This window comes from Sciurus carolinensis, chromosome 6 (assembly GCF_902686445.1).
Source record: "Sciurus carolinensis chromosome 6, mSciCar1.2, whole genome shotgun sequence".
NCBI classification, from domain to species: Eukaryota; Metazoa; Chordata; class Mammalia; order Rodentia; family Sciuridae; genus Sciurus; species Sciurus carolinensis.
In genome coordinates this window covers 154,633,186-154,777,364 of record NC_062218.1, presented here as the reverse complement: position 1 = coordinate 154,777,364, position 144,179 = coordinate 154,633,186, and positions in this window count along the sequence as shown.

Below are 144,179 nucleotides of genomic sequence, written 5' to 3'. Positions count from 1 at the left end.
GAAAAGGCAGAAAAAGTCTTCCTTAACACATTTTAATAGAACGTCTAGATATCTTTGGATTACAATACTGCAGAATGTCAAATGATTTTAATGATGTCAACTTTGAACCCATACTTCAATTGCTGTGTAATGTTGGAAAAGGAAAGACGATTCCTCAATCTACTGCCAAGGCTCCCTATATTGTGGCCTAGAAGTTGCATGCATTTCTCCTCTCCCTTGAACCAAATTTCAACACATTTTATCAGTAGGGATTGTAAGGAGAGGAATCCTAGGAGGGATTTGGAAGCCATATCAATGTGATTGGCATTGTTCTGAATGAAGCAATTGATGAGCAATGACTGCTGCTTGTTGGGATCCAGTATAGAGCTGGGAATGTTCTGCATTTCCCAAACATAGACCCAAGTTGCATCTCCAAAATTAGGTATGTCTCTCCTTCTTCCACCTAGACCCCAGTAAAAGACAATGATTTCCTACAACCACACTTCCCTTTGTCCATGTTTTCTCCCACTTACTTTGGCTCCATCTGTAACAACACCCCGATCTCATCATTTCCATGAACCATCTCCTCTTTCAATATTCTGCTTAGGTGTCACTTACTCCATAAAGCCTTCCCAAAGTGCCCCACCAGAAATAATGTCCCCTCTTCTGAAGACACCTCCTTGTAAATGCTCATCATGTCTCCCTTACGTTAGTTATTTATGTTCTCATCTTCTCTTTTCTGCTGGACCATAGACTCCCTTAATGCGGTAACCCCTCTGGCTCATCTCTGAATCCATCACTGTGATTCATTCAAAGACTTGAACTGAATAAAGTCTGTGCTATAGGAATATACAACTAAATGAATGGCAAGTGCTCAATATTTGTTGAATTAATGAGCACAAGATTATTATTACCACTCTCCTGCTATGTCACAATGTTTGGAAGGCTAGAGAATGTGGCTGATATTTTGGAGGCTCCATGAGTAGCTATCCCCTAGAGAGATTCTAAGAAGGCAGACACTTCAGAAGTATCTGCAGGATAGTAGAAGCTACAGAAACATAGTTGGACACAATTGGTAACATTGATACTTGAGACCCTGCAGGAAGTTTTTGTCTGGAATTTGTAGACATGTAAATAAAAATCTGATAAATACGGTAGATTAGAGGATGTTAAATGATATTTCGGTGCATTAACTGTCAATGGCATAATCCCAAAAGAACATTTTGTGTTTAGAGAGAGAGAGAGAGTGTGTGTGTGTGTGTGTGTGTGTGTGTTGTGTGTGTGTTTCCTCACACTCATGCTTGTTGGGATGCACAGGGTATAAGGGTGTGCAGAGATCCCACAAGATCTGAAATGTTTCCCAAAAATGAAACTGATGATTTCCTTAAGACAGAAGAGAAAACGTTGCTGAATAAATAATACCTTTCAAGAGGCTTAATACATTGTAAAGAGCATTTTCACTGATTGGTAGAAATTCTTTTTGATTAATTAATTAGTTAATGTTTTCAAAGCACTTTCAAGATGAAAAACATTTCATGAGGGCTCCACAGTTTTTATTTTTCCTGTGTACCTCAGTTTTCCACATCGCTAGGTATGCTTTTTTCTCTGGTTGCTGACCAAGCCACGTGCCCTCACAGAGACACAGAGAGGATTGTACTCAGAGAAGAGAAACAGAGAGATGGGTTGCCAATAAGCAGGGGAGGCGAAAAACAATTGAAAATACAAAGTTATATTTGAAACACAATCACACAAGCAAATGGAGAGGAGTATCAGGCTGAAAACAAGTCCTCGCCTCTACCAGGGAAATTCCATTTGCTCCCTAGAAAAGTGTCCATGAATCTTGCACAAAACCTGGATGAATATCTATTTGTTTAAGAAATAATAATGCCCAACTTTTATTAAGGGCTTACTCTATGTTGGGCATTGTTTTAGTACTTTGCATGTACCGAATTTTCTTCTCAAAACAACTGTTTCCAGGGTACTATGATAAACACTTGCAGATGGGAAGATGGAGATTAGAGAGTCCAGGGAAATAACAGAGGTACTGTGCAGCTTGTAAATGACACACCTTCCCATTGGCTGTGGGAAGAAGACCAGAGGGAAATGGGAATGAGAGGGGACAGAGAGGAAAGAAGGAAGAGGGGCAGAAAGGAGGGACAGAGATGAACCAAAGATTTCCACTCTGTTAGAAATTCTGACTGCATCTCACCCCTACAATGCCTAATGACACAGGAAAATAAACAAGTTGACAAGACCTGCTGGTAACACTAATTCATATGGCAAAGGTGCGTTAGCTTCCATTCCAAAGTGGAGATTTCTATTTAATACCGCATCACCTGATATTCTGCCCACAGCCAGCCCCTAAAGCTCTCATTACCATCAAATGCCTGGCATCTCGGTGAGAATGAAGTCCCGGATTGTGCACGTCTGATGTCCTTCCACCTAAAGCAATAGCATCTGATGTTTTCCAAAACTTCACGATGGAGTGAGAAGAACAGTCTCTGTCCTGTGTACTCATTACTTCACATCTGGGCCCCGATAATTCCATTTATAAAATGGGGGCAAAAAAAAAATCACCCTTTTCCCCAAATTTGTTGCGACAATTATTTGTGAAAATACAATTATTTGTGGAAAGATTTGGCTCAAAAGATAGTCCCGCAATGCACGGCATGTTGATGCAGTGAGTACTTGGAACTAGAAGGTGCTGGAAGGCCTCACAGCTGCCTCAGAACCAAGGTCTGTCTTACCATCTCCTACCCCAGTGTCTCCTCTGCCTTGTTCTCCCATGACGTGAGTCACTCAAACCAGAATTTCTCTTTCCCAAGTTGAGTCTTAGAAGCCAGAACCTTTTCTTCCAAAGAAACACATAAAGCCAGAAGCCTGACTGTAGCATTGCCCTGCTTTTCTGCGTAAGAGCTGGCCCCAAAGAAACCCTCTGATCTGCCCTTGTCTGAGAGTAGGACATAAGACCCTCATTCTGCAGGGTCCTTCCCCAGGCCCAGGAGGAAGGAATACTGCAGAGAGCCCAGGAAGAGGCCCAGCAGGCAGCACTTCAGGGGCTCCCCACTTGGCCTGCTACTGTGAGATTCTGTCCTTTGGTTCAGTCACATTTCTGTGTGGCTGGCCTTGCTTCCTCAGATCTCAGTGTGAAGTGGACGTTTTCTGTGGTGGCTTTGGGTCTTCATTCTGTAGACTCCCAGGTCACACAAAACTAGGAGTAAACAAATTGGTCATGCTTCTCTCTTGCTGTTTGGGGTGTCAGCTGTGGCCCTCCTGACGGAGGAGGAGAGAATTGCCCGACCTCCTCATACAAGCAGCCAGCAATGCCAAGAATATAACAGATGATAACAGATGTTCCATACGTAGTAACAACGCTCCATTCAAAAGGCTGAGGTAGGAGGATCCCATGTTGGAGACCCTCCTGGGCAACTTAGCAAGAACTTGTCTGGGGAAAAAAAAAAAAAAAAAAAAAAAGGCTGGGGGTGTAGTTTAGTGGTACAGATCCCCTGGGTTCAATTCCTAGAACCAAAAAATAAAAAATTAAACAAACAAACAAAAAGTCTCTGTTCTTCCTCTTCTTTCTTTTCTTTTCCCTCCCTGACAAACACGCACTGACTTATTGAAACACAGGTCAACAAATTCCTAAGCAATGGGTCTCTGAGTGCCAAAAACATGGGTGGAGCAAAAGAATGGCATGGAAATCCACTGTCGGGTTCACCTGATGTCACTGCCAGGTGCTAAAACCTCAGTGAAATGAACAGGAGGCAGAGTCTCTGAAATGGGTAAGCTGAGAAGCATCTCAGAGTGCTGAGAACAGGTGTCTAGTCCAAGGACAAACTGGAAACGTCAGGAAGGAGTGCATAATTTATTGGCCTTTTTGGCTGCAGGGTTCTCATTAAAGTGGGTGTAATTAACTAAGCTCTTTTCAGATACAAGATAGGATGATGCTCAAGCCAAAGAATCAAGGGAGGAATGTAAGGCTGTGCACCCCGCAGTCTCCGTTGCCTGGCCTCTGTAAGCCTCACTCTTTCTCATCAAAGATATGGCTACTAACAAGATTCAGGGCTGCCATGAACAGGAACAGAGCTCAGCCAAGGGAACCTCCCAGAGAGACACAAAAGCCTGAGCAGTGTTCTGGGAGCATGAGAGTTAACCCTCTCCTGGAGAAAGAAGTGCTTGCCAGAGAGCTGCTCCCCATGAGGTGAGCCAGAGAAGGGATGAAGGGGCAGAGGGCCGACAGCAGGATCAAGAGCCACCTTCCTTCCAGTGTGCAGTTCTGCTAAGGAGCAGCGAAACTGTTGAGAAGCTGCTCTCGTTTGTATGTGTTTGGAGAGGCTCGGGACTGGGGTGGCCGTGAGCCCCCACACACTCCACATCCTGAGAGGCTCACTGCACCTTGAGCTAGCTCAGATGGAAGATATTGAACGGGCTGGAATTCAGCTTTATTTTTCTTTTCTTTTTTTTTTTTCTCACAAAAGCCATCAAACAGTTCTTGGCCCTCAACAAGCATCCTCAGAGAAGTCACATTTAAAATGGGCAGGTTAGTGCTCTGCCCAGAAACCTGGGAGCACTGAGGTGGAATGAGAGCAGCAGAGGCTTCATAGTCCAGAACGTAAGTCTCTACTAAGAGACAATCTCTACCACTAAGCTCCCAAGACACTGGGAGGTGCCCTGTGATTATGTTACAGCGAGGGAAGCAGAATATCTTCCACTGTGTAGTATGTTCGAGAACTAAGGATTTGGTTCTGAGATTAAGAGACCTGTGTCCATTTTGGTGAGCCCTGACTCCATGCCACGTCCCCTAATCAGGAAGCCTTCAAAGATACTTTGGGCCCAGGTAGTTGTCAGAGAGGATTTGTATTATCAGTGAGCAAACTATGAGCAAACTATGAACTTAGCTGGACAGTGAAGTTCAAAGCAAAACCAGCTCCAAAGGCAGTTTCCATGGAAAACAGAAGGAGTCCTTAGCCTGGACACAGGGACTCAGGAAGCATTTAACATCATACATAAGCAAGCAAGTTCTTAGAACAGACCCCCTTCATTCTTATCCTATGACAAACACTAGAGGTGCAAGGAAAATCACGTAGGACACAAACATTAGGGTATGTCATTTCCCCATTCTTACCCCAAGCACATTCCAAATGGACTCCAAACACAGCATTCCAACTGCCCAGGGCAAAACCGTGGTCATTTGGGGGGAAAAAGGAGAGCAAAGGGAAGTAGGGCAATATGGTGTCTCAACCCACATTTCAAAGCGAGACCAGATAGAAAGGAGGAAACAAGACCTGGTTCTAGCCAAGAACAATTCACTGCATGTTAATGCAGGTGATAGAAAATTGCAGCAGAGATAGATTTAATAGCTTAGCAGAGGGGAAAGTGGAGGAACAAGAGACAACTCAAAGATTCTAGAGGAGACTGTTTCTTTGCTAAGTATCTCTGTATAAATCATGTTTCCTCCTAAGATAAAAATCATATCCTCCTGCTTATTTCTTTGGTTCTTGTTATCTTATAGATTTTATCATGTCATCCTTTGCTTAAATATATTTGATGGAGCCCCCTCGCTTTTAGTATGAAGTTCAAACCCGGCAGCACGGCAAGACTCTTAAACCTACAATCTCTTAAACCTACAATTAAGTGTTCTCTTCCCCTATTTCCCAGCCATGGCCCCACATTTTGATCACAGAGTCATTGTTTTTTAGAAACACATCATGCCCTGAGTCACAGCATGTCTTACTTCTTTCTCTTTTAAAGCTCTTTCTTGTCCATTTTTGGGGAACTATTTTTCCCTTTCAAAATTTTGCTTGGGCTAGGGTCATAACTCAGTGGTACAGTGCTTGCCTATCATGTGTGAGGCACTGGGTTGAATCCTGAGCACCACATAAAAAAACAAATAAATAAAAAATTAAAGTTAAATTCTTAAAAAAAGAGGAAACTTTGCTCAATAGAATAATGTCATTCTGAAATCTCATACTCTTCCAGGAAGAATTCGGTTTTCTCTTTTGTGTGCTTCTTTACCTGTCCTTAATTACTTTGAACGAGTCTTCTACTACATAATTTCATCATGTAGTAGAACAATTTTTCTACTCTACAACGATTACCTTATTTCTCTCATAACTAGATAGAATGTTGAATTATATTAGGGCTTGGTCCATATCTTATTTTTAGGATGAATGCCTGGCTACAGAAAGCAATCCATTATCATTATCATTATTTTTCCCTTGGAGGAAAGGACTTGGGTATTTATAGTTTGAGAGTGGTTTCACCTCACCTGTTCTCTAACAGTTATGACAGGGATCATGTGACCATGAGTCAAGTGCATACCGCCACCTGGTGGTAATACACACAAATTGCAGTGTCAACATGAAGACCTGAGTCTATCTGGTAAGTTTATCTGTAAACCTGAATTTAAAAAGGGTGACAACAGTAAGAGTTGCTACTCTATGATTATGCTGACAATATTATTCTTATATTGAGGAGTAGCAGAAAACCTTACAGATATGTGTAATGCGAAGTTTACTCACACACCAAGAATGGATAGTTTCTTTTACCTAAATTTTATAAATTTGATTTTTAAAACTCTAATTCTAACTGTATATTTGCAATTGTTCCTTAACAAATGAATCTACTCTATGTAGAACAATGTATTAGACCATACATTATGAAAAGCTTCCCTCAGGTTAAAAAATTCTTTTAGTTGAATGCATGTATCCATCACTTGACCAATAAAAATTTACATAAATGAACACATTTCTAAGCATAAAATGGTTGCTTTCTCTTCCAACAATGATCCTTAGGTACTGTAGTTGCTATTAATCTGAAAGGTTTATCAAATGAAAGATTGTATTCAGTATATTTAGTATGGATTCAGAACTATGGATGTTCAGTTAGTACATAAATATATCAATTTCTAAGAATTAATAGTAATTCTTCTCAACTAGAGAATTTCATCAAACCCAATACTCTCCTCTATGATCACACAGAAAAGTTATGGTACAATAGTTATATTGTTACCCGATCATCTTAAACGTCTTTCTTACGCCATTAGAATTCACTTCTTGTTCCTCTGGATAGTCTTCCAATATTCTGGGGAAAGTATATTTTGGATGAAATAACAAAGCAGTCAGCCTACACTGGCTGCCACTCAGAGTACCTCCCCGCCTGTATCTCTATTCAGATATACAATGTAACTCCAAAGTCAGGCTGCAGCAGGAGATAAGAATTCCTGAAAGTGAAACAATGTGTTTTGGAGATAAGAACTTGCCTACTGAATTACACTCCAGCGGGTTTCACTCTTCCCACATGGTCGGGCCTCTCTCTTCCCTAATGTACTCTGCCCACGGTCTTGGGACTATCATCAAAACCATTGCTGCACACTTTACTTTTACCTGGTCATTTTTAGACTCTCGATCTTGCACAAAACAGACGTCTTCCTGCTTGTTGTGACAGTCAAGGGGCTGGATGAGCTGGCTTGCCTTTTGTGGCATCTATCTCACACACATGCTACTCTGTCCCTTCCACCACCAGTGGGACATGCCAGTCCCAGGTATTTCCTGTGCGTATGCCTGGTGAGGCTTTCCCTTCTGTGCTAGGGCTTCTCAATCTGTGATGTACAAACTGCTTGAGGATACAGAGTTTGATTGAGGGGGTCTGAGGCAGAGTCTGAGATGCCACCTTTCCAACCCACTCTGGAGATGTCGATGTTGCTGGTCCCCAAGGTGAGTATTGAGGACATGCACCAAATCTCAACATGCCTGTTCACCTCCACACTCACCCCTGCACGTTTCTGACTTTTGAAACAGCTACTTATTCTTGAAGAATTGGTTCTGAACCTCTCCACTTCCCAAGGCTTCCCCTAGTCCTTCTTGCTCAGAGGTTTTCAACTTGGTTACACATTAGAATTTGTAAAAATCCAGCCACACAGTGCACCCCAGGTAGATGATGTTAGAGATTCTGGGTTTGGGATAAAGACAATACTTTTTTTTTTTTTTAACTCTGTAGGCAATTACAATCTACAGCCAAGTTCAAGAACCACTGATTTTGAATGAAAGGTGATTTTCTAAAGCCTGTTTTTACTAGGGTTTGCACTTGAATTTACTGTAAAAATATTTTTGCTTCATATATTTCTCATTTATCCTTCTAGCTTGCACACATTTTAGGACAGGCTGTTTGCCATCTCTTGATAGACAGAGCATCTTAGCATTGTTCAAGTATCCTGAGTTCCACTCCCAGATTCACTTGTGCTACCCCATCACACATAACCCAGGAGTCTTTGGTCTCCAATTTAACACTATCTGTGCCTCAGGTATCCATATATTGGAAATAATAATGGCAGCTTCAACATAAGGCATGCTTAATGATTAAGCGAGATATTGCAAACAAAGAACTGAGTGAGTGCAACTCATGGTCTCGACTCAACAGATGCTGGCCCTTATTATTAATTAACCTTCTTTGTATGTCGCACATTGTATAACATAGCAGTAAGCAGTCAATAATCATTTGCTGGATGAATAAGTCAATAAATGATGGCGAATAAATCATATTTAATGGCTCTAAAATAAAACCAGAGCAACCAGCCCTCCATTGCAAATTCAGTTAATGACTAATAACTATTTCCAGTGCTCCCTGGTGTGTTTGTGGTCATTGGCCCAGTGAATTTGAACTGAGAAAGGGTGGACAGTCTCCTCACATAGGAAGAGATCATAATGACCATGTCTCCAGAAATATTTCCTAAAAACATTTTCATTAGCATGTGCCCACTAAACCTTACTAAAGGTATTCACATAAATTGAAAAAGTTGCATTGATCACATTCTTTTCTGAAGGATGCCTTTAAAACCCAACCCAAATCTCAGCAAGCAGGAAAATTGCATAATCCTAAAAATGTAGGAATATCTTTGCTTTAATGAACAGTGTCACACTCTTGGTTGGAGGGATATTGTCATGGCCACCGGGGGTGTAAACAACCCAGCTTTATAATCATTCTTGTGCCAACAGAGGATTTAATCACCATCGAACTGTAACGAAGGTAGGTGACTGAAGACTGCTAGACATAATACATAATGTGAAGGAACAGGTGAAGTCTGACTATTACCAGTGTGAATAGAGCCCTTTTGTTGGAATCCATCCTGGTGGAATGAATAGCCTCTGCTATGTTTATTGATTACACCCTAAGTATTGAGGTAGAGGTGGCTAGAGCTGCCCAGAGAAATACTCAGATGCCATTGTGTGCCTTTCATTTTGGCAAGGCCAGATAATCAGTCAGAAATTCACTTTTAAACTGTAAACAAAATGTTCGATATTCTTACATCCCACAAGAATAAAATCAAGTAGAAAAAGAAATGTCTTAAGTCACTTGTGTCTAAGCACTTTTCACTAATGCTCAGCTGTCATCTAAATCCACCGCATCATCGACCTTCGCCTGAGGAACAGCTCCTGGGCCCCCTGCTCACCCCGCCCCCACTTTCTTCCTACGCAATCAATAGAATTTCAAGAATTCTGTCTGATCATGGCACTGTCCCACTTAAAACCCTCCAATGACTTCCTCTTGTACTTTGAATAAAATCCAGACTCCTTGGTGGTCTTACTAGACTTCAGATGGTAGAGACTTCCCCAATCATTTGACCTCTTCCCTTCCTGTATGGATCCTCCTTCCCCCGGCTCCCTCCTGTCCCTGGACACCAAGCTATTTATTTTCCCCTTATGTAGCTGCCTGCACTCTCTTTCTCTGGATTTTTATAATCTTTTCCCTCTCTCTGTTTTCCCTTAGATGCTCATTATCCCATTATCCTTTATTTTTTTTCATAGAAATTAACACTGTATTTAAGCATTTATCATTTTATTCATTCACACAGAAGCCTATTCGAGGATTCGAGACCTTTGACCTCAAGGAGCACGTGAGTCAATGAAGCATTCAACATGGATAGTTTTGCTTAAGTAAACAAAAGAATTTAGTAACTGGCTACCTTCATAAAAAACTATTTTTGCACACAATATGCAGTATTATCAGTATTTTTAAAAAATGTTTTTAGTTGTAGATGATCATAAAACTTTATTTTGTTTATTTACTTATTTGATGTGGTGCTGAGGCTCATACCCAGTACCTCACAAGTGAGAGACAAGTGCTCTACCACTAAGTCACAACACCAGCCCTATTCTCAGTATTTTGACCCAAACCATAGCTCTCTTCCCTGCATCGAAAACAAAACTTCAGAGAAAGTTTCTGTATGTAGGTGAAAATGACTTTTCCTTTGGCAGCCTTAGAAAAATTATATATTTTAATATGGTCACTGAAAAGCACTAACATTTGTTATTGATAAAGTAATTGAAGTCAACAAAGAGGCTTCATGTCTTGTTATCCTTCATTATTACACATAATGATATATTCAAATGGAATCATGCAATATTTGTTTTTTTGTGGGTGGCATCTTTTTTTTTTAATTTGCTATAATGTTTCAAGGTTTATCTATTCTGTATTATTCATTAGTATTTAAATTTCCTTTTATTGCATGAGAATGTTCCATTGACTGGACATACTCCTTTTACTTATCTATTTTTCAGTTCATAGATGTTTGCTGTTTACACTTTTAGATTGTTATGAATAAAGTTGCCATCAATATTTGCATGGAAGTTTTTGTGTGAATGCATATTATTATTTACCCGATACCTAGGGTGTCCTTGCTGGGTCACATGGTTAGTTGGCATTTAAGGCTTTGAGGAAGTGGCAAACTTTTCTTAAGTGATTGCACTATTTTAGATTTCACCATAAAAGTCCAATGCTCCAAGTTTCTTTACATTCTCACCAAGATTTGTTATTATCTGCTTTTTTGTTATGTCCATCTAGTGAGTGTGAGGTGGTATCTCCTTTGGACTTTAATTTGCATTTCCCTAATTAATAATGATGTTGAATATTTTTTAAATGTTTTTCTTGGCCACTTGTACATATTCTTTGAAGAAATGTTTATTCCAATCATTCTTTTTTAGTTATTTAGTTTTTAGAGATTTTTAAAGTGTATCTATACAAGTTGTTGGATATAAGATTTGCAAGTATTTCTTCCATTTTGTGGGTGGTTTTTCATTTCCTTCATGGTGTCACTTGAAGCAAAATTCTTTTAGCTCTGATGATGTCTAATTTAATTTATATCTAAGATACCATTACCACCTATTTCAAAAGACCACAATGGTTTACCACTATGCTTTTCTTAGTAATCTTATAGTTTCACTCTTCCACTTAGGTCCATTTTTTAATTTTTTAAATTTTTAAAAATTATTTATTTATTTTTTAAAAAAATTTACAGACTGCATTTTGATTCATTGTACACAAATGGGGTACATCATTTTGTTTCTATTGTTGTGCACAATGTAGATGCACACCATTCATGTAATCATACATGTACATAGGGTAATGATGTCTGTCTCATTCCACCATTTTTCATACTCCCCTCTCATTTCCTTCTACATAATCTAAAGTTTCTCCATTCTTCTCTCACCTCCACCCCCACCCCCATTATATATCATCATTCACTTATCAGAGAAAACATCTGGCCTTTGGTTTCTGGGGATTGACTTATTTCACTTAGCATTTTGAGCTAATTTTTGTGCATAGTGACCGGTAGGGTCCAGCTTCACTATTTGTCATGATGACATCTAGTTGTCCCAGAGCCATTTTTAAAGTAGATGATTCTATCCTCATTCAAAGGTTTTTCCACCCATGCAGAAAACCAACTGATCAAAAATACAAGTGTGAATTTCTGAAATCTCAACTTTATTCCATAGGCCTCCATGTCTCTCTCTTCTCTTGCCAGGACCACACTGTTTTTGGTACTGGAGCTTTCTATTTGAATTTGGAAACGTGGAAGTATGAGTTTTTTCAACTTCATTCTTTTAAAACATCATTTTGGGTATTCTAGGTCCCTGACATTTCCATCAGAATACTTGAATCAGGCTCTCAATTTCTGCAAATAAATAAGTCAGGTCAGATTTTGATAGGAATTTACGTTGAATCCCCATATCAGCTTGAGATATATTGTCATTTAAAAAATATTAAACCTATGATTCATGGCCACTGGAAATCTTTCCATCTACACAGTGCTTTAGTCCCTCTCAGTATTATTTTGCAGTTTTCAGTGTACATATCTTATACTTCATTGAATATATTTATTTTGGTTATATTTTTGATTCTGCTATAAATGGAATTGTTTCCTTAATTTCACTTTTTGTAAATATATCTCTGCTAGCTTTCCACTACTGTAATAAGTGAGACATTCAACTGAAATAGGGGAAAGTTTTATGTTGGTTCATATGTGGGGGTCTCAGCCCTTGGTTGGTTGTCCCTGTTGCTTTTGAACCTGTGCTAAGGCAGGGAGCCTGTGATAGAGAAATCAGCTCATCGCATGTCAGCTGGGAAACAAAAAGAGAGAGATAGAGGATGGGCTGGGGTCCCGATAGCCCTTTGAGAGCTTGTCCCTGGTGACCTCACTTCCTCCCACTAGGCACTACACCTTAAAGGTTTCGCCACCGCCTACTGGTACCCAGGGCTGGGGCCTCAATCCAAAATACAGCAATATTAAAATTATAATAAACTACACATCAATAATTTAGGCAATGATCTTGCAAGGAGTACGACACAACACTGATCTTGTGCTGATTTGTACAACAACAGGGATGTCAGTCACTCTGAACTTGGACCATTGCACTGAAGCTGCCTTGTCAAAGAAGCAGGTAACAACAACCACAAGAAAAGTCAAATAGAAATATTTCTCTCATAGGCGATGAAATGCCAGATGATGCTGAAAATGATGAGTGTTCACCTGCTTCTCTCTTTGTTTTAGGTCGTATCCACCCCTATAAGCATATTCTCATGTTAGGTTCAGACACGCAAAATCTTCTTTACAGGATTTCAGAATTAGAAAAGGGAAGGGATATTTTAAAATTGGAGCAAATTTTATCTAAAAAAATTTTTTAAATAAACTTAACCTTCAATGTATACATTGAGATAAGTCAACAGCCACATATTGTAGAGCACAATACTTTTCTTATTGTGTTATGTGCAATGATGTTAATCATGGCAAAAGTTTTATTTAATGATATTGATAATAATGATATTTAATAATATTTAATAATTAAATAATGATATTTAATGATATTGTTGCTCCAGTGATATGCTTTATATATTCTTCTGACTGAGCAACTATTCCTTTGTAGCTTTAAAATAGAATATCCAACTCTACATTCCTGCTTTTTAACTTTAATTGGTATTTTATCCTTAATATTTAAAAATAGGCAAATGAAAATACTGGTACAAATAAAGTGTCTAGTGATGGCTTCCTTCTCTGGTCATTACTTTATAGACTTTCCCCTTAAAATGATGGAAGATGAGGCGGTGTGTTAGGGATATACAGCTGTGTTATTTCTTGAAACAGCTGGTGCCAAACTGTCAGGAGAAAAGCTCTCCTTTCCAAATATTGCAAGTCCTGTGTAAGTAGACATAATGTAAGCTATGTACCCACAGTTATTGATTCCGCTCATTGACAGCTGAGGTGTTTAATATATCTATCTTCTTTGTAATGCCATTTTAAAACTCTTTGAGGATTAGAAAGGAGATTTTCTCAAAGGGATTCTTCCGAGAGCAAAGGCCAACTAGCCCTGTCATGGTGAGGCCTCCGGCAGAAACCCAAGTGAGGAAAATGGAGCAGACATGCTAGCAGATAAGTTCTAACCTGACAACAATAATGATTTCTAAAAAGCCCCAGAAGAACGCACTTCGCTACTTTACATAATGCTATAATACATTAACTCATGTAATATGAGTGGTGAAAGTTTATTTATTCATTTATTTCTGCCGCAGGCAAACACCAGATAAATGCTTACAAGAGCAGGTTAGCAGGTGTTTTGGCTACAGTCATTAGTAAGCGACTCCTTCATATATAGTAACTGCTTAGCAGCTTGCCTATTTCCAGCCTGATGTAAATTGTCAAAGCCTTTAGTGATTTGCAGAAAATAAAAAAGAGACTCAAGATTTTATACAGCAGTATTTAGATCAATAGAGGATTTGGTATATTCACGCTTGGATAATCAGTTCATAATAGAATGTGCCATATGTATTTTTAACATAATCCATACATCAGGAAATTGGTTCTCATTTTCACAAGCCACATGTTCTTTTAATTATTTACTTGTTTGGAAAAATATTCCAGGATGGTGCTCACCTGCCACACTAACTGTACCCAGTGCTAATAAATTTTAGATACTTCCTCAGCAGTGTGCTTTTATCATCTTGTGTGATACACCTCCAGGCTACCAAGTGGGTCTATAGGTTTCCTTCCTTCCATGATCCATCGTCCTGTGTGCTTAGCAACTCACTGAACGGAGCTGATGTAAATGAGGCTTGAAATGTTAAACACAACTTGTAATATCAAAGGTTTTCATATCAAATAATTTTGTTCCTAGAGAATCCTAGGGAGATTAAGGATGCACATGGTGTCTAAAATGTCCACCAGTTACATGAAATATCCCAGCAGTGGATGGATAATTAGCAGCTCACACTAGGAATACAAAGAAAACACAGGCAGTTTATCCTGTTCCTGTAAACAGACTGAGGGAGTTTTTCTGGGAATTAGGTCCATATAAAACCTACTGAATACAGAACCAAAAATAACTGCAGACATCTGTCTGATAGAAGCTTTTATGATCGGGCCTTGAGGTAGTATTTTCCTTACAAGTACAGTTGCAACAATTTTCTAAGCCCAGCTGAGAAGCAAAATGTGGAAGGCTGAGCTTTCAAACTAGCCTCTGTCAACTTATCTCAAAACCCTGTGAAATAAGTTTTTCATAACTGTAATGCTAAAGTGAGGTGCAGGGTCTGTTTATACTGCTGTTCTGTGCTCAGTGTGGAAAAATTCCTTATTCTGGGTACTGGGGGTGATGGTAAAGCTACATGTCATCCAAAATGACTTGAAATAAAAGGTTCCCATACCAAGTCATTGGGGTTTTCTAGTCTGGGAAAGTCAAACTGCCTGGACACACCTGAACTCTGCTGCCAATGGAGGTCTGCAAGGAGACTTGTGCATGGTTAGGACACAGGATACAATGTCTGGCCACCACCAAAGCACAGAGCAGTGATTCTCACCTGGTGCAGATTTTGCTCCACAGGGAATATGGGCAATGCTGAAGACATTTTTGGCTTTCACTGGGGCATCTGGGGTATGGGGGTGCTATTGGCACCTAGTGGACATAAGTCAAGAATGCTGCTAAATGTCCTAAATACACAACAAAGATTTTTTTTCAGTCCCCAAAATGGTACTACTGAGTTTCAGAAAACCAGGTACAGGGTATTGAAGCGACCACCTTGATGACTCAGAATGAGTGGGAATGTGGGACAGAATTGTCCAGATAATTACCTTAGACTCTCCACTTGACTCTCCATGGAGGGCTGGCCTAAGACCACAAATAAAGATGCTGCTGCTTCAGTTAATCAGTATAAACATCCAAAGGCTATGGAGGTTCCTTCTGAGTGCAGGCAGAGATCAGCCAATCAATTTTATCTGGTTTTAATCCATCATGAGGGGCAATCTATCGCAGAGGAACGGACACCAGGAGGTGGCATTTCCAAGGACTCACAGAACAGCAAGGGACTTGCTGATTCATTGGTGTTGCAACCTCATTCCTGCAAGTACCATTATTTCGTTAAGGTTTACAAAGCAGTGTGAAGATAGAAAATGCTATATAAATGCTAAGTATCGTTATTATTGTTATCATCTTTCTGAGGAACTGCTTCTCTGAGTGATGTTACAGAGCAAAAACAAACACGGAGACATGGCTTCATAACCATGTGCAGTTTGGAGGACGGGTTACTGTAATGAGTAATTCACATTGTGCCATCTCCAATGTACTCCAAGTTAAAACAAATTAAATAAAGCTTAATTAGACAGTATTTTATGCACTCCAAAAATACAGTCGATTGATATTCTGAGTAAATACAGGTTAGCTACCTGAGAAAGAATACAGAAAAGTTTCCAGAATTGTAAACTCAAGACTGAATTTCCATGATATTAAACATATAGGTAAAGCAGATAAAAGTTCTGTATGTTTTAATGTTTTCCAATGACCTCTTTTTTGGGGGAATATTATATTTAAACCACCGTATATTTTAACATTTCCCCATTTCAAAATGAAGCTTGCCATCCGCTGCTTTTACATTAATAAAATTTTTTAAATTTAATTTTGCAGAAAAGGGTCTCTTAACACACTGTGTGAAAAGAACAATAAATAAGCAAATAAAAGCCTTTTTAACAAGACTTAGTAAAATGCTAATTGTAGAGTTGTTGTTTAAAAAATAACAGCCAATGTGTTTGTAAATTATTTTTTATTTAATTTTGTGATGGCAGTTACTTTCTAAAATGGCAAGATTTTCATGGGATTTTGATTCAGGTAGAAATTGTGAAACTGTCAATGGATGCAGTAGTTACATTTTGACTGTCACTCCTAAGGCAGTGTGAAAGATACAGATACAATAGGACATCACTAATGACTCAATCATTAGGAGAACACAGGCAGACAGATTTTATACCTGCATGTGTATGCCGATGGTGTTTCTCTATTAGCCTGTTTCCTTTTTATAGAAATCTAAAGGAAAACCAAGTTCATCAACTTAACAAATTCCTGCCACTTTTTGCCCATACCTAGTCAAACTCTGGCCTCTTCCACATGACTATGTAAGATACCTTTCACATTGTCAGGCACAGGGAGATTTGAGTCAGGCATTTAGAACAGAAAAACTGAATTTATAAAAGAAAGAAAATGCCTTCTATGTAATTGCAAAACTCACAGCATACTTACATCCTGGCATTTATTTTGGTTTTTCTTTCATTTTGAATTGATGACACTGTTACAACACAGCCATTTCCCAATTAGAACCACTGAGGTCTTAATTTGCACCCCTACTCTCATGCCCCCATGTTCATACTTGGTCAAGGGAAAATCAGAGACCCAGTGACAAAAGACAGAATGGAGATCAGCAGTGGGGAGAATGATCAAGGCAGAAAAACTCAGAAGTAGAATAAACTAAAAATCCTCAATATTTCCATGGTTCATTATTTCATTTTTGTATCTCAGCAAACAATTAAACCTTTTCAGCAGTCTTTGGAATAGACCTCCATGTTCCCAAAGAAAAGACCCAAGATTAAATGTTTGGGACAACTGAATGTACTAAATGTACTGAACATGTACTGAACATGTACATTGTAGACCTGCAGCCAGAATCATCAAATGTCTACCTGTTTTTAATTCATTAATTTAACTACATGTGTTTATTCCAGATTAGCTATTTTTAAACACTTGATGTGAATCTGATGCACATACTACATCATGCACCTATTTGAAGTATAAATTCAATGGTTTATAGTATATTCACAGAGTTTCAAAAGGAAATCTGATCTCTTTAGTTACTACCTCCCTGCTCCTCCATCACCTCCCCAACTCTAGGCAACACTAATGTACTTCCTGCCTCTGTAAAGATCCCTGTTCTGTACATTTCATATCAATGGAATTATACAAAATGTGGTCTTTTGAGAACAGTTTCTTTGACTTAGCAGGATGTTTTCAGGTCCATCCACATTGTAGCATATATCAATATAGCAGGATGTTTTCAGGTCCATCCACATTGTAGCATATATCAATACTTCAATTCCTTTTATGATCAAGTAATGTTCCATGCTATAGGCATACCACATTTTGATCATCCCTTAGGTGATAGACATTTGGGTTGTTTACATTTTTTTTTTTTGCTATTCTGTATGATGCCCCTATAAATATTCATTTATACTTTTTGTTTGGATCTATAGTATTAATTTAAGAATTTTTAACTCTACTATTTCCTGACATGACTTTTCCAGACTCTTCACAGTGATTTTTGTCATTAATTTTAATATCAGCAGTATACTCATGTTTCGATTCAGGTAACTCTTTTTATATGCATCATTTTTACTTTTCTTTTAATTTCCTAGAGATGCAGATTTTTAAAAATCCATGCCCAATGACCTCATTGGAATTTAACCTCAATATTTAAGAGAGCTTTTGATTAACATTTGAAAATATTATTTGTTTGCTTATTTTATCAAATGTGAAAAATACATATACGAACTATCCAACACGTACCCACCCACTCTATGGCTACTGAAAAAACAAACAAACAAAAAAACTTCTAAGTGTGCAATCGGACCACAGAAAAATTACTAATTTTGCATGAAGTTTCTTTGTCTCCAGTTATTTACTTGGTTCCATCATTTGAGTTCTTTAAGAATCCAATAGTGGCTTTGATTTAGATCATCTCTGAATGGTGTGTTTTTCCATCACTTTTGGCACCTGCTGTTTCTCTGGCTGGGATACCCTGTCCCCAGGTATCCATGTGACTGTCCACCTCCCTAAACTGTCACTTTATTTCATAGAAATCATCTTCATACCTTAAAATGTAACTCTACTTGAGAAGTCCTAAAGAAAGTATCTCTTAATTCTGCTTTATTTTTCTCCTTAGCTTTTATGGTGATCTAACATTTACATATTTCCTTACTTAGTTTGGCTTAATATTTATATCTCACAACTAGTACATTAGTTCATGGCTAAAACTCAGAGCCTAGGACAGTGCATTGTACTTAACAGACATTCAACGGTCGCTGAAAGAGTAAGAGTTGTTGATGAGATTAGCTTACTGCTCAAAAAATAAAATAACCAGAAGAGCTCCCTATTAAGTGGGAGTCTTTATAAGTAAACAAGTATGTTGATTCTTTCCTTACTAATGAATAATTTGGGGGCTAGTACTCTATTTAATTCTCTATATATGTGTGTGTGTGTGTGTGTGTGTGTGTGTGTGTGTATTTACCATTAAACTTATTTAAACTTTTATTATTGAAGAATATCTTTTTTGAGGGGGTGGGTACTGGGGATTGAACTCAGGGGCCCTAGACAACTGAGCCACATCTCCAGCCATATTCCATATTTTATTTAGAGGCAGCATCTCATCGAGTTGCTTAGCACCTTGCTATTGCTGAGGCTGGCTTTGAACTCCTGATCCTCCTGCCTCAGTAACCTGAGTCACTGGGATTACAGGTGTGCACCATCTTGCTTAGCCTAAAGAATATCATGTTTAAACTTTTATAATTGAAGAATATTTACCAGCAGTGATCAATATCAAAGCAAGAGCCACAGTAATTTATCACAAAGTGAACACCCACCTAACCACCTCCTAGCAAAGCATTCCAACCTAGCAGCCACTACCTTGGAAGATCCCTGTGCTGTCTTTAAATCAAAGAAACCCAGGTCTCTGTTCACAGTACTCACTCCCCAGATACTTATGGTATCATTTCCTTGCCATTCTTTATGGGTTTTGTATCTAGCATGCCCTAATCAAAATGATTTTGCCTGTTTTAATTAATTAAATAATAAAGAGCATTCTTTTATATCCATATTATTCTGTATAGCTACATTTCAACTATTTCCATTACTTTAATGCACTGTGTGAGTTTAGTATACATTCTACACTGATTAACATTTATGTTGCCTCTAGTTCAGAGCTATTATAAATAAAACTTGCAATAACTATTCCTATGTGTTTTTCCACATGCATTTGTTTATACATGTTTGTGATGAAAACCTGCATGCTGTTCAATTGGGTATGTTAGTTTGGATATATTGGATTCAAATACTAGAAGTTTTAAGTAATTCAAACTAATACATAACAGGGAAATTTCTGTCTATACATATTTCCAACTTTTCCAAAGAGGGTGTATCAACCCAATAGCAGCTTATGAGCATTCTGATTGCTCCACATACACACAAGTATTTGTTATTTTTATTTTCAGTCATTCATTCGGATGTACAATAGTATAACAATGTGGTTTTAATGTGCATGATCCTGATAGCTAATGAGGCTGGGCATGATATATTTGCATTTTTCTACTTTTTTAATTGTTGTATTCAAGTTGTACATACTGATGAGATTTGTTGTTACATGTTGCTATAATAGGCATTTGGCTGCTCAAATGCTTGTCCACTTTTTTCTATTGTGTTTTATTTCTTCTGACTGATGTGTAGGAAGTCTTTGCATATTTTGAATGCAAGCCCCTTGTGGACTTTTAAAAATATTTTTAGTTGTAGATGGACACAATACCTTTATTTCACTTATTTATTTTTATGTGGTGCTGAGGATCCAACCCAGTGCCTCATACATGCTAGGTAAGTGCTCTACCACTGAGCTACAACCCCGGTTCTGTCCTGTGGGGAGCTGTCCATACCTAGCATCATGTCTGAGCCATGGAATACAGAGGTCTAACACCCAGGACCTGGCAGTTATGAGACTGTTCCAGACCGCTGGGGAGTAGACGGCCCTGTGTGGACTGGTTCACCCTCTGAGGGTGTGCTAATTCTCTAAGTAAGTGGCTTCCCTAACTGTACCCCATCCTGTTCTTCACAGAAGAAGCCCCTCCCAGTCTTGCCCCCCTTTACTTATGCAACTATAAATAAAGGGATGGTGGGCTATTCCATCTTCTTGGAGACCAGATCTGGTATGGCCCGATCCATCACGCCCCTCCCATTTTCAGAGAATATAGGCTCTTGTATTTATTTACTAGATAAGTTTATTAGCAATTGATTTATAGCAAGTATCGTCCTCAGGCAGTTGACTCCTCATCCATGCTGGATATGGCTGAAACCCCCACACTGCCCCCTGTGTTTTATATGTATCGAAAATATTATTCTATCATTGTTGGCTTGCTCTTTCACCTTCTTTATCCTGAGCTTTAATATACAAATACTCTCAATGTGAATGAAGTTTAATTGTCCATTTTTTAATGTTTTATGTCAAGTATATCCTTGATAATAGTTTGCCTGTGCCACTCTTCATGATCTTGAAACATTCTTTTTTTTAGTTTTCATAATTTTAGCTACAATTCACTTGAAATTAATTTGTCTGATAAGAGATGGGACCATTTTTTCTATGTGTCTATCAAATAGAGGCAGCAACATTTAGTAAAAGGACTGTGTTTCTCTCATTCTGCAATATAGCAGTTTCAGGAATTAATTAATACACTGGTTGGTCTAGTCAAGAAGTTTTTGCCTTGTTTGACTATTCCATTCACAATATTGTTCTGTCTTAGTTATTATAACTTTATAATGGTATTCTGGTTTAGATATGAGGCATCCCCCAAAACTCATGTATGGGACAGTGTACACATGTTCAGAGGTGAGATGATCAGATCATGAATGCTGTAACATAATCAATGGATTAGTCCACTGACAGATTGACTCAGGGTATGACTAAGGGTAGTAGGTGACTGGGGTGAGGGGGAGCTTTGGGTCTCATACTTCATCCCTGGTGAGCAGAGCTCTCTCCAGACCCTCTCTCTCTGCTTCCTGGTAGCCGTTTCCTGAGTTGCTCTCCTCTGCCATGCTCTTCTGTCATGATGTTCTACTCACAGTGGGCCCGGAGCTGTGGAATGGGTGGACCATGGACTGCACCTCTGCAACCACGAGCCAAAATAAACTTTTATAAGTTGTTCTTGTCAGATCTTTTTGTCACCGTGATGCAAAGCTGACTAAAACAAATGCCTTGGTGGCAAAATAAATCTTCTTTCTTTTCTTTTTCAGATTTCACTTAGCCCTTGGCATATCCAGATGCATTTACCATCAACTTCTGAGTTATTCCAAGAAAAGAAAATTAAACAAAAATCTCTGCTCAATTTTTAGGTTCTCTCTATCTTCTCCCAGTAATAATCCACAGTTTCATTTGTAGAGTTATGCATATCATTCATTAGATAAAGCTGGTTTATTTTCCATAAATGGTGTGTTTCTATAATACATATTTTCTAATTGCTTCATTAAGGCAATGCAGTTGATTTTATATATTGTCTTTTTTCACCTCCAATATTTATGCAGATTTTTGAACTCTTTTCATAGATAATTTGTTTTCTACAAATAAACTCTTTATTCCTTTATTCTCAATCATTGCATTGATCCTATTTTGTTTATTTGTTTCTCATGATGGTTATATATTTTCCCTTTTTTCTGTTAGTACTTTGCACATTGCTTTTCAAATTTATGAAGCAAACATTGCAGGCATGGCATAAGCCTGCTCACAATACAGGCTTTTATTTTTATTTTGGACTTTGATTTGCTCATAATTTGTTTAGGATATTTTCATCTATGTTCATGGATGATATTGGCCATTGATTGCCTTTTCTTCTAATAATCTGTTCAGTTTTTTTTTTTTAACCATAAATGTTTCACTGGACTCCTGGAAAGTTTGGTGAAGTAGTTGCTCCCTTTCTAGATTCTAAAAGAGTTTATGTTGGATTGTCCTCTTTCATTGCTGAAATGTTTGCTAGAATTTCCAGGGTCTGGCAACTTATTTTTGAGAAGGTTTTAATGTAAGATAGAATGCCTTTAGTAATTAATGGCATGCTTGGATTTTCTATTTCTTCTCAAGTAATTATTTTGTAAATTTGTCTCATGTAAATATATGTTTTTGTGATAAAGTTGTCACAATATTTATCTTTCTAATATCTATAGATATTTGTTATTGACCTCTTTTCCATTCCTGTCATTAGTTATTTGTCACTTTGAACTTTTCTTGATTAACTAAACAGAAATTTATCAATGTTGCAAATCTTTTCAAAGATCCAGAATTTAGCTTTGTTACTGTCTTTGTTTATTTTTTGATTCATTTGGCTTTGATCCTTTTTATTTCATTTTTCTATTTTCTATTCAATTTGTAATAATTCTATAAATTCTGAAAAAGTTAATTTTCAGCATGTCTTCCTTTCTAATAAATACATTTAATGGCATAAATTAACATCTAAGGGTGGTGTTGGCTGCTGCCCACACTTTAGATAGCAATTCCATTTTTATTCAGTTCCAAACATTTTAATTCCTTTGATTTCTTCTTTTGTCCAATTGATCTTCTCTGTAAGAATTTTTTCTTAGTTTTCATCTGATATGTTTTGAATATGTCCCTCTAAAGTTCATGTATTGGAATCTTGACCCTTAATACAACAGAATCAGGTGGTCAGGCCTGCCAGATGATTAAGCCAAGAGGTCTCTGCCTTCCTGAAAGGGTTCATGTGGTTATTGCAGGAAAATAGGTTGGTTTGAAGAGCAGCCCCTGCTTTCTCTCTGTCTTACACACGATTTCTTGCCTTCCTGCAATGTTACAAAGCAGCACCAAGATCTTCACCAGATGGAGTCCCTGGGTCTTGCACTGCCCAATCTCCAGAAACATGAGTCAAATAAACTTCTGTTGTTTAATTTACCAAATCCATGTTATTATGTTATAACATCAAAAAAACAGAGTAAGAAAACATGCTTTGTGAACATTTTCTGTTATTTTTTTGTTTTTGTGGTATGCTGAGACTTAACCCCAGGGCTCATGCATACTAGGTAAGTACTCTACCACTAAGCTATACCTGCAATGATATCATATTTTAGAGCTAATTTCTTCATCGTCAACGAACAAAATCTGCTTGATTTCAATCCTTTGTTGAGACCTGCTTGATGACCCATTTGTAAATGCACATCTATGTGCATTGAGTAGCATTTTGCAGATTTACTGGGAGAGGAATAATACATATATATTATATATATATATATATATACACATGCCTAGTAGATGAAGTTTGCTCATCATGTCATCCAAATTTTAAAAATTTTGTTATTGATTTTTGTTATATCAGTTTTTAAGAGAGATGTGTAAAATATTCTTTTATGATTTGATAATTTTTCTGCTTACTATTCAGTCTGAAGTGCATATTTTGAGGCCAAGTTTTCAGTGCAAACACAGAACTGTTACATCTTGCTGATGAGTTCAACCTATCATTAGTGTGAAGCATCCCTCTTTACTAATTCTTCCTATCTTGATACTGGTGGAAAATGATGTTAATAGAGCTACATAGGTCTGTTGGATCATAGTTGCAAAATAGATTAGTTTTTATTTTTTTTAACTTTCAACCAATTGCAATTATTATATTTTAGATGAATCTCTTCTAAAAAGCATCTACCCAAGCCTGAGGATTTTTCTCTATACCTTGAGCATTTTAATTGCTTCATCCTTATTATTAGGGTTGAAATATAAAATTGTATCATGTGTATTGTCTTACCATTCTTTTCTTTTTTCTCTTTTTCCTCCTTTTCAAATTATTAATTTTTTTTCATAATTTTAAAGACAACTTTAAAAATATGAATAATTATCAATATTTAACAGGCAAATAAAATAGCATAACTTATGTGGTTGTTTCTTTTTCCAAGTAGTTTTGTTTAAAATATTCATACACTTTCGGGCAAGCTGGGACAGGTTTGAAATCTTAGATACTTGGGAGGTTGAGGTAGAAACTTCAAAAGTTCAAGGCCAGCCTTAGCAAGACTAAGCAACTTAGAAAGTCCTGCCTCAAAATGAAAAATAAAAAGGACTGGAAATGTAACTCAATAGTAAGTCACCTTGGGTTCAATCTCTAGTACCAGAAATAAGTAAAATATTTTAACACTTACTTTTGCATGATTACACAGTTATAGTACAACATCACTACATTAAGGAGCAAGGAAATTTTATTCCATGCACAACAGCATCAAATATATTAGATAAAGTCTAATATATTAGTCTAATATTATGTACATATTTTTGAACTTTATATAAATTATTTTAAATAATTTTAAAATTATTTTTGGATTCATTGTACACATATGGGGTACAACTTTTCATTTCTCTAGTTGTTAAATACATTAATATTTAATATGCTAACTTATAAATGATACTCATCTTTTTTTTATCTATTGGTAAAGTAATAGTGCAATTTTTCATCAGAATAAAATCTATAGCAAACACAAATTTACAAATCTTTGTTATTTCATTTTGCTTTTGTTATTTGGGGTTAGTAAAATAGTTTATTATCATTCTTCAGAGGTTACCTAGAAATTATATATTGCATCTTTGGTTTATGAAAGTGTACAGTTACTGCTCTTTACCTCTTTCTTTACTTCATTTTCTACTAATCTCATTGTGTGTGTGTGTGTTTAAATGCAATGGAGTATAACCTACTAATATCACTTTTTTACAAACAGTATCTTATTATATAGCAGTATTTAAGTGTTATTACATAATTAAATTGCAATGATATTGACTCATGCTTACCATCTTATTGCTGTCATATCTTCTCACATTCTGATCTTCTATTTAGGATATTGTTACTTGGCTTGAAGGACACCCTTTAAGATTTTCCTTAGCATGAGAATGCTGGCAACAAATTGTTCCCATTTTTATTTGGCTGAAAAGTCTCTGTTTTTAGTCTACAATCTTGAAGAATATATTTTCCTTTGTGTAAAACTCTACTTGTTTGTTGTTTTCTCTTGACACATGTATAGTTTAATTTATCACTATATCATAATGTTGAGAAGTCAGATATGACATAAATTTACTTTTTGAAGACAACCTGTCTTTTTTATGTGTTTGTGTTAAAAAATTTTTATCTCTGTCTTTAGTTTGCCCTAGTTCATGTTATGTGCCAAGACATAGTCAACATTTTATACATTTTCATTGTAGTTCACAGAGAGTTTTAAATTGGAAGCCTATCATCTTTCATTAGTTTTGGAAAGTTCTCATTCATTATCTCTTTCATGCTAAATCTTTCTAAGTTCCTTATTCCCATTATTGTTGAGACTCAAATAGCATGTATGTTTCAGGCCTCCTCAGTGTACTATGTCTTCTACATTCTCTTGTGATTTTCCACATTTATTCTGGATATTTTCTCCTTATTCATCTTCCAGATCTCTAAGCCTCTCTTTCTCTGTGTCTAATTTTCTGACAAGCTACCCATGGGGTACTTCAGTTTGTTTGTCACATCATTTTCAGTTCTCTAATCTAAAATTTTCCTTCTCCTATTTCAGGTTTTTTAATATAATATTTTCCTTTATTTCCATGAATATTGCAAGTGTATCTGCTTTTAAATATATATCCCAGAAATTCAGTATCTAAATTATCAAGAGAGTCTGTTTTCATTACTATTTTTTATATTGGATTTTAATATCTAAAAGATCAAGTGAGTCTGCTTTTATTGCTCTTAGTTGTATTGGTTTATATTCATGATGGATGTTATTTGTGCTGGTTTATGTTTATGGTATCTTACAACTTTGTATGTTTTCTTAGACTTTTAAAATATGTATTGAACATGGAATTGAAAATAATGTAGAAATACCCTGAAGAGAAGGATGAAAATATTTTTCTTGTAAGGAAAAAAATAGTGCTTACTAAAGCCTGAGATTACATTTAACTTATGATTCTTCAATTCAGTATAAAGTTTGGATTAGTTTATAGATGATCTGAAATCCCTTAAGAATTTATCTTATTTTAGTATTCTAAAGATTCTGTCTTTCATAGTAACAAGCCTAAATAGTTAAAACTTAATGACTTTCCTTCTGCCTTAGTTTGGTAGTATCTGTATTTCATTTTCTCTCTCTTAGGCCCATGATCTGTTTCCAAGGGCTTTAAACTCTCAGGTGATCTGCTTAGTGATCAGAAAGCACTCCAAGGAAAGCAACATTAATTGTTCTCTGGGCCTTCACTATCTTACAGACCATGACTTAGTGATATTTGTTCTTCAATGATTCAAATGGGCATTTATTAATTTTGTCTAATTTTCTAGGTTCATTGTAAAGTTGGTCTGAAGTACTTGGTGTTTTATTATTAAAATTTGAAGTCCTAATAATATTTACAATAACATAAAATAATATATTTTTGTAATAGTATAAAATCTTATATTACCTAGGTCATTAACTAAATATTTTAAATATATGTTTTCAAATTAAAGAAGTTAAAGAATAATAATGATGCAAATTGCTAAATGATCAAGCAACAAGAAGGGTAATATTAAAATTGATGGAAAGATAAGCTAAAATTAATGGTCATATAAACTAAAATTTATTAAACTATAGGTGAAACTGGTTAAAAATACTAGTACATTCTTGGTTCTTATTAGCCTGAGAGAAATTAGTAGATCTATAAGGCATGACCAACAACATTTTTCTTCTCTAGTACTTCTTAGATTTGTAACCTTTCACAATTTATTTTCCATCTGTGCCAGTGTAGCATTAGAATCATAGCAATTCTACTTCATGGGATTGTTCTGAGGATTGAGTCAATACACATAAAATCTTGGGACCATGGAGAAGGCATAGTTCACATTGTGTTCACATCAACAATGCTGTCATATCACCAGTAACCAACAACTTTGAAGATTTCATATTGACTCCAGAGAATCTAAGAAAGTCAAGAATCAGGAGGAGGCCTGACCTAGCCACCAGGCACAGCACCACCTGTGTGCATCTCCCATTCCAAGGAGGCCTGGCCCAGCCAGTCCCTGTCATCTCTAGCACCTGAGCCCCAGCCTGTGGCCTAGCACCCACACTGCAGTTGACCATCTATCAACGTGTGGGGGTGACTCTGCCCACTAGCATGGATTATTCACCCAAGAGGGTCACCAACTTTATAATAAGTTTCTCCCAGGCATCAGGCTACTGAAGACCAGGAGGTTTGAACAATATAGTATAGTTTTATTGTAGAATTTTTTAATAAGTAGTATTATTATGAATATTCCTATTATACCTATTATTATTCTTACTTTTCTTTTCTTTTATTAATATTTTTCTCACCATCTCTAATTTCCTTCTTTCTATCTGTTTCTTTGGAGACTGTCCTTTTTCTCATGCTAACAATCAATTCCTTTAATTCTGCTTTCACTACTCCTATAACACAGTACCTCTATAGATTCATTTCTTATCTCATTAACATTATATCCTACACCCATCTCCATATTCTTTTTCCACAATTAGAAATTGTGGTACTTATTGCAAACCTAAGCTGTAGATAATAATCAAACTCATAATGTCTGTTTATTAAGACAATACGGTTAATATCTTAATAAGGAGTATTTGATATTTGAGTTAAGGATTCATATTATTTGTATGGTGTGCTGCTAATATTGATCTCTCACTTCAAGGTGAGGAATTGGAAACCTGCAGGGTTACTATATGTCTATAAAGGGGAAACTGCAATACCTCAGATTTGCACTGCTACAGGGGAAGATATGTGAACAACATGAGAAAACAAGGGAAGAAAGTGTCCCAAACAAACCTAAATACTACATCAATAGCCTCCAATGACAGCATGACAGAAGAAATGTCAGAAGGGGAGTTCAGAATGTACATAATTAAAATGATCTGAAAGGCAAACGATAAGAGAGCAAATGCAGGCAATGAATGATCTCACCAATCAACATTTGAAAGAGCAAATACAGGAAGTAAAAGATTATTTCAATAAAGAGATAGAGATTCTGAAAAAAATAACAGTCAGAAATCTTTGAAATGAAGGAAACAATAAATCAAATTAAAAACTCAATATAAAGCATAACCAACAAGCTAGATCACTTGGAAGACAGAACCTCAGACAATGAAGATGAAATATTTAATCTTGAAAACAAAGTTGATCAAACAGAAAAGGTGGTAAGGAATCATGAACAGAACCTACAAGAAACATGGGATATCATGAAAAGATCAGATTTAAGAATTATTGGGATTGAGGAAGGCACAGAGATACAAACCAAAGGGATAAACAATCTATTCAATGAAATAATATCAGAAAATTTCCCAAATCTGAAGAATGAAATGGAAAATCAAATACAAGTTGCTTACTGGACACCAAATGTACAAAATTACAACAGATCCACACCAAGGCACATTATAGTAAAAATATCTAACATACAAAATAAAGATAGAATTTTCAAAGCTGTGAGAGAAAAGCATCACATTACATACAGGGGGAATCCAATAGAGATATCAGCAGATTTTTCAGCCCAGACCCTAAAAGCTAGAAGGGCCTGGGAAAACATATTTCAAGTTCTGAAAGAAAATGAATGCAAATGAAGAATCTTATACCCAGTAAAACTTACATTCAAATTTGATGATGAAATAAAATCCTTCCATGATAAAGAAAAGTTAAAAGAATTTACAAATAGAAAGCCTGCACTAAAGAACAGTCTCAGCAAAACATTCCATGAGGAAGAAATGAAATCAACAATATAGGCAAAGGAAGGAACTACCTTAAAGGAATAGCCAATTAAAGGAGAAACCAAGTCAAGTTAAAAACCAAAAATAAGTCAAAATGACTGGGAATACAAGTCATATCTCAATAATAACCATGACTGTTAATGGCCTAAACTCATCAATCAAAAGACATAGACTGGCAGATTGGGTTAAAAAGAAAAACCCAACAATATGCTGTCTTCAAGAGACTCATCTCATTGAAAAAGAAACCCATAGACTAAAGGTGAAAAGATGGGAAAAAACACACTATACACATGTATTCATTAAAAAGCGAGGGTTTCCATCCTTATATCAGATAAAGCAGACTTCAAGCCAAAGTTAGAAGGGATAAAGAAAAAAAATTCATACTGCTTAAGGGAAGCAGCATAAATCAGCAAGACATAACAATCATAAATATTTATGATCCAAACTTTGGCTTATCCATGTACATCAAACAAATTCTTCTCAATTCCAAGAACCAAATAGACCACAACACAATAATACTACGTGACTTTAACATACCTCTATTACCATAGGACAGATCTTCCAAACAAAAATTGAACAAAGAAACCAAAGAAAACTCAATAACCCAATCAATAATTTAGACTTAACAGACATATATAGAATATTCCATCCATCAATGAGCGATACACTTTCTTCTCAGCAGCACATGGATCCTTCTCTAAAATAGACCACATGTTATGCTACAAAGCTACTCTTAGCAAATACAAAAAAAAGATACTACCTTGTTTTCTATCAGATCATAATGGAATGAAATTAGAAATCAATGATAAAATAAAAAAACAGAAACTACTCCAACACCCAGAGACTAAATAATATGCTATTGAAAGATGCATGGATAACAGAAGACATCAGAGGGGAGATAAAAAAATTCTTAGAGGTAAATGAGAACAATACAACATATCAAAATCTCTGGGACACTATGAAAGCAAGTACTAAGAGGAAAATTCACTGCATGGAGCATATTCAAAAAAGAAGAAAAAGCCAACAAATAAGTGACCTAACATTACAGCTCACAGCCCTAGAAAAAGAAGAAAAGATTAACACCAAAAGTAGTAGAAGGTAAGAAATAATTAAAATCAGAGCTGAAATAAAAAAAATTGAAACAAAATAAACAATTCAAAAAATTGACAAAACAGAAAGTTGGTTCTTTGAAAAAATAAACAAAATTGATAAACACTTAGCCACACTAATGAAGAGAATAAGAGAGAGACTCAAATTACTAAAATTTGTGATGAAAAAGGAAATATCACAACAGACACTATTGAAATACAAAACACAATTAGAAGCTATTTTGAAAATCTGTACTTCAACAAAATAAAAATCTCAAAGACATCAAAAGGTTTCTAGAGACATATGATTCACCCAAACTGAACCTGAAGGACATACACAACCTAAATAGATCAATTTCAAGCAATGAAATAGAAGAAGTCATCAAAAGCCCACCAACCAAGAAAAGTTCGGGAACCAGATGTATTCTCAGTCGAGTTCTATAAGACCTTCAAAGAAGAACTCATTTCAATACTCCTCAAAGTATTCCATGAAATAGAATTCTATGAAGCTAATATCATCCTCAAACCAAAAGCAGACAAAGACGCATCAAAGAAAGAAAGCTTCAGACCAAAATTCCTAATGAACATACATGCAAAAATTCTTAAAAAAGTTTCAGCAAATCACATACAAAGATAGTGCACCATGATCAAGTGGGTTTCATCCAGGGTATGCAAGGTTGGTTCAACATCCAGAAATCAATAAATGTAATTCACCACATCAACAGACTTAAAGTTAAGAATCACATGATTATTTCAATGGATGCATAAAAAGCATTGAATAAAATACAGAACTCTTCATGCTCAAAACACTACAAAAAATAGGGATAATAGGAATATACCTCAACATTGTAAAGGCTGCATATGCTCAACCCACAACTAACATCATTCTAAATTGAGAAAAAACTGAAAGCATTCCCCTAAAAACTGGAACAAGGCAGTGATACACTCTTTTACCACTTCTATTCAACATCACCCCTGAAACTCTAGCCAGAAAATTTGACAGAACAAAAGAAATTAAAGGGATACCAGTAGGAAAAGAAGAACTCAAACTATTTCTATTAGCCAATGACATGATTCTACATTTAGAGGAGCTCAAAAATTCCACCAGAAAACTTTAAGAACTCATAACTGAATTCAGCAAAGTAGTAGGATATAAAATCAATACCCACAATCAAATGCATTTCTATACATCAGTGATGAATCCACTGAAAGAGAAATTAGGAAAACTATCCCATTCACAATAGCCTCAAAGAAAAAAATAAAACACTTGGGAATCAATCTAACAAAAGAGGTAAAAGACCTCTACAATGAGAACTACAAAACACTAAAGAAAGAAAGTTAAGAAAACCTTAGAATATGGAAAGATCTCCAATGTTCTTGGATAGGCAGAATTAATATTGTCAAAATGGCCATACTACCAAAAGTACTATACAAATTCAATGCAATTCCAATTAAAATTCCAATGATGTTCCTCATAGAAATAGAGCAAGCAATCGTGAAATTCATTTGGAAGAATAAGAGACCCAGAATAGCTAAAGCAATCCTTAGCAGAAAGAGCGAAGCAGGGGGTATCACATTACCACATCTTCAACTATACTATAGAGCAACAGTAACAAAAATGGCATGGTATTGGCACCAAAATAGACAGGTAGACCAATGGTACAGAATAGAGGACACACAGACAAACCCACATAAATACAGTTTTCTCACACTAGACAAAGGTGCCAAAAACATATTGGAGAAAAAATATCTTCTTCAACAAATGGTGCTGGAAAAACTGGAAATCCATATGCAGCAAAATGAAACTAAAACTTTATCTCTCACCCTGCACAAAACTCAAATTAAAATGGATCAAGAACCTAGGAATTAGACCAGAGACCCTGCACTTAAAAGAAAAAAATGTCGGTTCAAATCTTCATCATGTCAACTTAGGACCAGACTTCCTTAACATGACTTCCAAAGCACAAGAAATAAAAGCAGGAATCAGTAATTGGGAGAGATTCAAACTAAAATGCTTTTTTCTCAGCAAAGGAAACAATCAACTATGTGAAGAGAGAGCCTACAGAGTGGGAGAAAATCTTTGCCACTCATACTTCAGATAGAGCACTAATCTTCAGAATTCATGAAGAACTCAAAAAACTTTACACCAAGAATACAAATAACCCAATCAATAAATGGGCCAAGGAAGTGAGAAGACACTTCATAGAAGATCTACAATCAACATATATATGAAAAAATCTCTAGTAATAAGAGAAATTCAAATCAAAACTACCCTAAGATTTCATCTCACCCCCATTAGTTTGTCTATTATCAAGAATATAAGCAACAATAGGTGTTGGCAAGGATGTGGGGAAAAAGATACACTCATACATTGCTGGTGGGGCTGCAAATTAGTGCTGCCACTCTGGAAAGCAGTGTGGAGATTCCTTAGAAAACTTGGAATGGGACCACCATTTGACCCAGCTATCCCACTACCCAAAGGACTTAAAATCAGCATACTGCAGTGATACAGCCACATCAACGTTTATAGTAGCTGAATTCACAATTGCTAGCTTGTGGAACCAACCTCAGTGCCCTTCAATAGATAAATGAATAAATAAATGGTGATATATATATTTTTATGTATATATATGTATATTATATACATACAATGGAATGTTATTCAGCCATAAAGAAGAATAAAATTATGGAATTTGCAGGTAAATGGTTGGAGTTAGAAAATATCATGCTAAGTGAGATAAGCCAATCCCCAGAAACAAAGGCTAAATGATTTCTCTGCTAAGTGGATGATGATACATCATGAGGGGTGGGGGAGAGGCAAGAATGGAGGTAGGATGGATTGTATAGAGGAAAATGAGGGGAGGGGAGGGGTGGAGGAAAGAAAAATAATAGAATGAGACAAACATCATCACCTTATGTACATGTATGATTATGCAAATGCTGCAACTCTACTTTGTGTATAACCAGAAAAATAATAGTTGTACACCATTTGTATATGATGAATCAAAATAAAAAAAAAAAGTCAAAACTCCTCAGAGGATGCTATTTTACATGAATATTATCTAAAATACACAATACCAGAAAAGACAGATAACAGAAGTGTCCTTCCTGATAAGCATTGTGACCTGTAGAAACCTAGGTGAAAACATCTCTCTGAAACAGGGGAGTCCTGGAACTTCTCATACCCCATGGAATCTACTGGCTTCTATGGAGACAATGCTCTGAACAGGATTTACCTTGATCTTCCCTAGGTAGCTTCACAATGCACAGGATCCCAGGAAAGTGGGAAACAATACTTTGAATGTCCATAGTCTGCGTCCTAAACCCAACTTCTTCTATACTGTAGGACAGAAAGTCACACACATTCTGAGTTAATGAATATGGCAAAGTGAGGGGATAAGGGACTAAAGAGTGAATTAGGGATCACACCTGACTCAGAAGCTGCATACTCCCCATAGAAAGACAAATCTAAACCGAATTCCCTTTCATATTGAGTAGGCTCATTCTTGCCTAAATGAAAGCAGGCTGACTTCTCTCAGGAACTCAACATGTCACCTTCAGTACAGGAGGTGGCTAGAGAATATTTTCTGCAAAGGGACAGAGAGTGAATATTTGAATCTTTACTGGGTCGTATGGTTTTAGCTGCAACTTCTCAATCCTTCCATTGAAGCTCAAAAACAGCTAAGGGCAATGTGTCAGCAGAGGGGCATGGCAGTGTTACAATAAAACTTTATTTAAAAAAAAACCAATTGGGTAGCTGGATTTGGCCATAGTATGCCAACCTCTGAAAAGTAACTTAGGGTTTAAGTTTTTCCAACACAACCAAGAGCCTTTTTTTTTTTTTTTTTTTTTTTTTGATTTATAGCCATGACTTGGGAAAATGGGCATTTATTTAGCATGTATGAAATGATTCCTCTATTTCAGTCACTTCTACAAAGGGACTACATTCATTTCAGTTAACCATAGTTTGAAATCTTCATGTGCCTTTTTTTTGAAGGTTAGCACTGTGAGATATTTATTATTTATTTAAAGAATGCAATACTGTGGCAAAAGAATGTATGCATTATTCAAACTCATAATAATTTTTTGTTAGTCTCAGGTATATAAAGACACCTTGAGTGTAAGTGTATTTGAAAAGAACTATTTCTCTCACATTTTTATGCTGACATCCTTGAACTGTAACAAACAACTTGCACATCTGATTCTTTGCAGTATTTTCACACCAACACTTCTACGGAAAATACTCTCCTATTTTAAAAGATAATTTGAAAACGACCACCCTTCATATTATAGTGACTATGGTTTGACATTAACGGGACTATAACAGATTTTTATTCATCAAGAAAGAGGAAAAGTATTATTTCTATTTTTTATTTTTCCTTCATTTGTGTCTTTTTTTTTCTTTTCTTTTCTTTTTTTTTTTTTTTTTTTGGTTAAGGAACCCAGAAGTCTTAAAATACTTGCACTTTTCATTTTTTTGAGTGATTTTTTTCTTTTTCTCCCTCTTTCTCTCTCTCTCTCTTTTTTTTTTTCTTAAAAGAGATGGATTCATAGCGTTTGAAATACTAAGGTAAATATATTTTTACTTAATAATAAGACAAATGGCTGAAGCCCAAAATCCTAAGCATAACTATACAAACTTTGACATTTTCATCTGTTCTGAAAAAAAAAATAGCTTTCTTTTTAACTTGTATTTACCTATTTTGTTGCAATAAAATGAAAATTAATAATTGGTGTTAGTAAAACACTTGGGAAATGGAAAGGGTTTATAAATGTCAGACATCATTAGATAAGGATGTCTCTGTTGGAATGAATGATTCCTGCCAAATACTTTTAGAAAGAATATTGACTTGCATTTAAAACACTAATTTAATTTTCAGTAAAATGTTACTGCTTTTTTGTTAAGTAGATTGAGTGATCATAAAGCCTTCGATCAAATAAATGCTACCATGGATAGATTATTGTCACATTTTGGATGGAACATACACTAGAGATTTATTGGAGTGATTTTTTTTTTTTCATATTAGAAATTATGTCAATATCAGCCATTTGGACAGATGGAGAGTCGTATACTTAATGATGGAATTTAACTACCTGCCCTTGTTTCCTTAATTTCCCCCGCTCTTTAAAGCGGCATTTTTATTAGTAAATCCAGGAACTAATTAGCTTTATGCTTGCTTACGCCACTGACTTTCCAGGAGCCTTTTCCATGTCACCTACAGATTAGCCCTCAGGGCATACAGAATCATTCTCCTCTTCCTGAGTCTTTACATGAAACGTGCTTTGACGTTAGTAATAGCAGAGTAGAATTTAATGAATTTCAAGTAAAAGGCTTGCTGGTAAATAAAACTGCCAATATAGCCTCAAATTTGTGAAGAATGCAAGCCAAACATTAATAGAATTAATGGCGAGTGGATCTGCTACCTTTCTTTCAGATAGATCCTGCCTCATATCTGTTTAAAATACAGATGCCTTAATTGGTATGTTGGAGCTAATTTCTGCTTCTTTTAATATGCAGACAGATAAAAACATTCTCTGTGAACTTCACTGTTTTTAGTTTGGGTTTTGTGTTTGTTCAGTCATCAAAATAATCAGTGGCGAAAATTGAGAATATTTCCCCTGACCCCTTAATAGAGATAGAGCGTGTAAATTGCTCCTTTAGAGCTGGTAATATTCCACGGAACATTGTTTTTTAAAATGCTGTCTTGACCCAGTTTTGAGGTGCTGAGTAGAGACTGGTCAGTGCCCTTTCTTTCTTTCTTTTTTTTTTTTTTTTCTCTTTTTTTGATTCATTGTATACAAATTGGATATAACTTTTCATTTTTTCTAGTTCTCCACAAACTAGAGTCACATGGGTTTTGTACATAGGGTAATGACGTTGTCTCTTTCCATTATTTTTCCTTCCCCCTGCCCCCACCCTCATTTTCCTTTATATAATCCATTCTTCTCTTACCCTCCCTCCCCCCATTATGTATTCTCATCCACATATTAGAGAAAATATTTGGCCTTTGGTTTTGGGGGCTTGGCTTATCTCACTTAGCATGATTTTCTCCAACTCCATCCGTTTACCTGCAAATACCATAATTTTATTCTTCTTTATGGCTGAATAATATTCCATTAAAGCAGTATGGCGATTCCTTGAAAATTTGGAATGGAACCACCATTTGACCCAGCTCTCCCACTCCTTGGCCTATACCCAAAGGACTTAAAATCAGCATACTACAGTGACTCAGCCACATCAGTGTTTACAGCAGTTCCCTTTCTTAAGTCCACACTCCCAGCTGGCTTCCCTTTATAAGGTTCTCACACTCTGAGCCACAAAACCCTGAGTGTAATCACTTTAGGGTCAGCAAGAACAAACAGGTGTACCTTCTGTACCTGAGGGTTGCAGGTATCTTCTAAGCTAAGCAATGCTGAGCCTGCTTCCTTATGGTTCCTCCATGGAAGCGACAGTAAGGCTCTTACTGAACAGTGGCCCCTCCTCCCCCTGCCTTGTGCTAGACCCTGTGATTCCTGGGATGGCCCTCCCCAACCAGGCAGGACCTGCACATTCTGTCTTGGAAGTAGAATAAACTACTTAGTAAAGTTTTATGAATCTCTCTTTGCAGTTGCAGTCATTTTCTAATCTCTTAGTCTTACTCTACCTAAATACTTAAATTCATTCAAATAAGTTGGTGTTGTCTTGACTTCCTCTTTGTTTTTATTCTCATTCCCTCTCTCCTTCCTTTCTTTGACACTTTATTCCTGCTCCTTTCCTTCTTTCTTTTCTTCCTGCTTTGCTTCCTTCCTTTCTTCCTTCCTTCCTTCTTTCCTTCCTTCCTTCCTTTCTTCTACCCACTCATCCACTCACCAAGCGTAAGGAGCCCTCTGTGCGCTCTGACTGGTCATTTGCCCTTTATGGTGTTGATATCGCTCCATTTTGAAACCTTGACCAGGGTATTAAGAGGAACATTAGACATTCTGAGGATACATTAGGCGTTTTCATTGCACTAGGAATAGGGTCAGGTAGAAAGGATATTTGCAAGAAATAGTTCCTTCAACTGGGCACTGAAGTGTTGTCCAGCTCACTCAAGTCACCACAACCACCATGGTGACCATTGCAGAGAACCTGCCTGCTACTCTCAGAGGGGCTTCTCCATATCTTCCATGCTCTCATGCCCCTTGGCTTCCAATGACTCTCCTGAGGTTTAATTCATGGGACATGTACCTGTAAAATGCAAAAATGGCTCAGGTGCTTCCATTGTAAAGGGGGATTTAATCCAGGAAGGTAGCACTCAACTTTAATGCTGAACTCAAATGAGGAAGATTTTCCTCAATTCTCCCAAACAGATTTTTTCTACTATTTGCTCCACTAAAATGCCATAAACGGCACACTTCTTTCCCTCAGTGATGATCAAAACTGTGAAATGTGTGCAGTTTGTACTGATTGTCTAGATTGAAAAAATGATTTAAAATTGGAAATGGTGCTGTGATTGAGGTAAGCGGTTCTGAATGCAAAGTGCCCTGTCACATTTGCTGGGGGGTCTTGAGGAGGTCCCTTCCGTTCTCTGAGGGGCAGCATTCTCATTGGCCGAGGAAGCCTGGGGACACCTAATTTACAGAGGGACGTATTGGTGACAGAAACACTCACTGTGGGATGCTTCCCCCCCAGTCATTCTGTACTTTAACCTTCCTTATTTTGTTTGTTCTTTTCCAAATTGTTCTGTTTTTTGGGAAGATGAGACTTTCTCCAGCTTTAAGAGGAGAGCAGAGATGGAGAAAGATCTCCATGTGTCTAACTGGAACCAGACTCCTTCCTTTGCGGCGTGATTCTGGGTTTGACTTGAGCCTGCAATTCAATTCTGGCTAATAAACTGTGAAGAGAAGCCAGTCTGGGGTGTGATGGTTCCAGGAGAGTTTCCCTTGTTCTTAAAAAGGGAAAGAAGAAGTTGACATGGATTGTTTCTTTCCTTTCTTCTTGATGTCTGGAATTTCCGCAGCCATCTTGTGTGAAGAGCAAGTCTTGCTGAGCTATCAGAACCTTGACACTATTAAGCAGGTGGATTATTCCAGCAACCACCTTCCCCCTGGGCTTCTTCTTGCAGGAGCTAATAGCTCTTCTTGTTGTTTAAGCCAGATTTAATTGAGTTTCCTATTACTTGCAGCCAGATGCAAGGGATAATAAAGATAACGTAAGAGAATGTAGGCGAATGTTGCCCGGAACATGGTGGGAGTTCATTAAATCTATATTTAAAATCAACTTGAAATTTATAAGGGGATAAATTTAAATAGCCATTAAAATATTTTTAAAATTCTACCACTCAAATTAAAATGGGGTATGGGTTTCACCAACTTAATTAGGCAAGATTAAATCAATGATAATATTCAGTGTTGCTAGTAATGTAGGAAAATTGGACTTTGGTGTGTTACTGTGTGTATGTAAATGAACACAAATTTCTTAAAGAAATGAATCCCAGATATTCTTTTTTTTTAATCAGTAACTTTATATGCACAAATGTTTATAACAGGTCTCCACTGTAGCATTGTTTATAATACACAAAAATCAGAAACAACCCAATGTAATATAGGATTGTTTAAATGCATTAGCTCCACAAAATGGCAGTGCCAGATAGTTCAATATTTAGAAAAATAATATTTTAAAATAAACTTTAGAATTATTTTAGATAACAGGAGACAATGTGAAGATAGAGAGCTCCCAGCCAGTTTCCTATATCATTAACCCCTGGCATGAGTAGGGTACATCCTTTACACTTAAACCTCCTCTGACAGATTGTCATTAACTAGTCTGTGTGTTATTCAGGTGTCCTTAATTTTTTGCTTTTACCTAACTTTTTCTTCTATTTCCAGATCTCACTCAGGATATAAGGTTTTGTCCTCATGTCTCCCTGGATTCCTCACAGCTGTGACAGCTCCTCACACTTTCCTTGTTTTCGTTGACCTTGACGGTTGTGAGGAGTCACCGTCAGGTATTTTGAAGACTGTCCTTTCAGTGGGATTTCCTAGGGAATAGACTGTTCGTATGATGTGGGGAGGAGCCATAAAGCATCACATGCTTCAGGTCATGTCAATGATGACCTGAAGCTTTTGACATCGAAGTTGATCTCCTGACTGAAGTAGGATTTGTTGGATTTCTTGCCTGTAGAATTATTTTATCCTTTTCCATATTATATACATTATATTATACATAAGGAAGTCAGTCTGTGCAGATCACACCTATGAATTGAGTAGTTCTGTATTAAGAGTAATAATACTCTACCCTCAAGGACTTAGAAAAGGTTTATCCCTTCTTCCCCATTTATTTATCCAATAATTTATTTATATCACAATGAAGCTATGGAAGAATAATCTAATAATATTAATCTAATAATATTTGAGATAATAATTTTATTTGTGCTTTATTTTATTTTGCTGCTCTCATTGTTTCAACTTTGGACATTTGGTACTTTTTCTGGGTTCCTTTAACATACCACTGCTTTTGTTCCAATACTGTCCTTACTCCTTGGCATTACAAGATGTTCTAAGTTCATCTTGCACGTTTTCTTCCCTTACTTGTAGACATACTCCTTTCTTAAAACCTCCCTGGTTCTTTTCAATGAAGAATGGTATTGAAACCAAGATCTAGGCACTTGGTATGCTTATTGCCAATGAGAGTTCATGTCTTCTAGACCTGGGAGAGAATTGAAATATTTTTGAGCATTCTAATTAGAGTAACTACACATATTGGTGGATGTTTATATATTTAACCATCTATAACTACATGAAGAAGAATATGAGTTCATACTGATGTCTCCAACTTCAATCCATTGCTCATCTCTCCCCTGCTCATCTGTAAACTCCTGGCTTCCAACATCTACCATCCATTTACTCATTTACTCCATTCCAGGATTCATGTATAGTACTTTTAGAATTGCTAACTTATACTCCTGGGGGAATCAACAGTATCAACCAGAGTACAATGCCGGTGTGCACCTTGTTTAGACTTTAATCTTCCAGACTCTTTAGACTTTAACCTTGAAGACTGGATTCAGTTCCAATTATTTTTTTTAAAAGCAACATATTTTCTCCCACAGTCTTCAATGAGAGTGCTTCACAGATTTGTAAAATGTTAAGGTGGTTGTATCATGTTCTGATTTCCATTTGGAATCCTCAGAATTCTTAAATGATTCTTAATACATATATTGAGGGTTCATTCTTTCACTGTAAAGCTCTCAGGTTTTGACTAATCCAAAGTGCATGTATACACAGTAACAGAACCGTAGTTTCATTCCCTGAATATTTCCTTATGATGTGAATGCAGGGCATTAAAAATTTCCTTTTTAACCAACCCATGCCCTGAATTCCTAGCAGTCATTGACCTTTATGCTGTTTTAGTTTTGGCCTTTCCAGAATATTATAAGATGGGAACAATAAAATTGGTAGACTTTTCATAAGCATCACCATTTTATTTCACTATCATTTATTTATTTACAGCAAGTCTTTCTTTGTATGGATCTGAGTTTCTGACTTATACAGTTTTCCTCTATATGAAAAACTTCTGACACTTTTTACAGAGAAGATCTCCTAGAGATGGAGTCCCTCAATGTGCACTGGTCTGAGAAAGCCTTTACTTCTTTAGTATTAAAGGATAGTTTTGCTGGATATTGAATTTCATGTTGGAGGTTTATTTCTTTCAAAACTGTAAACATTTCATTGGACTTCTTTCTTCCTTGCATAACTCTGATGAAACATCTGCTAGTTCTTACCCTTCCAAGGTGGGGTATTTGTGTACCAATCCCTGATCTCTGCTTCTTTCATTATCTTCTCTTTGTCTCTGGTTCTCTGCAGTTTGAATATGAAATGCCTAAATGCAGATATTTGGGTATTTGTCCTGCTTGATGCTCCCGAGGTTTCCTGTATGTGTGGTTTGACATTTTCATTAATTTTGAAAAATTCTTGACATTCTCAGTTGAAGTATCTCTTCTGTTCCATTTTTTTTCACTCAGTTCTTCTGGTTCATTTCCTATTTTTAATCTTTCCCGAATTTTTGATGCTTTCATTATTTTTTTCTCTTTCCATTTTAACTTGGTAAATTTCTATCTTTAAGCTTACTGATTCTTTCCTTGGCCATGTCCACTCTGCTGACTTTGAAAGACATCCATCATTTCTGTTGCAGTGTTTTTAATTGTTAGCATTTAAAAGTAATCTTTCTTAGGCTTACTATTTTTCCTATGACATTGACCATCTGTTTCTTGCTTATTGTCTACTTTGTCCATTAGAGTTCTTATACATTAAATGTAGTTATTTTGAATTTCCTGCTTGACAACTCCAAAATCTGTCATATCCAAATGTAGTTTGCATGTTCTTTATTTAGATTATGTTTTCCTTGTCATTTATCATATTTTGTGCAATATTTTGGGACATGACATACGATATCAAGGTAACCATTCAGAACTATACCCAGAGCATGCTTAATGATAAAGGCCTTTGCCACAGGCAAAAGACTTTATTAGAACCTATTTTCATGGGAAAATAGCTTGCACTCAAGGCCCTAGGGAGGTGAGGGGGAAACCAAAGAAATTCTTTGAGAACTGAGGTGAGTATGACTTTAGAGTTAGGTTTTGTATTAACCTGGCTAGTAGCTGGTCTCTGCTTCATGTTTGCTTATAGCTATAGGTGACAGACTTTTGAATTTCTCTAAATGACTTGGTTTCACTGCCATGCTATCTCTGGGTTTCCCTAAGAACTTACCCTTGGTGAGCACAGTTGCACAGGCCTGTAATCCTGCAGCTCAGGAGGCTGAGGATGACTATCCTCAGCAACTTAGTGAGATCCTAACCACCTTAGAGACACTCTGTCTCAAAATAAATAATAAAAAGGGTTGGGGAGACTGCTCAGTGGTTAACACTCCTGGTTTGATCCTTGGCATGCACGTGTGCGGGCGCGTACACACACACAACCACATATACAAAATAACTTATTCTCAGATAAAATTTGTGTCTTACAGTGTTTTCGGTCTTAATTCAGTATGATTATGCCAGAGATTTGTTCATGTGTTTGGTAAGTTATAGAGGAGGCCAACCTTCTAAAATTAATGATTAAATCTTAGTCTTTAAGGGGCCCTGTATCACTGGGTGGTGACTATATCCAGAATATTTCTTAGATTCTCCAGTCAGTCCTCCAAGAGCCTGAATTTGAAGAAGTTCTACTTCCCCATGTGGAATAAGACCCAGGTAGAACATTTCCCCTGCACAGTAGACTTCCATTATGGAGAAAGCACTGGGTAGGGTTCACAAGGTTTACTCTTCCCCTCTCCTGCCAAGCCAGGGGACCTTTCCAGTTCCTCCACCTTTAGAACCTGGTAGTGTTTATGGGTATAAAACTCATCAATGTGTGGCATTTAACACTCTCAGTTTAACCTACATTTAAGCTCTCAATCAATTTGTTATGATTGCCATTTAAGTTTTCCTACCTGTTTTTGACTCTAGCAGCTTTGACTTCACAGTGTAGACCAAGCTACAGCTCTCTGGATTCACGTTCCTCTCTAGATTTTGCAATGATGGTTTGTCCTCAAACCTCAGTTATTTGATGAATCCAAAAAAATCTACAACTTTTGGTTTATTCAAGCTTCCTCTTCTCTTAAGGACAGAATTAATATGTTCTAAGATCTTTATTAGTTGAAGTTTAAACTCAAAACTTAATAACCTTCTAATGACGTACTTCTAAGGAAAATAGAAGAGGGTCTTGAACGTGATATTAAATATAAGCTATTTTTATTTACATATGTTTATGTATAATGGAAAACATACCCGAAGAGTATGAGTAGAGTAACTCTTAATTCAGGGTAGAGGGATGGAAGGTCATTTTTATTTTTATCTACTTCTTTCATTGTGTCTTTTAAACATTTTACAGTGAACGAATCATTTTTAAAACATTATTTTTATCATTTCAAGACGAAATATTTCAAACATAAAGAATAAACACTTAATTCTTCCTCTTAAGAATATGCATTGCCTGCATAGACTTCCTAACCAACATTTTTCTTTTTTTAGTTTATATACATGGATATAGAATTTGTGAGTCTAAAAATTCGTAGAAGTTGTATTTTCTGCAGCTTTCATGTAAAAATCGTAGCAATATATGACTCGTGACCCAGGGTTCACTTTCATATCAATGTTCTAGAGATACTCCCTCATGTCCACAAAAAAAACATGTTTTAAAATATTTTTGGTATTGTTTTGTCAGGGCAAAAAGGAACTGAAAACAACTGTAAGTTCAAGAGCAAAAATTAAATAAATTAGTATATTTATACAAATGAATATAACAGGAAAATTCAGATAAACAGATTAGATCTGCATGTCATCAACATACATAAATCTCAAATAATATCGAGTGACATAATTATAAAAATGTAAATAAAGGTAACTTTCACTCTAACCCTTACTCTTCAAAGAGGAAGAGTAGTTTCTTTTTAGTCATCCACAGGCCTCCTGGAGTGCTTTTCTCTCTACTATTTGCCTCACAAGGGGCAGTTTCAACATTTAAACCTATGATATCATGTAACCCTTGAGTTTCACAAAATCTGTCCACATTTTAAGGATCATTTCCACTCGGTTTTTCCCATCTGAACACTTCTTCAATTTATTCTAAACCACGTAATATCTAGGATGACAATGTACATAGCCCTGAAGTACCTTCCTCTTTCTCCTTTCCTTTTTCTTGTCAGTCTGAAGTCTTGCTAAAAGTGTACTTTCCATGATGATAACTTGGGCTTCCTGGTGTCTCCAGGGTCTACAGTCTCCTCATCCCATGAGACCGTGGAGGAGTTCAGCTTTCTCTCTTTCCCACCGTGGCCTTGGGTTTAGAGCTGTCGCATGCATGCGCTCCCTAATGCCAGGTATTTGTCATTTTCATTTTCTTTATGCTTTTTATAATTCTGTTGATTTTTAACCCAGAATAAGCCCCTCTCTTTGTTTTCTGTATCGCTTGACTACCGAGAAACCCTGGAGCACGTTACAAAATCAGGCACAGCAGGACACTCAGTCATTTCTACCACGAGGCTGCCTGGTAATCCTACCATTTATGTCCCTGTGTCTTCTTTCACACCATCTCTGATATACTCACATTAACAAAGTCCTTGATTGCCTTGCTGAGTGGAAGCAAGTCTTCAAATTCCATGGCCTTTGGGAATTTGTAAGTATGTTCAAGTTTCTGTTACTCTTCTCTTCTTTGTCTAGATACTGCTCTGTACCTCCAATCAGCATTCCTTTGTCCTTCTTCTTGTGTAAGTAATATGCCTCCCTTTTGTCAAAACTAACCCCTGTCCCTGTGTGTCTGTTTTGACATCGACAGATGCCATCAAGATCCTATTCTTTCCCCTTTCCTTTACGTTGTCTATTTTCCCCTTGTTCAGAGTCCATTCTCTCCTGCTTCCAAACATACTTAGATCTCAATTCTCCCAACAGAACTTTACATTCTTGGTGCTGATCCTGGAAACTATCATCTGATTCCTCCATCAATCTCCTTTTTATACTTAATTGCTAAAATGGTACTTTAAAATATTTTAATTTACAATTTGGAAGTGTATTACAGAAAATAATATGAAAGGCTCTCACAACTGGGATCCAACAAATGTTGGCAATTACTATATTCACTCAAACATTTGCTAACAGATATTAATAAATCATAGGACAAAAACTGTACCGTCCAAATCTTCTCTTGCTCCCTCCCAAATGTTGTCACTCTCATAAAGTAGCACTAACATTCTCATATAGAGTTTGTATTTTCACAAATATAATATATAATATGAATACTATTTTTCTATGTCTTTAAATAATTCAAATACGACTATTCACTGTATATATCCTTCAATTTGTTTTCACTCCACATTTGGTTATTTTATGTAGTTCTGGTTTGTTAATTTTAACAGCTGTATAAAACAGCATTGTCTAAATAAACCACCGTTTATTTATATTAGTTCCTATTGAAATATTTAGATTGTTTTCCCTTTTTTTTAACTTTTGCAAATAGTGCTGCCAACATCTCCTTTCCTGTGGAGGAGACTATCTGGAGAAGGCATCTCGAAGTGAGATCTTTGGGTTGCAGAGCGTGGTAATTTTACTTAGTATTACTATGATGAATCCCAAAATATTTGTTCAAATTTGCATTCAAACCAGAAAATCTATCACTGTTTGCTTCTCCAAACCCTCACCAACACTTTGTGTTATCAGATTTAATTTGTTTTGCCAGCCAGATGAGAATAAATGTTATCTTGATTTAGTTTTTCATTTTATTGATTATAACTAGGTTGAGCAGCTTTTCCTGTGTTTATTGTTCATCTGGATGTTCTGCTCAATGAATTGTCTGTTTATATCATCTGCCCACTTTCTAGTTTTCTTATTGATTTTCAGTCATTATTTAATTCATTCATTTATTCGACGGGCACTTACTGAGCATCTGCTGTGTCCAGGCACTCTTTGATGCTCAGAAAGCACCAGCGAACAACAACACAGTGTCTGCCCCTGGGGAGCATATGTTCTCGCAGGGTAGAGACAAGCAGAGAAGGTAAAAAGCGAGTGTGGTACAGTGCATTTCTAGGTGATGTGCAACATGAAGGAGAAAAGAGCTCAGTAAAGCAGATGGTGCAAAGTGCTTCATAAAGGACCCTGGTCAGCGATACACTGTGTACACTAATTATATACAACGTGTACACTGATTACCTACAGCTCTTTGAATGTCAAAAACGAATTCCACCCCCAAAATAAATAAATAAATAAATAGAAGTAAGGGCACCAATTAGGTGGTGACTGCCATAAAACTGGCAAGAGATGATGGTGACTTAGGCATCAGGGAGTCAAGTATATGATCAACAGTGATCAGATTCCAGACTTATTTTGAAAGTAGATATGAATAGAGGTCGAATATGAAAGAAAGGGGGAGTCAAGGATTGCTCTAGGGGAAGAGCATGCCTTGAGCCCCTGGAAGGATGGAGGTTTCATCAACTAATGGGGGACTAGGGATATGGACCTGATGGAGGTGCCTATTATTTGTCAAAGGCATAGTTGGCATGAACTGCATAATATCAGCAAGGGAATAAATTAGAGAAAAGGACAAAGGCCCGGGCTCTGTGATAGTTCAGTTTAAATATTGTGGAAGTTTTTAATATATTAGGCATTCTGAACCTTCAAGAATTATACAGGAGTCAAGTCCTCTCACTTTGAGACTTTCTTTTTACTTTGTTTACAGTGTGACCAGTTTACACTTAAAAGTAAATTTGTGAATATTTTAAATCATTTTATCATCTGAATTTTGGGGGTTATATAGTATTCTTCTTAAAATTTGTGCCATCTTTTGCTATCTTTATTCCTAGGTACTTCATAGGTTTAAATGGTATCTACTCTAAAATCACATTTTTAATGGTTTGTGCATAAAAACTTTATCAGGTTTATAGATAACACTGTTCAGTTCTAATAATTTGTCATTAGATTCTATTATGAATAAAAAATATACTGTCTCTCTCTTTCCATTCTCTATATACATGATTTTTTAATCATTTGCTCTGCTTAATTTCTTCATATAATTTAGAATAGGAAAAATAAGTCATTAAATTTTTCTTGACTTTATAATGAATATTTCTAACTTACCATTAAAACATTTTCAGTAAGATTTTTGGTAGATACCCTCATTCTGTTAACAATGTCTTTCTAGAATTTCTTTATTATTTTTAAAATCAAGATGGTTTATTTTTATCAAATTAATTTATGTTTTTCGAGATGAATGTATTCCTTTAACCGGTTAACATATTTAATTTCATTAATAAATTTTCTAAACCACCCATCCCATGAATTCTCAAGAGAACTCTGGTTTATAAAGTATTTTCTACATATCGATTTACTCTATCAAGATTTATTGATATAAAATTTATTTTAATTTAAAATTTATTTTAATTGAGATAGTCTCTAATTTACTTTCTTTGGTTTGGGTATCAAGTTTAGATTACTTTTTAGCAAAAGCTGCAGCATATTCAAGTTTTCCTCACCTCTATAATGTATAAAAGTTGAAGATTTTATGTCTGCAAAAGATTTGGTTAAACTCACCTTTAGAATGATCAGGACCCACTGGGTGCATACTCTTTGGTCTTATATTTTGTATGTGAACCACTGTACTACAGTAACTTCTGACTCTGTTGTTAGTATGAACTTTGTAACTGTAGACCACATTGCTCTCCAGTAGATCCCATGGCTGTTACTTCCCTGAGTGACCTGGTTCTGCCTGCCTGCTGACCTCAACCACTGCATCCTGACTTTCAAGGATGGTTTAGGATTGATGAGCTGGCTCTGTTCCTTAGACTGGGCAAAACCATCCTGCAGCCAGGACCCTGCACTTGGCTGTGCCCTTTGTGTGGGCTGCTCCTTCCAGACCTGAGACTGGCTGGCCTCACTACATCCCTCATGTCTTAGTTCAAATATCAGCCTTCAGAAGGTTTACCTGATTTCTCCAGGTGGAAGACCAGCTTCCCTTCTCCCTCTCCTACCATGAAGATGCTTTGGATTTTGTTTTACTAATGACTAGTAATGTCTGAACTCAGAAGTTTTATCATTATTTTTCTGTGTAAGTTCACCACATATTTTCTCTCTCCTATAAAATATAGGTTCTGTGGAGGTAGGGGTTATTTTTCATTTCTTCATTAAAATATATCTAAATCCTAGAATGAATTAACTATTTAGCACATGGGCTTTCAAAAATATTCATTGAATGACTAAATTATTGAATGTCTAAAAGTACAAATCTTATGCTGGAAAAATATTAAAGGCCATAAAATCCTAATTTGCAGTATCCTTATCAATCATTCTTTCAATGTGTATTTATTAAGTAGCTGCTTTGTGCCAGACACTGACCAGGACACTATGTCAACAGTGGTGGACAAAAACCAACTCCCTATTCTCATTGAGCTTACTTACGGTGAAAAAGAGTAAATACAGAAACAGGCCAAAGTGCCTTGTAGCATTGTGGTAGACCAGTTCTCCAAAAATTACAAGCTCTGATTGGTAGCATTTACCCATCTCCATAGTATAAATATTCTCAACATGGTCACTTTGAAATTAAGTATTTTAACAAGTACCTGGTAAAATTCTTGAAAATTAGAACTTGGTCCTCATGAACAGCTCTCTAGGACCATGTTGGATAGCACTAAGCATCATGGGAAATATAAAGGAGGTGTGCAGGAAGAAATACAGTAGGGTGGGCGTGTGAGTTTACATAAACTGGTCAAGTAACCAGCAAGTGGAGATTTGAAGGAACTTAGGGACTAATGTCATGAATATCTGGAAGAAGAGAATGTGAGACGGAAGGAAAAGAAATCACCAAGTCTGGAACGGGGCATGCCTGGAACAGGGAGGGGAGGTGCAGCTTGTAGTAGAGGGAACAGGTGGGGGACGAGGTGAGCGCAGATGAAAGAGCTTGCCACCCATTTCAAAGCTTTTCACTTAAATTCTGAATGAGACTGGACATCTTTGGATTGGAGCTGAGGAAAAACAAGATTAATAATATATAGTCACTCTAAAATATTAATAGCTATTGTCATGTTCTGCCTGAAAAATAAATAATTAACCTAACATAGAGTATAGGAATCCTACACAGGTCATTATGAACTTAAGTGCAAAATCTTTTGGTAAAACTGTCATGGGATTTTTTTCCTTTATCAATGTTAGTTACATATGTATGAGCAGAAAACGGTTTTGTGGATAACTTGAAACACTTGTTTGCACTTTGACCAACAACTTGTGTATCTGCAAACATGTTTGCTTGGCAGTTCTCTTCTGTACCCAGGGTAAACATGCAAATCCATTATGTCATACTCCAAATTTCCTTGGGTATTATTTTATGAGACCTATTTTGGGTTTTAAGGGGGTATCCCCTCACAGGTTTAGTGACAGCATGAACGATATTCATAGACTTTTGTGGAAAACTGATTTTTTAATGTTAGGACTAGTTTTAATGTGAGTGACTTTTGTACTAATAGCTTTTCAATGTGCCACTTAACTGCATATTATAGCTAAAGAAGAACGTGGGTAATACTGCAAGAATTAATTCTGAATTCTCTATCCATAAACCTCAGGTCTTGGTTTGTGAATTGCACTGATGAGGTCTATGTATAAGACAGTTAATACCCACTTGGCCTTCTTACAAATGCATGCCCTGACAAGAGGAGGGCTGCATGAGAGCGTGTAGACTGTTCTGCATAAATCCCTGAAAAAAGATCAGGGGGAAAAAAAGGTAAAGCCATTGCCTCTTATTGAGTGAGCACTTACTTATTTGCCCAGCACAATGCTAAGCATTTTGTTTATATTATCTCCATAATTTCCATTGAGCTGAATACTATCTCTAGGTTAGCTACAAAGAACTGAAGTGTCATGTAAAGTCACTGAGGTTAGAAGTGGGGGTGGTAGGAACTTACAGTCTGTATTCTCACCAGCCGGGTTTCACTGTTTGAAGATAGAGCACCAGAAGTAATTGCACCATATGTAAAACAGCACATATTACATCAAAGACATTTCCCCTTTGAAATCTTACAAATGATCCCACAGGTCATTACAGGTCATGACAGCAATGTCTATACACCCGAACTTTAAATCCTGACCTATCATTCTCCCTACCATGAAAAACTTAAAGTTCCTACATCAGCATTTCCCAAAAGATATTCCATGAACCTCTAATTCCAGAGCTGGGATATGGTGTCTGTGGCCAAATTAATACCTGGGTCAACAGAGTTATATAGGTTGTTATTATTGCCATTGATTTATTTGTTTTTTAGTCTCTCTTAGATACTTTAATAATATTCTTTGGGAATTGCTGATAGGACAGAAAATTTACTTTATTTCCTTAATGTATTTGAATGAGGAACATTTTCTTCCAACATAGAAATGAATGTTCTGCAAGAGTCTTTTTTGGGAAATCTCCTCCAACTTATCTTCAAGTTCAGGTTTATAATACACACAGACACGTCCTCTTTGCAGGAGAATGCCCATCCAAGAGTTCCATGTGATTTCAGAAAAAGATGAATCAGAACCACACACATGTTTGTTTCTGTTTTAAAGACTTGGGCACTCATTCAGCTTCTGACAGAGATGTGTAAATCACAGTAAAATCAAAGAACAAAATCATATTCCTTGAAGATAACTCTTATCACACTCTGAGACACCACAGGAGCGTTTCCTTTGTAACTGGTAAGGTGTTGAACATCACCCCAAAGCAAGCTTGCTTGGTTGGAGTAGCTGAAAGGAGGCAGGTCTGGATCCTCCAGCACTCCAGTGTGCCTACCTGAGTGTGCGTGAGTTTATGTGAAAGTACGTGTGCCTTACAAACACCTCTGGGCAAATTTTGGTCTTATCAAAATGACATTATTATTAGATTTTAGTCATTGAATCAGCCCAATTTCCTAGGAGATGCAGCAAATTGCTCCCCAGAACCAGAAAAATGAATGGGGATCCCTCTCACTACTGTATACTGTACCTCCCTGGTATTTTCCCTCTTCCTTTCTATTATGGTTTGGATATGAGGTGTCCCCTATTGCTCCTCTTGATGCAGGAATATTCTGAGGTGATATGACTAGATTGTGAGAGCTGCAAACCTATTTGGTCCATCCTAGTTTGAATGGTCTGATTGGGTGGCTATAGGCAGGTGGTGGATGGCTAGAGGAGGTAGGTCACTAAAGTACCCTGGATGGCTTCATCTTTCCTATCATCCTTCCCTGCACTCTGTTTCCTGGCTCCACATAAACTGATCAGTTTTCCTCCACTGGGCCCTTCCACCATGAGGTGCTTGGTCCCAGAACAATGGAGTCGTCGGCTCTCTGTGGCCTGAGCCCCAAATGAACTTCCTCCTCCAAGTTGTTCTTGTCAGGTATTGAATTCACAGCAATGAAAAACTAGCTAAAACACCTTCAAATAAACTGTCTTTGGAGATACAGATAAAAACTTCAAAGCCATTATGTAATAAACTAGGAAGGCACTGCTACATAGAGAAGAGCCAGCTTCCGTGAGGCGAGGGCTGAATTCCGTCATAGCTACACCTACTAACCTCCAGGCTGAGTGGTCCCCTTCATTAATTTTACAATCATGCATGTATTTAGCAAACTCTTACTCATTGTGTTTTATATTTCTAGACTTTGCACTTATCACAAGTTCACAATATAGAACAAGACAGCCTAACTTTATATGTCACTTTCTTCATCTACAAATTGGAAATTTATTGAATGGGTAGTGAAAATTCCATGAAATTATGTATATAAAGTATCTGGTACAGTTCCTGGCATCCAAGAGTGGTTAATAAATTATAAAACTAAAAAATGACAATAATTCTTACTGATTTCTAGCAAGCTGAACTGCACAGTTCACAAAATCAAGAATATTCTTTGCATAGAAGGGGAAAAGTAGCTGCTTGAATTATACTTTTTATTTCTTTTAAATAGCTATCGTTTCCAAAGTACTCCTCAAAGTCCAGATAATATAGCCTATTTTAAAGAAAAGGTACCATCTTAGCAGGGTATCATTTTAAGTCACATTATCTATGGGTGCTCTAATTCATTTTAGCTTATCACATTAGTTTACAAATTACCTGACAGGTACCTGAGAGAGTGGGAAGTCAGAAAGTCCATCTCATGAGAAGTGATAAGAAAAGACCTTAGGCAAGGGGCTGACGGGAGAGTTACAGTAGTAGGAGACCCTCAAAGACAAGGGAGCAGAAGTTCTATGAGAGAAGGAAGGGGAGAAGGAAAGAGATATTAAAACTGCACAATGCATTCCCATAACTAGAAGAGCAATTTTTTAAAATATCATTTTAGTTGTAGATGGACACAATACCTTTATTTTATTTATTTGTTTTTATGACCGGTGAGGTATCCAACGCAGTGCCTCACACATGCTAGGCAAGCACTCTACCTCTGAGCTACATCCCCAGTCCTGGAAGAGCAATTTTTATCACAGCTGACAGGGCCTCTGTGAGGAAGGAGTCCCTCTCTGGTGCCTCTGCTCACTGTGAACTGTCCTCCCTTCATCCAGTATATTCCAGTCACACATGTCTTCTCCCACCATCAAACTCCTCACATGGTGCTGGTCTCAGCTCCTGGACCTTGCAGTTTTTGCATCTGCCAGGTCTTTCTGTTTATAATCATGCTCCCTGGCTTTTCCCCATAGTGCCCCAGGGCTCTGGGCTCATTAGAGAAGTCCTTATTGACCACCACAATTGCAATAGTCCCCGATATTTTCTAATATATTCCATTTCTTTATTGTCATTACATCCAAGAATTCTCTTTACAACCTCACTTTGCTTTTCCATGGTCAGACGTCACCCTAGTTTCCAGGATGCAACATCCATACACCAGGGTTACCTGTCTTATGCACTACTCCATCTCTAGTGCTGAGAATCATGCCATCTAGGAGGTTCCAAGAAAAAAACTGTTGAATGAATAAATGATTGAATACCAGCACAAAGGCCTCCAAGGGAATGTGGAGAGATGGCGAAGAATAACTTCACCCAAGTGACATTTTTGCCTAGGGCCAAAGCTGAATGTAACGTTAATAATGTTCATTGATATTTTCTGGACTAATTTTGACATCTCTGATGAAAGAATTGTTCCTTCGTGCATGCAATTCTGGGAGATCAGTTACTATTCTAATCAATGTCTTACTAATTTGGGCAGTGGTTATTTAAATCACCATAAAGGTGTGTTTGAGCATGTCTCACAGGAAGGATTTTCTATCTTGATATTTTTATTCTTTATAAGAAAGAAGAGACTTTAAATTTATGCATGGAAATTAATAATTATGTGGACATTTATTGTGTACTACATACTATCAGAAAGAACAATAACAGCTCATCTTTTAATGAATGCTCGGCAAAATATCATTATCTTTATGCTCCTCTCAAAATAAATAGCCCAATAATTACTTACCTTACTTCATTTTCTTTGTGACAAATTTCATTACTTTAAGACATTTTTTAAATCCCAAAATTTCCATATTTGCTATCATATTACTTCTAAGAATGTCAAAACTCCTGCTAATCCACAAATAAAGTGCTCAATGACAGTATGTCAAACATAGGTTTTCACTCAGAGCTCAAATACCTCTCTTGCTACAAACAGTGGCCATTACTGATGCAAGAAACGTATAGCTCCCTCAAGGCTTTTCAGAAATCTTGATTATTTAATCAGTGTTCTTGATTTGTAAGTCTAGGTAGTTGATGGCTCCCCCAATGTGTCACGTTGGACATTATCCAGATGGAGTGCCAGTTTTCATTTGAGATTAAAGAAGTAAAATCCAACAAGAAAGGCTTTCCCCATCTCAGACTATAGTTCAACTTATATCACATGACAAATAAAACCTGGCAGCCTGCTTTGCCCATGATTTTCAAACAGAAACTTCATTGAACTGTCAGTTACCCAATGAGGTGATTAACTCTGATCTTGATTAAACTTTTATTCCATGTTTTTATTACTACCAAGGTTCTATTTTCTTTTCTCTTTTGGGGAGGTCTAGTTCTTTCAATATAATCCTCACCTCCTGTCTAAGATTTCATGATGCCATTTCGGTTTTGATATGTACACTTACTGGTACTGTTTTCAAGGGGTTTCTATTAGATGCTTGTGAAATTAATGGACAATGTGCATTACATAGAAGGAATCGAAGTCACACACACTCCTTTCAGGGAGTGCCACAGTGGCATTCAACCTAACTATATAAAGATATGTCTCTCTGTGCTTGTGTTTGTCATTGTGTGTTACATATATAGAGTTTTAGTTTTCAACATTTGGAGATGCCGACTTATACCAAAATAATCATTGAGACTGACAGTCATTCTAAAGAATGGAGAGAGTCACAAGGAAACTCAGATAGGAATTAGATGGTAGCAAGCAGTCAGATGAAAATTTTCATTAGTATCATACTAAGAAGCCAAGAGCCTGAGAGTCTAAGTGTAAGACAGGAGGAATCCATCACTTCCTATGTCCAGGTAAGAGAAGAGCCAGGACCCCAGGCCAGGAGGTGCATTAAATGAAGGGCATTGGCAATCAAGTCACACAGCTGAGCCTGATCAAAAGGTGGAATTACACTGTGCTAGAAGTGTCCTTCCTTCTGATGCTTTAGATGCACATTTACTTTTAAAGAAACTTCTCCTTTCTTTAGCTGACATCCTAGGAAACATCTTTCAATTTCCTTTAACAGATCTTCCTCTCTTTCATAATACTTTCCCTTCTACTGAGAATGATCTCCCCTCCGCACTATCCTGTTACTTTGCTCTTAATTGTTGGCTAGTTGTGAACTCTACCAGGAAGGCTTTGCCAACTACACCCAAGCATGTGGGTGATCCCCTAGAGTCCTGTGTATCCTGAAAACCAGGCACTACGTGGGGTCACATGGCTCCTTTACACATCCCTGGATCTTCTCTCCAGTATAGTCCTGCACAGCAACTTCCAACTGTTCAACAAATATTTGTTGAAAGAATAATTCATTGCTTATGGGTTTGGGTGGTTATGGGCACTGGGTATAAGCAGGAAATTGATTGCAGGTTTTTGAAGAGTGAACATTATAGCATCAGAAAAACTGATATCCACAGGGGCAGGGTTAAGGGAGCTGAGATTCTTGACAATGATATAGGATGAGGGTCTCATTCTCTAGTATTCCATTCAGCAGACCCTGGCATGCTGGTTAAGATATTAAGAAAGCAGCTAATAGTAATAATGCTTTCCAATCTCACTGCACTTCATACTCAAAGGATTTATTGAGCTTTATAAACACTGATTAATCATCCTTGCCCCAGTGAGGTGGGTAAGAGTTATTATGCTCATATTATAGAGAGGAAAACCGAGGCAGAGAGAGATTAAGTGGTTAACCCAAGGTCAGCAGTGAGTCATGGAGAGCTGGCACTTAGACATGGAGTTTTAAACTTTCAGCTCTGTGCTAAGTCTATTAAGTACAGAACTGGAAGTTGGATGGCTTCCCTGGTCCCACTATGAAGGATGAGTAGCTTCCTTTTCCGTGTGCTCCCATCCCTGTTTGCACCACCGTAACCATTACCTTACCACTTCCCAGGTACTGTGCCCTGAATTTTCATATATTAAGACACTGAATCCTAAAGGAAAAATCAAAACTTGAAACAAGTTTTTATTTTTGTCATTTTAAAAGTGAAAACACTGAATCTCAGAGATATTAATGAACTGTTTACAGAAGACCTGGGTTCAGATCCGTGATTCTTGGAAGTTAAATACCAGTGAATATGATAGTGCACGGTGGGGTCTGGGTCGGGTATGGGGAGGAGGCATAAATTACAGGATGGTTGAGGAATGGATATAAGTGATTGCCAATAAATGTGTGTGGAAAAAAATAGGTAAAATTCCTCTCAAGATCCTAGCAAGTTGAAGCTGATTTCTGGCATTTGTCGATCTCAAGGTCATAGGGGATGAGTTGACATCAAGTTTATTGCTATGAGTGCTGGATGTAAGTGTGCTGAGGGTATCTGATTTCCTCCCATGGCGGGGAAGTAGAGGTACATCGGAGAGACCCAGCCATCTACTCTCATCCCTTTTGTTCCAGCAAGGTACCAGAATCTAGCTTTGTCCTTTCTTACTCTGTGAGTATCAGAATGATAACAAACCAAGAAATTCATCCCAATTCTGCTTCGATGAGGGAAAAATCTAAAAACTACCAATCCAACAGATGAATATTAACTCAAGAAACTGATATCTTACAACTTTGCAGTTATTACACATTGGACATTAAAAAGCGTCTTTCAACATAAGTACATATAAACATGCCAAAAAAAAAAACAAGCTATGTAACCAGAAACAGGTCTTGTTTTATGAAATAAAATATATGCATCAACTCACAAAATTCTGTAAGGATGCCTGTTATCAGATACTAACCATTGTTATCTCTAGGAAGTAGGAATATGGATATCTTTTGTTGATCCTTATTTTCTGCATCTTCTGAAATGATCATGTATTGTTCTTGTAATGAGAACAACAAAAGTTATTTTTAATTTGAAAAAAAATTAAACCAGATGTCTCTTGGGAAAGAATGGGGTTTGAACCACTGGATTCATAAACCAGGCACCAGCTGCCACCTGAAAATCTCAGCTTTAGAATAAGCCACAGACTTCCAAACATACCCAAGCATGTGTTCTCCCTCCCTCCTGATAGAAGAAATAAAATGAATCATTCTGTTCCCCTCTACCTTACCCTGACATCGCAAAGATGGAATGTGCACTATTTCCAAATCAAAATAGGCATAGTGCGACAGGAAGCACTTCCAAATGATGAAATTAGATTAGAAGTTAAGACAAAATACGTTTAACTGGCTTTTAAAGAAATTTGGTAGAACATATTACTATAAACAGTACATTTGGGCAGCCAAACAAACTTTGCCCGGAGAAAATCAATTTTACTCCCCAAACAATGAGAAAAATTACTTTAGATTCGACATTAAATATTGTCGTAAGTATTTTTTTAAAGAAGCATTTCTATAACTCTGTGTAGAAATAGGAGTCAAAGGATGCCTTTGTTACCATGGCAACAGTCTCTCTTGGAAGAGCCAAGGATAAAGTAGCATACATTCCCCCTGCATACATTTGGCCAATCAATAAACAAAGGACTTAATCTGCATGCCTCACATTAGGAAAGTGGTCAAGGTGTCCATGATTAGTAGGAGGGTGGGGGAGGTGTTCAAGAATTCTAGGTTCAATCATTGCATTAATTTTCAACTTAGCATTTTTAACCCTTTCTTCGTTAGAAGTCTGGTAAGAAGATAAACTATGATGAAAAAACGCTTAGAGATCCTTGAAAAATGGAAATATTTATTACAAAATTTAAATGCATTCGTGTATATGGTGGTGATAAACTATGATTAGGAGCATAAATAAAATGAGTGAAAAGCACACAACCTGAAGCCCTAGGAATAATGATAATAATAAGCAGCTAATAAGTCCTGTGTATTTACTATGGGCCAAACATGAGCTATGGGTTTAACACGGATTATTTTACTGAAATTTTCAAGCTACCTCAAGATTTACTACTAGGAGTTTTTATTTCCATTTTACAAATGCTGTGAAAACTATTATTATTCCCATCTTGATGCTAGAGATTCAAGTATACACTGTCTGCCTTGAGTCTGAAGACCGCTGTCTTGGAATGTTGTAGCCTGGGTTAAACCCAAGCAGTGAGCTGTAAAAGCATGTTCTAACCACTCTGTCATACTGACGGCTTTGCCAGTGATCAACAAGATGACTTGGTGAAAGCTCCTTCACTGCTCTGAGGCCCAGGCTCTTCATGTGCATGTAGAAATTTTGCAAGGTTACAATTAGATAACAGTCTGCTACATGGAAGCACATAACAGGCTCTCAGTAAACACACCTTCCTTTCCCTCCAAAGCCTTTAGTTTCTCAGGCCTATCTTAAACTACTGTGAATATTCATAGCCCTAGACTTTTTCAGCATGAGAGAGAACTGAGAATTATTAGAATACAAGAGTTGCCACTGGAAAGTCAGAAGGCCCCCAGTAGATACCTGAAATCTCAGAAAGTACCAAACAAAATACATTCTACAAACACACACCTATGATAAAGTTTAATTTGTAAATTAGGCACAGTAGAAGATTAACAACGATTAATAATAGAATAATTATAACCATATATGATACTTAAATGAAAATACTGTGACACCACAATAATCAATCCAGTAGCTGGGATGGCTCAGTAACTAATGTGAAGGTAATGTACACAGTTGGGTATACTGGGCATTGGATGATTCACAATTCGGGAAGATTGAGAAGGATGGCACAAGAATTCGTCATGCTACTCAAAACAATGCTCAAGAATTTACAAAGTTTATAGCTCTGAAATTTTCCATTTACCAGTTTTGGTTCATGGTTGTCTGTGGGTAACTGAAACCCTGGAAAGCAAAAACATGGAGGAGCAGGGCCTCGTACATTAAGATCTCATTTCACTTTTTGGATGCAACTTCTATTCTCTTAAATATGTGTCAAAATTATAAATAACCAACATATTCATGCATGAGTGCTCTCTTTCTCTCTCTCTCTCTCTCTCTCCTCTTTCAAACACAGACCTATACATACACACATGAGTTTCTTCTCTTATTTCTGTTTTTATCCTTGTCATGATACACCACAAGAAATATGGTGGCAGGTATGGATGCAGAGGGAATACAGCACCCAAAACGGTCCTTAGAAAACTAGGTCCTTGGCTTTGGGAACTTCCTAACATCAGCCTTCTGGGACTTAATTTCCTCTGTTGGAGCAAGAAAGATGTAATTTTGTCTAAAGAACTTTCTAGAGGTATCCACCAAGACGAGGTTGTTTCTGTGAGCTGAGAAGCCCTGCTCATCTGAACCATGCCTCCTGGGACTCTTGTACTGTGAGTTTGGGGGTTTCAGCCCTGGCTGTGGAGAATGAGCCATCTCTCCCTCCTGCCTACCACCTGCCTTCCAGGTACACACAGGGTGACCCTCACACGGACAATTCCACAATTTGACCCTATGTCAAAAAAACTTGATTTTTATTTTTTTCAAGGTTTTTACTGAAATTTGTTCCTCAATCCTCTTATTATACATATTATTTCTCTGGGACAAAGACTTTAAAGTTGGGGGTTGGACAGTACATATTTCCTTATGTGACCCAAATCCTCCCCAATATTAAAACATTCATCAATAAAAAGTAAAAATAAAGGGACAGTATAAAGAGTCAGTTATTTGGCAACAGAATTACAGAATCATTTCACTTTTCTATACTTTAAGTGAATTTCTGTCACCTTTTGTTGGGTTCATTTTAAATTACTTCAGGAAGCATTTTCAATATTAATGTCTACCTAGGAAAAACTATTTGGTATCTGCATTTTACTTGACACATTTCTTTAAGTGAAATCATAAATATAGTTCCTGGATTTCAACTGCTAAATGTCTCATGAAACTCAAACATGCCATCTACAGGGAATATTTCCCTGAAAACTTCACATGTGACTATACGGGGCTCTCTTTCTCTGGTCATGTGGAGATACGTGCTTTATGCCTTAAAAACACAATCAAAAATGTCAATTATCTGGTTTCTTAAGTGTTAGGCCCATTGTTATCTCCAACACCAGCTGCAGTTTGAATTCACCTGGAAAGATGTTTCAGCAAAATCCTTCTCAGGGTCAGCAAGGGGAGGCTGGTAGGCTCAGGAATGATTCCTTAGATCATTCCTGAGAATGATCAGCCCTACCTTAGACTTTTAAGTTTGGGACCCTAGTTCTAAAGTTAGACTCTCTTTCCTGAGTTAGTATAAACAGATCAAACTAGAGGATATCAACCACCTTCCCCAGTTGAAAACAATTCCAAACCCTTCTGCATTCAGTTTTTGCTAGGACTACAACAGCTAGGCTAGATTTTTAAGAAGACAATTTCCCAGAGAAAATGTTATGTGGCATATGATTCCTTGTTGGAATTGGGAACCAAAACAGTCCTCTCCCCATCCTTCTAAAGCAGAATTTGCAAACTGCTGGCCCATGGTTACACCCAGAAGGGATTATATAGGCTGCAGGGGTGACTGAAGAGTGTTTTACATTTGAATTAATTGCCAATGTTTAAAAATCATTAGCTTTCACTGCTTCTCTCAAAAAATCTGGCAACGTGACCCATGTCCCCACATGGCAACCATCTGCTAGGGCTGAGTAGGGGCTGCTCTTACTGACAGGGGCATGTGCTATCAGGTGCCCCTCTCTCCCCCACTCCTGGATGTTCAGTCTTGAGTGAGGCTCAATGTCAGTATGGCTCCAGCATCTTACAGCTGGGCCACTTCCCCCATTTACTTCATCTGGACTGGTAAGTACTGAACAGTAGGTATGGCTTGGGCACCAGCCAGTCAGAATCATGCCAGGTCCCACTTTTGCCACAGAGGGGCAGGTTCTGGGCATTCTGCTGTCATGAGTTTACCCTTTCCTTGCTGAACTGCAATGCCAAGAGGGATCCTAGAAGCACCTGGGACACCCAGGCAGCTTGGGGGAGCCCTGGGAGTTGGAGGCAATGGCTATTTTCCATCTGGTGTGGAAGTGACTACCTGAGGCTGATTAGCCCTACCTTAGACTTTTAAGTTTGGGGCCCTAGTTCTAAAGTTAGACTTCTTTCCTGAGTTAGTATAAACAGATCAAGCTAGAGGATACCAACCACCTTCCCTAGTTGAAAACAATTCCAAACCCTTCTGCATTCAGTTTTTGCTAGGACTGCAACAGCACCTTAGATTTTTAAAAAGGCAATTTCCCAGAGAACATGTTATGTGGCATATGAATGAGTTCAAATAGAATTGGTTCTATGCACAAGGAAAACCATGCTTACTGATAGAGAACATGAGGCGACATAGACTTTGTATTTCCATCTTCCACTTGAGCGTGTCAGAGTGCTTAATTCATGAATTTCCATGCTTGATTATGTTTTAATTTAAAATATTAGACCACTATATACTATGACAACAAATCTCAGAGACATGAACCTTCATACAGTCTATATCAGGATTTCTCAAGTTCAGCAGCACTGATATTTTAGACTAGATCATTTTTGTTGGTGGTGGGCAGGGACTGTCCTATGCTTTGCAAATTTTGCAGCACCCCTGGTCTCTATCTTATAGATTCCAGAAACCAAGCCTACTTGTAACAATCAAAAATATCTCTCCAAATTAAGAACCTCTGATTATATTTTTTACAACATAAAGTTCTTGTGAATAATCATGTTGTTTACAAACTGAGGTATGGTATAATGCATTGTTAGGAACACAATGATGAATTATTTTTATATTATTCCTAAAATAGAGAGTTAACAATTTGTGAGTTTCTGTAATCTGATCCTTTAGTTATCTTTTTCTTTGGGGAAGATTTGAAAAAGGATAGCTTTGAATAGTTATTTGGAGTCTCTCCAAATTCATTTATTTATTAATTTATTTATTGGTACCAGAGATTGAACCCAGAGGTGCTTAATCTCTGAGCCACATCCCAAATCTGTATTTTTTTTTTTTAATTTTTAATTTTGAAATAGGGTCTCACTGAGTTGCTTAGGGCCTTGCTAAATTGCTGAGACTGGCCTTGAACTTGCTCTCCTCCTGTCTCAGCCTCCTGAGCCACTGGGATTACAGGCATCCAAACTTTATTGTTTTAATTTTAATTTTTTTAGGTGAGAAAAAGCACATAGAGTTTTGCTTTATATTCTCCAATCTCTTTAAAATCCAAACTATTATATTTTGGGGGGAACATTTGGGATGATTTCAAGGTCTTTCATTTAAAATACTTGCTGTGATGGATTCTGACAACAAACATGTGCTTAATTACTAATTCAACTGCAAGTACCACACTATAAAGAAGAATCAGACTTAGAGAAGTCAAGTGTTTTCCTTCACATCCAAAGATTGTTCATAGATTTGATCCTTACAGTTGTTTTTAATTTTTTGGAGTTAAGAATCTTGTAAATTATTTGTAGAAGCAGCATATTAGTTTTTCTTACTTCTGGCTCAAGATGTTTTCCAAAATGTTACAAAAACTGTTGCCCACAAAATTGACAGAGAACATTACTAAAATTCTGAAAGTGCCTTTGAAACCAGGAAAGATGAGTAAATGAAGTCCAGAATTGTTCTGATATTTAATACTAACATTCATTTACCTGACTTGGGCTTGTGAGGCAGTACTTACTGTCTCCCTCTGTCTTGTCACCTGCCTTAATAAGCCCAGTGGAATCTGCCTTAGAAATGGTTGTCAAATCTTTTCCTCCTGCACATCTACCCTCAGTGCTTTCGCGAACCCACATGTTCTTTGTCCTCACCTACCACATTTGAAGTAGAATGTTGTTTGATCAAATTGTCCACCTTAGGATGCAATGATTATTGCATGTAATCCCCAAATCTGATTTTACACCTTACCTAAAAACCTTTGATCACTTCCTATTGGTATAACGAGACCAAGGCCTAATTGCACATGAATATGTATATCCCCCAATGGGGGCTCCAGAACATCTATCCACCTTCAAATTCTTCCAGTTCCTACCATGCACTAATTCATAAACTCAGCAGATACTCAAGAAATTCTTGAGACCATTATATCATTTCCCATCTTTGTGTCCCTTGACTGTGACATCCTGGCAATACTACCTAGAACCATTCTATTATGTTTTCTGATCCCACCCAGAGGGCCCCCTTTCCTTTATTTTCTGCTCGATCCTGGAAAATGTCCTTCTTCCTAGCTGATCTATAAAGGAACCTATAATAGAACATTGATTTGAACATTTGTCTTTTTTGCTAGACTGTAATTTCTTATAAGATGGAGCACTGTGCTTGCCTTCTAATATGTGACTGTATTTGGCCAAGTGTCCATCACATAGAAATACAGTTTTATTTCTTTCAGTTATTAAATATTTATTTCATTCTCTATGAGAAGGGTCTATCACACAGAGAGTAGATGTTTACTGAGTACCTGTCTTATTTGAAAACTTGTAATTTATTTAAATAATTTCTTCAACAAATATTTGTTTGAAGAATTTCTGTGTTCTTGCTCCTGGGTCACATAAGGAAATAACATAGACATGGAAAATAAAAGTGTCTATTATAAAGTCCACAGTGTTTATAAAGGGGGAGGGTTTCCTTGGAGACAAAATCAGAGAGGTTGCCTTTCAATTCGTTTTTTAAGAAAAACAGGTCCAAGTTAGATTCTATTTTATAAAATACACAACACAGTTATCACAGTGCCTAGCATTTAAACATAATTATATGACTAAATTTAGTTATAATTAAATATCATTTGGTGTACATTATTATCTATTTAAAGTAATATCTCAAGATGAAACAAAATCTAGATAAGGTGAGAAGACAAAATTCTGCAACATCAAAATTCATAATTTTTAATCAAAAGGTTTTCTTGACAGTTCAATTTATTTTTAAGCTCTATAAACTTCTGTTGAGTCCAATTAAACCAGAAAAAATAGGGTGGTGGGATTAGTTACAAGAAAAAAAATATATACACACATACTTATATGCACACAAACATATATATGTACATATACATACATGCACATATGCATACAAACATGTGTATACATGAATAAACATATAAATGCATATATCATATAAATATATATGCAAATGTATATTTATATAAAGAACATATCATATTATCTCTAAAATTTAAAGATCTTCACTTAAAACATAAAGAACACTAAGAAATTAAGTTATGTACTAGAAATTTAATTTTAAGTGATATATTCATACATGGTATAGATAACACCTTTCTATTGGTAAGAATACCTGATCCTTTAGATAGCTGGCATCACTAACCTCAAATCTAAGGTATCGTAAGCAACGAGCACACAATGATCATCTTTTTACAGTGTGGAATTAACAGAATATTTTCTCTTTTCTGCCCTTGAGTCTTATCATTTTGTGTTACATAATGGTAGGTGAATTTTCTTAACAGTGACTATTCCTTCTATAATAAACCTAATCAATTCAAATAAATTCAATTTCCTATGGACAATCCAAGTTTATATTTTGGGTAGTTTTCTTGGACTTAAAACATATTGAAAAGCATGTATTTGGATTTTTTGTTTAAAAATTTACTCAACAACTGACAGATACTGAAGAGAGATACTGTCACTTATTCCTTTATTTGTTAACTTTGAAATTATGCTGCTCAATAATGTAACCCTTAGCCACTGTGGATGTTGACAAGAAATATGTTTCATCTGAATTGAAATGTGCAATAAAATCTCAAAGACAATTCGAAAAATATAAAATAGATCATGGATAAAACATTATATAACTACATTTTGGAAGGAAATTTGGGGTATGTTGTCTTAAATGATACAGTAAAATTGATTCCACCCACTTCTTTTTTTTTTAATTTGACTATTAGAAAATTTTGGATCACCTTACATTCCTCTTAGTGTTGGTTTTGATACTTTGTTCCTGGCATGATTCATACCTTTGTTTTTCTTCTTTACAGTGTTAAATACTATTGAAAAAGAATTAAGGGATCAATTGCTCCAGTAACCAAAGTTTACACATTAGATCCAGAGACATCCTTCCCTAAGGTCATCAGGCTAACTGATTGGAGACAGAGCAGAACAGAGCACATAGCTACAGATATTCAGTCTCGAGCTAAGTTCCTGGCAAAGTAGCAGATATCAATGAAGAGTTGTTGGGAGAAAAAGTACATTTATATGGTTTCCATACTGTGCCAAACTCGTCTTTTTTCCAGCAGATTGTGACATGAAGCTCCCCAGCATAGAGGGAGAAAAGGCAAAACCACTGTGTTCAATAATAAAAGGTATAAAGTCAGCTTCATTATTAGAATATCCAATAAATCCTGATATAGAGGTTTAAACAGTAAGAGAGTTGACTGGTGACATGAATCTGCTAAAGGATCCCTGAACAACCCTTGGCCCTCAGTGACTCTGTTTACAAAGTAAGAAGAATAAGACCGTGTTGATGAATGGAAAATAAAACCTACATTTCTTGGGAAGGAGGCATCCGTCTTTTTCTATTTGTAAATGCTGACGAGCAGAGTTAAGGAGGGCTAATGTCACCCATTCATCTTAATTAAAGAGTTAATTGCTCGTGTATCCTGATTTAGTTAGTGCAGCCTGGTAGAATGAGGAGCCCTTGCCTCTATGTATTTTATTGACCAGTGTAATGACATCATCAGTAAGTCTCAGGATCTATTCACGCTTCAGTCCGTGCTCGTAACATTAATCGCCTTGTACATGATAAAACTTTCAAGAGGAAAGGAGTCCTCGCGCCTGGCGCGGAATACAGAAAGGACAGTAGCAGAACTGCTAAATGTCTCACTTCAGCTGTCACCAAAGCAGTGCTTCAAAGTCTAGAATGGCGAAAATAGTACAAAGTAATTCTTAAATGCTACTCCGTAGAAAATGTTTGCGTGTGGGACCATGGAGTGGACATTTGTAATGACACATTAAATATTTGAAAGTTAGCAGATTTCACTGAATATCACCAAATCATAGTTAAAGTCAGGTATGTGTGTATTATGGAGGGAATAAGAAACAACTCTTTGTACATTGAAAACAATCACTCTATGGTGGAGTTGGCTACCCAGAATATCTTTAAAACATATATATGCACACACTTCTGTGCAAATTGAGACCAAATAATTTAGTCATGAATTAGATGAAGGGATTTCTGAAAACAGTTTTCCAACCCTTGAAAACATAATATTTCTCAAAGTTCTCTACATTTCTCCAGAAATAATTTGTTTGGGTGAACGAAAAGGGTATAGTGCATGCGTAACTAATTTTAGAATCACACCCTCTCTTAATACATTAAAAAAAAATGAAAAAAGGCAAAAATCAGAGAACAGCAGGGGAAAAGTACTATCTCCAGGGCATACAGAGCAAAAACACAGAAATGATGTTCAGAGTTAATGGGCCTTTTTGTGTCTTTTCTCACATGGTGCTACAAGCAGTCCTAGTTAAAGTTAATTAAAGTTAGTGCCCTGCTTCTGCAAACAAAACTGGCTCAAGAATCATCCCCAGGTTTTCTTTTTGTTGTTGATTATGTATTAAGAACCAATTCTAGACAAGGTAAGTGTATTATGGTTACATTAAGAAAAAGACACAAATACAGAAGGTTAGCAGATAGAAGTCAATCAGTCCTGTATAGAAGGCGTGGTGCTCTCCTGCTAAGCCAAAGCATGCCCATAGCCCTGTGACTGTGGAAAAGTCACTTAACTCATCTGCCCTTCAGTTTGGTGACAATTATGGTACTTATCTCATGGAGTTATTGTGAAGGCCAAATTAGTGATGTTAACACTTTGAATACTACCTAGCAGGTGGCAAGCATTATATGGGTATGGACCATAATTTTTATTCTTATGATAACTTTTCTGTGTGTGTGTGTGTGTGTGTGTGTGTGTGTGTGTGGTGCTGGGGATCAAAGCCAGGGTCCTGTGCATGGTACATGCTGGGCCTATGCTCTATCACTGAGTTAGACACCAGCCTACTGTGAGTAAATTTTGAGTCTATCTGTTTAAAATGATGGTCCCCCAGAATCTTTTGAATATAGAATTTGATTTTAATCTTGATGATTTCATTTGTTTCATTGTAGTTCTAAAGATTTTTATTAAATATGTACATATGATATATATATTTTGTTGTCTAGTATAAAAATATATACCAAAAGACAGCCTTGTGTTCTAGTGAGCATTGAGGACTCCACAGAGAAGCAAACTAAATTTATCCACTTTTCATCTCTTTGTAACTCTGTGACCTTGGAGAACTGGCCTAACATCTAAGCTTTGGATTTCTTTTCTATCAAATCAGAATAAAAAATAAGATACCCATGTAATAGTTATGAATATCATAGAAGATAACCATAGTAAAATGCTAAAGTACTATTTGGTACATGATAAAATAATGATAGCATTTTTTTACTCCTAATTATGAAGAGGAAGAAATTATTAAAATAAGAGAAAAAAATCAAGAAACATATCTCCTTGAACATTAATGGTCAGATCGGATGAGATAATGATTCTCCTTTCTCTCTCTTTCCTTGTGGTTCTCTCCTTGCTCATTTCTCTATAGTGAACATGGGAAGGTGAATAAAATACTGGAAACCAAGTCTGACTGTCCAGAGGAAGAGGACCCTACCTCCAGCTGTGGGTGAGTAACTAAGTTGCTAGAGAGGCGGGGTTTCTCTAGGTGGAAATCCAGGGAGAGGACTGGATAAAGCGGGGCAAGATTTCCAAAGCAGAATCACTGCATATGGTAGGAAAATGGAGCAGGCCTGAGGTGCTGCCCTTGAGGGTCTGTGGAGGGACAGAAGATGAGGCTGAAGAATGGGTAAGGGATTAAAGAACTTGAAATGTATTCTTCAGTTAGTGCGACTAAATGGGCAAGAAATGGGACTGTGGCATCTGAAATTAAACAGTGCATATATTTCAAAGCTGCACGTGAGGCAAAAATCAGGAAGAGGCAAAGTTAGTCATGAAAACCATTTGAATTGCTCATCATCTGTAGCATGGAAGACATACATGCCCTTCATGAAATGGTTATATGTACAACCCTGCAGACGGAGCTGACAATACTTTTTTTTTTTTTTTTTTTTTTTTTTTTAATTTTTTTATTTTTTTTACGTTTACATAGGGTAATGATGTTTATTATATTTTTCCCCTCCCCCCCACCCCTCCCACCCCTCCCACCCCTCTTTTCCCTCTACACAGTCCTTCTTTCCTTCATTCTTACTGCTCTCCTTAGCCTAACTCTAAACCTAACCCTAAACCTAATGCTAGCCCCTCCCACCCCCCATTATATGTCCTCATCCGCTTATCAGCGAGATCATTTGTCCTTTAGTTTTTTGAGATTGGCTTATCTCACTTAGCATGATATTCTCCAATTTCGACCATTTGCCTACAAATGCCATAATTTTATCATTCTTCATTGCGGAGTAATATTCCATTGTATAAATATGCCACAGTTTCTTTATCCATTCATCAACTGAAGGGCATCTAGGTTGGTTCCACAATCTGGCTATGGTGAATTGAGCAGCAATGAACATTGATGTGGCTGTATCTCTGTAGTATGCTGATTTTAAGTCCTTTGGGTATAGGCCAAGGAGTGGGATAGCTGGGTCAAATGGTGGTTCCATTCCAAGCTTTCTGAGGAATCTCCACACTGCTTTCCAGAGTGGTTGCACTAATTTGCAACCCCACCAGCAATGTATGAGTGTTCCTTTTTCACCACATCCTCGCCAACACCTATTGTTGCTTGTATTCTTGATAATCGCCATTCTAATTGGGGTGAGATGAAATCTTAGGGTGGTTTTGATTTGCATTTCCCTTATTACTAGGGATGTTGAACATTTTTTCATATATCTGGTGATTACTTGTACATCTTCTTCTGTGAAGTGTCTGTTCATTTCCTTAGCCCATTTGTTGATTGGATTATTTGTATTCTTCGTGTAGAGTTTTTTGAGTTCTTTATAGATTCTGGAAATTAGCGCTCTATCTGAGGTATGGTTGGCAAAGATATTCTCCCACTCTGTAGGCTCTCTCTTCACATTTCTGATAGTTTCCTTTGCTGAGAGAAAGCTTTTTAGTTTGAATCTATCCCAGTTGTTTATTCTTGCTTTTATTTCTTGTGCTATGGGAGTCCTGTTAAGGAAATCTGATCCTGAGCCAACAAGTTGAAGATTTGGACCTACTTTTTCTTCTATAAGATGCAGGGTCTCTGGTCTGATTCCGAGGTCCTTGATCCATTTTGAGTTGAGTTTTGTGTAGGGTGAGAGATAGGGGTTTAGTTTCATTCTATTGCATATAGTTTTCCAGTTTTCCCAGCACCATTTGTTGAAGAGGCTATCTTTTCTCCATTGCATATTGTTGGAACCTTTGTCTAGTATGAGAAAATTGTATTTATTTGGGTTTGTGTCCATGTCCTCTATTCTGTACCATTGATCTACCTGTCTATTTTGGTACCAATACCATGCCGTTTTTGTTACAAAGAAAAGTCCAGGACCAGATGGGTTCTCAGCCGAGTTCTATAAAACCTTTAAAGAAGAGCTCATTCCAATACTCCTCAAACTGTTCCATGAAATAGAAGAGGAGGGAACCCTACCAAACTCGTTCTATGAAGCCAATATCACCCTGATACCTAAACCAGACAGAGACACATCAAGGAAAGAAAATTTCAGACCAATATCCTTAATGAACATCGATGCAAAAATTCTCAACAAAATTTTAGCAAATCGCATACAAATATATATTAAAAAGATAGTGCACCACGATCAAGTGGGTTTTATCCCAGGGATGCAAGGTTGGTTCAACATTCGGAAATCAATAAATGTCATTCACCATATCAACAGACTTAAAGTTAAGAATCACATGATTATTTCAATAGATGCAGAAAAAGCATTTGATAAAATACAGCATCCCTTCATGCTCAAAACACTAGAAAAAATTGGGGTAATGGGAACATTCCTAAACATTATAAAGGCCATCTACGCTAAGCCCATGGCTAATATCATTCTAAATGGTGAAAAACTGAAAGCATTCCCCCTAAAAACTGGAACAAGGCAGGGATGCCCTCTTTCACCGCTTCTATTCAACATCGTCCTTGAGACTCTAGCCAGAGCAATCAGACAAACCAAAGAAATTAAAGGGATACGAATAGGAAAAGAAGAACTCAAACTATCCCTGTTCGCTGATGACATGATTATATATTTAGAGGAACCTGGAAATTCCACCAGAAAACTTTTAGAACTCATAAGTGAATTCAGTAAAGTAGCAGGTTACAAGATCAATGCTCATAAATCCAATGCATTTTTATACATAAGTGATGAATCTTCAGAAAGAGAAATTAGGAAAACTACTCCATTCACAATAGCATCGAAAAAAATAAAATACTTGGGAATCAATCTCACAAAAGAGGTGAAAGACCTCTACAATGAGAACTACAGAACACTAAAGAAAGAAATTCAAGAAAACCTTAGAAGATGGAAAGATCTCCCATGTTCCTGGATAGGCAGAATTAATATCGTCAAAATGGCTATACTACCTAAAGTTCTATACAGATTCAATGCAATTCCAATTAAAATCCCAATGATGTACCTCGCAGAAATAGAGCAAGCAATTATGAAATTCATCTGGAAGAATAAAAAACCTAGAATAGCTAAAGCAATCCTCAGTAGCAAGAGCGAAGCAGGGGGTATTGCAATACCAGATCTTCAACTCTACTACAAAGCAATAGTGACAATACTTTTGTATCTACAGAACAGGCCTAAAGGAGGAGCAAGGGAGAGCCTGGAGTTCCATGTCTCAAAGTTTTTAAAGCACTTCATTTCTAAGAAGTTGTGACAAATCCCTGGTGTTGGATGGGGGTGTTGAGGGCACACCTATGTTTGTGCCTCATTGGTGGCTTTGTACCCTTTGACACTAAGATGAAGGCACTTATGTTTGTATATATGTTAATAGGTTTATTTGCAATTTTGATTATGAAACCAGACACTTGCCCTCAAAGTGTGCCTAACAGAGACTTGTTGGTATTAAAGCAAGTGGAATCCTGTCACATTTACATGGAGGATTCTTGTTGAGGGTGTCAACGGAAGTCAAGAGGATTCGCATCAAGGTCAGAGATGGAATGGTAGAATCCACGCTGACAGGGTGACTGGATAAAATGGAACTTAGGAAAACACATATTATAGAATTTGGATGGTTTTAGCTGTTGAGAGGACAGAAGAACCTGTGCTGTTTGGACTTGTGGAAACTGAGGCATCCACCTGTATTCTATTTCACTTATCTATACCTCTCAGGAGGGTGGTCAGGTCAGAAAAAAATAGCTTTGGATATAGATAGAATTGCCTGGGAAGGCAAATACTTTGAAGTTAGAATTCCATTCTCTTTCCAAGAAATCTTGACTTATAAAAACGGGACCCTCACTTTTATCATGTGCTTAACTTGCTGATTTTAACTGAAATTACTGAGGATGCTGTCTACAGAGGGCTCATTGAAGAAATAAGGAATTGTGTCATATCTTCATCCTTAAAAACTCTTATGAAGTTAAGTTCACTCTTGGTTCATTAGATTTTTTTTATATCAGTTTTTAGGTGTCTTTATGCCAAAGTCTTTATTCAAATTTTCCTGAATTATGATTTTCCCTGCTATATGAAAAGATAATACAGAAATATTTAACCATTTTTATAGAGTTTTATTCTAAGGAAAAGACCTGCATAACAGTTACTATCTCATCTTCCTCTCTAAGTTGTTATGGATATTTTTCTTATTAGAACAAGTATATGTTCAGATTATAATTATAAATAATGGACACCTAACAGGAGAGAGAAATGTTTCTAAAATTGAAGAGATGGGGGAAAGGACATGGCCACTACCAGAAATAAATTTTGAAAAACACCAGACATATTGACATTGTATGAAAAATAATAAAGACAGCAGTTACAAATTATTGAACAGCTAAAATGAGTTAGCTCCTGAATTAAGACATTCATGTAAGAGGTGCAGTGGAGCAGGCCTATAATCTCAGTGACTCGGGAGGCTGAGGCAGAAGGATCACAAGTTAAAGACCAGTCTAGGCAACTTAGTGAGACCCTGTCTCAAAATTTAAAAAAAAAAATGAAATGATCCAGAGATGTAGCTCAGTGATCAAGTGCTTGTCTGGCATGTCCTAGGACCTGGGTTCAATTCCCAGTATTGAATAATATAACAATAACAACAATAGCAATGATAATAACACAAAGATAAAGTATTTATAGATAGTATTATGAGCTGAATTGTGTCCTTCCAAATTCATATGGCAAAGTCCTAACCCCCTGTATCTCAGAATATGACTGCACTTGGAAAGAGAGTACTTTAAAATAATAAGTTAAAACAAATTTAGGATGAACCTTAATTGATATAACTGTCCTTTCAAGAAGAGGAAATGAAGACACAGATACACAAGGGGAGGTATGATCATGTGGGACAGTGGAGCTATCAGGGACCTGCCAATCAAGGGAAGAGGCTTCTGGGTTCAAAGACTGTAAGAAACAAAATTTCTGCTTTTTAAGTCTCTCAGTGTGTGACACTTTGTTATGGTCCCTCTTGTAGACGAATAGAGATGGTATCACAATTACTCCTCCAACTGTATCACAGGGCCAGTACAGTCATTCCTTTGCCAAGAAACAGAAAGAAAAGAAACCTGAGAACATTAATTACAAGACTACATCCTGCAGGAAGGTAAAATGGGGATTCAAATCCCCACCTATGTAATTTCTCCAAAGCTCAACCCTGTCCGCCACGTGCAACTGGCGCCCCAATTTTGTCCATACCATCAAGTGAAATTAAACACAGAGGACAAAGTGTCCACTGTATTCATTATACTTCTTATCTTAAAAATATTAATCAAAAGTTAGAGGTCATTTTGAAGTAATTACTCTGAAAAATATTTGCTGTGGGTTGCCGAGGTCACTTGAATAGCAGTGAGCTTTTGTAAACCTGAATCTTATTTTAGGATAGAGTGTGTTTTAAATTGAAGTACTTTTCTTTTTTAATAACTTTAACTCTGGACAAGACTACAAGAATGGAACATCTTCCAACATATCCAATAAATTACTAATAAACATGTGCAGAGAGCGGAACAGAGAAGAGGACTTATGATTCTTTGACTGTACCTAGTAGGAAATATTTCTGATAGCATCATGTAAGAAACTTGAAGAATGCCCTTCCCAAGAAGCTGATATGGGACAACAGGACAAACTTCAATATAGGTGGAGCACAGGCCACAGAGAACTCTCACAACACAGAGGCCCAGAAAATAAAGATAACCGAGAGAAAATGATCAAGAGACTTCGGAGCCAAAAAGGAAAGATATTAATCTCATAATAAACATAACATGCAGAGGGAAAGAAAAGAAAAGCAAGCAGGATCACATCACCCTCAACTGAAGCGATTCAGTTGGGAGAAATCCATATTTAAAAGATTCAAAAGAAAAGGGACCAGAGAAATAAAGTGAAAGACAATTCAATAGAAAAATAAATGACAGAGCAGGCAGGGAAATATGGTATTGACAAGAGAGATTGATTCTCCACCTCAGAACTAGAGAACTGGAGTGAGGGGAGATGGCATCTAGTTTCCAAACAAGAGTGCTTTCCGGAGGAGGGGGACAATTAAGAAAAAAAAAATCAAATACAAATCAATTGAAAAATGAACATTATTAGAATCCTGAATCATTATGTGCGACAAGGGGAAAATGCTGTCACAATTAGGATTCAAGGTGAGCAGAAATGCGTGAAGAGACCCCATTATATAGTCAAAGAAATCCAACTATGGTCAATAAACACAGGTATTTAGAACAATCACATTTTTGCTGATTGAAGACCGTCAATGTCCCGCAAAAGTCCCTCAGGAAAGAACGAAGTAGAGATGTTTTCATTAGGTTCATCATTACTTTTGCTAAACTTAGTCCAGAATCGTGGGCAGGAGCACTCAGTCTCATCCATATAAAATACAAAATAGGACTGGGGATGTGGCTCAGTGGTCAAGTGGCTTTAAATTCAATCCCCAGTACCCACCCCCCGAAAAAAAATGCTTTGCACATTGGGAGCCCATTCTCCTCTGCTGTTAGAGCAAACTGGGCAGGGCCACTTAGCTTCAGTTTTCATTTTTCACTAAGCTGACCCAAGTCATCTTCCCTGCCCATCTCACATTGTTCTGAAAAGAATGTGATGATTTCTCTGATTAACCGAACCTATTTATTGCTTTGGGAAGGCATTCTAGTAAAATGGAAAAAGCCTATGTTTTGGAGTGAGACAAATCTGGACCGGAACCCGGTTCTGCGTACTTGCCATCTGTGAGATCTAGGAGAACTAGTTAACACCCCTGACCCTCAGCTTCTTCTTCTAGGAGCAGAACAATAGTATGTTACGCCAAGGTGGTATAGGATTAAAGGAGCTAACATAATAGGCATTCATCAAAACGAATTATCCATCCTGAATAAAAGTCGTTATCTGTCACCTAGTAGGTACTCGTTAAAGATGATTCCCTTTTCCTTAATTTCCAATACAATTATAACCACCATCATTCTCATTCTGTGGCTACAGGTGACACATTGCTATGTTTTTCTAATGACTCTATTACTGATTATATAGCACATAAGTCTCATTCTATAGCTTTTGAAAAACACTCTGTGAGTTCCACCAATATACTTTTGTATAAATTCCTTTTTTCTCCCCCAAGTGTTGTTAAAAGAGCCAGAGAAATATTCTGTTGATAACAAGTAAAAAGCATGATTTACACAGAGTTAGAAACCCAATGGTTTTTGTCATACAAACTAATTTTCTTCCAGTCTCACCTTTGTGGCATGCATGCATGCATTCATTCATTTATAGATGGTTTAAAAATGCCCACTGTGAACTTGGTACTCACCACACACCAGGGAGCTAGTGTCTGGTCCCATGTCTTCCAATACAATCTGCACACTAAAGATATCAGCTTCACACCCCATGACTCAAGTGCTCCCCTGGGCTCAGATACTCCAACATACATTTGCCACCTTAATATCTTAGGTAGTTATCTAACAAACATCTCAAATTTACCATGCTCAAAACTCAACTTCAGACCTTTCCCACAAAATGTGCCATTATTCAATGGACCAGCCAATGGTGGTTGAATCTTTCCAAATGCTCAAACCATAACCTCAGGTTCTTCTTGGCTCATGTTCTATTCCCATGCCCCACTTCAAACTCTACATAGTGCGTGTGGTTTTCACCAAAATACATCCAGAATCTCGTTTCTTCTCCCCTCCTCTCACTGCTACCTCACCCTATTTAAGCTGTGTGTAGTTGGGTTTGCCAAAATTATATTAAAGCTTTCCAAACATTCTCCCTGTGTCCACTTTTGACCACTTTAAATCGACTCAGCCTTCTATGATCATCCAATAAAGAAGTAGATCAAGCCAGTCATTGCTGTGTTCAAACTGCTCATTGACTTACGATGCTCACAGTAAATGCCACTGTCTTATATCACTCTAGGAGGGCCCAGTTCCTCACTCTTACACTGCACTGGTCTCATTGGATTTTCCACTGCTCTTCCTCCTTTACACTCCTATTCAGCTACACTGGTTTCCTTGTCGCACTCAGATGTGCCAGGAACATTTCCACCTCATACCTCCAAACTAACTGCTCCCCCTTCCTTCCCATGACCCCCTTTGGACTGCCTTCTTTGGACTTCCATTCAGATGTGACTTTTTTTGTGAGAACTTTCCTCGGATTTCCCTTACCTGACCTCTTCCTGCTTTCTTACTTTCCATGGAGCTTTTCTCTAAAGATCTCTGGAATCTTGCATTATGTTTACACTTATTTTTTGTCTCCCTGCATTAGAATGTCAGCTCTTCAAAGATCGGAGGGTTGTTTATATTTGTTAATTATTTCATTAGCATTTGGCATATATTTGGCACTCAATAAATAATTGTTGAATAAATGTAATGAATGCATCTGACTCTGGGAATAAAACAATGAATAAGATAAACAAAGTTCCAGTCATCATGGAGCAGAAATTAGGGAGGAGGAGGGTGAACAAGTGATTTTATTACAAGGATACCTGTCTCCAACTCTGATGGGGGAAGAAGGCTTCCGGGAGGTAAATGAATTGGCAAGTCACTTAATTGCTCTGAATTTTAGTTTTCTCATCTGGAAACTGGAGATAATCAATCTTTCCCAAAGGATGACTATATGAATGAAATGAGATCAGGGACATAAGACACTAGGCAGAACTGGCACCTTGAAGATGCATAAAATGTGTGCTGTTCCATTGCATCCTCCTTAAAATGCGGTGATTTTTTATCTTCACCTGATCCTCTCTCTGTAACTTCCCACGTTGCGGTCTCTGTGTTCAAGAGTGAAGGCAATAAGAGCACTGTGTTGCCTATGACAAGTCCAGGTAATGAATCGAAATTTACAGGGTCCCTTGAAGAATCACTGCTTGTGTATTTGCCCTGATCATCTGCTTATTGAAAACTCACCAAAATGAATGCAAAATGGCCAAGGAGTTTACAAGGTGACTACCTCAAAAGATACTATAGAAAGGTTACTAGGATCCTATCACCTCCTTGGAATTCTCAATTGCAGTGAGCTTTAAAAAGCCCCTTCTGGGAACTCTCAGTGGAGGCCAAGACATCTCACTCAGAATTATTATTAGCCTTGCACCCAGATGATATCGACTACAGGTAGTACAGCTGAGGTGATGCTGGGACTATTCACTTGAATTTTTTCCCCTTTTCCATATATAAATATAAATATATATATATATATATATATATTTATATATATATATATCCTCATGACAGATCAAAGTCAAACTACCCTTGTTGCTTGATGCAGTGAGCATTATTTGTACATGCACACACATGTGCACACACACATATATACATATTTGGCAAACAATACTCACATGGGTCATATCTATCTATCTATCATAACTGGATTATTATATATAGTTATATAAGATGTATATATGTCTTCATCAAGTTATGTTCTTTTGTGAGCTTACACATATACAATTGTGAAATTGAGTTCTATTAGTTATTTGTATAATATATACCACCTGTTTACTCCATGAATAGGTGCTTGAAATCTTTCATGATAAAAAGCTGAAAAATCTACCATGACATGAGTTCCCTTGGAAATATTTCAAAGAAAAATAATGAGAGGCACCAGTTAGTACTCCCTCCAAATGCCTTCTCACCAGCCACGTGATTCTCCAATTAATCTTTCCCCTTAAGGAGGCAACGTGTACCTGCTTCTGTTTCTTAACCACCTTTAATTTTACTTCAGTTTCAGAGAGCTCTATTGAGTGCTTTGATGGATGTGCCATAAATTGAGACTAGGAAACACCCATCTTCAAGGAAGCTGATCAAGTAAGGACATCACACACTAGCATCCATACCAGGTAAGATTAAAGACCAGAAGAAATGTGCATGATCAGGAGGAATAAAAAGTGGGATCACAGTCAAAACTTAGTGAGGCATATGGTCAACATATTGACGCAATTTAATTAGAGAAATTTTTCATTTAATTATTTTCACATATACTTGTCAATATCCTCTGAGTTAAAGCATTACACGCAAGCTCTACAATTTAACTTTAGGAAGTTCTAGACTTGAATCAAATGTAAGACTCTTTGAAACTGATGGAAAGTAGGACCCCACTCCTTCCTTCACCTGAAACATGATACTCTCTGAAAGGCAGATAAAACTTTGGATCTCTCCCTTGCATTGGACAGGTGGGCAAAAGCACTGAGTGAAATCCTACAGAAGAGCCGTCACTGGAGGCCTCTTCACATTTCCAGAACCAGAGACTGCTTGGCTAACTCTCCATCTGTGGATCTGTGAGGCTAATTCCTAGGAATTTTCCTTCTCTCACAAAAGCCAAATTGATATAAAGGGTCATCATCTTCTGCAAAAAGTATTATGCAGAAAAGAAAAATCCATTAAGGTGAGGAAACAAACAGAGTCTTGTGCTTGGGGAAAAGAATAATTTATTTGTAGATGTGGGACAATGAGTTATTTGGTCCTTCTTCACAAATGAGATAACTGTCATATCCCATCATATCCCACTACCATGAATTATATATAACAACATTTGGTGAAATATGAAATTCTAAAAATATACTGAAATGCTGGAGTCGTCTTAATGGTTTATTATGATAGGTGTTCTTGGTTTTGAAATATCTTCTTTCATAGAAGACAAATGGGGGCGACATTATTTTAGAAAGTCCACATCTTTTAAAAAGATGGATTAAAAGCTCTTTGAGACAGCTGTGCTGTTTTATCAGAAGAACAACATTTTCTTCCTAAATAGTCCTTAAGGGCATTGCATAGAATAATCAGGGGATGCTTTGGGTTCCATTCAAAATCGAAGCCCAAGGAAATGGAGCATGGAGAAGTCAGGGTAATTGTTTGTGTTGTGAATGTAAACGTGAATGGGGAGAGTGAAGAAAATCAGACTCAATGGTTCTATCGTTTTCACTTCCAGAAGACACATCTTTTATGGTTTTTGTTTTGTTTTGTTTTGTTTTCTGCAGTGCTAGGGAAGGAACCCCGGGTCTCATGCAGGATAGAGCCCAGCAAGCGCTCTAGCACTGAGCTCCACCCCAGCCCAAAGGACACCTTCTCTAGCACTGTATTGCTGTGGTTGAGACCAGGGTTTACAGTCAGGGAATACTAAACTTGAGTACCTTCTCTGTTCTGTAGTAGCAAGTGACCTTGTTCAAATTCATCAAACTCTCAAAGCATCCCTGTCTTCCCTGGTAAAATGGAAGGTGAATTTGTACTTCCCTTGTGGTTGTACAGACTGCCTGAGATAATACATGCAACAGGCTTTTCATAGTGACTGTGGCTTAGGGAGGTGGACAACTCTGCAATTTGGGGGACTATGTCACTCAGGACATAAGCCCATGAGCTCAGATATCGCGACTTTAAGGTCTACCCTCCTACCTTCTGTCTAAATGTGAGAAATGGACTCTACCTCTGAAGATCAGCTGACAACCTGAAAGCGGAGATAATACAGGAACCCACCTCTGAAACTGGGAAGGGTAAGTGCTTATTCCAATGATTGCACATAATTACTGCATGAGTTAATACTGACAGCCATTACTATAACCTAAAATAATAATACAATCAATATACGCCTAATACAGTATTCACAACTTCCAAGCGTTTTTATCCTATTCTAAGGGTCTTCTCATTTTGTTCCTTGTCTATTTTCATATCTCTAAAATGCCTCAGGGGAAAAACCCTAAATATATAGCAGATACACAAGGGCACTGTGGAACATGGGCACTGCACCTGTCAAAATGTCACTCATAATCACTTTTCTCTGCTCAAATGTGCACACCTGGGGAAGGTTGAAAACTCAGTCTCCTACATTATCCCCCATTATAGTTGGGTAGGGAACATCTGGCCAATTAATTTTTAGTAGTCTAGGAGGCTGGATCACCAATTATAGCATTCAAGGGTTCTTATTTTCATTAACTTCTCAGAGTCAGTGCACACTAGACTGACTTAGCCTGCTTGCTGTGAGAGCTGGCATTGCAAACATTCAGGAGGAGAATACAAAGGCCCACAGATCATAGAAGGCAGAACTGTAATTGCATCTGATGTTCTCTTCAGATTTCTCCTACAAGAATCCCACATCTCTGTACATAAGACAAGTCTGCCAAGCTGCAAATCTAAATGCTATGGCCAAGACAGCAATGTATTTCCACCAGAAAATATTTGGACTAATTGTGAGACCAGGTTAACAGTTTTTCAAAATATCCTCATAACAAGAAAAAGAAATGTTTTTAGAGTATGTATTAGGAATCACCAAGTTTTGTTTTTTGGGGGGTCATTTATAAATGAATCTGTTATTTGCTTCCTATTATAACCAAAAATCATTTTATATTGGAATAATATTAACTAAGAACCTCTGTTTGGGCCCTATGAGGTCCAAATTTAGAAGTAGAAGATGTTTATGTGGCTTGCTTCTCTTCTAGGACTCTGTGTTCTATGTAACTACCATTTGTCCAATAAATACAAGTCTCTGACAGTTCTATGGTGAACTCAGCAGGGTCCAGGCTATTATTTAAGGCTTTTTTAAGAATAAATATCAAATAATCTGAAAAGGCATCTTAAAGGGTGAAAGTGCAGCCATTTTTTTATGGTTGCTAGCAGTGGGGAATCAAAAGAGAATTTTCTTTCTCAGAAATGCAGGCTTCCACTCTCGCTAATGGAGAATACGTACTTGGTGATGCTTCTTGTGGCACAGACCTTTAGCATTCCAGTTCAGCCCCCATAAGAATACTGAAGCAGGCAGGGACTACTGGGGAAAATGGGATCGGTGCAGCTTTTTAACAATATGTATCTACATAGACATAAGTAGATTTTGTTGTAGATTTGTGTGCTTCTACACATGCGAAAACCTTGGGAGTAGATCAGAAAGAAGTTGTATCAGCATCCTGAAGATGCTACCTGAGAAACTCTCTCTTCCCACCATGGAGGGTATTGGTGGAGTGGAAGCAGCTTACCTCCTCTGCCAGTGGATAGGAATATGAATCCAGCCAGACCAATCAGATTCTGTCCTGGAGAATTGGGATTTTGATCTAAATAACAAGAAAAGAAAAATGGCAAAGAGCTCAGGTCTTCTGAGGCAGACCCCTTGATGGATCCTCCATTGGTTTCTGCTACTCATATTTCAAAGCTTCTCTAGTTCCAATCCACGTGGCAGGTTGGTTCAGCCATTCATTTGATGCTGTGAGATCACCAATATGCACTCCATTTATTCAATTTTACACTTTACATTAGCATTTCTCTGTGTTGCGTGGAGCCAGTGATTTCTGATTGGTGATGCATACATTTCCCCCCACTTCCTACAACTTCCCACATTATAAAATTGGACACAGGACCTATGCCAGTCTCCTCCCCCATGCAAAGCCAGACTTTTTACTTAGGATGTAACTTAAAAAAAAAAAAAAAAACTGGTGAATTCAAAGCACTATTAAGAAAATTAATAACACATTTCTTTAAGAGCAAGAAAAACATGTGTTTTATCTCTTTTTTTTTTCCTTGACTACAGACTGAAAACTTTTTTAAAACAAATTAACTCTCTTGATTTTGAAACACAAATCCTTTCTCAGCACTTGGACAGAACTTGACTATATGCAAATAGGTTCGTTTCTGTACCAGGTTGTCGGTAGCAATATTTTTTTCAAGTTTTAAATCATCCACATAGCATGTTAAATTATAGTGCCTCTCTTTCTTCTCTGACAGATTCCAACCTTTTGATTCTCTGCCTTCATTCTTTGCTACAGTAAATTGATCCTTTAAAACATCCAGGTGCAAATGAATTAATGGTCTTTCTATTGTGAGTGGGAATGACGGAGTCCCTCCAGCTCCTTCTCCACATTGAGGTCCTTTCCCCTTCTGAGAAACCCACGTATCAATTAAACTCACCTGCTAATTAAAAGCTTGTTTGGAAAAATCCTTGCTAGTTAGAGGCAATGGAAAGTGTAAAGGTGTCTAAAAATAGAGGCTTTGAATGTCAATTACTTCCTTCCTCCTCAGTTCCTGGTTCCTTGGGTGGAATTTGCTGGTAAAGAGCTGGGGGAGGGAAATAGAAAGAAAAAAAAAAGTATCTTTCTCACCTATATTTCCCTGGGAGTATATCAATTGGTTCAGCAATTTCAGCTCTTTGTCAGCAACATCAGAATACCTAGTTTTTATTCATGAGTTGGAGCACCCTCTCTCACCTTCCACAGCCACTCGGATTCTGGTGTAAAGGCAGTGGAAATCACAGTCCTATGACTGTCAACAATTCAGCCAGAGGTTTTGTGAGCTGGAATATCAGAGGGATGAAAGTGAATGTGGAAAGGATGCCCTGTTCTCATTTTTTAAATGACATTGCCTGCTCTTAGATCTTCTACCATTACACATTCCCGTCTGCCTTTCCGGAGAAATGGGTCCTAAGGGCAGATTTATACCAATAGTGGGTTGTCTTATCTCTCTTTTCTACCACAGACTTAAAAGCCACATTCCTTTAAAGCAACATGCTACTATCAAACTCTATAAAATAAAAGAAAATCATCAAACCAGGATTCAGGAGACTGGGAAAGTCACAAGTTACAAACCAAGCCCTTTTGGAATGTTCCAGACAATAAGAACAAATTAAATTACAACCTGCCTTAGAAAATGATGGCTAATTCATTCATTTATTCATTCACTCAATCGATTTTTGGTAAGGGTCCACTATTGGATAGCTATTGATTTAGGAGGTGGAGTTGGAATTTGTAATCAAGATCTAGTCTCAGTCAACTTGGCATTTAGTGAAAGAAAATGAGTAGCCTAACTTGATAGTTTGATAAAAGAAATTACAGTGGTTTATTGTAATAGTTGTAATAGAAGGAAAAAAAGCAACTAACACAGATTTGGGAGGTCAAGCAAAGGTTTCTAGAAACAAAGTTTAGATGAAGTCCAAAGGTTGGAATTAAATTGCCTAAGAGAAAGAAATAGGAAGAGAGAAAAGATGTTTCAGTGTTGTTCCACAGACACCATGAAAGAGACCGTGCACATATGGGAGACTGTCCAGAGTTCAGCTGACCTGAAGCACAGAGGGAAAAGAGAAAGCCCAAAGAAAGAAAGAAATGCAATGTAATTGCAAATAATTTGAAATTAATTGTTGTTTATAGGCAGTATAGTTGGAAATAGGAAAAACAGAAGACTCTTTACTTAGTGACTTCCTGTATGATATGCAAAAACAAAACAGGTCCTGTGACTATGCAAAGAAACTATTTACCAAAAAAGCTTAACTGACTTCACATAAAGCCCAAAATAGATATATGACATAGAGTATTAGATTCATAGGCTGAAGGTACACTGCAGGACAGAATGAAGGCAATATAGCGATTAATATGACCCTATAAAAATGTCTTCCCATCTTGGGAAAAAGCTTCTCAATATGTCTATGTTTAAAAATAGGAGGTGGCTTTTTAATTTTTTTATTTTTTAAGCATCTTTTAAATTATTTTTAAAAATTTCTTACAGAATGCATTTTGACTCATTGTACACAAATCGGGTACAACTTTTCATTTCTCTGGTTGTGCACAATATAGATTCACACCATTCGTGTAATCGTAAATGTACATAGAGTAATGAAGTCTGTCTCATTCCACCATTTTTCACACCCCTGCCCCTCTTCCCTCTCATTTCCCTCTACGTAATCTAAAGTTCCTCCATATATTCACACAATGGAGTACTGCATATCAATGTGATCAACTAAAATGACAGTCTTGTCCAAGTCGGCTAAGAGTTGGTCAAATCTACTATGTGTAAGTATTTCTCCAGGTTCAAAGGCCACCAATGTGAATGAATAGTGCGGACACATCTTGGCATGTATAATAGCAGGGACTATAAATTATTAAAAAGAACCCTCAATCAGAACTCAGCATGATGGTGTGGAGCCTCTCCATTCTGGAACATAGAAAGAGGGCAAGGAAATCTCATCATCACGGCTGTGTCCTTGGTGTTTAATGCAGTGGTTGGCACAACAATGCAGTCGAATTGTCAGGGTATCTTAACGGGTGAAATACACAAATCTCATCTTATCACATGGTCCCTGGGTGAAGTTTCCATGCAGTGCTGCAGCTTAGGATCCTCTTACTATTCCTCCATATCTTGCTCTCATCTGAGGTTTTCAGAAACCGTTCCAGTCACCGAATCTAAAGTTCTAAGATAAATTGTTTAGCCCTGGATTAACCCTCCAACTTGCATTGATGCTCCAATAATTTCTTACTGCAATTAAAATAAAATCTCAAAATCTCCTTACCAAGACTGGTTTTCCATGACAACACCTCCTACTTCATTTCAACCATCATCTCAGGTTTTCTGTGCTCTAGGTACTTGGTTTGCTTTCTGTTTATCAAACACACTAAACTTGTTTTCAATTTTTATACAGAAACTTCTTCCACCAGAACTTTGTATGGCTCGTTCTTTCTTGCCCAAAGTTTTCAGATTGAATGTTATATCTTCCATGAGGCTTTCTCTGACCACCTGGTCTGAAATGTCCACATTCACTGACCTGTATCACCTCTCATGTCAGTTCTCTGTTCCTTCTAGCAATTCTTATTATTTGAAAAATTTCCTATTGTCTATGTCTCTCCCTCTACTCACCCCTTGTTGGGTGAGCTTCATAAAGAAAATGAAATTATATTGTGCATCATTAGAGGGGTACACATCTCCACAATTGGACTGTAAGAAGGTTCAGTGTGCATGTTCCACAGAGCCCTGTGGATATGTTATAAACTTAGGATGTACTTTCTTCAAGCATTTCGGAGGTAAAAAAAAAAAAGATGAACGAAATCATAAGGCCCTTAAAACAGAAAAATCTTATTAATGGTATATTATTTGAGTCTATGCCCATGCTGTTATCTGTTATTATTAATTCCTGTTATCAATCATTTCTGGATACTGTGCTAAGCACTTTACATTTAGGAAATAATCTTATCAACATTAAATGTGGGTACTTATATCATCTCATGTTTTTAGATGTCTAAATTTCTGGTCTAAATTTTTTCTTCCCTGATTACTAATGTTGTTGAGTTTTTTTCTTTTTTTCCTTCTACCTTTTAAGCGTTTTTATATCTTCATTTGAGAGATGTTTATTCAGGTCGTATGCCCCAATTTTTACTAGGTTATTTTTTCCTTCCTACCAAATTGTTTGTGTTCTTTGTATGTTTTGTATATTAACCCCTTATAAGACACAGGATTTAGTCACATTTTCTCCTCTTCCACAAGCTGTCTCTTCACTCATTTGCTTCCTTTACTGCACAGAACTTTTTAGCTTGATGAAAACCTAACTATTATTATTTCTGTTCCTTATGCTTTGGGGATCATATTCAAAAAATTGTTGTCCAGGCTAATGTTAAAAAGTGTTTTCCTTATGTTTCATTCAAAGAGTTTTATACTTGTAGGTCTTATGTTTCTAAGTCTTTCATCTACTTGGAGTTGGTGTGAGATTCAGGTTCAATTCTATTCTCCATGTAGATACCCATTTTTTCAAGACCTTTTATTGCAAACACCATCTTTTCCCACTGGATAGTCTTGGCATCTTTGTCAAGGATCAATTTACTATAAATGTGTGGCTTTAATTCTGGTTTCTCTATTCTATTTCATGGGTCTACAACTGGTTTTATGCCAGTACCATTTTGTTTGGATGCAATCTTAAGGAAAAGCTGAAAGACTCCACCAAAACCTGTGAGAACTAATGATCAAATTCAGCACAGCAGCACAACATGGGATCAAAACAGCCCCCCATGCTTGCAGTCACTGGCAGTTCTGGAACAGTGAAATACCCAAAAAAGAAATCAAGAAAACAATCCTATTTGCAATAGCAATTTAAAAAAAAAAATTAGGAATAAATTCAATCAAGTAGATGAAAGATCGATACAATTAAACTATGACGTACTTATGAAAGAAACTAAAGAAAGCATAAATGAGCAGAAAGACACCTTTGGATTGGAAGAATTTATACTGATTAAGGGTCCATACTAACCAATGCGATCTATGGACTTCAAGCAATCTCTATAAATTATTCCCATAATATTTTCACGAAAGAGAAAAAAAAAATAACTCTGTCGGAAGTCATAAGGGCCCAGAAAAACCAAAACAATTGTAAGCAAATAGAACAGAGCTGGTAGCATCGTACTACCAGTTTTAAAAATGTACTATGAAGCTATAGGAATCAAAAAAGCGTGGTACAGGCAGATCTTCATTTAAGCTGAGAGAAGCTTATACATATTGCCATTGATAGCAGATAATTTAGGGCAGTAGCTACTTATTACCACTTATCCAGCTTTTGGTGGTATACATATTAATTATGATCCTTAAAGTCAACAATAATCCTTAAACTCTGTTTCCCTTCTCCAAAATAAAATAACTCCTTTTAACTTGAATTGTTATGAAAAATATATATATTTTTTGACCTGGCAAATGACTCAGTGGGCACAGGGCTATGAATGCCAAGAACTTTCATTTTCATTTTCCTGAATACTTTAAACTTCGAACAGTTCTTTTTAATTGAGCATAAAATATCTTCACTCATACTGGCCATAAAGAAAAATATAGCATGAAGAATGTCATTTTGCAAGGTCCGTGAATCACTCTTTTATTTTTTATAAGGATTAAAAACCTAGATTGCACCCCTGACTAGATCACAACAGGACAACCTTGACACAGAAGAGGAAAATACATAGTCTTTTTTTGTCTAAATTGGAATCATGACCTGGGCAAACAGTATTCTTATGTGAACCAAAAGAGATAGCCAAGCCACTTCTCCAAAGTTTACTCATATCAATTCTCAAGTAGTATAAAAGTGGTGACCACAGGCCCTTGTAAGTGGGTCTCATGAGCACATTTTACACTAACTAGCTGTCTATTTCATTTTCATACAAAGGATACAACTTAAGTCAGGGAGGCCCATATGGAGCTACTTAGAAAACATTGTTGCTTGAACCAGAACCCTCTAGACTCATGAGTCACTTCACTATCTGTGAGTTCTTGGACCACTTTGTTTCCTGTTTATAGACCCAGGTGTCCTCGTGTATAAAGTACAAATAGCAATTCTGTGGAGTCATGAGTTTAAATGGAAAATGTACATGGTTAGCCCAGTACCTGAAAGGTTGGGCAATGCTATTATTATTATTATTATCCTCGTTATTTTTAGGTGAAAATTAAAGTAGAATTTCCTTAAATGGAAATATTTTTATTGACCTTTGAACTTTAGATATCTAAAAACGCACATTGCTATATTTTCCCTTGTTCATATTTTTTCTAATTTTCAACTCATTGGCTTGCTTGCTCCATGTCTCAGCTTTTATACCCGCCTCCCCATTTCATGGTGATGTCCCCATTCTTTTTGTAAAATAATAAAATGGACTTTATTTTGTTTTCTATTTTCAATGCACAGGCTGTAATGCCAAAATGTCCCTTATTTTGTACAGGGCCATCTCATTTCTCCAGTGTCTCTTAGAAGCTTCTTCACATGGTTTGCCTTTACGTAACAGATATTTAAGTCACTTTTGTTGATGCCACCAGTCTTTCTTTATAGCAAATCTTGAGTTCATCTAAGATGCATTCTTGTTTTTTAACTTGGTGGTGGTGGGAAAAGCTACTCCTTCCCTTCAGAAAGCAATCAGCAAGGCAGATTGCCACGTACACCTCGCGTGTGATGTGGTTTTCACCTTGCTCCCATCCTTCTCATTCATGTGGTGTAGTTCTGAAAGGCCCAAGTCAGGATATGCACTTCACAAGAGAATGCAAAACTGCTTTCATCCCCCTCTAGGTTAATCATTTATTCTCTTTGAAAAACAGAATTCACCTTTCCCCCCCTCTTCTCAAGGAAGAATGTTTCGTTTTTACAAAACTCTGTAATGATTTCTTACCCTTGAAGTCTGTATATGGAAGAATAACCAGAACAGGTTTTTTTGTTGTGGTTATTTGTACATTATACGATACACTTTTTTTTTTTTTTTTTTTTTAATCCTCAACCAGCTGGAGCTCAAGAGATCTGAATTATGTGCTAACTACTCTGGTTAATTAGAGTGCTATTTAATTTCTGTAATTCACCCTGAGCCTGAATAGTGCAAAATCCATTTGACCTGTATCTTATAGTCATCAACTTGCCACAAGTCTCAGACCTTTTTAATGATGAACTGCTCTGACTGGTAATCACCTTTGGGCCTCCTGTTCCTTCTCTTTACAAATTAAAAAGAAGTCTGCGAAAACATTCTGGTGCAGGGTGCACGGCAGCACTGTGAAGCCGAAAGGGTAGAAAACCCTCCGCAGTCCTGAATACTGATGACTAAACAATGAAGTGAAGGCACCTCCAACCATCTTCCATGAATTTTGCATTTAAAGAAGAAGAAACAAATGATGAAGCACCAGCACTCTGGGCTATGGGGAAAGAGGAGAGTATGATGTGTATGTAGGGGTGAGTGGTCCATGATCAGATTGAAGTTTTAAAAAATCCTTGTTACAGGTATATTAGGAGTTAGGGAGGTAATTAGTAAAGGGGTACAGATAGTTATGTAAGTTTGCTTGACATATTGCAAGCAAGAAAAGACAATGGCTTGGTTTGTGCTGGTGGTATTTGTCATTCATTTAAATAATATTTGTTGTGCAGCTACTATATGTTAAGGCCATTGCAGATGTTGGGAAAAGAGTTTTGAATACAAGTGACAAGATACCTCATCTAATAAAGATTACTTTCTAATTGGAGGGAGCAGGGAGGATGAATGAATAAGTAAATAATATATGAAATTAGTCAGATTATTACAGGATGATATGATTCATGGGGGGGTGCTTTAACAAAGAAGTATCCACTGAAGAAAGGACATTGAAAGGAAGCACCAACTGATAGGCATAAGCCATCCCCAAGAGACCCTAAGTAGGAATGGGTGTGATACAATAAGAAAAAGAAGGAAATTCATACAGTTGGAGTACAGCGGGAGAGAGGAGAATAAAAGTTGATAAAGTCAGATAAATAGGACTTTTCAAGTTGGGGAAGAGTGTGGCTATTAAATGAAGATTCTTGTGGAAGCACATGATACGACTGGCATTAGGAGTTTGACAGATCCCTCAGGCTTTTGGGTAGCTTCTGGAGTATGGGGACAAGAAGACACACAGAATTATTTATTTGGCTCAAGTAAAGATGATGGAGTCAGGGTGGGAGTAGCAGAGATGGATAATGCTGATGGTCCTTACTGACCCATTCAATGGGGATGCTGAAGGAAAAAGACACACCAAGAGGAGTTCTGGATACTCAGCCAGAAACTAGGTGGACATGGTATCCCTTGTGACAGGGAGAAACTGTCACGACCAGGTTGGGAGAGGAGAGCCCTGGTTAAATACTATAGTTGGTTGCCTTTCACAACATCCATGTGATATATCAGGCTTGGAGGCAATGGAAGAGATGTAAATGGGACACTCCACTGGGAAAGAGGAAGTGTTCAAATGCCTGGGCATTGCAAAACCTGGGTCTCCCAAGGTCCCAGGCATCACAAGCCCTGGGTCTCCCAAGGTCTGGGCATTCCACTGCATTCTTTTGCCTTATAATCTCAATATAACAGACTAAAAACATAACCACTTTTAATCTATTATTTCTGTGGCTAACTTATCCCTTGTATTATTCCTTTTCCACATTGTTGCTAGGACTCATTTGCTAAAGGGCATTGAATTATCCCCTCAAAAATATGCAGCAGCCTTCCTTCACTCAGGAGTAAACTAGAAACCACATCTACCTTTCAAAACTCACTTTAATGCACCTGACCCATTAAATGTTCTCTGACTGTTTCCGCAGGATTATTCTTTCTTCCGGTATTTCTACAGTACATTGCTCATACCTGTATGTGCAACTTTTAAAATTCTGCCTTTGGGTATTTATATTCAGAGTTTCTTTTATAGGGCAAATACCCAGGAGAGGAATTACTAAAAATATTGGCTGAAACATCAATGATAGCAGAAAAACAATAACCACAAAACAGTAATAGTAGTAGTAGCATCATATAAAAATCATTAACAATTGAGGTTATGGTGTGTCAGGTACAAAGCTTAGCTCTTTGAGTAGATCATTTCATTTAATATTTCTTAACACTTTGAGGAAAAGTACCACTGTTATTCTAATTTAACAGATGTGGAAACTGAGGCAGAGGAAAAAAAAATTCCCAAGAATAAATGCCTCTTATACATAGAACTCACACAGGACAGGAACATTGTCTCCTCTTACAGTCTGAGTGGTCTTTCCCACCACACTAGCTAAGAACAGTCACTGACTGGGAACCAGAGAAAATAATCTCAGGAAGACAGGAGGCCTTTAACTTCATTAGCATCAACTTCTGTTAAAGGTCTTCTTTGGCTTCCAAATCATTCAAGAGTCACCTGTGTTGTAGTGTGTGTGGGTGCATGCGTTTGTGTGTTGTGTGTGTGTGTGTATGCATGTGCATGTGGGGCACTGCCTTTTATTTGCTTTGACCCACATCCACATTTAATTGAGGTCTGCTTACGAGGATGACTCACTTAATTACCATAATCCAACCTATATGTGTGCCCAGGGTATGGGGAATAAGGCAGAAGCTGACAGCCTGAAAAGAGACCACAAAATAGAAGGCACCATGGGACCACTAGGTGAAAGGAGAGAGGTCTTAGGGAGAACTTTCCTGAAGGCCTCTCGGCACTGCACAGTGTGAAAAGCTGCTGGGTTTTGCCAATTTTCTATTGCTCAATGAAAGGAGATTTCATTTCTAATTATGGGGGAGCTATTTTTGTCATCTTCCCCTACAGGGTCATTGCTTCCAATCCTGCACTTATTAATTTGGGAAACATTTTGGAAAATAGTTGAGATTAAGACTGATGGGTGCTATTTTAAACTATACTCCAAAGAGAGAAGCTGAAATAAGCAAGTCAGGGCATCCTTTGGTAAGTTGACAGGTGGTGAAGTGTAGCAAAAAGGAATTAAGCTCCAGGCCAAAATTAAGTCTTATAAAGCATTGTGGCTTTGCAGCCATCACTATAGCTGTGAATCCTGGTTCTGTTAGCAGGAGGATATTCAGTGTCCAGAGGAATTCCATTTCAATGCCTCTAAATTACAATACCCGTCAATGAAGGGATGAAATGGCTTGTCTGCTTTTTGTAAAGGCAGTTAAGTTTTGTCTTTGTCTTTGCCTGGACTGGGTCTTCGTCACCTTGTACCTATGTTACAGCAGTCTCTGAAACAGCCTCTCAGATGGTCTTTCCAGTATCTACTCTGTTGTGCAACTAAGACCAAATGATTCCTTCTAAAACATCACTTGCCCCGACCACTCATGATTCTCTCTTGCTTAGGAGTCTGCACTGTGTCCCTTCCGTCTACATAGCAAATGCCATGCAATGCAACCTCACATCCAACTGGCCCCCCTCATGTGCTCAATTCAAAACTAAAATCTCTGGGTCTCATTGAGTTCAGAGTCATCCTGGTCACATAGATTTACAGACTTAGCTTTACCTTTCACCTGTCCTTTTCTTATCCATAATTCTTGTGTGTTCTTTTAATATCTAGCACAAAATCACCTCCTTAATGAATCTCTTACAGATAATTCCATGCTCTTATTTAAATACATATTAATTCAATATCTGTATTCAGTGCAGCATGGATTGCAGGTACCTAACACCCTTAATGTCTTGCCTCACAATTGCACTCAATTTTTTTCATGTACATGTATTATCTCAACTGAATCATAGACACCTTCAGGGAACACATGTAACTTTTATATCTTTTATTACCTACATCTTAGTATAGCATTAGGCAACGCAAGCAGAAGATGTTTAATAAATATTAGCTGAATTAAGTAAAAATGTCCCTGCATGATAGAATAGAAAGGGTACTGGTTTAGAACACTGTAAAGCAGGTGATGGTCTTAGTTTTGCCCTTATGTGCTGTGTGGTCTTACAAAAATCTCTGAACTCCTCTGAGACCCAGTTTACAAATTTGTGGACTAAGAGTAACAATAGCATCTTCCCTACTTCTTATAAAGGCATAACTGTAAAGAAGGAAAGAAACAAAGTACATAAAACCTTTTGTTTTTGAAAGAAAAAAATTCTATTTTTGTGTACATTCCACATACAGCAAGGAAACAAATCTTCCTCCATGCTGGAGATATTTAAAAATAGATTTTTGCCAGGTTGATAGAGTAAAAGAAGGTTAAAAAATACTACAAATGATATAAGACAAATTAAAATAACTTAATAAAAATAGAAACAAAAGACTTATACACACATATCCACAGCAACTTTCTTCCTAAATAGTAAAGCATTTTTATTCATAATAACTCAGGAGTGGACATATACCAAACATGTATTAATGGGTAAACTAACAAGCAAATTGGTGTATTCAATTCATCCAAAGTGATACTACTTGGGAATTAGAAAGAAAGAAAGAAAGAAAAAGAAAGGAAAAAAGAAAGAAAGAAAGAAAGAGAGAGAGAGAGAAAGGAAGGAAGGAAGGAAGGAAGGAAGGAAGGAAGGAAGGAAGGAAGGAAGGAAGGAAAAAGAAATAAAGGAAGGAAAGAAGGAAGGAAGAAAGAAGAAAGAAAAGAGCTAAAAAGAATGCATATACAAAGTACTGTGCTAAGCAAAAGATTCCCAAAAGTTATGTAACATACGCGTCCTTCAGATGCACTCCTGGAAAAGAATTCTAATCTCTTGTGTCAGGTGAGCAGAGGAGAGGTTTTCTATTGCTAAGTGTGGATGGGATTGACTAGAATGAGGCACAAAGACTTCTTTGGGGTGACTGAGAAATACTTTATCTTGATTTTCATGGGGATTGCATGGGTGTCTATGTTTTATATTTAAACATATATGTAAATATATGTGTGTGTGTGTGTATAGATCTTACACACATATATATGTCTTACTGTACGTAAATTTTAATTGTACTTTGAAGTTTCTTATAAACAAACTGCATTTGAATTTCAGGTGTGACTTCAATGTAATTCCTACAGAGAAATAAAGACCAATCAATGTGAGTGTTGTGTATAGCCTTATTTTAAAAACTCAGAAGGAACAGAATAACTTCCTCTTTGGAGGATGACTGAGGTTATGGACAGGTAAGGTTGCCATTTTGGCAGTGAAGAGAGCAAAGCAAGATGGAATTTGATCAAGAGCCATTGAGATCAAATACATCTGCCCAAATCAGATGCATTACTGTTCGTTTATTGATAAATTTAAATCCTTTTACTTTCAGAATTAAAAGAAAATTAGCAATATCTCACTGAAAACAGTAGTATCTATTCTGGGCCAGATTTCAGTAGTCCATGAAATGACCAGCCCCCACTCTGTAGAATCTACATTTCTAGGCTCTCAAAAAATTCAGCAAAAGCTGACAACTGTACAGCTTCTGCATCCTCCAATTATCTCCTTTCAGAGCCAGAACACACAAACACTTTCTTGCATTTAATTAAGTATTGCAATTCCAGATTATCTTTGATTAATGAAGAGCGATATAGCGTATAGCTAGAATTATGTGATTATTTCACAATTGATCTTTAATTATTCCATCTGATAATAATTTCACTAATTTTTCATAATGTTCTCATCTAGCTTCTTATAAATGAGCTATAACAATTAATAATTTTCATTAATTTTCCTTGAAAATGATTTGAAGTTTTAGATGGAACTCTTAACCTTCAAAAACTGTTTTTCCAATTTTAATTAAAGGATAAGCTGTACCATCATATGGAAGAGCTGCGTGATTTACTCAGTACAGCAAGTCCGTAAACACTTGGGCTTCCTTCTCTTTCTATGGAGTTTGGCAGTGAACTTGGGTGAACCTAATCCACCCACTACATTCTTTGTGGTTGGGTTTCACTCTCAGATGTGTTTTACCCCAATATCACCATTTCGACTGTGGCTGTGACCAACCTAACCCCTCCTAACTAAGGCACAGTGTTAATAAAATGAGATCAGAGCTCTCACTGGAAGATAGGCGGTGGTCAAGGCACAGGGATGAGCCATCTAGGGGGAGTAGGGGAGAGACAAGGCAAACTGTGGGCGCTGCATCTCCAATCGCACAGAGCCAGAGCGGAGGATTGCCATCGAGGCTGAGAAGGTGCAGTTTCTGAGGCTGCAGGAAAATCAGAGGCATCGCCAGAGCCCCCAAACGGAAGAGGTTTAAGAAGCAGCTGACCGTGTACTAGATATGTCTAAGAATGCTTAACATGCAGTCCAATTTTACCCTTACAACAGACCTACGAAGAGCATATACTGTCACCAACATATTAAAAATTAAGGAAAATAAAGCATATCAAGTTCATCCAGCTAATTAGGGGCAGAGACAACCTTCATTTTAAACTCTCTGATTTCAGACCTATTTTCATAAATACTATGCTAAATGAAATCAAGCATACCTCACATTCATCCTAACACCTGGTCCATAGTACACGTTTAGTAAATGAAAATTCTATTGCTTATTTACTGGTTATATACCCATTAGGTCCTTCTTGGCTGTCAACATTTTTCCATACAGATTGAAGTTGTACATGCACTTGCATGGTCTAGGCAGGGGATAATAAGGTGACCCTGATACCATTTCACTACAGAAATCAAATCTTCTAGCAGTTGGGACTTTGGGACACTGTTTGAACTGCTGGAGATCATGAAGGGACACAGCAGGACTAATGACTAACGATGAACTTACACCTTTGTGCTGAGAGTTTCATGCTAATTATATTTAGAGGGCATGACTTCAAAGTTTTTGAAAAGTACATTGTCATTAATTAATGTTTAGAAACTCATGTATTGTTTCAGAACACAACAATTTTCCATTTAAAATTTTAAAAATTGTATCATGTATTAAGGACATCCACTGTGCCAGTCAATATTCAATGGATGTACCACAATATCATGAATTAAGCATTATCCCCCACCCCTTTTTCTACTTGTGAAAATGAATTTAAAGAGTTTGAATCACTCACTAAAGGCAACACAACTTGGAAAAGCAAAACCAGAGGAAAACTCACCCTGGTATTGATTGTATACAGTTTCTCCAGAGCAGAATATTTACTTGGAGAGCAACATATTAGTTTATTGGCATTAAAAGTGATTGTACTTAATCGTATGCTCTGAAGCAGTTAACAAAACACTTCTTAAAATTGGTAATTGTTAAGGAACAGAACTCTTTCTAAAATTGTTGCATGCTTTTCATAGTTCTTAGACAGAATGCTAGACAACGGCTTACATTTGTTTGTTGGATAGCATAAGGCATTCATTATATTCATCAGTCAAGGCAGGATTTCACAGGTGTGAGACCCAGTGGGTTGCAGGTTAAATGAATACACCCCCTGCACCAAGAATTCCTTTTCTTGGAAAAAAAAATCCTTTAGTATTAGCTGGTTTCATTTAGACCATTTGCATTTTTCTTTAAAAAAATGGAGAAAAGGGGTGTTCATTTATAATACTCAGTAAAGACCTAACAGCCAACTTTCTACAAAATATATTAGAGAATCAAAACTCAAAATATCAATCTAACAATTTCCTCCTCCTCTGGAAAATGACCTTGTTCTGTAGCAGTCTTTCTCCTTTGTCTTGTCAATAGGAGTCTCAGCGTCATCTCCTGTGTCTGCCCTAGCAGCACTGGAATCCAGTCTACACCTACCCATCTGTCTGATTCACCTGCCACATGTCTACCAGAGGGGACAGAACCCAGAACATCCAATACCACGTCAAGACAATTTTACAGAGAGGTTACTTCAACCCCTGCCCTGTGTTGTAACCAGAGTTGATAACAGACAGCTGGAATTTAAGTTTACAATTTTGATGATGAACTCTTAAATATTTAAGAAATTGAGAGTACAAGAAACATAAATATTTGGCCTTTCAAGTTATAATGGATTGGAACATTCTTTGATAGAATATCTCCATGTTCTGATCATGATTACGTGAGACTGAATGTAAAGTAAGTTAATATCCATCAAGAAAGTTAAAAAAAATGTTCATGACACCATCTCTATCACCTGATAGTAAACCCTACTCTGTTTATGCAACTGGTTAGCCCTGCTGTCCTCAGATAATTGGGTCATTCTGAAAAAATCATTCACCGAATATACCAAAGATTAATGAATGGACCAGAGGAGTATATTCTAACTCACTCTGTTAACTATGTGTTATATTGGAAAGCTGAGGGATAATGATACCTCCCTATAACTTATCATTTGTATGGAAATCTAGATGAATGGAAGATTAATTAAGGTTCAATTTGACTAGTTTAAAATAAAACATGTGCATTTAATCAGTCACTAAAAACTGTTCAAGTGTCAGTCAAATTCAGAAGTCCTTGCTCTGAACTAACCATAAAATAGTTTTGTGGCTCTATGAGTTATTGATTTCTTCTACTTGCATTTAGCTTTATATCTTGTCTTATTTAAAAACTCCACAGTTAACAGGAATGCAATGTGCACCTAACTGCCATTATTTACACAAATGTCCCATCCCCCTTTCCTTCCCACCTTTCCTTTCTTCCTTTTCACTTCTGAACACTTTTTTTCCTCTTTATTTCCTCCCTCTTTGCCAATCACATGCAGGCATGTGCACTGCCAGAGTTTGTTCAAAGATAAAATTGGAATTCATTTCCTTAGAGGTATACTCTAAGATTTTCTTTAAGTTTGGACTATACACCTGGGGACGGTTTTTTTTTTTTTTTTTTTTTTAACTACAGTTTTGAAGTTATATGTTTTAGGTTATAATGTGTGTAGTCTACTATAGCATAGTGGATCTTTCCATTGCAGTAGAATGAATGACTTCATGTCATTCCCAATTAAGCCCTCCCATCATCTGTCCTGATTAGCACAAAGTGGAATTAGGTGAAAATGATGATTCATGTTCTCAGAGGCTAAGGTGGGAAGCAGCACCTGCCTGGTCCTTTCATTAAATGCCCCAGCACTTGCTCCCGCTGCAGATCTCTCCAGTGATGGATGTCCCTTTAATGTGGCAACCAGGAGCCCTGAGGGCTGTGGAGATTTAAGCAGCTTGTTAAAGACCTTTCCTCTCTTCTCTGTCCTTGTAGTTAGCATTAGTCTCCACACCTCTGCCTGGCAAGCCCCTTCGTCTCTTCATGACTCTGGTTGCTCCCCACAGCATCTCTTTTCCATTCTTCTTTAGCTTCTCCCTTCTCAGTCTTTCCCTGCTTCTCCCATGACTTTCAAATTTTCAGCTGAGCAACTTGAATTTTATAGCAGCTGAAGGGTCTTTCCTTTGAATCATGTGAGCTGCAACATTTTATTTCTAACATTGGCTATTTGGACCTCAGACCTACTGGCTCACCCAATTGGGAGGCCATGCCACAGTGATAAAAAACTCAGACTTAACTCAGGTAAAATCTTCACTCTTCCCTTCTAGCAGAATGACCTAGGAAGAGCTGCTTATTATCGCTGAGACTCAGCACCTTCATCTGAGAAATGTAAACTGTAATACAGGCATCTAGATCAGAGGTTTGTTGTGATGATTGAATAATATAGCCCAAAGCATTCAGAACAGTGATTGTGACATGGTAAGCATTCAATCCACCTTAAATAGTTTTAAATTGTATTGTAATCTACTTAAGACTTATTTTCTTTTTATTTCAGTGAAAGAAATAATTTTTAAAGACAGTCATTTACTGGTTTTGATTTCCTGATGATGCTTGATATGAGAACTTCAGATACTTATGATGTCTTGTTTCACAATGATTTTTGATAGTTTGTGTTACGTTTAATCTTAAGTTGCCTCCAAAGAACAATGAGCACATATGTGTGTGAGCATATGTGCATGCATGCACACAACACACACACACATTACCTCTTTGCTATTCCTGCTCTGTAATTACTACCCTTCTGATTGAAATTAAAATGTAAACATGTATCTGCAAAGTAGAATGGATGCCTAAACTGGTTGACATAACAGAAAGAGATTTGTTTAGATTGCTATTTGGAAAAACAGAGATCTTGAATTCATTTTTTGCTTCCAATGCCATAAAACTTGTATCTAGCATTTATGAACAGAGAGGAATTTGCTAATAACTTTATGTTCAGATTAGATAAATGCTAATAAAAACATACAATCCTTTCATACGTGCTAAAAATGAGGTGCAAAGTCACATCAAGAAAGCAAGCAGCAAGGGTGTTGTTTCTTTAACAGTGACTTAAAAGCCTGCCCTGTACTACTGCCACACAAGCAGGGGGTGGCTGGTGCCAAGCACATGGCTGAAAAGACAATTGTTTAAACTGTAGAAAGCAGAACAGCTCAATGTGAATATCCTAATGCCTCAAGGTCACTTACAAAGCAGAACCAGGTGGTGAAACACTGGAGAGACAAACACAGCCATATCTTGACACTGGTGACCCTCTGAGAAGAGATATACTAACACTTTCAAACACAGATATTCTTTTACCTCTGGATAAAAGCAAAATTTCAGGAAAGTTAGGAATAATTTGGTGGTTAGTATAACTGTCTAGTGGATTATTTTTTTGGAGCTATGCATTAGAATAAACTTTGCATCAGAATAACCCATTCTGTGATGTCACATGAATACTATACAGCTGGGATCACTGACCTTGTGCAGTTTGGGAACATTTCCCAGGTGTTTTCACCGTGTACCTCTTTTAAAAGTTGCTGGTCCAAACACACAAGTTTTACAGATCGGGTAAATAAAGACCCAAAAAGTCAGTAATAAGAGGAGGAGAATTAAAATCCTTTGATCATTTATAGAGTACTTGGAGAGTCAAAGTAGAATACTGATAAAGACCCTGGGTTCAAATCCCACTGAAACTAATTACTCCCCTTGTAGCCTTGGGAAATTTAACCTTTTTCTGCCTTTCCTCATTTGACAGGGTGTTGTTAATTTTACTGGCACACAAGGTTATTATGAGAATTAGCTGAGTTAAGACATACAAAGTAGAAAGAGCAGAGCAGAGCAAAGAGAAAATATACAATATGTAATAGCTGAATATATTAGGTGACATCCTTTGCTAAGAGTTTGCTATGATTTGGATAAGTGTCCCCTAAAGACTCCTGTGTGAAAAGCCTGGTGGCCAGCTGGTAGAACTACTGGGAGGTAGTGGTACCTTTAAGAGGTGGAGTCTAGTGGGAGGAAGATAGGTCACTGGGGGTGTGCCCTGGAAGGGGAGGTTGAAACCCCAGCCTCTTCATCTCCCTCTTTCACTTCCTGACTACTGTGAGGTAAGCAGACTTTTGCCACTACCTGTTCCCTGTCATGATAAGCTGTCTCACCACAGGCCCAAAAGCAACAGGAAATGACTGTGGTCTGAAATCTCCTAAACCATGAGCCAACACCTCCGTCCAAGATATTTTGTTAAATATCAGGTATTTTGTTATAAAATAATGGACAGCTTATTAATAAAGGACAAACCTTAGATGTTATATTACTTAATCTACACATCATCTCTGAATAAATCCAGGATGTCTCCCTTTTATAGGTAGAGATTCTTACCAAATTCTTACCACCAGGCAACAATGGTACAGACATTCGAACTCATTGATGAATAACTCTAACTTGCCAAATCCATGACACAACCATTTCTTCTTTCTTTGACCTGTGAAAAGTGCAGTTTTGACTCTTCTGGTCCACTAAAGAAATTTAAAGGAACTGAAGTCTTTAAAAAGTTAGAGAGCAACTTCTCCCCCCTGCAAACTAAAATAATCTATTTTATACTTTTTGCATCCTATTTTTAAAGTGATAATGCTAAAATGAGTGTATCTAAAAGGACTGCACTCTCTTGGGCACACAGAAATGTTCCTGGCATGAAGCGCATGTGTAATTGTGGTTGTTTGGGGGAAGAGGAGGAGAAGAAAAAAAAGTTACAAGTGTAATATAACTGTTACCATCTGCCTTTAGGTGAAATTCTGTAAGGTTATTTTGAGCTTCCATTGGACTCTGGTTTCTGTATGCTCTGAGAAAACCACCACACCACCTGCCAAGCATCCATACCAGAAGTGACCGTGATGGTGGCTGGTGAAGCGTCATGCTGAACATTGCAGAAGAGCTACTTGACTGGGTCTCCATCCTTGTACTTCTCTCTGTGCCCTCAAAATTCCAAAGGACAATAGGCCTCCAGGTGAAATACTGTGCAGATTCTTTTTATAAGCAAACAAAGATAAGTAGTTCATGAATTTCTTAAATTCAAACTGGAGTCCAGAGTGAGGTTTCATCCAGTAGAAACAAGCCGCCCATGCAAACCATCTGCAGAATAACCACATGACAGACCCAGTGGTGATTTCATAGTTGCCAATAAAATAAGCTTAGAAGCTTCCCAAGGAGACAAATGCTTCTGAAAAATATCTTCCACCGCTGAGCATATGGGGCTGTGAATGCTGCCCAAACCAAAGGATGAAGCAAGGAAGGACAGAGCTCTAGCTGAGAAATATTTTTTTTCTTCCTTGTTTTTGTTATAATAAAGAGTTACTTTTCTTTCATATCTCTTCTTTTCAAAGAGTCAGAGCTCCTGGAAAAATGCCCAGTCCTTCTGACTAGTGCTGGGGTGGAACTCCATTTTCTCGAGTGCTCAGGGGGAGCTAGGTTTATTCGGGAAGGTGCAGGTCTTCTGGGATCATCTGAAATCTTAGTACCTGGATAACTTCTCTTGCTGAAGCAGAAAGGAGAAGGCTAATAGCAGAGTTGGCAGACAATTTTTTCACTGAAGTCTCTTCCCATGCTCTCCACTCTGCAACTTGGTACCACAGCAGCGTTCCCCTCCACTTGCGTGGCTGTGGGACTGTGAGACCAGAAGGTCTAGTCCGCAGGGCAGAGCAGCATCATGCATTACCCTGCCGAGCACCCTGTGGTGGGTGGGGTGGGGGAACTCACAAGTTTGGAAGGGCATCTGACTGGAACCTCCTTGGCCAGAGGCCCTGAGAGGAAGGGACATCTCCATGACAGAAAAGCACCAATGTCATCCTATTCTTCCCCTTCTTCCAGGTCCCACCCTTTGGCATTTTCCTCTCCCTCAAAAGAAAAAATAAAAAAGATTGCATACAATATTTGAGCAAGAATGACAGGGGGCAGGGAATAAATGCACCTCTTCTTAATATCTAAAAGACAAGTGACCAGAAGTAGAAAATCTGTTTGAATGTCCAGAACCAACCTTGCTAAAAGCTCCCCAATGAATCACAATTAAGTCCAGTGAATAAAGCAGGCACTGTTGGTGAAATAATCAGAACCTGTATGAAATACTCAAAAGGAAATGCAAACACTGCACATAAAGACATTTTACTTAGCTGTAATGTCAGAGATTTGTTTGAAATTTCAACAAAGAAGCTGATGTTCAAGATAAAAATCTGTGCATGCCATCTGAAGCAGAAGGAGCTGCTGAAGTTTGAACAATGATATTGCAATAAACATGCAAGAGGACAGAGTGTATTACAATCCCCAGTGAGTAGAGAATATTTCATTTTACGGAGCTCTTTCCATTAGGATCAAGATCAGGGTAGGATCTAGGATCGGGAGCACTGTAGACTGAGTCTGCTCAAGTGACTGCCTCAGTCAAAGGGCAGGTGCTCAAGGTGATGAAGGTGATTTTGTGGAGGAGCAGGACAAAGAAGAAGCAGGTCTTGCCATTCCTTCCTTCACAGGTGATCTGTCTGCTGCCCAAGACGAGACTTAAAAATGTGAGACAATTAGAGAATGAAATAAGATTATACACACATAGGGGCAAACTTATATGAGACAAAAGTGTCGTTTGTATTAAAAGTGAAGAAAAAATCAATGGGGACTACAATTCCCAGGGAAAATCCCATAAAGGTGAAACTCAAGTGGAATCTGGAAATTCTGACAGCATTTCAATGAAGAAAAGTTAGGGCAAAGATTTTTCAGATAAGAGAAAGCTCACAAGCAAAGACATTTAAGTGGAAATGAGGAAGGTGTGAGCAGGATAAGTAATACTGGCAGGAGAAGATAAGCATGCAGCTCACAGAAAGGAGAGCTTTGAAAATTATGATAGACCAGTTGATCAGATGGTCTAAATAAAGCTGTGTAATATGGACTTAAGTCCAGTAGGCCCTCTGAAGTCATTTAATAACATTAATGTGTGTGCAAGACCCTGGGTTTAACGCTGCAGCACTGTAAAAATATGAACTTAATATTAGTAACATTACTAAGATCTTTTTTATTATGGAGTAATTCCTAAGGAACTCTAAGCAGTTTGTATATACTATTGCATATCATTTTCACAGTAAGCAGGTATGGTAGGAATCATTATCATTCTCATTTTGTGATACTGTGTGGACAGAAAATGAAATAATTAGGAGTGTAAAGGGAGAGTATACAGGACTAGAGAAAATCTTTGCCAGCCATTCTTTCCACAAAGTTTAATATTCAGAATATCTAAAGAACTCAGAAAACTTAACACCCACAAAATAAACACCTCAAACAATAAATAGTTCAAACAAATGAACTAAACAGACACTTCTCAAAGGAAGAAACATAAATGGCCACGAATAAATGAAAAAAAAAAAGTTTGACATTTTTAGCAGTCAGGGGAATGCAGATCAAAACTATAGGGAGATTTCATCTTACTCCAGTTTGAAAGGACAGTCATCAAGAATACAAATAATAATAAATGCTGGCAAGAATATGGAGGAAAAGGAATATTTATAGGTAGTTGGGATTACAAATGAGTACAACCACTAAGGAGGTTCCTTACAAGACTAGGCATGGAACCACCATATGACCCAGCTATACCATTCCTCGATAATTATCCTAAATAATTAAAGTCAGGATACTGTAGCAATACGTGCATGCATCCGTGTTTACAGCAGCAAAATTCACATTAGGCAAATTATGGCAACAGCTTAGGTGTCTGTGAACAGATGAATGGGCAAAGAAAATGTGGTATAGAAATACAATTAAATTTTACTCTGCCATAAAGAAGAATGAAATCTGCAGGAAAATGGGTGGAATTCAAGTACATTATATTAAGTGAAATAAGCCAGACTCAGAAAGCCAAGGCTAATATATTTTCTTTCTTAAGTGGAAGCTCGAGTGTAAAAAGGACAAAAGAAAAGGAGGCAGGATCTCAGGAAAATCGAAGGGAGACAGTGAAGCAGAGGAAGAGGACTGGGGGAAGGAGGAGAGGGAAAGGGAGGTTCTAGGGAACGAACCTGGCCAAATCATGTTATGTGTATATACAGATAGGTGACAAGAAGCCTACTATTCTTCACATACAATTATAATGCACCAACAAAAATACTTTTAAAAAAGAAGATAGAGTATTAAAAATTCAAAGAATGTCAGGAAATTTCCCAGGGTCCATACGTTTGGATTAGAATCAGAACTATCTGATCTTAGACTTCAGTTCCTTAATTTCATGTTATAGAAGTTTTTGAAATTAAAACATGGTTTATTTAAATTATTTAAAATATGCTAATATATGTAATATATTTTGATAAGTTGTATTTTTAATTTTTTACATTTCTACTTATATTCTTTTTCGTGTGTGGTATTTAATAGTGTCTTTAAGTGTTTTTATTAGTTCATTATAGTCATACATAATATTGGGGTTCATTTTGGTATAATGATGCATGCATGGAATATAATTTGCTCCTGTTCAGTCTTCAGTGCTTCCTCTTTCCCTCTTTTCCTCCCTCCCTCCCTCTAGTCCTCTGTCTCTGCTCCACTGATCTTCTTTCTATTCTTCTGAGATCCTGGATCCCCCCATTGTGTTTTCCTTTACTTACTCACTTTTAGTAAGAGATTGGGAGATGAAATCTAGTCTTTTCCATATTAGCAGTAATTAAGTGATTGCTAAATGTCATTGGTCTTGCATTACATATGACATATATTTAGCTGATTTCCAGAATAGTCATAATTCTGGAGCATTATTGGACCATGATACCATGCTGTTTTTTTAATACCTCATTAAATGTCACATGCTCCTGCAGGTGGAATTCATTCTCTTTCTATAATCAGTCTCTCTCTCTCTCTCTCTCTCTCTCTCTCTCTCTCACACACACACACACACACACACACACACACATACACACAATTAAACTAAAGTCCAGAGAAGCTAGATAAGCTACACCCAGGGTCATAAACATAGCAGAGCAATGATTCACATCCAAATCAACCTCTCCTAAACCAGGGGTCAGCAAACCACTACCTGTAAGCCAAACCTGGCTCACATCTGGTTATCATCTGATTTGTTTACATTTAAAATTCAAAAAAAAATTTAAAGAATATTACAGGACACATAAACATTGCTTGACTTCTTGTTACCATGTGCATAAAGACTGTTGGAACACCAAGCCCCTGTGTTTAGTGGTTACCTGTGACTGCTTTCTTACTATAGCAGCACAGCAGGGGAGCTGCCACAGAGATAATCTAGAATGCAAAGTCCAAAACATTTACTACCTGGCTCAGAACAGATAAAGTTTTCCCACCTTGTGCTAAATCATGATCTTTCTCTCCTTTATGCTGGTCTTTCACCATGTTCTGCTCTCCCTAAAACACACACGACTGACACTGTTGAGAAAGGACATCAGCTGACAGACCGGGGACGTCACCAAAAGTGAAGGACATTTGCCTGTCACTTTTAATTTGAGGTTTGTAATAACTGGCATGTCGAAGTCTATTTATTGCCTCCAAGCTTATAGACCTAAAATGCTAATGCAGAATGACAGGGAAAAATACATGTGCTATCTAGAATATTTTAGGAAGATTTTTTTTTTTGAAAAAAAGAAATAAAGTGGATCAGAGATAAGAAGGCCACTTGGGTAATCAGGTGTTGAAATCTTAAGCTGCTGGGATGTTTGTGAAATGATAGTTATATCCCTAATCTGAGTCACACCACCAACTGCTTATCTAGGACGATATACAGAAAAAATCAGAATAAGAGGCCTGATGTATATTAAGTGTTCATTATCCCAGATCTACCCATTTGCTTACCCAGCTTTCAAGCCCTGGCCACTTTCAGAGATATTTTTAACCCCGATAGTGCATCTTTCAGCTCTCCACATTAACCTAGATAGCAAGAGACCCATTCTCTGATATCCTTCACCTTCATGCACTGCCCCTTTTGGGATAAACTTGACCCAAAACTGTGCTTTACAAAAGTCTTCATTTGAGTAGTTCATGCCTTGGACTTTGGAGACAACCTCTGCCAAGATTTCAATCATGAGCAATGTGGAAAGATTGGATGTGTTTATCGGTTGTGTGTCCACTGTAACTCAGGGTCCAAAAATTAAGGCAGAGGCTGGAGCAAGGGTGCATCTCGCTGCTGCATGTGGAGCAAATGTGCAAGGTTTTGACACCTAATCCACTAATTACCAACCACCAATTATGAAGTGTCTGACTCTCTACCCCAGAGCTTTAACAGGTAGCAAATCCCAATGACACTGAGCTTCCAGGAAAATACTGCTGCCTGGTTTTGAAGGATCTGATCCTGAAAAATCTTTCCTTTTTCTTTCTTTATTTTGGAGCTAATATGTCACATTGTCAAGGTTGTGTCAACCATAAAGGTGATCTGTCAAGGTGACAATAAGTTTACTAAGGTAAAAATAAATGTGTTCTCTCCTAAACTGTAGGTTGCTTACCCTCATTTTAAAAATAAGCTGCCGAAAGCAGACAAAAAGAAAATTAGACATTATCAGTTGTCCACGTTTGAGAACCACTATCTAAAACAGCACATACCAAAAGCTTTTAAGAAGGTGCTGTGTGATGCTTTTTCATTAGTGTCAGTCTGTCAGATAATTATCCCCTGGGAGTTTTGGACTATAGTCTCCCTTTTCTTTTGTGCTAGAGAAAGCCAAGGGATGTGCCCCGTGCCCAACCCCACTTTCTGGTCCTAAGTGAAGTTTTCCTGGTGTCAGCTCATGCCCTAGCTTCTTTGTGGGCTTGAGAGCCTAAATATTCTTCCACATCATGCCGTCTTTTCATTTTGAGATTCCTATTGAGCAGAGTCAAAAGAGCAGCGTCCATAGACACTGACGGGAAGAAGTGAAGGGGACTTGAGAAGAAAGGGACAGTGGGGTCTTGCATTTATGTGAAAAGGGCAAGGGATGAAATGTTAGGCATGGCCAAACAACCCTGTATCAGGACTTCTTCATCTGACCCACTTCTCCAGGGCCCAGATACCACAGGAATGGGTCATCACTAATACATATATTTATACACAGATCGAATGGGTAATATTTCCATTACGTGTCGGACCATTTTTCCAAAAAACCGACATTCTGTGATGAATGAAACAATGTCACTTAAAGAAGATTGTTCATTCATAATGAGTTTTTGGCTTTATGTATTTTTAAATAAATAGTCACAGAGTGTACCATCAGCATTTGGAACTCTGAGATAAATTTTGATATTTAAAAAGGGTATGCACACTCAAAATCTTAGAGGCCCATGTGCTTGAGACTTTAAAAAATACATCCAAAAGATCACAGGAAAAAGTGCATATCATTTTGTGGTTATTGATATTGAGAGCTGTGGAATTTGTTTCCTAAACTAGTTAGTTTTTACAGTAGATTATTAAACAGATCATCTCTTTTAGAAAAGAGATGATCATTGTTGACCAGCATAAATTTACTATAAACAAATCATAACAAACAAATCTAATTCTCCTTGATGAAAAGTGCTACTTAACAGGTTGGCCAGTGAAGCATTGTAGAAATTCTATATCTGAATTTCAATAAACAGATGACAAACATTTCCATGATATCCTGGTCACCAAGAGGGAAATGCCGACTAGACAATCATGTGATTTATCATTTGGGGTATTTTTGGCAAATGCCAACTGGCTGAGGCAGAAGAGCTCTTACTATGACTCATGTAACAGAAAAGTCTAGACCTGGCTTTGACTCTAGAACAGATTTGAGACGTGGAAGGAGATTCCATCCCTCTCTGCTTCTGTCTCCATTTTGTTCTCCATCGCTTCCACACTCTCTAGACCCTCTGCACATGGTGGCTTCTTGCTGTTACCTTCTTATATCTTCCTAGTTTTCATTCGACTAAGAGTCTTTCTCCCTGACAATTCTACAGAGTCATACACTTAATCACAATAGACTGATATATATGTGCCTGATCTTTTTGCCAGTGAATGCAAATATTCTCACTAATCACATTTGGTCATAAGAGCAGGGGAACCAGGGTAGTTCAGTTCTAAAAACTATATAAATACAAAGAATACAAATGCAGAAGAATGTTTCCTCAAGGAAGACATTGCCAAAAGAAGAAGAAGAAACTACAAACGTCTGACTCAGATGGTCAGGTACAAGGAGATTTTATATATGGATCATTATATCAACTTGGAGAAGTCTTTGATACACATCTCTGGATTTGACCTTTGGTTGGGTACTTTAGTATTGTCTCTGAAATCACATTTTTACACAGTTGATACAAGAGTTTACTAAACTTTTAAAACAATTTTCTTTAGTTGCGAATGAATCTTTTTATTTTATTTATTTATATGTGATGTTGAGTATCGAACCCAGGGCCTCACACATGCCAGGCAAGCACTCTACCACTGAGTCACAACTCCAATCCCATTACTAAACTTTCTAATGTCTTTTAATGTTGAACTCCTTAGCTATTATGCAAAACATGTCTACCTTGACATGTCAGACTTTTGGGTGAACACCAAAATGATGGAATTTTACAGGCATCCTGTGTAGATGTTCAAAAAACAACTTTATTAATAGAGGGTAGGGGGTCTTGCCATGACTATAGTTTATTTGAAAAAAAAAAAAAATGAAATCCCAGAAGTTTGAGTTAACCACAAGGTAAATTCAATATTTACTGCTATGGTAATCTTTAGGTAATATTATTAAAATTGTAGTATTAGGATCAAGGCCAGTTATAACTTCTCTGTTTTCTGTGAAGATCTAGTCACATCTGCAATTTTACATAATATTCTGGGTGCTCTATTTTGGCTTTGGGTGATTTTTTTCCCACACAAAACGTAGTTACAGAAGGAGAGTAGAGTGAAACACACACTATTACCTCATGTACAGAGATGACTACATGATTGGTGTGATCCTACAACATGTACAATCAGAAAAATGAGAAATTATACTCCATTTATGTATGATTTATCAAAATGCATAGATGCATTCTACTGTCATGTATAACTAATTAGAACAAATAGAAAAGTCTAAAAAACACAGTTACCAATTATGCTTGTTTTGTTCTTTGATTCATGTTTACCTGGCGCCTTCTTGAATATAAATTTCTTGAGGCCAGGATACTGTGAGAATGTGTGTGTGTGTTGTAACTGGATCACTTCATGGCTGCATAGATTTAAACATGTTTTATAGGAAAAAATTAAATAAACTTGAAAGCGTCCTAAAGAAGATCAAGAAGATAGAAGTCATCTGGAAACTCAGGATTTCATGAGAAGAAGAGATAAAAGAACTATCATGTTTTGCTTGAAGAAGAAGGATATTGAAATAATATGGTGTCTCTATTTGTAGTTTTAAAAGGCCTCTATGTGAGTGAGCAGTGCTCATAGAGTAGTGCACTCTTTCTTGAACCATTCAAGGTGAGCTTAAATGAACCTGTCTTGGTTATACAGAGAGTCTGGACTGAGTGAGAGGAGAGAGGACAAGCTTACATGATTCCTCGCAATTTTGATAGAACAAGGTATTCTAAGTCCACAAATATTTTCATGCTCCTGGAAACATCACTTAGTGTCTTGTCCAGTCAAGTCAAATTAGCACCATCCATGAGAGACAGAGTTGTACTGAACCATACAGAAGCTCCAAACCCACATCTCAGTGTGCCCTAGTCACATTTCAAGTTGGGTTCACCTGGAATGAGAGAATGCAGGCCCTCATATTTGTAAATGCGTAGGAGTAAAGCTATCGCCACTTCAGCCCAAGTGGGACTCAGTACAGCACATATAAGTCAAGTTCCTGTTTCCTTCTTCTTCCTCTTTCCCCTCCTTTCTAGGAAAAGAGTTATAAAAGCATCTTTTGGAAAAAGTGAGCCATCGCTTGGCATTTGAAGATTTTTGCATGTGTATCTGTATATTTTGAGAATGTAAATGAACCAAAGTATTTATTTATAAAACAATTTTTATATTCGAATATGGACTACAGTATATATAAATGCATACATTAATGCAAATAATAAATTATATTACAGAGATTAGTCTTTGCATATTGTTTATATTCTAAAGAAACTGACTGAACTTCCACTCATCCCCCTCTCTCATTTGAAGTCTACACCTTCTCTTCTTTAAATATCTAGATTGTATTCCTACTACTCAAGTTCTACTGTAGCTAGGGCTCTTTCCCTATCTTACTTGCAGGTATTTTTTTTTTTTTTTATCTGTGTAAATCCAGTTTCTCAGTTCCAGCATTATGTGCCCAACACCGTGCAACCAATGTTGTAACTCAGGGTAGAAATTTTAATTTGACTACAAGAAATGTTGGCCTGGGTAAATACAGGGAAAGCCCACACAATCCTGGGCACATAATGGTGGTTTAATAATTAAAATCAAAGCTGGGCTCTTTGTATGTGTGTGGGGGAGGGGAATCCTTTTTCCTTGATATTTCCATCATTTCTTCCAATGTATCTATGAAAATCCCTGGGGCTGTAAGTCAGTGCTTAGATTCCTTAAAAAGTGTTTTTACAAAGGAATTCATCTATAATCAAAGCAACAATAATGAGTCAACCTGGGAAACATGATAATTTCTCCTAAGGGTTAAATTGTTTCAAATCAGAAGTCAAAATTATATTTATACTAATGACAACCTTAAAAATGTAACACAGCATTCAATTTTTGCATAAAAATTACACATTTTAAATACCAAAAGCTTGATGTGAATTTTACACTCTGTTTATGTTAAACCAAAAAAGTGAACTTAAAAGTAATCATGTAAATTGAATGATAATAAGAGTTCTTTTATATTTTTAGACTACTTCAAATGAATAATTTAAAAGGCATCAAGCAAAATATTTTATTAACATAAAGTTAATGGTATATTTTTATAGTACCTGATTTTCAAAAATTTGCACTAAGACATTATCATAATCAGCTCATGTCAGTTGTGTGCCATTTTACATACAGTATTTTTGAATAAAGTTAATGCACTCATTGGCACAGAAGCTCAGCTTAAATCTTATTTCTGAACTATCACTGCTGGCCTTATTAAAATACTTCTAATTTGCCAACTTCTACGTAAATCTGAAGCAAAGACGCCTTTACTCTGAAATGTAATTTCTATCAGTAGTGTTTCTGACTGTATAACAAGGTCACTTGAAAAAGAATTGAATCACTTCTGTTAAAACAGGAGGGAAATCTCAAGAATCGGCAGGTTATGTACCATGAAATGGAGAAGGAAGTATTTTTTTTAACTCAGAAATTACATCATGGTACAAATAAAACTTTATAGCAGTGACTCTGCTGTACATTAGATATTTATTTCTTTCCCATTATTGTGCCGTTTCTCAATATGTTGGCTTGGATTGTAATACAAATCTGTAAAGTATACATGTTAAAGAAAACTGATCTGTTTTCAAATATGAGTTTCATTTATATTTGTTATGGTTTAGGTATGAGGTGCTCCCCAGAAGCTCAAAGTGTGAGACATGCAGGAAAGTTTAGAGATGAAATGAGTGGGTTATGTGAGTCTTAACCTAATCAGTACCTTAATCCCCTCATGGAGATCAACTGGTGACAACGGTGGGCTGGTGGGCTGTGACTGGAGGAGGTGGGTCATTGGGAGGTATGTCTTTGGGGTACATACTTCTTTCTTGTTGAGCAGAGCTCTCTCCCCTTCTGGATATCATGTCCTGAGCTACTTTCCTCTGGTATGCCTTTCCACCATGATGTTCTCCCTTACCTCGGGCCCACAGCAATGGAGTCAGCCATCTGAGACTTCTGATCCTGTGAGCCCCAAATAAACTTTTCCACAAAACTTGTTCTCATTGGGTCTTTTGGTCAAAATAGTGAAAAAGCTAACTAAAACAATAATCATTCTATAGCAGATGATACTTGTGATATAAAATCGGGCAATTATTTAGTCATTTCTCTTTTCCATATTAAAAATAATGGAATAAGTAGCCTTGATACCACAAACTGTTCTGCCCTCTTAATTGACATCTGGCATATAATACTAAAATTTTACTAATCTTACAGTAAGGGATAGAAGATTTTTAATGTACAAATTTGGTTTGAAATATGATTGAGGACACAAGCCCCCTTCTCTTAAAATTAATTAGGTCTGCAAGTTTTACCGTAAAACAAAATTTTTCCTACATATATCTCATTGCAGATTTCATAACACAGGGATATTCAACAGGACAAGCATCAGGTCTATTTTTTTAAGTACCCAGGAAATAAAAGGACTGTACTATTCAAGCATTCTAAACACACTTAGGTTCAACTGGTACCTGATATATTTTTAGATAATTTTTTTATTTTTGTTTTCTCTTCTTCAATAAGAGTCATATTCTATCCTTGATTTGACACAGCAAGTCTCAGCAGTGTTTTGTACTTAAATCAAAGGCTCAAAATAGTCCTTTAGAAACATTTAAATAAAGAAATGTATGAGGGGAAAGAATATATATATATATATATATAGTGTATGTACATATATATATATACACAAAAATATATATATATACACATGATTTTATATATATGTGTATGTATATATATATATACATACATATACATATATGTGTATATATATACATATATGTATATAAATATATATATTTTATTGCTCTTGAGAATTTCTTGAAACTTCTATTGGTTGTCCATGAACAAAGAACATTTTTTTCTGTTTCTCTTGATGTCTTAAACTCTCTTTTTTCTTAGCATCTAGGTTTTTTTTTTGTCCCCCTCTGGTGTATGTGTTTTAGTCTAATAGTGCTTTTGAGTGCCCAGGTACCGCTGTGATAAGTGCCACAGAAATACTTATGTAGAAAGATAGATTACTCTGAACTGGTTTTCATTCTCCTTTTTTCCAAACAGAACTTCAAATGATAGGAAAAAGAAATGCCACTGGTTTATAAAAATCAATGGTGTTTTTGTCTGCATAAAGGAGTGATATAATCAATATCTGATTCCTAGAAGATGGAGCCTTCTTGTTAAAAGAAAACCAGTGGAAAAATAATGTCTCAGAAGCATTGTATGGTTGAGAAACTCACCCACATAGGATGTAAGTGATCAGGTTTTCTCCCACCCCGCCCCCCGGCTTTCCTGTGAAATTTATAAGGAATTAAAATGTGAATAAATTACTCTAGGACCTTAAAATTTAAAAAAAAGTAGTAATCTAAGTACTGAATCATATCCAGTGGATGAAGGACTGAAGACTCAGAGCTCAAGAAGCAAACTTGGCATGTTTAATTACCCTTATCAAAGGACTAGGAACTTTGATAATATACTATGTAAAATTGCTGCAACATTTGAGAATAATCTGAATTAAAAATTCCAATTGATGGTGTCTCAAAATAAAATCTAAAAACATGATGAGGGTGAATATGGTGTCCCTAGAGATTTCTTTCAGTACTTCAGTGTGTTTATAATCACCCAGTAAACATTTGAAGCCCCAACGTGTTCAAATGATTAATTTAAAAAAGAAACAAAGCAAGAAGAATTTGGTGTGTGCAGGCTAGTGGCCTACTTCAAAGATTCCATGAGAAGAGAACACTTTGTGATGGAAATTCTTTTCCTCCAGGGTTTCTCATTGCCACTCGGTATTCAAGATGCTTAGCCATATTTTCTGTTGCACGGTTCAGTCTTCTCTAAAGAAGCTAAAATAATTCTCAAAAAAAAAAAAAAAAGAAGGAAGGAAGGATAAAGAAATGATAGATATCATTATAGACTCAACTTCGTGGATGATGTCACCTTGGGGAGCAAACAGGGTGTCAATGCCATGGCAATACACATGGTGCTAAGTTGCTTTGCATAATGTTGTAGGCTTTGAAACCAAAGAGGAGCATTTTAATTAATTTCAAGTTCTGTTTTGCTCGCTCATTCCTGTCAATTTCAAACTATTTATGAAACTGCTTGAAAGCCAGTTTTTACTAGAACAATTTCTGGTCCTCCTGGATGGATTTAAACTTGGTGCTCTATCTTCGAACTTACCTACCAGACTTTCCACATATGCTATTTTATTACTACTAAATGCATCTGATTCAGACCTCATCACCATCATCTGTTGCCCACTGAATTTTTGCGCAAGACTATGAGTCTGGAGTGGCTGGGGTCTTCTCTCTCTGCAAGCCTGTCATTCTAGTGCTCACTGGGTCCATCCTCACTGGTTGTTTTCAGATAACTCACTGGTTGAATTTCAGAAGATCCATTCTTTCTAAAATCCACAGTGCTCCCTCATTCACCTAAGAATTCCAATTACCTTCTCTGGGAATTTGCTCCAGTCTCAGCTGCCAAGGCTTGCCTCATTGTCTGGGTTGGGCAGCTCTTTGCAAACCTTCTTTTCAGTACACATCCCATGATAGTCTTAATTATCTTCTTTTCTCCATGTCTGAAGCATACTGTTTTCTATGGTTTCTATGGTTTCTATACATTTAGAAGAACTTTTGGCATAAAAATAGATGTTTGATAAATGTTTACTGTATGCCTTTGAATCTTCCAATAGTGCCTTATACAATGCTTTGTCCTGAACAGATATTGAGTAATATGGAATAAATGGGATGATCATTTTAGGTAAATGTACTATCTCCGTCATGGAATTAACATGACAGAAAAAAATCTCAGGATGTTGACCCAGTTTATAACAACCTTCCTTTCCTAGGGCTGACATTTTACACCATCCAAGATCTTTCCTTGTTTATGTTAGATCCAAATCAGGGGACTTGACCCAAGCTGAAACAGTGAGAATTGCTGTCCCAAAAATGAAGATTAAGGATGAGAGTGGGGGGGATGGAAAAGTTTCCACTGTGTTTGACTGGTCTCATATAGCCTAGAGATCTGTCTATAAACAGACCTGTCAATACTACCCACTGAAGACCCTAAGGGAACTGGTCTGGAGAGAGCTTTAAAGAGGATTGGAAAGGAAATGTGCAAAGAAAGAAATCTACACACTCTTCCTGCTATTTGTCTAGACTTGTTGTCTACATTGCTCTCCTTGGGTTTTGTGAGACATTCCTATATTCTTATAATAAATATTCCCCACTCTGTTTTACGTAGCTCAAGTTGGTTTGTTACTTATGATAAAAAGCTTCCTGATTGTTTTGGGAAGAAAATGTGTTTTTAGGTATATACAGTGTTTTAGGAAAGATGTTTGTCAAGAACAACCTCTTATTTCTTTCTTTCTCTCTCTCTCTATTAGTTGTCTATTGCTGCTGTAACCAATTACCATAAACATAGTGTCTTACAACAACATATTTTTATCTTACAGTTCTGGAGGTCAAAATGTAACATGAGTTTAATGGGCTAAAATCATGGTATCAATAGGGCAGCATTTCATTCTGGAGATTTGAAGGGGAAACTTATGCTTCATATTTTCTATGGTCTAGAGGCTGCCCATGTTCCTTGACCCATGGTCCCCTTCTTTAACCTTCAAAGACAGTAATAATGGATTAAAATCTTCTCATATTGCATTATTTTAATCCCCCCTTCACATTTTTAAGGACCATGTGATTATATTGAACCTTCTCAGATAACCCTAAATAATAATCTCATCTGAAAGTTCTCACCTTAAACATATCTGCACAGTCTGTTACATCACATAAAGCAATGTATTCAGAAGTTCTAGGCATTAGAATGTAACATGTTTGAAAATAGTGGATGGGCGTTACTCTACCTACCATACTGTCTCTTAACCAAAAAGCATAAATTTTATCACTTGTTTTGTTTTATATTCCAACTTCCTACCCACCCCCAAATATCCTCCCAAATCAGCCAGAATGTGGTTCCATAACAATGCAATTTTCCTGTCTTGTTTACTATTGTTTTCCTCAGTACTTAAAACAAAACCTGGTACAGTATAGGCATTGAATCAATATCTGATAGAAAATGAATTTAGTCAGTGCTCCATAAGACCTAGTACTTCTTTTTATCTTTCATTAGGAAAGATGTAAAGCACAAACACATCAGTATTTTATTTCTGGTATTTAAAGTCTAACCTGTAGAAGGCTTATTATATCAGTCAGGCCTTGGTTTCAAAACTTTCACCAAAGAATCACAATCTCCTTGCTTGAACTAGAATATGAACTCCACCTAGCATGGTTACCACCTGCTAAACACTGTTCTAAGCACTTTCCATGTATGTTCTTTCACTCTCAAAAAGGACATGGATGTCTCCAGGGAAAGACCTTAGACTTCCAACAGGAACTAAGGTGTGAGCATGTCCTTTGCCACTCTATGGCAGCAAGATAAATGTGTGATTCCAAAGATGTCCACGTCCTAATCCCCAAAGATGTCTTAATCCTAATCCTTGGGCACTGTGAATATGTTAAGTTACATGAGAAAAGGGAATTAAGGTTGCAAATGGAATTCAGATAGCTAATCAGATCTTACAATAAAAGAGACTATCCTGGATCATCCAAGTGAACCTAATGTAATCATAATGGTCCATAAATGAAGGAGAAGAAAGAGCTAGAGGAAGAAACAACCGTGAAAGAATTCTCCAAGAAATGAAACACTGTTGACTTTGAAGATGGAGGAAGCAGCTGTGAACCAAGGAATGCATGCGGCCTCTAGAACATGAGCAAGGGAGTAATGGAACCCCCATTAGCCCTAGATGAAGACACAGCTTAGCACCCCCCAGTGAGACCCATGCTGGGAATTCTGACAGCACAGAAAATAAATGTGTTGTTTTAGTCAATTAGATTTGTGGTAATTTGTTAGGTTAACAAATGGACACCATCCATTGGGCACCTCACTACAGTCTCCTTCCTTTTAAAATTAACCCTGTTATTCTCATTTTAAGTGAAACCAAACTTTTCCTAATACAGTTCTCTTTGAGACAATCATTCTGGACAGCATTTCTCTGGTTTCTGTTGATGCTAAGATACTGTATCACGGTCCTTACTAATCTTTCCTCTATGAATTACAATTCTATTACATGTCCAACACCTCAACCTCACAAACTCTCAAAAATTCTGTCTAAAGTAGTCCAAATTCCTTTATTTTTCAGAAATGTGAATTTGGAGTCAGGACCCTAACTATGGTGTAGAGTAAGCCATGGGAGGGACAGCACAGAAAAGTTGCAGAAAAATTACAGAAAAACTCTGATACCCTCATGGGTTCCCACTCAATGGGTTACATGCCTAATTCCACCAACTGCTTAAAAATGAGATAGAATGACTCTTCTCTAAAAATACCATAATCTTTCTTCCTACAATATCAGTCTTTAACTCTCCCCTGCATCTTCTTTATTTTCCTTCACCTTTTGTCTTCCTCTTTTCCACCATTACCTTCCACCTCCTTCCACCTCCTTCCAGAGCCAGTTTGGGTGCTGACCGCCACGGGAGGTATAAGACAACGATTTCTGAGTGTTCACTGAGGTTTCAGGACCATGGACAGTAGTATCACAGGCCTGGGGTCCACAGGGGTCCTATTATTGACTCTTGAAGCTGTTTCATCTTGAGATTCACTTCTAAATTTTACCTCCTTTCTTCATTCTTCCTTTCTATACAGTGCTCCCCAAGTTGAATCCTGGTATAAACGTCCTGAAACTGATCAATTATTTGAAGACATTCACAAGCAGGATGGTCAACCACTAAACGTGGTGAAATAGCTTCTTCTTAGACTCATTTTCTGTTTTCTTCTTTTTGCAATTTTCACTGTTTTGTCCTTAAAATTATAGTGAATAATTGTGGACTTCAAATTCAGACTCCTCAGGCCCATTTTGACTTCACCTATGAGTCATTAATACCATTCAACAATATATATATATATATATATGTGATTTAAAATGGTCAAATTATAAGCAATTATATTAAGGTGTGATGTAAGTAATTTTTATCGCAAATAATATTTCCAGTCGAAAATTTTAGAAATTTTTTCACCACTCTCAAATCAACAAACACCACTTGTATTGAAAAAAATTGTTTTGTGTTGTATCTGTCCGATGGTCATAAGAAAATAATTTTTTTTCTTCGTTCTTTAGAATTGATCTATCACTTTCTCCTATCCACTTTTTCTCTGATCTCAATGGATGTTCACCAGCCTCAACTTCAATAAGACCTACCCACATCTTTGATTTTGAATTTCTAAATCTCATCTGAAATATGAGTTTCTAATTATCCTTCATATTCACCCTCACTACTTGACTATGTCCTTTCTTTTTGCCTTCAAATCTATTCACATTTTCCTTTCATAAATGACCTTGCTCTTGATGCTGGCACTACTTGCTAAGCTACCAGTTAGCTTAAAATATGGAAATAATCTTTATTCTCTGCCTTTGATTTTCTTAGCTTCATCTAATAGGGGTTCAGCCCTCATTGCTCTAAGAAAACTATTCTCTCAAGGTTCATAATTTTTTTTTGTACCAAGGATTGAACCCAGAGGTGCTTAGCCACTGAGCCACATTCCCAGCCCTTTTTATATTTTATCTGGAGAAGGGTTTTGCGAAGTTGCTGAGGCTGGTTTTGAACTTGCCATCCTCTTGCCTCAGCCTCCTGAGCTGCTGGGATTACAGGTGTGCCCAGCTCTTGAAGATACTAATTGACAGCTGCTTCTCCTCTGCGTCTTTCTGAGCTTGCACTTCCACCATGGCCTGCACTGGGCATCTGCTCCTCAGTGCCACCCGCCCCCTTCTGCCTCTTCACCCCTTGTCACCCACTCCCAGTTAAGGTGGCTCTGCACCCTGACCTTTCCTTCGTACAATGCTTTTCTGGAGAGTTTTCTCTTCCCGTAACTTGTCTCTATTCAATTATACCCATTTTTATTCAGAAAACTTGACTTTCCTTTTAGTTTCACGTTATCTTTTTCCAGTATGCTTTTAAGTTTCTGCATTTTTCCAGAGTGTAGTTCAAAGTTCAGGTTTGACTTCTGTTTGCTCTATTAGATCTATTTTATTTTATCTCCTGAGCATGTTCTATACCCCTCCTCTCCTGTTAATGCATTAACATATGGGGTGGAGTAGGCCTATCAAACACGTGTTCAGGGGCCTACAGTCTTATACTGATGTGCTGTGTGTGTGTGCACAGACAGTGGATGTGGAGTTTAGCAATTAAATATGTATGGCCAACATTTATACTATGTTATTTCCTCAGAGATTTACTATGCATATTATCACATTAAATGCTCTGAAAAAGCTCGTCAGGTAATAAACCTGTTTAACTCAGTTTAACCCAATGTTCCCAAATTGATTGGACCTTATAAACTTTTTGTTCATTATTTTTAAATAAAATCCTGTTGAACACTCAGGGAAATGTCATCATCACATAACAGACATTTTCTCTGGAGTCTGACAAACCTGTTTGAATCTTGATTTTACTACTTATTAGCTCTGTGGGCAAGCTACTTAGCCTCTCTGAGCTTCTACTTCTTCAGCAATAACAACAACACCTTGAAACCATCTTTTGAGGATTAGAGGGAGTGCAAATAAAGTACTTCAAATGGTTTTTAGTGCACACTAAGTACACCATAAACGTTAATATCATCACTGTCATTATTATTGTTGCATTATAATTATTTATGCATGTATAGTACACAGGCTACATTAAAGAATATTTTGAAGCCTTCATGACTCATGGGTTCTTGGCAGAATGTCTCGTATACTATTTTGCTCCATAAATTCTAGGTTGAATGCATGCTGTCTCTATTAGAGGGATAAGATACAGGGAAAGGAAAAAGAGTTTTCAAATCATTCTCTGTTACCTCATGTTATATAATGACCCAATGCAACTTGAAGAGGTGACAGTTTTCTGCAAATAATTTAAAACTCAGACAAGTTTTAAATTATATCCAAACACCACAACGGATTTTTCAGTGGAAGAATTCCCATAGTTAATAGATGGTTTATAAGCACTGGGGAAAACAACTAGGAAATTAAAATGCATTATTTTCATCATTAGCTGCTGTTTTCAAAATAGTTACTGGGATGAATCCATTTCTCTCTTCTTCATTGTGTGCTACTGTGTTCAGTCTTCTTGTGAAATCCTTGTGCATCCTTGGCCACAGAGTGATGCATTTCCCAGTATGCCTCCAACACCACTTGAGACATTTCAAAAGGATGTCACACAATTGTCTTGACCGTGCAGTGATGCACAGCTTTCCATTGCAGAGGTTCTAGGATATCTCTGGTGTTTGTGTTGATTTGGCAGCAAGAACCTGTGTGGTTTAATTACTGAGGATATAAATTAAAGCCAAAAGAATGGTAACACTTTTTAGGTAGTAAAAAGATAAATTCATATCAGAAGCAAGCAATAATGTAGTAAACTCTACAAGTAAGCTCAAATGAACCATAATTTACTTCACATAATCTATAGTTAAGTCTGAAACCAAATGGTCAAATTGACTCTGAAAAAAAAAATGGCCTAAGTAGTTTTTCTGAAGATAATTGGAATCATAATTTGTACTAGTAGTAGGTCATTTTCCAAATGTGCTTGTAAGGGAGTCTCTGGTTTTTATTTTCATTTTTTTTTCATGCTGGACTGAGCGGTGGACTCAGGCTGAGTTACACACAACCTCTTGCCACGATGATGGCCCACCAGCCTGCCCTTCTTGAACCTGTTTCACCAACAGCCTCAGCTCAAGGAAGCCACTGCCTGTGTCAATGCAAGATGACTCAAAAATCAGACCCAGCATTTGCTTTCTTCTGCTTAGAATGCTTTTTTCAGAGGCATTGTAGTGTTTTAGAGAAAAGTTGAGATGTAGGTTCAAATTCTGGTTTTGACATTAATAGGTTCTGATCTTCAGCATGTGACTTATGCTCTATGTGATTCAGATTCTGTCCTATGGAACTGGAAAATACTACAAACTTCGTAGGGAGATTCTGAGGATGAAGTGAGTTTGTGAACATGATGCATTCAGAGCATCATCTGCACTAGAGGTCACTGTTTGTGTCTAGTCTGTCCCTGTCACCATCACCTTCATGTAGTCAGTAGCTTCACTTTCTGTAGAGCTTGATCCAAAGCTTCCCTCCTCAAAATGGTCTGCCCCGACCAACATATCTAAAATAGCCCCTGAACCATTTTCTTCTGAGCACTTAGTCACTATTTAAAATTATTGTAGTTATTTTCCATTTTCTCTTCTCCCTTCATAGAGCATGGTCTTATTGTTGGGTTTAAAATTATACCTCCAGTGCCAAATGGAAATCTTTGCATACAGAAGGTGCTCAATTAATATCCATCTAGTGTTCCACAATATGTTTAGATTTTGAGGACTTTAACAGTATTTATACCAGTAGAGATGGTTTTTGCCAAGATTTGCTCTGAAGAGTATGTAGGTACTCTGTTGAAAGTGAGAAAGGAAGTCAGTGGACATGACCATCCAGAGGTGATGAAAAGGATCCTAGGAGATATAAGCTTTTGAGTCATGGATGCCTCTCCTGAGAACTCACACAATACATTCTCATTTAATTAAGTTGGTCTGATTGGGTTTCTATTCTTTTCAAAATGCTTAAATAATACTATTGTAAGTTCTTTGTTTCAGACCTCTATTTCTACTAAGTCTGAAGTACTGTATGCCAAGATAAAATAAAATAAAATACATGTTATGTTCTATTCACCCAAACATGAAAGTTAATTTAGAAAACTGGAAATTGGCAACCAGCATGAGTAAGCAATGGAAAAGGGAAGAGGAGTCAATAATTTTCCATGGTCTCGTTGGGCCCAATATTTGTTGGTTAATTAAAATGACCTGAAGTGTTGAACTTTCTTTCTCTGGGGGATATTTTAAAATCCCTGTATTTCCCAGGGGAATGGCCATATTGTTTCACTCTCATTTTTGATAGGGAAATAAGGACACAAGCAACCCAATTAGTGTAACTGGATGCAGAATTTTTTAAATTTTAGAGTGGACCTGGCCTCTCAGTAACTTCATTTGAAAGGTGAAGAAAATGAGACATAGAGAAAAAATATGTTTTTTGTTCAAATTTATGTACAATAAGTTTTGGTCTTTTTTCCTTCAATAAACTGTGACTTTATTCTTACTCCGGGATGAAAAAGTGGGCTTATGGTAAGATATATCTCAAAGTCATTAACCTAGAATGTTATACGAGTTGACAAAAATAATAACCAGCAACAGTTTTGATCAGTAGGTGGTCATTTAATCATTTCTTATACTGGTAATTAATTATTAGCACATATTAACCTCAGGGAGCCCTATGAAGTCATTAAAGTTTTACCATTTTGCAGATGAGGAAAGAGAGGCTTAGAGGGGTTGCTTGCTAAGGGTCACTGAGCTAACAGATTACTGAATCAGTGTCTGTCTTTCCATCTGATTGCAAAATCCATGCCTTTAACATTCATGCCAACTATCCCCACAGGAGTCTGTTCCTTTCACTGCTTGTTTTTGAAGAACTTAAATTTAAGACTGTATTTTATATTTTTAAAGGGTTTAAAAAATAAGAACATTTCATGATACATGAAAATCACATGTACTTTAAATTTCAGTGTCCATAAACAATGTCCTTTTGGAACACAGTCAGGAAACACATCATATATGTATGTTGGCAGCTTTCCTGCCTCATGTCAGCATTGAGTAGTTAACAGCAGTGACCATGCTGTCTGCAAAACCTAAAGTATTTACCCCCTGACCTGTTGCAGAAGAATTCACAGTCCCCTCTTCTTCATTATGAGGGTATATTGCTTCCCAAAGTTTATAGTTAAAAAGAAAACAATAAAATGAGTGAAATGGAAAAGAGAAGTTCCACAAGAAAGAAAAAATGCACATTATCCCAAAGCAGAGCAGTCCAATTATGAGCAGAGATGATAACTAAGAGCATCAATATGGAGGGAAGGAAAGAAATCCTTTGTTCTATTCTAATCAAGATAACCCTGTTGTCCTTACATAGGTCAACAAAGTCACTCCTGATAGGAAATGTTTTCCAACACAAGCTATCTAACAATAAATAAATAAATAAATAAATAAATAAATAAATAAATAAATAAAAGAAAAAATAAAGAAAAGAAAAGAAAGAAAAACCTCATGCACACTTTACAGCAATGATTCACAAGGTATGCTCAGGTATAGGGGATCCCTGGGAGTCCCTGAGACCCATTTATGCATCTCTGAGATCAAAACTACTTTAACAGTGTTACTAAAACTTTATTAGTTTTTTCTCTGTAATTTAACCCAAGTGTACAGTAGAGTTTTCTAGAGGCTACCTGACAAGTAATAATACCAGAAATTCAATGCAGAGCCAAACGTGAGAGTCCAACTCTTACACTGAGCAAGGTACTAAAGAGAACTACAAATATGTACAGCACTGTCACTCTTCACTGATTTATTTTGTTATTTTAGAAAATATCAATATGTGTCCATAAAAATTATGCCATTTATACTAATATGTAAGGGTTTATTATTTTAGTACATTAATAAATAATTCTGTTTAAATGTCTCAATTTTAATTTGTAATGTGGTATAACAGACAGATGTAACTCAGATACACAAAAATCCTTCACATGCTTCACAGGTTGAAACCCATCTTAAGGTTGTTATACATGAGATATTAGGTGTCTTCCAAAAGCCCCTGTGTGAAACCATATAAGAAAGTTTAATGATGTAATGATTGGGTTATGAGAGCCTTAACCACGTCCATGAATTAGTACCCTGATAGGAATTAACTGAGTGGTAACTGAAGGCAGTTAGTCTGTGCCTGGAGGGGGTGGGTCACTGGGGGTGTGCCTTTGGGGTATGTATTTTGTCCTTGTTTAGCTGAGCTCTCTCTTTGCTGCCTGGTTCTATATGCCCAGTGGCTTTGCTCCAGCACATCTGCCATGATGTTCTGTCCTACCTCAGGTCCTAAGGAATGGAATTCACCATCTATGGACCGAGACCTCTGAAACCTTGAGTCCTACAGGAAACTTTTCCTCTTCTAAAATTGTTTTTATCAGGTCTTTTGGTCACAGTAATGACAAAACTGACTAAAACTTGCCCAACATGTTGAAGGACTTCTCTGATCTAAATTTGCCGTGTCCTTTAGTGTTCAAGCCTGGTAAGACCACATACAGGTTGTCTTTCTAATTATTCCCAACTATTGTGCTAGGAGTTTCCAAACCCGAAAGTTATCAAAGTTACCTGAAAACAAATCAATATCATTTCTCCGTGTCTCAAACTCTATAGGAGTGAAACCCAAGTTTCTGTACATTATTGTCAGATGATTCTGATGCAACTCACCTTAGGTCAGTGCTTCCCTAACATGGCTGGAAAGAATGGTGATGGCTTTGAATATGATTGTACTTGGAGACATCATCTTGAAAGAATTGGCTGCATTAAAATGACATCATCAAAGCAGGCCTAATCCAATACAACTGGTATCCTTGTAAGAAAAGAGGAGTGCACACACATGGACGGAAGAGCGTGTGAAGGCAGGGAGAAAGTGGCCACCTACAAAGCACTCTGATGTGAGACTTCTAGCCTCCAAACCTGTGAGAAAATATCTTGTTATTTTGAAGGTATCCAGTGTGTGGTATTTTGTCTTGGTGGCACTAGTAGAGGAAATGTGAACTCCTCAGAATGCTTATTCTTTTCATCTATACTCAGTTTGCATGGAGGTTATCCCAACCTTCCTTATCTTGTTAGGCACTTTTTTTCATCTTCCTTATTATGATATAAGCTGCACAAAGACTGGGTTTCATACATCTTGGTGTTCCTGGTTCCTAACTCAGCACTGGCACATGACAGACTGGCAGAATGAATGTTAACATTTATTCATTTACTTCAGCGTTCCTGGTGTCCATCTATGTTTTATTTAAGGAGATTGTACATTTCTTGGTTGGAGAAGTTCTACCTTCTACTTCTCTATTCCCCTTGTAAACTTTGTAGCTCACAATTTATAAAAGAAAACAGTTACATGAGTGAGCTGATAGATGGTTGGAAAACTAACTTCTATCTCATGACCCAATGATCATAGAGAAAATGAATGAATGCTTACTGTGTTCACTAGAAGTTCTTTGGTCTGGGTGATTTGAAAATAATTTAGGTGTATCTGAATGAATCAGCTGCTGACTGATCAGTAGGACTGGATCTGAAGGATCTTATTTACCTTAGTAGATTGGCCTGAAGGTTCTTGGTTTCTGTTTGAATGCTAAGTGATGAGGTTTGTGCTTATCCGTGCACACTCTGGAGATCCAAGAAGACCCCGACAGTAAAAAGAAGATCATCTTTACCTAACCCAGCAAGAAAATTTGTCACTTCAGAACTGAAGCATCATGGTACAGGCAATGCATTGTTTTCACATGGGACCTGTATATCCCCTAAGACTGGGGATTTGGGAGCATGTCTAGTTACAATGTCTTTGGCAGGAACACTGGAATGCTCTTGGTGATGCTTGCAGCTATACGTCCTCAAAGACATTCATGAATGTAAGTCACTGAAAAAGAAGTGGTAGCATAAATGGAAAATAAAGAGATTGTCTTTCCGCTTATTGGACAGGTTCATGAATTCACATGTGGCATAACAGAGGACTCCTATAAATGACAGGGAGAGAAGTGATTTTTAAAATTTTTCCCCTCAAGACAGAGGCCCCACATTAGCAAATGAAGTCATGAATGCAAGAAATGTGCATTATTAATAAGAATATTTCCACAGCTTCCGGAGTCTTGAAGACATTTTGCTTCTTGCAATTTACCTGATATAACCTTTACACAAAGCTTATAGGGGCCGTATAATTATATCATTTCTATGTTTGTAAAATGGAGCTCACAACTAATTAACTGAGCAAGTTATTTATGCTCTCTATTCTTTGTTTGCAAAATGGGGATAATAATGTCAATACTAGTATTCCTATATTAAGAATGTATGTATCATAAAGTTGTTGTGAGGGTTACATAAGTTTACATGGGAAAATCTCTTCAAGAGTTCCTATCGCAAAATAAGTGTACAATAAGAGTAGGTTTTATTATCTCAAGACAAATGAGTTATTTTCTAAGAGCAAGGTCAGAACTCAAAACTCTAATCTGCATGACACCAAAAATTGTTCTAAACTCTCTGATATATTTCCAGAAACAATAACTTCTCCTGCTCCTCCCTCCCCAACCCCCCTGGCTTCTTCTTCTTCCCTTGATATTCACTTCTATAGGACTTCTTAGAGGACTCTGAGAGCATTTATTGCTAAGCAATGTTTGGCTAACTGACAACAGACATTTTCATTCATTTCATTCATTTATTCATCCCCCTCCCCCCATATGCAAGAATATTGCCAGAATTCTGCTAGGCACTAAGCTGCCAAAATAAGTAAGTTGCAATCATTATTTTGGAACACTGCTAGTGTTTAGAAAACTCTCTTTACCATATGCATGAAAGCAGCAGGGACCCCTCCCTTGCCCTCTATATCTTCTTTATATCTAATGGAAAGCAACACCTGACAAGACGATTTTCAGGTAATCTCTAGCTTCAATGCAATAAATGTGTAGGTACTGAACTTGAAAGCTTGTGACATTTGACAGAATATCAATGGAATTGTTATGCACAGCTACAGTTTGGACTATATAAAATTACATCACAGCAGATGAATGGCACCGTTTCAGCAGCTATGAAATGATAACCTTGTTGGCTATGTTTAAGTTTGCAAGCCCCAGAAAAGTACAAAATGCCCCATGGAACCACTTAGAAATGCAGGCAAGTCACACTTGCAATTGCAAGGATGTGGCTTCCCTTGAAAGAGGGTTAAAATAGAACAGGAAGGAAATGGAATAAAATGGGAAGTTGCAACTGCTTCTCAAATTGTTAGCTGTGCATGATAATCACTTTGTTCCTGCTTTATTAATTTTATTGTTTCCACTTTATACAAATCATTACTATACAGGGAACCCCTACACATTGTCTGATCATGAATCTTAAAGGTAGTGTAGAGAGACTGTGAACATCTGCAGTAGAAGAATTGAGTTCCTTTAAATATTCTGTTTCAGACAGCAAAACAAAGCCATTAGATCTTCCTCCCAAATCTCCAAAGTGCATTCTATTAACGCAAATATCATTCCTGAAAACTATAGAATGTAGAGTTTAGATTTCGGAAGGTTAAGAATCCTTGACTAAGTCTATTTCTATTTGGTGCTACGACTTATCATGTGAAGACATTAGTTCTTACTTTCAACAGTGTCAAACCAATAATCCTTGTTTCTGGAAATGTACGCAAGAAGACCAACTGTTATGACTTAGAGGGTTCTGCTGTATACTCTGTGAAAAAGGCAGAGTTTATCAGGCATAACTGGCAGAAGAATTGCTCCAGAACATCAACACATATGGTAATCACAGGAAGTGAAAAGGTCACCCACTGGAGGCAGATGGCCTTGAATCTAGGGAATACAGGTCCTGGACCTCTGACTTAGACCCAAGTGTTCCTTGCCCACTTGAAGCCAAGTTGATCTATACACATGAGCATCTGTGTGCTGTGCTCATCAGGTCCTTGGTAAGTCAAATGGAAACAGAGTGGATCATCCATGATCAGCTCATTTGGGAAGTGCTTGGAAAGTTTGTTAGATAAATATTAGGGAGGGAGAAATATACTCTTTTGAGAGTGCTATCACAACCTCTCAAAGGGAAAAGAATCCTTCTTTTTCCTTTGAAAGTTAATATTTTAAAACATGCAGCATTATGGTAGGAAAGATTGAATAGCTTCAAAATGCATAAGCCGAAAGGGAATTAGACAATGTTATCTGAATTTTCTCTCTCGTGGGTGAACTTTTATTAAATATATAACTTATTTTTGTGGGAAGAGATGGGGGGATGAATAAATTTGAAATTTTTTTTTTTTTAATGAACATTGAGCAAAATTGTGTCACAGGAGATGATAAATTCTGGTCATTAATGATTGTACGTATAGGATTTAAAAATTCAAGTTATTGAGAATTTTGCAAAAGGCAAACTCTCCTCATAAAATATTGATATTAAGAAAGCAAAAATTATGTCATTGTAGGCTGCTAATGAATCCCTCACAATAGTATTTATTTAGTGTGATTTATGTTTGGTTTTTCTCATCTTTATTTGGGGTTGGGTTGATGTTTTCTTGCAGGGGATGATTTTCCTTTAGGAACTTAGGTGTCTCTCTCCTCCTCTGGTTTATGAATATTACTGCCTATGCCCCATGGGCCTGGGAGAGTCTTTTAATTCTGGCTAAATGCTCAGCAGTAAATGTCAGATGTAAAGTATGAAGAGATGAATAAACCCATTGCTGTGGCTTACTTCATCAGAAATTGCTCGATGCATATGAGACAGTAAGAGAAGGCTCCTATTTTCCAATATCTGCTCCAAAACTTGATGATGTTCAGCTTTCTAAGTTTTATCAAAGTGGTGGATGTACAATAAGGTTTTGTTTTGTTTTTATTTGCTGCTTCTGATTTGTGAATTGCCTCTTCATAATTTTTGCTCATTTTTTAACTGGATTTCTTTTCCTGGCTAATTCTCAATAACATGTCTATTATGTCCCATGACTGTGAGAATTAATAACACTAAATGCCAATTATACAAACCAAAGTGTCAAATTTATGAATAACAAATATAAATACAGACAGTCAAAACTTCCCCATCAAATTCAGATAGAACATAAATCAAACTAGTTGGGTATTTTAACAAGAGATCAGCAAAGTTCTTCTGTGAGGGTCCAGGTGATAAATATTTCCAGCTTCACAGGTCATGCGATCTCCATGAGACAGATGTGGTGGCGTATACCTGTAATCCCAGTGACTCAGGAGGCAGATGCAGGAGGATCGTGGGTCCAAGGCCAGCACCAGCAACTTAGCAAGGCCTTAGGTAACTTAGTGAGACCCCATCTCTAAGTAAAACATAAAAAGGGATGGGGATGAGGCTTGATGGTTAAGCACCTCTGGGTTCAATCCCTGGTACAAAAAAAAAAAAAAAAAAAAAAAAAAAATCTCCATTGTGAACACTGTATCCTAAAGTGAAAGCAATCACACCCAGTACATGGAGAATGGGACTGGCACTAGTTGTCATTTGTAAGAACAGTTAAGTGAGCTAGCGTTGGTCTATGGACTATAATTGTTTGCAACACCTGATTTACACAATAAGTTTCTGTTTTGCTTTGTTTGCTTTAAAGTGAATTATGTGCCTGTGTGGTCCAATTCCATGTTCAACTTTTCTTATAGAGTTACACAGAATCTCTTGATTTATACTATCATAATTGAATTGTCAGCACTCATTTCACATACATTTTATTTTGCAGTATAAGTGGAACTCATCCAAGCATATATTCCTTCCCATTTGTCTGGTAGTACCCATGTGTTCATACTGTTACAATTAAAACTTAATGTTCCTTTTTATTACTATTTTTTTTGTAGATTATCCAAAAGTAAAATATCGATATATTTAATCCATACACAAATATTAACACATATTAAAGGTCATGCCTATTGACTACAAGGTTAATTTTTTTCACTTTCTATGAGACAATGATGTGATGTTTATTATAGCTCTATTTTTTCTCTAATTACTTGGTATTATTTAGTTGTATCATATACTGCACTGTATTCGCTTAGTATTTCTGAGACACAAATCATCTTTGCATTTAAGTCCTCAAAGTTTACTAATAATTTAAACGTAATCTCTAAATAATATTTTCCATATAAGTGATTAATATATAAACTATCAACTATTATCTCTTTTTCAATTATTTATTTATTTTTTATTTTTTACAGACTGCATTTTGATTCATTATACACAAATGGGGTACATCATTTCATTTCTATGGTTGTACATGATGTAGATTCATACCATTCATGTAATCATACATGTACATAGGGTAATGGTATCTGTCTCATTCCACGATTTCTCATACCCCCTCTCATTTCCTTCTAAATAATCTAAAGTTCCTCCACTCTTCTCTTACTCCCCATCCCTTACACCCCCATTATTTATCATCATACACTTATCAAAGAAAACATTTGACCTTTGTTTTTTTTAGGATTAACTTATTTCCCTTAGCATGATATTTCTAATTTTATATTATGGAAATTTTCATTTTTCTTAAAATTTTAAATCATAAGGCAATACAAACCATTATCGAACTTCTGAATAAAATAATGGAACCTATTTACATTTTCCTTGATATTTAAAATTTTAAGTCACTTGTTTATGTTCCTCTTATTACAGTACAAAACCTTGGGACCAGGAGGTTAACTGACAAGAAATTAGCAAGTCTTTCATAGTAATTGGAAGAAATTGACTAAAATATGCAATTTTCATTTATATTCATGTACTAAATTAAATGATACTATAACAATAAATCAAGCCAGGCACAATGGGATGCACCTGTAATCCCCACAGCTTGAGAGGCTGACACAGGAGGATCAAGAGTTCAAAGCCAGCCCCAGCAATAGTGAAGTGCTAAGGAACTCAGTGAGACCCTGTGTCTAAATAAAAGACAAAACAGGGCTGGGGATGTGGCTCAGTCATTGAGTGCCCCTGAGTTCCATCCAGTACCAAAGGAGAGAGAGAGAGAGAGAGAGAGAGAGAGAGAGAGAGAGAGAGAGAGAAAGGAAGGAAGGAAGGAAGGAAGGAAGGAAGGGAGGAAGGAAGGGAGGGAGGAAGGAAGAAAGAGAAAGAAAGAAAGAAAGAAAGAAAGAAAGAAAGAAAGAAAGAAAGAAAGAAAGAAAGAAAGAAAGAAAGAAAAGAGAAGAGAAGAGTTCTTATGTAGTTATAAACTGAGAATGTCCAACAAGGTAAAAGTGAATGTATCCATAATCAATCAAAATATACATACTGAGGAAGGAAATATGCAATGTCCATTTGCTTACATTTTTCTTTACTGCAAATAGGAATAGTTCTATGATTTTCCCATATCATCCAAAAAAAAAAAAAAAAAAAAAAAAAAAAAGTAGACTAAAGCCCTCACTCCAATGAGCCTTAGCTCTGGTTCAACTATAAAATAAAGGTGATAATGGGCAAAACATCTGGGTCTTCCCAATTCAAACCTAAATATTTCTATACCACAATTTACTCACTTGAATCCTGACAGTTGTACATCTGCCCCAAACCCACTCTTCATCAGCTCACTCTACTGCCTGGGTTCCTAGGTTTCAGGACATGAGCACATTCTGGCAAGTTAGCATCCATGACATGGAGATCAAAGGGCCCTGAGTTCTGAGAATTAGACCTATTTTATGTAGAAGCAGGGGGTAAATATTTCAGCTCCATTTTCCACCAAAAAAATGATAACAAAATGGGAAAAGATCCATTTTTAAGGATATCCTATTCTCTCCAGCAGAAAAGTAGAAGTTCTTGCTGCATGAGGTATTTTTCTGTTCTGAACTAGACAGGGTCTTCAAATTCTATTTCTCTGACAAGCCATAACTGACTGGGATTTTTAAATTGGTATTTAAACAGTGTGGAGTTATTTGTGAACAAAGTGACTACTACCAAGTAATTTTACAAGTTTAAAAATAACACAGAAAACATGCAGGCCTTTAGCTTTCTGCGACGTTCCTTCACGCACCTCCTCTTTCCTCTAGACCAGGAGTTGAGACACCTTTTTGTAAAATCCCAGGTAGCGAACATGTTAGGCTGTACAGTTCATAGAGCACAAGCACTCAGCTGCGTGCTGACAGGAAGAAAGCAGCCCACGACTGAATGTGATGAGAAAACTTTGTTTACAGAAGTGCAAGTTTTAATCTCATGCTATTTTTTTTGCGCATGGAATGTTTCTTTGTTCTGTTTCTCAAACATAAAAAATACAAAAACTATTTTCTGCTCTTTGGATGTGCAAAATACAGGTGACAGGCCAGGTTTGGCCCAAGGGATCCGGTTTGCTGAACTCTACTCAAGAGCACCACACCTCATGCATCCTACTGTCCCAGGCCTTTGCTTTGGCTGTTGCTGGTCCAGGATCTGTTTTCACCCTGAAGATGATAAATAATCTCTTTGCTTCCCTGCCTCCTGCTGGCTACTGTGGCAGGAGTAGCCTAATAGAACATATTCTGAGGACTCCTCATCTTGCCACTGCTCAATACTCTACTGTGTGGAAAGAGCTACTCATTCACTGTTAGGAAATCAAAATTTTGGAGGGAAAAAGCTACTTTCCAAGCAGTATCTCCAGGAATACAAACCTCTAGGAAAGGGGGAAAAAAAAAAAAAAAAAGAGTGTTCCCTCTATGGTGCTTTCTGTTCCTTTGATTTCAAACATCTCCTGCCTCAGTAGAGTGGCAATACTTCAAACAGAGCCAGCTGGATGCTGGACGCTTTCATATCTAACCCTGCACAGTCCACTTCATGTAGGTTATACCAGCAAGCTAGGCTCCTACACAGCAGAAGATAGGAAAGCTGACCGAAAATGAGGGAGGATGGCGACCCTCACCTGGAGGGAATCTCTACAAAAATCACAATGTGACCTTTAATGACCAGCGTTACCATTAGGATACGATTGATTCCACATACAGTAACATGTATAGGGAAAAAAAGTGAAGAGCTGAGTAATCCTGAGAGGCTGATAGTCACATGGGGACTAACACCCATAACAGCCAGATCAGCAGGCACTGACATTATCCTGAAAAAATTGGCTCTCACCGGAAACATACAGTAAAGCTTCCTTTTTCTTCCTTGCCCCACACAATTCCTCTATGGGATTAGAAGCTTGTGCCTTTTTGAGCAGAAATGACAGAATTAGCTAAACTATTAGACACTATATAAACTTCTCTTTGAAATGAGGAAAAGTTTTAGACATTAAATATTAAATCTTTTATCAAAATATTTTCTTGAATTACATGCTAAATGATAGTCTTATTTTCGTGTACGCCATTGATTAATTTGTTTATCTTTCAAACTATCACACATCTAAGCTATATATTTTTTTCTTCTTCTTTTTTTCTTTCTTTCTAAGTTATTTATGGGGTAGATATAGGGAGTTCCTTTGAGGTTTCCTCTAATTTCTTCTTGGGGACTTTTTGCACCTTTTTCTGAGAAGTCAGAGGTGTTTTGTTTTGTTTTGTTTTTCCTCATTTAGAAAGAGTTTATAGCAAGTGACATATTTTGCATTGTTTGATATTTGCATATCCACCTAAATTTGCACATCCCCAATATTTTAAAAGCTGCGCTAACACTACACACAGAGGTTTGGTTGATAGAAGACATGCATGATACACATCAGTTTTTTGGGCTCCTTAGCAACCAACTTCACTACTTCAGGCAATAGCTTTTGATCATCATGAAGGGATTCATGTTGCAGTGCTTTCTGTGTTTGCCATCTCTGGGGTGCTGGGGGAATGGAGTATGTAATTTAGGATTAAGTCTCTTAGTGGATTCCTTTCCTCTGTTCACTCTGCTTGGTACAGAGATGGACATGTGGCCAAAGCTGTCCATTGAGAGATAATTTCAGGGCATTTGTGAGTATTCTCAGAAAACAGACTCTCCTGTTTCTTCTAGGTAAGAACATGCTAGGACCTGCTAGTCACCATATGTATAATCAAGGGGAAACCTGTCTGGAAATGGAACCAAACCATGGAGGAGAGTGAGACCAACATGTCAGAGGAAGGCAGATCTTTTGGGTGAATTGCCTGTATATTCTATTTATCTGTTAAATTAGAAATCATTGAATTCTGTTTTTTCCTACATGCAATAATTATTACCAACATGCTTCCTACCTGTAATCTTTGCTCATGATCTTATCTTCAACTCCATATAACCAGACAAAGTAAGAGTCATTTCAGAGCATTTCTGAGTCCTTTTGACAGGAATTTAGGGATACAGAGAGAACAACAAGTCTCAAAACCTAAGTTTTAGTCTCAAGGACTAAAAACTATGAGCCACCCAGCCCATGTCCTTGCACACATGTCCTCGCTTGCAGTGCACTGATTGGCAAAGTTTCCACAGGCACACAGAGGAACAACTCCTATAGGGAGTATATGCATTAAGGATTCTGGTGACTCACAGATGACCCTAGCCTCATGATAAAAGTAAGATGCACACCCATAGGTAGAGATTTAAGATGTTAATGAGAGATGCAAAATCATATAGGAATGAAGAAAGCATCATGATCAACACATTCCAAGGTAATACTTAAGCTCAAGGAAAACTACCATGAAATTGAGTAACCCTGCCCTGACTCCACCTCTCCTTCAGCCTCCTAGCTTGGCTACTGTCCTTCTATAAATACTAAAACCCCAGACCAAGAGGAGGTGACTCACTCTCTGAAATCACCTGCACTCCCTTTATCCAGTGTGTTCTTTCTTTTTTACAAAAAAAAAAAAAATCTTTCTCCGCTGTTCATACTAAATGCATCCTTAAATTCTTTTCTGTGACATGACTAAAACCGGAAAGGTCCCTGTAGAGGTCTCTTCTGCATTTGCATACCTTCAGGAACCCTTGTGGAATGACACTTTCACGTGAGGGACATGCTGAAAGCCATGTGTTAGAGGAGAAGAGACTGGCAGATAGGAGAAGTTGAGAGAGAGGCTCAGACAAGTTGGAACAGGGGATCAGAAGTCTGAATGGGGCCTGATGAAGGTCTGGCCTTAGGGGAGAGTGTAGACTGACTGTCATCCCTCTATGCCAAGGGCAGGAAATCCAGGACATTGCCGGAGGTTACATGCCAATACAAACTTCATAAAGAAAAAAGAGGTGTCCTATCTGTTTCCTTGGTGACCTTCTAGGTATTTTCATGTGGTTAACAAGTACTTGTGGAGCACCCAGTGAGGGTCTAAGTTGTCAGTTTTATTTTAGGGACCAAGGAGTTACATACAAAACGAGTCTTCAAGTTCCAACGTTGTATCATGTCTTTTCTTCCATTTCTATCTTCAGGCTATATTCAGAGGGCACTAACTGGAGAATTATTTCAATTTTTATTCTGTGAATAACCATGTATCCTGAATCAGCTTCATAGTTTACAGGACACTTGCAGTTTCCTAACTGTTGTTAAGTTATGAGTTTTCTATTATTCAATTAGTTCCCAGGAACTCCTGGAAGCCAGAGTTCAGAGCTGATAACATGATCAAATTCATGAGATATTTACATATATTCATCACAGCACATGCTTCAAGATGACATTAATTAGAGCAAAAAATGTGAATCTCACTGTGTTCTGATTAGAGATACCACAGCAATGCAGACTACAACGAAAGGGTGGAGATATCTATAGCAAGACCAAGTCCTGAGCACTCAGAGAGGGCAGTGGAAGCCTCGTGGAGCAAAGCATGAAGAAACTAAAGACTTTTCCTCCCTCTGAGGCTACAAAGGGGGTCATCCTCCTAATTAATGTTAACTTCACAGGCCCCAACGTGGTGCTCAGTGAGAACCCATTGTCCAAGTGCATGAAAATGATGGCCTATAATGACTCCTGTCTCTGCTGGTTTAACTTTCTTATGAGCTTTCCTAGAATTATGAATCACTGGAAGAAAGTTTTCCTAGAAAATGTTTGAAGTGTATCTTCGATTCTGATATAGAATCAATGTTAAGTAATAATAACACAGAACTTTGCTGCCTCTTTAAACTTTTCATATAAATGTGCAAGGTATGTAGCAATGAATTAGATAAGTATCTCCCCAAGGCCCATGCTTTAGAGGATTTGTCCTCAGCTGGGTACCATTGCAATGGAGGGGGGAATTTTAAGAGGTGGGAGTCTTCTGGTCATTGTGGGTGCACCTTCAAAGGGGACTGTGGGACTCTAGTCCCTGCCTCTTCTTCTCTTTCATATCTATAAGGTGCATGGTTTTGCCTCATGCTGTAGTCAGGAGGGCCTGCCTCACCAAAAGCAGTGGGCTCCACAATCTAGCTATTGTGAACTGAGCTGCTATAAACATTGATGTGGCTGCATTACTGTAGTATGCTGATTTTAGGTCCTTTGGGTATAAACCAAGGAGTGGGATAACGGGTCAAAACTGGGTCTATTCCAAGTTTTATGAAGATTATCCACACTGCTTTCCAGAGTGGCTGCACCAATTTGCAACTCCACCTAGATGCCCTTCAACAGATGAATGGATAAAGAAACTTTGGTATATATACAAAATGGAATATTATTCAGCCATAAAGAAGAATAATATTATGGCATTTTCAAATAAATGGATGGAATTGGAGAATATCATACTAAGTGAAATAAGCCAATCCCAAAAAACCAAAGACCAAATGTTTTCTCAGATAAGTGGAAAATGATGTATAATGGGGGTGTGGGTGTGGGGAGTGAGAGAAGAATGGGGGAACTTTAGATTATGTAGAAGAAATGAGAGGGGGTATGAAAAATGGTGAAATGAGACAGACATCATTACCCTATGTACATGTATGATTACATGAATGGTATGAATCTACATCACGTACAACCATAGAAATAAAATGATGTAACCTATTTGTGTAAAATGAATCAAAATGCAGTCTGTAAAAAATTTAAAAATAAACAAATAAAAAAAGCAATGGGCTCAACCAATCATTCACTGAAGCCTCCAAAACTGTGAGCCACAATAATTTTTTTTCTTTTTAAGTTGATTATCTCAGATACATGTTACAGTAACAGAAAACTTATGAATAGGTATGCCTTCCTATAATTATTTTATTTCATAGGTGAAGAAATAAAAGCTGAGACAGTTTAAACAACTTGCCTAAATTCAAAGAGTAGGTGGTAGGGTTAAGAATTACCAAAACAAATTGATTTGCATTTCCAAACTTTTGGTATCTCAAAGGGCACCTGCGTCAGCCCAAGTTGGAGCATCTGTAACTCTTGCCCCCAATTCCTCTACCTTGAACAGTCCCAGCAACTACTGGACTGGAATCTCTGTGAGGGCAGGGGCTCTTTCTTAGTCATCCTTTTTGTACTCTCTCTTCTGACACAGACTGGGGTACTGTGGGAAAAGGAACTTAGTCATATGGTGCTTAACAATAGGGATCTGCTCTGAGAAATATGTTATTAGACAATTTGATCATGTGTCAGTCCCATAGCATGTACTCACATAAACCTGGATGGCAGAGCCAGTACACACCTAGGCTATAAGGCACACAGTCACCTATGTGGTCCATCATGACTGAAATGTTGCTATACAGCACAGGTCTATACCAGCAAGAGTCACCACTATATGGCAAGGATGTTACCTTACTCATTCTTTATAACTACCTCATAGAGTAGGTACTAGTATTTCTATGAAAAATCCAATCATCAAAGAGGCCAATATCCTTGCCCACAGCTACAAAGCCAGTATGTGGCCAAGATGAATGGAACCCAGAACAGCACCACAGAGTCTCTTAGATAGAATTTACTCAGGCAGGATAAACCTGGGTACATAGACACACACACACACACACACACACACACACACACACACACACAGAAACTGTGCTTGTTCATTGATCCTGTATCACACTTCATAGGCAATATTAATTGGAGCTGAAATTAGACTATGAACCTGGAGAGTGCCTTATACTCTTCATACTCTTCAAAATATCTTTACTTGAAATACCAAACAGGGAAGCTGTCATTGCTTGGGATCTTTAAAATGGGATTTTTAAAAACTCAAAGCTAATATGATTTGCTTGATATGCAGAAAAAACAGTTGAATAAGGCTGCGTCAACTGAAATGAGAAAGACTGCTGAAGTGAGCCAGCTTCAAATTATACCCTGTGATTAAGCCTATCCCTGTTTTATCAAGAATTAAATGTTGAAATAAATGGTAGTGTTTGGTTTGCTAGCTGCATGGTGAGTCATTATAATAAAAGAGAAATGACGAAGATCCAGCCTAACAATCTGAACTCTGGACTCCTACCTTTGCTGCTCTGCAAAATCAGCAGTAGCATGCTCATGATACCCTGAGGAAGCTGAGGGTCTGGGGGGCATAACCTGCCCAATCTGGTGGAGCTCATAAGGGGAAGAGCAGGTGTCTCAAGCCAAGTGGGTTTACGTGACGTCCACTTCCTTGTCCTCACTCTTCACTGTGTAGAACATTTCCACAGAGGAGACAAAAATGCCTTCTTCCTCTCAGAAAAACAAAAGTTCACCCCAAAAAGCAGTAGACATGATGGACAGAGTCTAACTAAAGTATCTGATGGCAGAACAGGACAAAGTAGAAAAAGAACATGGTCCACCGAGAAAATGGTTATTAAAAATAATAATAATCTCTTTCAAAAGGATAATTTCTTGAGCGAAAAGAGATACATTCATGATATGAAGAGATAAGAAAAGATGGATGGGACTTTCTTCTATTATCTGGAAAATAGAAAATTGATTAAAAAAAGGAAAATAGGTTTTAGGGTTATAAGCAACTATGTAACATCAAATCAGTTAATATTAATAAGTTAACTGAAAATAGTAGATCAATCGTGAATACAAAAGTGAGCAAAATACATCATAGAGCCCAGACATACAGCTGTAAATGAGAAGTGGTCTCCTGAAACAGCTGGAAATAGGGCTAAGAAAGTTAAAGGACCAGGCCTTAAATTGTCTAGAAGCTTACAAGAGTCTTAAGATGAAAGTGGTAAATAACATTTATTGAGCACTTTCTGTGTACCTAATTGCTTCCTGTCTATTAACTTATTTAACTATCACCAAAACCAAAAGGGGGAGGTTGCTACTTCTCCTAGTTGCTCAGATGGAAACTTGCCTAGGGTTAGAGTCAGGAAGGGGCGGAGCTCAGATTGTACCCCATGATGTATGTGCTTTCCTGACAATGCTGCATTCTCTGTACCTTTTACATACATAATACTTTTTACCTTTCAGATACATTCGTAGTGAATTTTAAAATTTGGGGGCATCCTAGTTTTGGTGAATTGCTTAGCTGTGATCACCTCCACGTCGAAAACACTCTCACTTTTTCAGCTCTTGTATATTGGGTTTCTTTACACATGGAAAACTTTATAGCAGCAGAAATTCTCTCTCAGAAAAGTCTGAAAATGAATGGAATAAGTAATTCTTAGAGGTGCTCACTCATATGAAAGGTGCTTTTTACAACTCCACAAAACTCTGCCATAGCAGCACAATAGGAGATGCACTTTCATTTAAAATGCTAAGTCTTTGATCTATGATCTAAATCACATTAATTCAAACTCTGCCAATTTGAAATTCATTGACTTATAGAATTTTAGAGATGAGCAAATTAGGAGGATAAGTAGAAGTTCACTGGGGATATTTATCCTCCTTAGGAAAACACATTCGAGGTACTTAAAAAAAAATACCAGAAATCTTCTAGCTGTTTACAAACAGTATGCCAATCTAAAATGATTTTTACATCATTTTTTAAAGTAGTCTAGTGGCACCTCTTCACAATGTATTTGTGTCTCATGTGTACCCAAGAATAATAAACACATTTTATTATTAGTAGAGTTTAGCTTAAGACTTTTTGTCTCCACAGATTTGTCTTAAACTGGTGAGTCTGGGATATATTTTAAATAATTTAAAATAAGAAGCTTAATTATAATCAAAGCACACAGACCATAATAGTCCTATGAAGCACAGTTGCAAGTGTAACCAAAGACATTAGTTCTGAATAAAGAAGTTCCCTGACTTAAAACAATGTTTCACACTGGTTTTCTCCAACAAATAGGTATTATGTTAGCTTTCAGTCACCGGGACAAAATACCTAAAGAAATCAACTTAAAAAGAGGGAGAATTTATTTTGGCTCACAGTCTCAGCAGTCTCTGACCCTGTTGCGTTGGGCCTGTGGCAAGGCAGACATCTTGGCAGGGAGCCCCTAGTAGAAAAAACTGGATGCCTCATGACAGTCAGAAAGTGAAACAGATAGAGGAAGGTAGCAAATCTCCCTCAAGGGCACCACCCCAATGACCTTACTTCCTTCCAGGAGGCCTCACCTCTACCACTTCCCAAAGTGCCACAGGATGGTGACCAACCCTTTAGCATATGAGACTTTAAGGGAATTTAAGCTCTAAGTCATAACCAGTATGCTTTTATAAATGTGTTTTTACAACTGGGCACAGAGTCTAAATTTGAGGCCTACCAGGGCTACTTAACAAGCCCCTACCACAAAATAAAAAATAAAAAGGGCTGGAGCTATAACTCAGGGGTAGAACACCACTCATTTCAATCTCCAGAAATAAAATAAAAATTAAAAAATGTATTTTCCTGTCATATGAAGTTTGGGAAATATGATGTTAAAGGAAGCTAAACAATATTCTTTGTTCTGGGAGTCCTCATAAGGCCTGATATGTTATTGTATGTTTAAATTTTCAAAAGAGAAGGTATTTTAGGCAGTGTTTCTCAAATTTAGATGTCTTTGGGCACATCTGTTATTATAATCTGAAATTGTTTTCCACAAAACATTGTTTTGGAAAAGGCTCTTCTACATGGATCATGGCCAAAGACATAATCCTGTCTTTTCTACAGTTTTCTTTTTAATTTCACTTCTCTCGACTTCCTGAAGAAGTTGGTATTTTCCCAACAAATCCGTCGTTTGAAGAAATTCCATCCCCAAATATCCAACAAGAAGACTGCCATTGACCCTCATTGATTTTGCAGGAAAAGATAATTAATTTCACTTCTATTCAGGCTCAGAGACCCTTTGGCATTTCTCATTCTAGATTCCATAGTTCTGCAGCTTCCTCTAGATTAGGATTTTGATACAAGATAGTTTTAGCCATTATACTGCCTGCCGAGGAAACACTCCACAACAGAGACAATTCAGCCTCAGTCCCAACTATCTGCTAATATAAATGCCTATTCCAGCAGAGCTCTCTTGGAATTTTCATGCAGTACTGAAGGGTTCATTCATGCCCTCTGTCTGCCAAGATTGAATTAGACCCTAATGACAGGAGGGTGACTATAATAGACACAGTCACTCAAAGGTGCCCTCTCTGGATGAGGGGTATAGACAATTAATAGAAACATTCAAATTAAAAATAAAATTGATCCCATGTTAGAGGCAAAATAGATGGAAGAGAAGGGGTATTGAAGTCAGTCTAAGGGATTCTACAAGTCCTCTCTCTCAGTGAGATTGCTCTCCCAATTTGTCCATAAGATGAGCCTCTGAGTAAGGACTTCTTAGCCAACCCAAAGCTCTGTATTCTAAAGGAAGGAATGCAAGAGAGGGAGTTTTCAGGTACAGGACAGGAAATAACATAAGCAGAGATACAGAAGAGAATTTGCTTTGTATGAGGAATTGAAAGACATTTCATAGATGCTGCTTAGGTCAGGAAGAGGAGTGAAGAAAGCCATGTATGGAGAAATAAAGAGGGAAAGATATGGGGTCAAACTATTTGAGCCACTACTTCCCTTTTCTTCTCCCCAAACACCAGGCCCGTTACAGTTATTGTGACCATCCTCCTTCCAGTTTACCCTTCCTGCAACACTTTATCTATGTTCTCTCCTTCTTTTAAGACCCAGGCAAAATCCAGCACTCTCAGTGCTTTTGCATTTCACTTCCTAGCATAGGAATTCTATCATCCCACCCTTGAGTACATCCTTGGCAACTGGAGCGTAGACACACAAATAGCAGTGCAGGCTCCCTCCCTCCAACCATCCTAGAAGGGCTGAAGGTAAGGGTTGCATTGCACCATCTTTGCAGATGAAAGGGAAAAGCACCCAAAAGGAGCCATAAATATACTAAACAAAATGATCCAAAGGAGAGGAGTAGGCTGGCATAGTTGGGAAATTTTCATATCCTATACACAGTCATTTTAAGATGGTCTCCAAATTCTAGGAATTTATCCAAAGAATGATAGGGAGAATGCACAGCATTGAACAGGGATGTTCATTAATAAATATCCTGCTTATGATAGGAAAAAAGAAACAATTTCAAGAGCCTTCAAAGAGAAATCAGTATTTTAAAAGGAAATGATGGTTTATATATACAAAGGAGCACCATACAGCCATTAAAATAATGAGGTAGATCTATATATGTAGAGATAAAATGATGTCCTTTATATATTAAATGACAAAAGGAGGTAGCAAATAAACTGGTATGGTATGATCTCAGTTAAGCCAGATTTTAAGAATACCTAAACATACACAAAAAGATCACAGTGGCTAATTCATGATAGAACATTTTCAGGTGATTTTCTCCTTTATATTCAGTTGTACTGTTTGATTTATTTTAAATAATGTAAATAGTTTTATGTGGGAAAAAATAGAGACTCGTTCACTTTTAATTTTAAATAAGAAAATTCCACTTTCAATGGACAGAATAGTTTGAGATATTTTGGGTATATGGCTCTGTAGACAAGTAATTCTCAAGCCTTCTTTGGCTTGAATATGTGCAATAGTTGTTTGGCATGGCACCCCTGCAGTCAGGAGACCAAATTCTGGGATGTGGGTTGTGCATCGTGCTAGCAGGGAACTGGCTACCCTTCACTTTTTCTTCCACAGATGTTGGCTATGAAGTTGTCTATTAGAAGTCTCTGAAGTCCTCTATTGGTCTGGCAAATCCACAGGGACTTAAAGTCTTCCATTAGCTATGTGAGTGCTAGGATTTGGAGACATTGGACACATCTGGAAACAAGCATGTGGATTTTGATTGTCCTTAAGGAGTATATATGTAGTGAGGGGATATGCTTTTCTCTTCAGGAAACAAAAGTTTAGACTACATAAGAATTCAGTGACAAGTGCTTCATGATTTTTTTTTTCTCATTTGGATGACACAATTTTATCCATCAAATTGTGATCCAATGAAAAAGACCTGAAAAGAACCAAGTGAATAGAACCCTTTATCTTATCATTCGCATCTCACCCATTTGTGTCTGACCAACGGCCTTGGTCTACATGCTTAATTTTCTTCTCTGAGATAATATCTTCCATCCTCTAAAAAAATCCATGATCTTCATCATCTTCAAAAATAAGCTCTCAAGTTCCCTCAATCAGAAACCCTTCCTCCATGGTCCTCACCTTGGCTCAGTGTGTTTGTCCCTCTGCATATCTCTGGTCTGCTTTACTCATTCACACACCTGGGTAATGCTGCTTTGTCAGATTTCTATGTCTTCTCCATTTCTTGGACCCTGGGTTCTGCAGCATTTGCACATGCACAGAACCATCCTCTGCTTTCAGATACGGCACTTCTCTCTGCGCTCCCCTGATGCCCAGCAATGACCGTGACGGGCTGAGAATTCATATGTTGAAGCTCCAACTCCCAGTACGTCAGAATGGTGTTGTACTTAAAGATAGGGTCTTCACAGACGTGATTAAGTTAAAATGAGAATGTTTGTGAGGATCCCAATTCAACACAAATGATGTCTTGATAAGAAGAGGAAAGTTGGATACAAAAAATGGCAGAAGTGCTTTAGCACAGAGGAAAAACCTTCTGAAGGTGACCTAAGAAGGCATCTGTCTTTGAGTCAAGGAGATGTTTCAGAGGAAATCAAGCCTCCTGGCACCTCTACCTTGGACTTCTAGCCTCCAAAATTATAAGAAAATAAGTTTCTCTGGTGCAAGAACACTCAGTTTCTGCTGATTTATTATGGCAGAACTACCACACTAATACAATGACCTAAATCCCACTTCTTCCTTAGCACTGAAAGTTAAGTTATAAGGGAGGGTGTTAGCTTTTCATTGCTGTGACCAAAATAAATGACAAGAACAACTTAGAAGAGGGACAATTCATGGTTCCAGAGGTTGAATCCATGGTCAGCCAAGTCCCCTGCTCTGGAACTAAGGTGAGGCCAAACATCACAATGGAGGGACAAGGTGGAAGAGAGCTGATTCATTCTCAGCAGCCAGGAATTAGAGAGAGTGAGAGAAGGGGAAGGGCCACAGGGAAGATGATCCCTCCTAGGAAATACCTCCAGCCCCACCCACCTGTCTACAGTAACCACCCAGTGATTCCATTTGAACTGAGGTGGACTGGTCAAGTTGTAACTCTCACAATTCATTCACTTCCCCTCCTGAATATTCCTGAATATTAACTCTGGAACTTTGGGGGATACTTCATATCCAACCTATAAGGGAGAATAGGTAATGTCTTCAAATAAGTTAATTCATAATTCTTTATTAAGCAATCTATTTTGACTCCTGTAGATCAGGAAAAGTTTTGTCCCTTGGTGTTCGACCATAAATTAAAAAAGAAGTTAGTCCTGAATTAATGGTGGAACTATTATTTTTGACCTGGTAAAAGTAATTAAAACAGGGCAGAACACTCTAGATCAGAGAAGCTCTTCATGAAATATTTAGAAAACTTTGGACAATGGAACAAAAGAGCAGATTCTCAATAATGTCTCATATGGTTATTTAGGGCCAACTTTAATCATGTGATAGATGCATTTATTCAACAAAATTAAAAATATTGAAGCTCTTATTCTGATCCTATGGCTGGAATTGTTTCTTGTTGCTCCAAAGAGTGTCAGTCATGGGTCAAGAGCCAAAGGCAAGGCACACATTTCTCAGACTGTCTGAAGTCATTGACTGGGCTATCTAGCTTAAAAACTTAGAGTTGTTTGTTTAATAATTGGAAATGCTCAAATTTGGATTAAAGAGTATAAATAGTCATGATAAGATCTGGAATGCTTTAGGAAAATCTTTTGATGTGAATAATAAGCTCATGCATACTTGTTTTTTTTTGGGGGGTACCAGAGATTGAACTCAGGGGAACTCAATCACTGAGACACATCCCAGCCCTATATTGCATTTTATTTAGAGACAAGGTCTCATTGAGTTGCTCAGCATCTTGTTTTTGCTGAGGCTGGCTTTGAACTTTCCATCCTCCTGCCTCAGTTCTCCCCACCCACCAGCCGCTGGGATTACAGGCATGCACCTCGGTGCCCAGCTCATTCAAACTTTTGAAGTGCCTCTAATACTTGGTGTTTCCATACAGACATCTCAAAAGAATAAAAATATCATCTAGACTTCTTTCATAACAAAGATTTCTTAAGTCCACAAAAACATGAGTCATTTTGATAAATTAAAATTAAATAAAATAAATAATTCTATTCTTAATTTAAAAATTTCTGTTTATCAAGGTACAAGACAGAAAAGGCAAACGGTCAAAGGATGGAAGGTATTCTCAATTCTGTCTAGAATAGAAAGAAGTATGTACATAAGGAAAAAGAAAAAAATACATAACCAATTTTTTAAAATGAGCAAGAGACTTGAGTCATTTTTTAGAAAGAAGAGGAAGAGAATAACAAGGGGATTTCTAAATAGTCAATGAGAATATGAAGTGTTAACCATTGTTGGACATAGGAAAAAGCCAATGAAAACCACAACTGGGTACCCCTCTACCTGCTTTCCCAGAAGGAATTTAGATGGTAAAGTTTCTGTTTTTAAAAATAACTAGTTCGATGGAAACATTCTGCATCTTCATTATTGGTAACTGCATGTGCATGTATATCTTACTATATGTATGACATACCTCAGCACAACCTCTGCGTGTGTGTTATATATCTGCCCCTATTTACACGCACACACACACACGTGCATATAACTTTTACACTACACAAAACAACACTTATCAATGTCTCTCTTTATCATCATTTATATTATCAGTCATTGACTTGAAACTCTATTATGATATTCCAGAGTTTGGTAGTAATAGATTTCTATTTACATTTCTATATGATGAATCTTTTGTCTATGCCTAGATTATAAAACATCTGAAGGAGAGAAACATTCTGTATGTCTACTGTTTGGAGCACTTACTGTAAGCTAAGCACTGCATGCTGACTGCTGAAAAAAAATTCCTTTCATTTTCAACCAGTAAGGAAGTAGGTACCATCATCACCTGTTTACAGAGGAGTCCAAGGTCAACTCGTTGATCAGCAGGGGAGCGAGGTTACAGCCCAGGGTTCTCCATTGGCAAGGCAGTACTTTCAGCATGTGCTGTGCTCTGCTGCTTATCAGCCTAACTGTCCTGGGCTCTGCCATGTGTTATATTGTGTAGAGGGTTCAGTCACACGGGGCTACCCACATCACTGCTCAGACCACCTCTGAGTTTCCTCTAGTTCTCTGGAGTATGGCCAGTTTGAGCTGAAAGGGTAGAGTAGGCCAGCTTGCCCCTTGCTCCCTCCTGCCCCTCCTTATTTCACCTCTTCTATGTTTTTATCCCACCCATTCATCCCCCATCCAGCCTCTCTGTGGTGACAATTGATGGTGAGGGCATTTTTAGGGACTGTTTTCCAGGGGATTTGGATTTTAAAAGGTTACTCCCCCACTGGAGGCCCCAGCACTAGATCACCAGATCACCAGGGATCAATTAGATAACAATTAGTCTGTTCTTGAATTGAAGGGCAATAACTACAGAACAAAAAAACCCAGATCAACAAATAGATAAATCATTGAAGAAATACGTACAAAATTTTTTCAGGTTTTCTTTTTTCTTTTTTTTTTTTGACAAATCAGAGTTGGAAACGTTAGGTTCATATTCTCAATATGTACTATTGGGCTGGATTGTATAGAGGCTGTCTGCTGGAGGTACTGAGGTCTCCCAAATGCCACAATCCCCACTACTCCCTATTGTGTCCCTGACACAAAATAATAGTCAGTTGTTCTTTCACTGTGATTGAGATTAGATTCATTAAACAGAGAAATATTTCTCGGTGCCCAAATTTTCTATCAAAA